General features: G+C 44.4%; 3 protein-coding genes across 5 annotated transcripts; 1 reads left to right on the forward strand and 2 right to left on the reverse strand.

Annotated features, from left to right (window-relative positions):
* The first annotated feature begins 2,326 nt into the window (after nt 1-2,326).
* On the forward strand, nt 2,327-37,442 carry LOC109893259 (rap guanine nucleotide exchange factor-like 1). The gene is given in 16 exon segments (XM_020486392.2): nt 2,327-3,622; nt 23,468-23,546; nt 26,333-26,483; nt 27,180-27,277; nt 27,778-27,890; nt 28,155-28,322; nt 28,731-28,828; nt 29,054-29,176; nt 29,331-29,509; nt 29,721-29,811; nt 30,105-30,155; nt 30,371-30,421; nt 30,423-30,459; nt 33,991-34,055; nt 34,176-34,230; nt 36,960-37,442. Coding segments are annotated over 16 exon segments (1,866 nt in total). The 5' UTR covers nt 2,327-3,240; the 3' UTR covers nt 37,085-37,442.
* Nucleotides 37,443-44,471: 7,029 nt separating this feature from the next.
* On the reverse strand, nt 44,472-51,486 carry LOC109893260 (WAS/WASL-interacting protein family member 2-like). Its single transcript, XM_020486394.2, has 8 exons — nt 51,254-51,486; nt 50,374-50,493; nt 49,212-49,344; nt 48,856-48,960; nt 47,597-48,274; nt 46,992-47,189; nt 46,501-46,602; nt 44,472-46,334 (listed from the first exon to the last, which is right to left on the reverse strand). The coding sequence occupies exons 2-8, from the start codon at nt 50,431-50,433 to the stop codon at nt 46,294-46,296; spliced, it is 1,317 nt and encodes a 438-aa protein (XP_020341983.2). The 5' UTR covers nt 50,434-50,493; nt 51,254-51,486; the 3' UTR covers nt 44,472-46,293.
* Nucleotides 51,487-57,319: 5,833 nt separating this feature from the next.
* On the reverse strand, nt 57,320-121,319 carry LOC109891900 (junction plakoglobin-like). 3 transcript variants are annotated; one of them, XM_031827232.1, is made up of 16 exons: nt 121,178-121,319; nt 80,744-80,798; nt 80,001-80,165; nt 79,305-79,558; nt 75,070-75,308; nt 73,623-73,824; nt 72,891-73,035; nt 72,652-72,755; nt 71,646-71,984; nt 67,338-67,490; nt 66,167-66,286; nt 65,834-65,984; nt 63,209-63,330; nt 62,410-62,452; nt 60,232-60,381; nt 57,320-58,515 (listed from the first exon to the last, which is right to left on the reverse strand). In XM_031827232.1, exons 2-15 carry the CDS (start codon nt 80,757-80,759, stop codon nt 60,245-60,247), a joined length of 2,190 nt encoding a protein of 729 aa, XP_031683092.1. In that variant the 5' UTR covers nt 80,760-80,798; nt 121,178-121,319; the 3' UTR covers nt 57,320-58,515; nt 60,232-60,244. The 3 variants fall into 3 exon arrangements, with proteins under 3 accessions (XP_031683092.1, XP_031683094.1, XP_031683093.1); XM_031827234.1 differs by lacking the exon at nt 121,178-121,319 and adding an exon at nt 120,991-121,014; XM_031827233.1 differs by lacking the exon at nt 121,178-121,319 and adding an exon at nt 102,995-103,019.
* Between the last annotated feature and the right edge of the window lie 22,860 nt (nt 121,320-144,179).

The following is a 144,179-nucleotide window of genomic DNA, read 5'->3' on the forward strand; positions in this document are numbered from 1 at the left end:
CCTTCGTGAGCAAATTATGTCATCAAAGTCTGGCATTCTCAGAATTTATGGTGCTTTCAAGACAACTGGGAAATAGGAAAAAAACAAGGTTGAATCATGACGTCTGTGATCTTCAGGTCGGAGCTCTAAAAAGAGGCCAGAGTTCCAGAGTTGGAATTCTGTGTTAGAGGACTGTTCAAAATGTATTTTCCAAGTCAGAGCACGTTTTTTTTAGTTCCTAGTTGGCTTGAACTCAGTGAAGTCTGAGATTTCCCAGGCCTGAGTTTCCAGTTGTTTTGAATGCGGCAGAAGTCATGCTGGATTGACAGCATGGCCAATGTATTCAACCTTTTCTGGCTCATGGCATGTGAATATTTATCCATTTAAACTTAGAAAAGAGACCCATAAACACAGATTTGGACCACACGTCCACTCCACTGAATAGCAGGCTGATAAACTGCTATAGTGATTGCTTTGCAACGCTTGCAGTTAGCCATTGATTCCTTCCAAACCACTCATTGTTATATTTGCGATTTCCAACTTGTACAATGTTTATGGCCAATGAGCACTGATACATTTGATCTGTAATTTCTCTTCATATGACAAGGATTGAAAATAATTTGCCAGTAGATTGTTGACTTGATTCCAGATGACAGCTGGCTGAGATTTAGAAAGTATAATGTTGACATGATCAGTCCAATCAAAGCTACAGTAGATATGTGATTTGACATCATTTTATCTGTGGCCAATGACCTTGAGCCTTCTTGGATGGGCACTTCCAATGTAACTCTATGGCAGCACCCAAGGGGCTTGAATTTTCTAGCACGCCCTGTAGATTTTGCGGCCCATGAGTGACAGAACACAGAGCCAATCACGGCGCAACTAGAGAACATTACCAACCCCTACGCAATGTATTTTCAGCTTGCTGCCCCACCACCACAGAAAGCACTGAGCTAGGCTGACACCTGCATGTTGGAGCTGCCTTACTCAAGAAAGCAAAAAATAGATAATGTTTGTTTTTGACTTTGTTTGCAAACTGATATGTGACATGTATTAATGCCAAAATAACAATAATATATACTTTTTTTTTTGCTAAAAAGGTGGGTTCCTCCATTTAGTAATTTTAACAACCATTTAATCCAACAGTAAAAAATCCAAGGTACACATTTCAAAGCATATTTTTGAAGCACTGAATGGAACAAATAGAAAATGGTAAACATACACTGAGTATACAAAACATTAGGAACATCGTCCCAATATTGAGTTGCACCCCCCTTTGCCCTCCGAACTGCCTCAATTGGTTGGGGCATGAACTCTACAAGGTGTCGAAAGTGTTCCACAGGGACGCTGGCCCAAGTTGACTCCAACGCTTTCCACAGTTGTGTCAAGTTGGCTGGAATTCCTTTGGGTGGTGGACCATTCTTGATACACACAGGAAAATGTTGAGTGTGAAAATCGCAGCAGCGTTGCAGTTCTTGACACACTCAGTGTGCTCCTGGCACCTACTACCATATCCTCTTGAAGGCACTTCGATATTTTGTCTTGCCCATTTACCCTCTGAGTGGCACACATACATAATCCATGTCTTAATGATAAAAAATGAAAAAATCATTCCTTAACCTGTCTCCTCCCAACTGTCTATACTAGTTATAGTGTATTTAACAGGTGACAGCAATGAGGGATCCTAGCTTCCAACCAGATTCACCTGGATAGTCTATTTCATGGAAAGAGCAGGTGTTCCTAATGATTTGTGCACTCAGTGTAATTTTCCATACAGTATTTGACTAACTTGACATGCACCATAAAAAAATGTTTGTATCCAATGGCAGGTTGTGAGCATATTGAGAAATATGTCAGTCTTACAGTTCCATTGTCCTTATACAGTATGTAGGACAAATCATCAGAAATAGAGGTATTGTAAAGGAGCTATTGTAAAAATGTAGCATGGTGTTGTTGTATGCCATTTCTGCTCCATGCGAAATTGTACAAGATCACCGTTTCTATGTGACTTGTCAACTGATACACTATCACCTGTTTCTCTGCTTGAAAGTACACTTAGTGCCGGGTTGGTAATTCAGCCATGATTACTACAAGTTTAGATAGCTGCGTAACCTAAGTTATCAATCAAAACATTTTTAGATGACATGGGCTAATTGAGTGATTGTCAGTGACTGACATAACTAGAGGAAGACTGCTGATGTACAACAACATTTCGAAATTGCCCCTTGTGTATATTACTATTCTAAAGCTAAACAGTAAGTTAAGACCCCCCTCCCCAAAAAATGTACGTTTATTTTTGTTGGTCGTGTCCCCCTAGCGGCCGGTGGCATTAGGCGACCTCCTTATATCGCTTTTATGCCTAGAGCCGGCCCTGGTGAGCAGCTGCCATTCAGCGGGCACTTAGGAGCACTGACGGTAACTGCAGATGAAGGAAGGAAGGAAGGAAGGGAGTGGGCGAGTTAATATAGCAGCGGTCCCTTATTCAGCACACACAAACACCCGCGAAGAGTTTGAGTGAACGAGAGAGAGATAGAGGGAGTGTGTGTTTGTCCACACAGAGCTCGAACCACTGCATTCAAACGGAGAAGGGGAGAGGGAAACGGCTGCTACTTATCTGAACAAGCTTCCACACATACGGAGGAGCCGAGGCCATTCCCACTGGCGATATTACTGCAGTAGATTGCATTGACGCCAGCAGCAAGAGATACCTCATGCGGGCATAGACGCGTCGCATTTGTCGGTGGTAAAAAGCTACTGGGGCGCCTATTTACCAACCCCTGCTGTTATCCTTATTTTATTTCGGTTTATCTCATTGTACTCTGCTGAGAGTGTGTTTATTCGGCACCTTGCGTTCGTCATCCAGTGTATTTTGGCCGCTGCTTGAAACTGACAAACACTGTTCCTTGACGCGCCCGAAACGTCTGCAGAGGTGGAGGAGACGCCAGGGAGCGGTTGTTGTGGAGCAGGTTGGGATATTTTGCGATAAAAGCTACTCAACCAGAACGTGCAGTCGTGTGTGAGCACGCTTTCGCCGATGACGATAGACTGCTGCTTCACAAATCGGATTCTTACACTGCTCTTTTAAAATCATGATTTGACAAATGGGTTAATTATCGCCATGCAAGAGTTTACTACGAAGACCGGTCAATAGAATTACGCATGGATGCTTGTATAATGTAGTCACAACGTTAGTTCCTGCAGAGGTATTCAGTTAATATCAATCACCATCGAAAAAAAGCCTTATTGCGGTATTGTATCAAAATGCCTGCGGGAATGAAGCCCCTGGAAAAGTTTTTGAAGAAACAGACAACGGCGCTCACTCGAGCTGGTGGCTTTGGTGAGAAGGCGACTGGCACTGGAACTTCTCGGCGGCGAGCCAGCCTGTCTCGGGTGGTTCCGTTTTTCAGGGAAACGTCTCCAGAGAGCGGTCCGGCCAGGGAGGTGTTCAGCCCGGACACTGAGGAAGCACCGTGTTGGCCCTCGGCCACTGCGGACATTAGGAGCCCGTCGTTGTCTAGCGATGAGCAAAGCTCCGAGGCGAGTCTGGACACGAGCTGGACCCCGCTGCCTGCGGACACACCGGACAACCTGGCGCTGGCGCTCCTGGACAGTGTGGCGGGCAAACGATATGGCAACTGCACAGGTAAATTGACCTTGTCAATCAACAGCATTTATACAACACAGTGCATCCACCTATTGGCCTGTGAATCATCACACTCAGTGGTTTGACTAATGCCTCAAATGTTTCACACCAAGTCATGGTGTTCTTGCCTTTCACTTTTGCAAATTAGCCAAGCAATTCAGTTGTCAAATGAATGTAGTCCATCCAGGAACCCCAAACTACCATTTGGTCCTTGCTTAGGCTATATCCTAGTCTATAGGCCAACATATGCTATTGAAAATAACTAAGATTTAGCTTATTTTCTCATTTTTCTCCAAACAATAACATAAACCCCAAATACTCAGTCAGTGATCTATTCCAGGCTGTAGAATTAGGGATTAGGCGGTGGTTCCGTCCCATCATTGCCTTGTTATATTATCTGATTCAACGGTTACATAAGAACGCCTGGCCTCATTAAGAAAAATAAAAGCCTGTTATTTAAAAGGGATGGTCCAGATGTTTCTCACACCTCAGAAAAGAAGACCTCGCCAAATGAATCATATTTACGCTTTACATTTGTGACACTTACACCAAAAACGAAACTCGTCCAAAATCTAACGTATAGCCTCTAGGGTTCAGCTTATTCAACAAAAACATTTTGATTGAGCTCATTTGCACTTGCCCATTACAGTAGCAGCATGTCTTTCATATGGAAACTGGCTGCTTCACTATCAGTCATGGAGGAAAGCGATAGTCTTCGCATATTGGCTGCTGAGTTTGTGTACTTATTTTTTTAAATTTTTGTTAAACGAGGTCATGATTCTCATCCTAAAAGACAATGTTTCAGTTGGCCGCTAAAGAGCAGACGATACAATGTGTTTTATTCTGGAGTGGGCCTTGCGTGGAGCGTCTCAAATAGAATCAAATTCTACTTTAGCGCTTGGCTACGCAGACGCTCGTTCACGCACGCAGCTGTGTGGGTGAAATGATGAAATAACATGTATGTGTACATTTTTATTTTGCAACGCTCGCTCACGCAATGTAGCCAGTGAGGTTTGCATGTAATGCCTCTAAAGGGAAAAGTAATCTTAAACTGAGTCAGATTACGTTACTGAGTTTGGGTAATCCAAAAATTAGGCTACAGATTACAATTTTGAACAGGTAACTGTAACGGATTTACAATTAGAAAGCAACCTACAGCAACGCGGGAGCCCACATTTGTATACACTGTAATATAGCAACCATAAACATATGTATGTGAGGGAGCTGGTGATGGGTTCTTGGAATGGTGCCAGAGAAGATTCCCAAGCTGTTGATGCTGTTGAATTGAAGTAGGTTAGTGGTTATAATGTGATTTATTCCTATCCTGTGGGGGATGGTTGGTGAGTGATGCACTGCATTAGATGACACCACCACTGTCAATATCTACCTTTGAGCGAAGCCTCCAGTATGTCAATTTTTACTATGCATCTCATTGTGAGTTTTTTCTTCCACTGATTATTTCAACAAGTCATGCAGTAACAGGATTTAACATAGTTTTCCAAGGTAGATTGCCAAGGCTTCCTGTGTAACATGCAGATTTTCCTCTCGGCCATTCCTTGAATTCTGCTCAGTTTATCTGTTATGTTGGTTGGTGCATGATGTGGGTTTCGCACACTGTAACACTAACAGATCTCTCTGGAACATCCAACAGATTTATGAAGTACGACTGCAATGTGCTGGTCAGGCATTATTACAGGCAACAATGAACAGATCAATAGCATATGATCAGGAAATGTCTCAGAATGAACACCTGCAATTAACTGTGTGGAGGACACATTGAGACCTACTGTTTTAGTAATAATCCACATCAGTTCCTGTTGTTCTGTTGCAGGAGGAATCTGCTCTACCTAGGTTCATATAGTGCATAAGGGTTCATTGTACCTCCAGTAAATTCTCTTAGAACTATTCTGCTTGTGGGCAACCATCCCCCATTATGCATTGCAAAGCCAGTGTACCTCCTGTCCTATGACCCCTTGACCTCGCTGACCTGCTCCCCGGGTCATCCTGTATATTCCTGTTAAACTGACTGAGCATGCTTGAATTCCCCTCTCTCGCGCTGTTGTTTCTCTGTCAATTTCCCCCTACAGCATTTAACAGGAAAAGACATATCTCCACTGCATCATTCCTAAGAAGAGAGAAGTAGTGTCGTAGTGATAGAGATGGAATTGGCTCTGTATAGCAGCCAATAGTCATGTTTGAAACAACAGATGTAATTCCAGAATGTATATCTGATTCCGAATGAATCAAAGTGGGAGATTTTAGTGATACATGGGTTGATGTTAAACCTGATTTATGTATGCTTTTAGTTTGACAAATTCACGGGGAACTTGGTTGGCGTACGGCTGAAGAGGGTTCATGAGAGTTCATCTGGTCCATCCCAAAAGGTCACTGTTCTGTTTGACTTTTATTTGTCTGACTCATTTTGCTCTTTGACTTAATTCACTCCAGCGGACTGCGTTGGTGTTATAAACACTTAGTGAACTACAACCCAGATGGTTTAAATATGTTTAATCTCGTTTAACCTGTTTCTTGGAGGGCCAAGCTCGCTGCTGTTTGGATGGTGATGTTCTAGAATATGTAAAAAATGCGTGGCTAATCCAGGATTAGTTAACAAAAGCGGACCTGCCCACCCTTTCATGTGGAGCAGAAATTAATCTTTGGATTATGGATCTAGGTTGGATCTTGATCCTGCCTTATAGTCAAAATGTTTCTAATTAGGAAGTGTGTGTGTGTGTCTGGATGCAAATGTGTTTATGTTGACACAATGTCTTGCCGTGCTTCTACACCTGCATTGCTTGCTGTTTGGGGTTTTAGGCTGGGTTTCTGTACAGCACTTTGAGATATCAGCTGATGTACGAAGGGCTATATAAATTAATTTGATTTTGATGTCAACAAGGTCCACTACGACTCGGACACTGCATGCTCCCCAACCTTATGACCCCCTGTCTCACACACCCCTATATGACATTCTACCTGACAGACTTGAGTACACCACACCGTATAACATTTTACCACTGCACACCACAGTGCTCTCACTGAGATACTATGCACCAGGCTGTCCATATCAGCAGTCCCAGATCAGTATTGGCTGAGTGGCCCTCCAGATGAACACCATAAACCCTCTGAGTCACTGCCCTCTGCTTGTGTGTGTGTGTGTGTGTGTGTGAGAGAGACACCATGCCACAGGTAAAGAACAGATTATAAGCATTTTGACAGCCCCTAAAAAGTCCCGTCCTTTTCGAGGTCAACGGCAACGCTCTTATGTAACCCTGTTTACCTTGTGGTTTCATTTCTCGTCCACCCACGCTATTGGTTCTAGGACCAGGCATGTTGAGGCAAGGGTTAGGCCATTTTTAGCGGTGTACATGTCTCGCAGAGTTACAGTGGATGTAAAGATCAAAACAGTCTGTTAATGAAGCCATGTCTGACTCGTAATGTGTGTGGTTTCCTAAGTTGTATCACGTCTACAGTCCATTCCCACTGTTATTGTCTGATAAATAGTCCAAATGAAAACAGATGGATAAGACTATCATCATAATAACAAAGAGGGTCATTTGCCCCTCCACATCCTGTGTATTTGGACAGTACACATTCTTAGTATACTATAGTATTATATGTAAAAGCACGGAACTAAACATGTCTTATAGGTTTAGACCAGTCACCCATGGGTACAATAATGGGTTAAAATAGCTATGGTTGATACAGACGAGGGTGCCAGGGCACTTGAGATGCTGCAGCAGTTGCTTACAGTGCAGAACAGTACATGGCTGGTTTGTCTTGCAGAGTGACGAGGACTTTGGGGTTTGATGTTGGCTTTTGAAACACTTGCAATGCAGAGGGGGAACATGTCTCGTATCAAGCTCCACATCAGTTATTCACAAAGCCAAGTGGGATGTTTAAACTAGACTTTGGCTGTGCTTGACGCTCTCATTGCTTTGCATTCCACATCCAGCGAGACACTCCTTAGGCGGCGGCTCTGAGACTCTGAGCCACGCAGCTGAAAAGTCTTGTGGAACGAAAGGGAGCGGGAGGAAAAGGGACAGAGTGCAGAGAGAAAATGTGATTTGCGTTGGGCTGTGTGGGAGGGATTCTGATGATTCTTTTATGGAAAGAAAGTGGGATTAAAAGAGATGTGGCTGCCTAGTGCCCACTCCTTTTGGATGCTTTTACATAAGGAGAGGAGGGGCGGCGGACTCTCCCCTGCCTCCTTGCTCTCTACATGCCTGCACTCTCCTCTCAAGCCTACGCACCTTGACCACTGAGGAGAGTAGAACACGATGGGGCCCTCCAGGGATGATTGACTTGCCTTACTTACTGTGTGTGTATATGTGTTTGAATCTCTATGTTCTTTTTGCGTGTGCATGTGTGTGCGATTGGATGCATGCGTTTGCATTTCTGTACTTTTTCCGCTTGGATGGATGTGTGTGTTGATGTGCTTGCATAAGAGTGTGTGCTTGGATGTGTGTGAGAGTGGGTTGGAGCATGTCTATCTGTGTGCCCGGCGTGGAAAAGAGGCTCTCCAGCACAGCACCTGTTCACATGGCAACCAGCACTTCCAGGGAAGCAGCAGGAGGAGGAGGAGTGGGGGGAAGAGAAACAGAGGGAATGCAGGAAGGAAGGAGATGAGTGTTTGAGAACATGAGACTTGGGAGAGACTGAATAGAGGTTTCATAAACTATATGGACAGTGTGCCAGCCAGTGGGAGGAAGAGGGGGACGGAGAGACTGAGCAAAATACTCTTGTTAACTGGCTTCTATATCATAAGGATGTTCTCATCTAATCATCACTTCTTTATCTACTAGTTTATCCATGTGGCATGATGACAAGTAGATCAGTGCAGTGGCTTCTTTCTCTCAGTTGGCAGTTTGGTACCAACTAGTTTTGACCATCCAGAGGGTTGCAGCAGCCTTGCCAGCCCTGTAGTGACTATGACTTACCCTGGTGAACTCCTTCGCCACTTGACATCCTTTGATGTGACCGGAGCGGTGGTTCTTATCTCTGCCATGCGGTGTGCAACATTAGGCACACACACGCTCGCGCACAGATGGCCCCGAGCACATTGGGGGAAACGTAATATCAACCCTTCTTCCTCCCCTGTAACACTGAATACTGACCCAGGGACAGGCCTAATCGCAGGGGATGGTAGACCAATCAACTTGGCAGGCTTAGGAATCTGATTTGGGAACAGTTGTATTAGAGAGAGAGAATTGACTAGCATGGGAACTGTCAGGTTACATTTAATGGACACACACTCAATCCAAGAAGCATACTCTCTCCAGAATGGTCCCCAGCATAAGGGCCAGAGGAAGATGTACATGCTACATGATGATAAACTGAGAGGGTTTGGAGAAGGCATGAAGCCACTATGGCACGTTTATTGTTAATTATTTTATTTGAATTTTATTTCACCTTTATTTAACCAGGTAGGCCAGTTGAGAACAAGTTCTCATTTACAAATGTGACTTGGCCAAGATATGGCAAAGCAGTGCGACACAAACAACAACAGAGTTACACATGGAATAAACAAACGTACAGTCAATAACACAATAGAAAAAGTCTATATACAGTGTGTGCAAATGGCATGAGGAGGTAAGGCAATAAGTAGGCCATAGTAGCGAAGTAATTGCAATTGAGCAAATTAACACTGGAGTGATAGACGTGCAGATGATGATGTGCAAGTAGAAATACTGGTGTGCAAAAAATGAAATAAAATGGGGATGAGGTAGGTAGATTGGATGGGCTGTGTACAGCTGCAGCGATCGGTTAGCTGCTCAGATAGCTGATGCTTGAAGTTAGTGAGGGTGATATAAGTCCCCAACTTCAGCTATTTTCTTTTCAATTCGTTCCAGTCATTGGCAGCAGAGCAATGGAAGGAAAGTTGGCCAAAGGAGGTGTTGGCTTTGGGGATGACCAGTGAGATATACCTGCTGGAGCACGTGGAGCCAGTGGGTCTGGCGACGAATATGTAGCGAGGGCCAGCCGACGAGAGCATACAGGTCGCAGTGGTGGGTGGTATATGGGGCTTTGGTGACAAAACGGATGGCACTGTGATAGACTGCATCCAGTTTGCTAAGTAGAGTGTTGGAGGCTATTTTGTAAATGACATCGCCGAAGTCGAGGATTGGTAGGATAGTCAGTTTTACGAGGGTATGTTTGGCAGCATGAGTGAAGGAGGCTTTGTTGCGAAATAGGACGCCGATTCCAGGTTTTATTTTGGATTGGAGATGTTTAATATGAGTCTGGAAGGAGAGTTTACAGTCTCGCCAGACACCTAGGTATTTGTAGTTGTCCACATATTCTAAGTCAGAACCGTCCAGAGTAGTGATGCTAGACGGGCGGGCGGATGCGGGCAGCGAACAGTTGAAAAATATGCATTTAGTTTGACTAGCGTTTTAAGAGCAGTTGGAGGCCACGGAAGGAGTGTTGTATGGCATTGAAGCTTTTTCGGAGGGTTGTTAACGCAGTGTCCAAAGAAGGGCCAGATGTATACAGAATGGTGTCTTCTGCGTAGAGATGGATCAGGGAATCAACCGCAGCAAGAGCGACATCTTTGATATATACAGAGAAAAGATTAGGCCCGGGAATTGAACCCTGTGGTACCCCATAGAGACTGCCAGAGGTCCGGACAACAGGCCCTCCAATTTGACACACTGAACTTTATCCGAGAAGTAGTTGGTGAACCAGGCGAGGCAGTCATTTGAGAATTCAAGGCTGTTGAGTTTGCCGATAAGAATACAGTGATTGACAGAGTCGAAAGCCTTGGCCAGGTCGATGAAGACGGCTGCACAGTACTGTCTGTTATCGATGGCAGTTATGATATCATTTAGTACATTGAGTGTGGCTGAGGTGCACCCGTGACCAGCTCGGAAACCGGATTGCACAGCAGAGAAGGTACGGTGTGATTCGAAATGGTCAGTGATCTGTTTGTTAACTTGGCTTTCCGAAGACTTTCGAAAGGCAGGGCAGGATGGATATAGGTCTGTAACAGTTTGAGTCTAGAGTGTCACCCACTTTGAAGAGGGAGATGACTGCGGCAGCTTTCCAATCTTTAAGGATCTCGGACAATACGAAAGAGAGTTTGAACAGACTGGTAATGGGGGTGGCAACAATGGCGGCGGATAATTTTAGAGGGCCCAGATTGTCTATCCCAGCTGATTTGTACAGTGCCTTGCGAAAGTATTCGGCCCCCTTGAACTTTGCGACCTTTTGCCACATTTCAGGCTTCAAACACAAAGATATAAAACTGTATTTTTTTGTGAAGAATCAACAACAAGTGGGACACAATCATGAAGTGGAACGACATTTATTGGATATTTCAAACTTTTTTAACAAATCAAAAACTGAAAAATTGGGCGTGCAAAATTATTCAGCCACCTTAAGTTAATACTTTGTAGCGCCACCTTTTGCTGCGATTACAGCTGTAAGTCGCTTGGGGTATGTCTCTATCAGTTTTGCACATCGAGAGACTGACATTTTTTCCAATTCCTCCTTGCAAAACAGCTCGAGCTCAGTGAGGTTGGATGGAGAGCATTTGTGAACAGCAGTTTTCAGTTCTTTCCACAGATTCTCGATTGGATTCAGGTCTGGACTTTGACTTGGCCATTCTAACACCTGGATATGTTTATTTTTGAACCATTCCATTGTAGATTTTGCTTTATGTTTTGGATCATTGTCTTGTTGGAAGACAAATCTCTGTCCCAGTCTCAGGTCTTTTGCAGACTCCATCAGGTTTTCTTCCAGAATGGTCCTTTATTTGGCTCCATCCATCTTCCCATCAATTTTAACCATCTTCCCTGTCCCTGCTGAAGAAAAGCAGGCCCAAACCATGATGCTGCCACCACCATGTTTGACAGTGGGGATGGTGTGTTCAGGGTGATGAGCTGTGTTGCTTTTACGCCAAACATAATGTTTTGCATTGTTGCCAAAAAGTTCAATTTTGGTTTCATCTGACCAGAGTACCTTCTTCCACATGTTTGGTGTGTCTCCCAGGTGGCTTGTGGCAAACTTTAAACAACAATTTTTATGGATATCTTTAAGAAATGGCTTTCTTCTTGCCACTCTTCCATAAAGGCCAGATTTGTGCAATATACGACTGATTGTTGTCCTATGGACAGAGTCTCCCACCTCAGCTGTAGATCTCTGCAGTTCATCCAGAGTGATCATGGGCCTCTTGGCTGCATCTCTGATCAGTCTTCTCCTTGTATGAGCTGAAAGTTTAGAGGGACGGCCAGGTCTTGGTAGATTTGCAGTGGTCTGATACTCCTTCCATTTCAATATTATCGCTTGCACAGTGCTCCTTGGGATGTTTAAAGCTTGGGAAATCTTTTTGTATCCAAATCCGGCTTTAAACTTCTTCACAACAGTATCTCGGACCTGCCTGGTGTGTTCCTTGTTCTTCATGATGCTCTTTGCGCTTTTAACGGACCTCTGAGACTATCACAGTGCAGGTGCATTTATACGGAGACTTGATTACACACAGGTGGATTGTATTTATCATCATTAGTCATTTAGGTCAACATTGGATCATTCAGAGATCCTCACTGAACTTCTGGAGAGAGTTTGCTGCACTGAAAGTAAAGGGGCTGAATAATTTTGCACGCCCAATTTTTCAGTCTTTGATTTGTTAAAAAAGTTTGAAATATCCAATAAATGTCGTTACACTTCATGATTGTGTCCCACTTGTTGTTGATTCTTCACAAAAAAATACAGTTTTATATCTTTATGTTTGAAGACTGAAATGTGGCAAAAGGACGCAATGTTCAAGGGGGCCGAATACTTTCGCAAGACACTGTATGTGTCCAGGTTATGCAGCTCTTTCCGAACATCTGCTATCTGGATTTGGGTGAAGGAGAAGCTGGGGAGGCTTTGGCAAGTAGCTGAGAGTATGCTCTGACCACACAGTGTGTAGAGCAAAATGTTAGTAGTTCAAAATTTCCAACAAAAGCATTGTGTGGTTGGAGGAAGGATGAAAGGCATATATTTGCAGTAGCCATCTCATCCGGAGTTCTGCTGTTAGAAAGGCTCAAACAGAAGACCCATCAATCCCAACCTTCAGTTCCAACATGGTCTTTAAACGTGTGAAAAGCAGCCAAAAGGTCACAGCAGCGGCATTGAAGCAAAAACTGACAAACTGACAAACAAAAACTGAGGAAAAACAGTATTTTTCATTGTTGGTGTAGTCTGTTGATTTAAGGGTGTTTCCTGTGGCAGCCATGTGTGTTTGTGCACTTTTTTATTTATTTATTTTTTTATTTTACCTTTATTTAACCAGGTAGGCAAGTTGAGAACAAGTTCTCATTTACAATTGCGACCTGGCCAAGATAAAGCAAAGCAGTTCGACAGATAAAACGACACAGAGTTACACATGGAGTAAAAACAAACATACAGTCAATAATGCAGTATAAACAAGTCTATATACAATGTGAGCAAATGAGGTGAGAAGGGAGGTAAAGGCAAAAAAGGCCATGATGGCAAAGTAAATACAATATAGCAAGTAAAATACTGGAATGGTAGTTTTGCAATGGAAGAATGTGCAAAGTAGAAATAAAAAAATAATGGGGTGCAAAGGAGCAAAATAAATAAATAAATAAAAATTAAATACAGTTGGGAAAGAGGTAGTTGTTTGGGCTAAATTTTAGGTGGGCTATGTACAGGTGCAGTAATCTGTGAGCTGCTCTGACAGTTGGTGCTTAAAGCTAGTGAGGGAGATAAGTGTTTCCAGTTTCAGAGATTTTTGTAGTTCGTTCCAGTCATTGGCAGCAGAGAACTGGAAGGAGAGGCGGCAAAAAGAAAGAATTGGTCTTGGGGGTGACTAGAGAGATATACCTGCTGGAGCGTGTGCTACAGGTGGGAGATGCTATGGTGACCAGCGAGCTGAGATAAGGGGGGACTTTACCTAGCAGGGTCTTGTAGATGACATGGAGCCAGTGGGTTTGGCGACGAGTATGAAGCGAGGGCCAGCCAACGAGAGCGTACAGGTCGCAATGGTGGGTAGTATATGGGGCTTTGGTGATAAAACGGATTGCACTGTGATAGACTGCATCCAATTTGTTGAGTAGGGTATTGGAGGCTATTTTGTAAATGACATCGCCAAAGTCGAGGATTGGTAGGATGGTCAGTTTTACAAGGGTATGTTTGGCAGCATGAGTGAAGGATGCTTTGTTGCGAAATAGGAAGCCAATTCTAGATTTAACTTTGGATTGGAGATGTTTGATATGGGTCTGGAAGGAGAGTTTACAGTCTAACCAGACACCTAAGTATTTGTAGTTGTCCACGTATTCTAAGTCAGAGCCGTCCAGAGTAGTGATGTTGGACAGGCGGGTAGGTGCAGGTAGCGATCGGTTGAAGAGCATGCATTTAGTTTTACTTGTATTTAAGAGCAATTGGAGGCCACGGAAGGAGAGTTGTATGGCATTGAAGCTTGCCTGGAGGGTTGTTAACACAGTGTCCAAAGAAGGGCCGGAAGTATACAGAATGGTGTCGTCTGCGTAGAGGTGGATCAGGGACTCACCAGCAGCAAGAGCGACCTCATTGATGTATACAGAGAAGAGAGTCGGTCCAAGAATTGAACCCTGTGGCACCCCCATAGAGACTGCCAGAGGTCCGGACAGCAGACCCTCCGACTTGACACACTGAACTCTATCAGAGAAGTAGTTGGTGAACCAGGCGAGGCAATCATTTGAGAAACCAAGGCTGTCGAGTCTGCCGATGAGGATATGGTGATTGACAGAGTCGAAAGCCTTGGCCAGATCAATGAATACGGCTGCACAGTAATGTTTCTTATCGATGGCGGTTAAGATATCGTTTAGGACCTTGAGCGTGGCTGAGGTGCACCCATGACCAGCTCTGAAACCAGATTGCATAGCAGAGAAGGTATGGTGAGATTCGAAATGGTCGGTAATCTGTTTGTTGACTTGGCTTTCGAAGACCTTAGAAAGGCACGGTAGGATAGATATAGGTCTGTAGCAGTTTGGGTCAAGAGTGTCCCCCCCTTTGAAGAGGGGGATGACCGCAGCTGCTTTCCAATCTTTGGGAATCTCAGACGACACGAAAGAGAGGTTGAACAGGCTAGTAATAGGGGTGGCAACAATTTCGGCAGATAATTTTAGAAAGAAAGGGTCCAGATTGTCTAGCCCGGCTGATTTGTAGGGGTCCAGATTTTGCAGCTCTTTCAGAACATCAGCTGAATGGATTTGGGAGAAGGAGAAATGGGGAAGGCTTGGGCGAGTTGCTGTTGGGGGTGCAGTGCTGTTGTCCGGGGTAGGAGTAGCCAGGTGGAAAGCATGGCCAGCCGTAGAAAAATGCTTATTGAAATTCTCAATTATGGTGGATTTATCAGTGGTGACAGTGTTTCCTATCTTCAGTGCAGTGGGCAGCTGGGAGGAGGTGTTCTTATTCTCCATGGACTTTACAGTGTCCCAGAACTTTTTTGAGTTAGTGTTGCAGGAAGCAAATTTCTGCTTGAAAAAGCTAGCCTTGGCTTTTCTAACTGCCTGTGTATAATGATTTCTAGCTTCCCTGAACAGCTGCATATCACGGGGGCTGTTCGATGCTAATGCAGAACGCCATAGGATGTTTTTGTGTTGGTTAAGGGCAGTCAGGTCTGGGGAGAACCAAGGGCTATATCTGTTCCTGGTTCTAAATTTCTTGAATGGGGCATGTTTATTTAAGATGGTTAGGAAGGCATTTTTAAAAAATATCCAGGCATCCTCTACTGACGGGATGAGATCAATATCCTTCCAGGATACCCCGGCCAGGTCGATTAGAAAGGCCTGCTCGCAGAAGTGTTTCAGGGAGCGTTTTACAGTGATGAGTGGAGGTCGTTTGACCGCTGACCCATTACGGATGCAGGCAATGAGGCAGTGATCGCTGAGATCTTGGTTGAAGACAGCAGAGGTGTATTTAGAGGGGAAGTTGGTTAGGATGATATCTATGAGGGTGCCCGTGTTTAAGGTTTTGGGGAGGTACCTGGTAGGTTCATTGATTATTTGTGTGAGATTGAGGGCATCAAGTTTAGATTGTAGGATGGCTGGGGTGTTAAGCATGTTCCAGTTTAGGTCGCCTAGCAGCACGAACTCTGAAGATAGATGGGGGGCAATCAGTTCACATATGGTGTCCAGAGCACAGCTGGGGGCAGAGGGTGGTCTATAGCAGGCGGCAACGGTGAGAGACTTGTTTTTAGAGAGGTGGATTTTTAAAAGTAGAAGTTCAAATTGTTTGGGTACAGACCTGGATAGTAGGACAGAACTCTGCAGGCTATCTTTGCAGTAGATTGCAACACCACCCCCTTTGGCAGTTCTATCTTGTCTGAAAATGTTGTAGTTTGGAATTAAAACTTCAGAATTTTTGGTGGTCTTCCTAAGCCAGGATTCAGACACAGCTAGAACATCCGGGTTGGCAGAGTGTGCTAAAGCAGTGAATAGAACAAACTTAGGGAGGAGGCTTCTAATGTTAACATGCATGAAACCAAGGCTATTACGGTTACAGAAGTCGTCAAAAGAGAGCGCCTGGGGAATAGGAGTGGAGCTAGGCACTGCAGGGCCTGGATTCACCTCTACATCGCCAGAGGAACATAGGAGGAGTAGAATAAGGGTACGGCTAAAAGCTATGAGAATTGGTCGTCTAGAACGTCTGGAACATAGAGTAAAAGGAGGTTTCTGGGGGCGATAAAATAGCATCAAGGTATAATGTACAGACAAATGTATGGCAGGATGTGAATACAGTGGAGGTAAACCTAGGTATTGAGTGATGAAGAGAGAGATATTGTCTCTAGAAACATCGTTGAAACCAGGAGATGTCATTGCATGTGTGGGTGGTGGAACTAATAGGTTGGATAAGGTATAGTGAGCAGGACTAGAGGCTCTACAGTGAAATAAGCCAATAAACACTAACCAGAACAGAAATGGACAAGACATATTGACATTAAGGATAGGCATGCTTAGTCGAGTGATCAAAAGGGTCCGGTGAGTGGAGAGGTTGGTTGGTGATTTAGACAGCTAGCCAGGGCATCGGTAGCAAGCTAGCATAGGATGGAGGTCTGTTAGCCACCCCTTACGTTCCGTCAGTAGATTAGTGGGGTTCCGTGTGGTAGAGGGGATTAATCCAAATCACACAACAACAACAAAAATAAAAACAATAGATATAGTTATAGAGGCCCAAGAAGAAAATATAATAATAATAATTAAAAAAATAATTAAAAAAAAATAATAATAAAAAAATTGTCCGATTGTCTATTCAGATAGCAGCCGGTAAGACAGCTAACGGTTAGCAGGCCGCAGATGGGCGTTCAGGTAACGTCGCGACGGAGGAGCCGGCCGAATAACTCCTTCGGGTAGATAACGTCGGCAGTCCAGTTGTGAAGGCCCGGTGGGGCTCCGCGAAGGCAGTAAAACGGGTCCGGATAGGTGACTGCAGCCCAGGTGTGATTGATGGAACTCAGGAGTGATTGACGGAGCTTGCTAGCTCCGATGGTCACACGGATAGCAGCTAGCTAGCTGTGAGATCCGGGTATGAATGTCCAGGGACATGGAGAGAAAAATTGGTCCGGTATGTTCCGTTCCGAGCCGCGCTGCGCCGTACAGAACTGGCGATAGATTTTCGAGCTAAAGGATAGCTGATGACCACAAACGGTGGTTAGCTGAATATTAACGATTTGCCAGTAAAGGAGCTAACTAGCTTCTGAACTAGCTTCTGGATTAGCTTCTGGCTAGTTTCAGGCTAGCTTCTTGGAGTTTCTGGCTAGCTTCTTGGAGGATTACAGATCTGAGGTAAATAATACTTTTTTATAAATATACATTGGTGAGGCGGGTTGCAGGAGAGTGTTTTGAAGATGAGTTGATGGAAAATAAAAATAAAATGTATGTGAAAAAGTTGTAAATATATATATATATACAGGACACGACAAGACGAGGACAAAAGACGTCTGAACTGCTATGCCACCTTGGAGATTATGGAGATTACTTATTTTATAGCTCTGTCACAAGGGTGTACTAGAGAGTGAGATGCCCTGCGGGCATATTGCTTACGCCCCTTTGGGTCCCCGGGACCAGGATTGAGAACCAGTGGCTTAGACATCTGGGGTGTGACCCCTAGTGTTGTTTGGTGGGAGTGTCTTGGAAACATTGTGGACCTATAATAAACATTTGAGCAGTGTTTCCAAATCCGGATATATATACACACACAATTACCAGTCAAAAGTTTGGATACCTACTCATTCCAGGGTTTTTCTTTATTTGTACTATTTTCTACATTGTAGAATAATAGTGAAGACAAAACTATGAAATAACATGTATAGAATCATGTAGTAACCAAAACAAATCAAAATATATTTGAGATTCTTCAAAGTAGCCACCCTTTGCCTTGATGACAGCGTTGCACACTCTTGGCATTCTCTCAACCAGCTTCATGAGGAATGCTTTTCCAACAGTCTTGAAGGAGTTCCCACATATGCTGAGCACTTGTTGGCTGCTTTTCCTACACTCTGTGGTCCGACTCATCCCAAACCATCTCATTTGGGTTGAGGTCGGGTGATTGTGGAGGTCAGGTCATCTGATGCAGCGCTCCATCACTCTCCTTCTTGGTCCAATAGCCCTTACACAGCCTGGAGGTGTGTTTAGGGTCATTGTCCTGTTGAAAAACAAATTATAGTCCCACTAAGCGCAAACCAGATAGGATGGCGTATCACTGCAGAATGCTGTGGTAGCCATGCCTGATTCATGCAGTCTCCTCTGAATAGTTGATGTTGATGTGTCTGTTACTTGAACTCTGTGAAGCATTTATTTTGGCTGCAATTTCTGAGGCTGGTAACTCTAATGGACTTGGGTCTTCCTTTCCTGTGGCAGTCTTCATGAGAGCCAGTTTCATCATAGTGCTGGATGGTTTTTGCGACTGCATTTGAAGAAAATTTAAAAGTTCTTCATTTTCATAATTGACTGACCATGTCTTAAAATAATGATGGACTGTTGTTTCTCTTTGCTTATTTGAGCTGTTCTTGCCATAATATGGACTTGGCCCTATTTGGTAAAAGACCATCTTCTATATGCCACCCCTACCTTGTCATAACACAACTGATGGATTGGCTCAAACGCATTAAGAAGGAAAGAAATTGCACAAATGAACTTTTAACAAAGTAACACTGGAATGAGTAGGTGTCCAAACTTTTGACTGGTACTGTATGAATGTGTCCTATAGCATTAGCCACTGTGGTGGGAAAGTCAAATCAAAGTTTATTTATCACGTACGGCGTATACAACAGGTGTAGACCTTACAGTGAAATGCTTACTTACAGGCTCTAACCAACAGTGCAATTTCAACAACAAAAAGGTATTAGGTGACCAATAGTTAAGTCAAGAAATAAAAACAACAGTAAAAAGACAGTGAAAAAAACCACAATCTTCAAGTATGTGACTGGCAAAGGCATTGCCTGGACTTGGATGGCCTTGGGTGCATATTTGAGCCTTGCTGCAAGCTCACTGGAGCGAGTGGTCAGACAAGTCTCTCCGCTGCCCAAAATGGAAGGTTGCGGTTGGGGAGGGGATGCCGCAGAGTAGCTACTGGGTGCAGTTTGAATTAGGTTACTATGAACAGCAGGGAACCACTGCTGCGTGTCTGTGTTTGTCACCATTTGGTTTCGGGTTACTTATAAAATCCAGATTGTCCATGCATATCTCTCTCTCTCTGTGTGTGTGTGAATTTTTCCTCTGCCATATCGACACAGGATTGTGTATGTGTTTTATATTTGCCCTGGTGTTCATTTGCATCTCAACGGCTGTGTGTTTTGGAGGTGGAGAATGGGAATTGGCGTGGGGAAGATGCACCAGATTAGTGGAACAAGCGCCAACAGGCAGATGCAGAGTACACACACTCGCCCACACACACACACTCTCTACCTCTCCATCTGACCGCTTCATGCTGAAACCCAAACACTTAAGAGAGAGCTGAGAGGGTGTGTGTTTTTGTATGCGCATAGTAAGGTAGAGTACAGTCAAAGAGATAAGGTCACCATAGAAACGGGATACGCATCACAGTTTATATAACTGCATACCAGACTAGTTCGGTTCGGCTGGTAGCTAGGGATGGGCTGAAATCTGCCTTTCTGTCTCTCCAATATCAAATTGATTTATAAAGCCTTTTTTTTTTTTTACATCAGCAGATGTCACTAAGTGCTGTACAGAAACCCAGCCTAAAACCCCAAACAGCAAGCCATACAGATGAAGAAGCACGGTGGCTAGGAAAAACTCTCTAGAACGGCTGGAACATAGGAAGAAACCTCGAGAGGAACCAGGCTCTGAGGGGTGGTCAGTCCTCTTCTGGCTGTGCCGGGTGGAGATTGTAAGAGTACGTGGCCATTAAGGACAGATTGCTCATCAAGGTGTTCAAATGTTCATAGATGACCAGCAAGGGTCACAGTGGTTGTAGAGGGTTCTACAGGTCAGCACCTCAGGAGTAAATGTCTTTTAAATTGTTTTTTATCAGTCCCACTGGTTCAGATCCAAACCACATGTACAGCTTCTGCTTTATGAACAGTCTCCAGACCTTGTGTTGTCATGAGGCTGAATCTCCTCCCCCCTTCCACCCTGGTATAAGGTGGCCCACAGCTGTGACTTGAACCACAACCTCCTTCCATCTCTCCATCCTGCCATTTTCCACCCCTGAAGGGAGTGTGCACTCCTCCCCTCCCAGCCTATATGCTTCCTGCAGGGAAAGAGAGAAAGGGGGATGGAGGACAGGGTGTACTTCAAGCCTGTATGCTCTGCCCCCCCCCCCCCCCCCCCCCCCCCCCCCACACACACACACACCACCACAGCCCTCTTGCCGTTTGGATTCAGGCACAGACTGTGGGAGGTTGGCTTTGATCCTGAGATCAGGGGCATTGCAGGGAGGGAGTGTTTTTTTGTTTGTTTGTTTTTCTATTCATGCACAAGTGTTTGAATGAGAGAGTCTGTCATCTGTAAATTAGTTGAGTTTGTGTAAGTGCCTGTATGTGTAGTGTCCATTTGGAATCATCTACCTCTGTATGAATGTGCACACACGTTTATGTGTACATGTACAACGTGTGCGTGGGGGTGCACATGTTTGAGATTCTGGGCGTATGTGTTGTGTCTGTGTTTATGTGGGAGTTGGATTTGTGCTCCTCTCTCCCACTCCTGTCATGTGGAGCGGTGTGCTCACTTCTAATCTGAGCCAGAGATTTTCTGCACTTTTAAGCTTCAGCATAATACGTGGCGGGAGGAGAGAAAGTGAGAGAACCGGCTTTGGAGAGAGGGAGAGAGGGAAACCATCTCCCCACCCTGTTACATGCACCGATCCATCTTCGGGACATGCTATTTTTCTCTCTTTGTAGCGGGGGTTGGACACACTGTATTAGTTTGACAGTGGAGCAGGGAGATTATCAGTGGCCATCTCTCTCTGTTACCACTGTGTGGATCCAAGAGCCTGTCACAATGGGTCTTCCCCCACGTCTAGAAGGTGAATGACCTGAACAGACCTCACCAATGAAACACAGTGGCAACCTGCCCGAGAGCCCGGCAGCCATATTGGATGAGTCAAACAGAATGACTTCTCTCACATTCTAGTCCATGAGACTTTATTATGTAAGCTACACATGAAACAAACAGGGAATGTGTCCTCTCTATGCTATTAGTTTCTATGGTCTCCTTTGCCATACTGCACTTCATAGCTAGCTCTGTAGCGCCCTGCTGTTCCTTTGCAGGTAGAGTTGAAAGGATGTGCTATTTTCCTATGGTCACACACAGAGCTCCAGGGGAATAATGATGGGGAAGGTGATCGAGACCCGTGGCCTTCACCACTCTTCCTCGCCCACTCACTCACTTCTTTCTCTTATTCTCTCTCTTTCTCATTGCACTCTCCTCTCTTTCCTCTGGTTCTCTCTTTTGCATCCCATTTGTTTCTCCCCCGCCACCCACGTTCTCGCTCTCTCTTTCCTCTCCTCTCTCTCTCTGTGCTTTGCCTGTCGTCTGACTTTCATACTCTTTCTTTTTTTTATCGTGCTGTTTACTTCCTCTGCTCATCTTTTGCCGCTCTTCCACTCTCTCTCTCTCGCTCTCTGGGCTCAGTCTCACTGCAGCCACTCAACGTGGCATCTCCCAGGCAACTGTGGGAAACCAGTACTGCCAAGAGGTCGACGATGCGTGGACTCACTCGCTGCAGCACGCAACGAATACAGATACCCACATTAGCCCACAAACGAGCACGTTTTAACACACACACACACACACAGCCACACACTAGCATGCACACAGTCGAACCCGCAAAATACCACACAAGCACACATATTTAAATGTCATCCACACACGGACACCGACAAATATATTACATTCATTGGAAGTGCCTAATTACCATATGTAGTGGATACTTTAGGAAGGGAGTGGATCAGAAGCCTCTATTATAAATCAAGCAATAGAATCACATGCAGAGAATTGGTTCTGTAGTTTTCGCAATATCCAATGTCACACAGTATTTGTCTTTCTTTCCTGTTGAAATATAGTTAGAGTAGCCAGGAAGACGAGCGGTCTGAACAGGTCTTAATCTAGTAGTGATCGAACAGCAACGCCTCCATGCTTTCTACGCTTTATGAATTCAAAGCAGGTATTGCCATTCCACTGTCCCAGCCCTGCTCCAACGTGTGCCAAATTCTGTCACACACACACACACACACACACACACACACACACACACACACACACACACACCCTCCCTCAGAGGTCAGTGGGTTCCGTTTGTGACGGTCTCAGTCTGGGATTGAGCACGGGGGAAGTTTGATTAGCACGGCTAGTGAGTGCTCTCTTAATGATGCACTCTGGGTAATGGAATGTGGGGCACCCCTTTTTGTGCCACAGCTTCTAGTCATTTTCATCAAAACCTTTGTGTTTTGTTGTTGTTGTTACATATCCTGAACACACGTCTGCAGGCCTATATTGTCAACATCCTCACACCCCTAGTGTGCGTGTGGTGTCTTGTTGATGGTCAGTGTGTTAATATCTGTCTGTAAAATACAACACTCTAACTCATATGTCTGACCCTGCGAGGTTAAGTATCCACTAGCCTGCTTCTCCCCATAACACCAGCAGTAAACTAGAGAAAGTATATCCTGTCACCGGGAACAATCCCTCCACACTCCGTCTACTGCTTTTCCAGAATAACAACTTCCCCCTAACCAGAGAGGAAATAGGCCTACACTTTCCAATTTCATCCGTCTCATTTGTTGTCATTTGAAATAATAATAATAATAATAATAATAACACCACCACCGCACGAGTCATTGAAATCTCATCTGATTTAGTGGGATTGGAGCGATTTAACCGCAGTCCAGCCGGTCCGAGACTCCTAGTCAGGGTTTATAAATATGCCTCCCCTCTGGTGTGTAGAGCTATAGACTGCAGACTGAATTGGAGCACAGAGGACCAGGTGGCGGTTTCACTGAGACAGGATTTATCTTAGCCCAGTAGCAGAAGCCCCTGCGCTGCGCCAGGGCCAGGGATTTAACAGCAGACAAAGGTGATGTTAAGGGATTTCAGACACCCATTTTTTTTTTTATCTCTCTCTGACACCATAATCAAATTTGAGCTTTTGGGGCACGACTGGTTGAACAAGTACAGTGGAGATACAGCTGCACCGGCTGTAGAAGCACAGCCATGCATAATTAACATGCTTTTCTCTCTCTCTCTCCCGCTCTCTCTTCCTCTCCTATCTCCGAATATCCCCTCTTCATAATCCCTTTTTCTTACACTCTTTTCCTTCCCATTTTCTTCTCCCTCTCCCTTTCCTCCATTCTCTCTCTCTTTCTCCCTCTGTCTCCCTCCCTCTTTCTCTCTCTCGTTTCCACAGAAACCCTCCTGGATGACTTCATGTTGACACACCCCATCTTCCTGGCCTCAGACAGGTTCCAGCAGGTCCTACTCCAGCAGTATCCTTTACCTTCCCTTTCCTTCCTGGCCTAGCCTGACCTGGGAGCCCCAATGTGTAAACATACACACACCTACACACCCTTCCCAGACATCCCCAGGAAGAATTGGGATGCAGGAAGGCTCGGTCCGAGCACTCCCATCCGCTGTGCAAGGCGAGGGTGGCCCACTTCTGGTTTCCTGTCCGAGTGCTCATTAGCGTCAAGATAATGCTGTTTTGTTCAACGCCGCTACTTCGCTAGGCTAATATAAACAATGGCACTGAACTAGCCTTGACACTGGACATGAATTTGGACATGGACAATGTATTATTATTTTATTTTTGTGCTTATTTTTTGCTTTAGAAAAGGTTCCTCTGTCTTTTTGAAGCAACATATTAAGTAGCCTAGCATATGATGTCCGCTATGTTAAAAGCAAGGGCTGTTTTTTATGGAACATGCACACAGTGTTCAAGTAAAAGCTCTTGCAAATTAGCCGATTAAAAAAAATATATATATATTATAATTAATACTTATATTAATACTTAGAATATTTATATTTTATACAGTATCAAAGCCATATTAGGCTACTCAGTCAGGCCGGCGCTCAATTTGAGTAAGATTATCCAGTGCTGTTGCTCGTAACTTGGCAGGAGCGCCCGACCAAAGGTTTAAGAACCGAAAACTCCTTAGTAACAACAACGCCTCTGGCTCCCGTCTGCACCAAGCCAAGGAACAATGTTTCTGTTTTGGCACCACCACAGGGGGTTCAGTAAAGTTGAGCAACATTCCCTGATGCAGAGCTGGGATTTGGGTCGCAGTAGTAGTGCATTCATTGGCAATGAGCCACACTGCTACTTAACGTCAGCCTCGTGGCTAACTCCCTTTCTCATATTATTACACTACAGTGGACCAAGAGATATGATATGAGGCTTTTGCCTATCTACAATTAACATATTTACAGCAATGATATTATCCTGCCTATCTCTGGCTTTAGAATCTTAATTTTCTTCCATTAGGATCGCTTGCTTTTTTGAAGGCTGTATGTACTGTAAGTAAAGACATTCATTTTTAGTGATGAGACAGTATGCATTCCACTAGATATTATGTGTGCATTTGTGAGTCTGTCGGTGCATGTCTGTGTGTAAGGGATAGTGGTCTATATTTGTGCGTTTGTCAGAGTCTGGACGGATACTACACCCCCTTTTCTCCCAGAACCCCCGTTCAGTGTGTCTGACCTCCATTCCCTCACTGAAGACCCTGACTGTGTGTGTTTTAGAGGCCTGAGCGGCCCTCCAGACGACAATGGGACTCTCGACGGAGACTGCAACACAAAGGCATTCTGGGAAAGACCGTCCGCATGCCTCGCTGCCCTTAATGCAGCCTGTTTGGGCTCTAGTGAGACGCCCCAGTGTGGGGGGTGGGGGTGGGGGGGGGGTTCTTACACATGATCAATGATCCAGCCTGTTCTCCATTGTACCTCTTAACCCTTTCCCCTCTCCTCCTCCCTCCCGCTGTCTTTCTCTCCCACCTATTATTTTTCTCTTCTCCCTCTCTCCATCCACACCTCTCCCTCAGTCTCGCTGGCCCTAATCAGATCTTCTGTTGTGGAAACACGTTTGGCTTCCTTCTGGAAATGAAAACAAATGCTACCTCCCATTCCATTAGGAACACTAAGAATTCCTCCCTTTACATCATTCTCCCTGAGTAACTCATCCCAGACACACACACACACACACACACTACACTTGTAGTGGCTGAACGATCAAAGCCCAGAACCCCGGCTATGTTGAAGAGCTTTGGAGGGACTCCAAGCCTCTGTGGAAGCTGGGGCCAAACTCTCACACCAGCAATAGAACTCAACCCAATAGAACAAAACCGAGAGAATAAGATACTGCAGTGCAATATAAACCCAGCAGCTGGCCTTAGGGTTAGGTTGCGGTTTCTGGAGCTGGGAGAAGCAGGTGAACAGGGGATCATAGCTATAGGCTGACTAGATCTGGAATGTCATCCAAGGCATTGATAAATACTGTTCAGTGTGAGCGTTTGTAGGTCACAGGCCTGTGGTGGATTTGGATTGGGGTCTGAAATAAAGGAGGGTGACTCCTCTTTGGTGGCGAGTCCAACATAGACGCATGATGGTATACCTCAAGTCACCGGATGAAAAATATCCCAATATCACACAAATTCTGGTGCTGCACCGTGCAGAGCTCTTCAAAACTCTTTACTGCACTATTTTCTAAGATGCTCTCCTCTCCTCCTGCTGTGGCTGGGAGCTGGATGGAAATGGAGTGTGTGTGTGTGTGCGCGCGTGCAATGGATGGGTGTGTCTGAGCCTTCACCACACAGCTCTCTGCTCTCCTCTGGCTAAACTGTAATTACGAGTTGCTTGTTTGACTCTGAACACCGCAGTGAAATACTTTGTTTTTCCATCTGCGTGTCTGGTGACCATGGTTCTACAGCTGTGTGTTTCAGTGAGTTTATTAGAGTTTCTACAGGGTGTTTTTGAGTGCCTGCATGTGCTTGTGTGAGTGGTAATTTAATGTGTGCCTTCTGTCAGTGTGGTGTGTGCGTGAAGGTACTCGTAACCGACGTTGTGCAACTATGATAGAATTACAAAGTGTGTGTGTATCCTTTGCTAGTGTGGCATATAAATCATTTTGGTGTGGATAGTAAACAAATACTAGAAAATAGCTTTCTCCAAATGATTTCATATCTTCCCCAACTTCAATATTAATCTCCTCATGACAGCCATCAGTAGATATTCTCTCGGTCTCTGTGGTGTTTTTCCCCCTTGACTCTGGGTTCAGATTCGGTGTGGAGGGGAAGGCAGGGGAGGGCTGGCCCAGCTGGGACGGGGCAGAGAGGAAGCGGGCTGTGCTGAGTGTTGCTTTCCGCTACCTGGACACATACAGAGAACTGCTGCAGGAAGAGGGCGAGAGGTCCAACAGCTTCCCCAAGGTACTGGTCCAGCACACATTCATGGAACACACATACACACGCGCACGCACATGTACATACGCGTGCGCACATACACACACACACACACACAGACAAACGCACATGCACATACGCGTACGCACATACACACAGATACACCACGCATGCACACACAAACAGACATCCAGCAGGACGATGGCGTGAGATCTAACAACTCGTTAGTGTTAAACACGCACTTTACAAGCACACACACACACCTGCTCTTCCATCCAAGCAGCCTGGCATCAAGGCCGTGTGCTGTGGCGTTCTCTCTGGGTGGGAGCTGTGTGTGGAGTGTTGATTCTGGCAGCAGCCTGTTAGGGCCGCCCAGGTTGTCATGGTGACGGAAATGACTCAGCTGAACACACCTTGGGAAATGAGGCTTTTGGCCTCTTCGATCTTTCCTTCTATATTCACATTAAAAACACATCTGTCGGTTTCCTTCATGGCCTCTAACACTGCTCCGTTCTGTCGCCACTGTCGTCTACCTATCGCTCTGTAGTGTTCTGTCTCGCTTTCTTTCTCTCTCGCTCCTTTCTCTCAGAATACTGTAGATGCAGTCTGTCTAGCAGCACATCTTGTGACAAACTGCAACTGCCCACACAGTGCTGGTAGACACACAGACAGAGGCACAAAGTGCACTCGCTCTCTGAAAGTCATGTCTCTCCTCTGCCTCAGGAGCTATATCTGTGTGCAGTCCAACAACTCAGTCAGTTCCCTGAGCTCGTGGAAGACGTGCTGAAGCTTCAGCGCTGGACCGAGATCCTCCAATGCCCGTAAGTCACACATCCACCCCAGCCAGATACGCACACACTTACACACACACACACCGAGCCCGCAGCCTCGTCTTTTAGTACCAGTCTGCTAGCGTTTCTGGTATTCTGGGGCTGTTGAAATGCATTGCAGTGGGATGTTGCTGTGTCGCACCTCTTGGTTTAGTCAAAGCCTTTATTGCACAATCACTGTTAATTAGTGTAATAGTTTGTTTTTAATGGCCTTGGTTTCTCCTATAGCCTCCTAGCTCACACTGGCTTTTCTTGCACTGCAACTATTGTGGTGCCTTCCCCTATAAATAGGGCTAGGAGTTTACCTTGACCTTGTAAGGAAGAACTCTGGCCCCTATTAATTACAATCTACTTGCTTACAGGCGATGGTACATACAGACCATTTGGATCCATCCCACTGTAGCACACAAGCCATCACAGCCAAATACAAACTAGCTGGCTTTCAAAGGATGCATAGACTGACAGACCGTCTACTGTGTTTTCCTAAGCAGCTCCGAGGAGGACAAGGAGATTCGGAAGAAGCAGGTGCGTCCTCTTTTCCGCCACTTCCGCCGCATCGACGCCTGTCTGCAGCCCAGAGAGGCCTTCCGGGGATCAGACGAGAGTGAGTGAGACAGGATGTGATGCAAAACGCATCATACTGTGACACTTTCTGTATTTTGAAAGTTCTATATCTTAAATGTAATTTCTCACATGCAAAAGAAATTGGGACCGTATCAACAGTGGACCAAAACATTGTTTATTGAGTGGTATTTTCCTTTAAGGTCTTAATATACAGGCAAACAGATATGAGGATATGGGACAAATGTTGTACACACTAGAGCCATGTGGGTGAAGTTTAAAAGGGTGTGTGTGTGTGTGCGCACAGTCTTTTGCAGGGTGTACACGCCGGACCACTCGTACGTGACGATCCGCAGCCGTCTGTCGTGCCGCGTGGGGGAGATCCTGGCGCTGGTCAGGGAGAAGCTGCAGTACAGCGAAGACCAGCCAACCCAACCTGGCAACCTGCTGCTGGTGGCTGTCACCTCCGCTGGGGGTAGGACCACACACACACACACACACTGGCCCACACACACACAGATACTGTATACATTAAACCTACGATTACTTCTCGCCATGCCTACTTTTTGATTTGCGTTGTACAGGGAAAAAAAACAATTCAACGGCCAAAACACCCAATCAGACACTGCAAGCTTTGACATGATTGTTTGAACAGTGACGCTTACATCCACAAATGAGGTTTAGATTTAAATCCACAAATGACTACCCACCACTGCTTGGAGCTAAGCTGCCAAAAGTGATTTGACTCTATGGAGATGAAAACAGTTTGTTGATGTTCTGGCAATGTCTCTGTGTGCTTTTTGTTATGTGTTCGCTGGAATCTCTACTAATCCATTGCGTGTGTGCTGATGTGTGAGCTCATCTGTGTTGTTGTTGTTCTCAGAGAAGGCCGCTTTCCGGCCTAGCGACGAGGCCGTCTTCACCACCCTGGGAGTCAACACTCACCTGTTTGCCTGCGAGCCCTCCGAGCTGGAGAGCCTGGTGAGTCCTAGAGCACGAGTTATCACTTAACAATGGAGAGGAATGAAAAGCCCTGGCTGGTGGCCATTTTGGATATAGCACTAAACATTGTTTACATTTGATTCATTTATAGTTCTCAGAAAGTTACCAATATAAAAAAATATGCCAAGGAGATGAAACAAGGGTGTTTTAGTCCAAAGCTTCTCTGGTAAAGACGCCTCAATTTTTGTTGTTGTTTCTCTTTAGCTTCCCTTACCTGAGGAGATCCACTGGTCGCCCGGCGACAGTAAACTACATGACATGAGTGCTGAGGAGGTAGCCACTCAGCTGGTGGTGTTTGACTGGGAGCTCTTCAGCTGCGTGCATGAGGTCCGTGATTGGTGGAGCTGATAGTACTGGGCAGAACCTCTGCTAAATAATTGCAACAAAAAGTTAGCAGCGACGAGAACTTTTTATGCTGTGTGGTGGTCTACCTACATTTTTGATGCTCTAGACTTATTGTACGTTTCTACATTATGTCCAGGTGGAGTTTGTGTGCTACGTGTTCCACGGCGAGCAGGCTCGCTGGCGCCCCCTCAACCTTGAGCTGGTACTGCAGCGATGCAGCGAGGTGCAGCATTGGGTCGCCACCGAGATCCTGCAGTGCCAGTCGCTGCCCAAGAGGGTGCAGCTCCTCCGCAAGTTCATCAAGATCGCAGCTCTGTGAGTTCCGGGTGTCTGTCTGTCCTATTGAATTATGTGCCAATTTGATGATATATGTTTTAATAGTGTGTATGGCCACGATTATAGTTTAGATTAGTGCCAAGTAGTGTTATTTGGTCATTCCTAACCGTGTGTTTTATGGTGTTAGTTTATGGTGAAGTGTGTGTTATTGTCTAGTCATATCTAACGTGTGTGTGTGTATGTACTCCAGGTGTAAGCAGCAGCAGGACCTGCTGTCCTTCCTAGCTGTGGTCCTGGGGCTGGACAACCCTGCAGTCAGCCGCCTTCGCCTCACCTGGGAGGTAAAACCCCCACACACACACCAGTGGAGGCTGCTGAGGGGAGGACGGCTCATAATAATGGCTGGAACAGAGTGAATGGAATGGAATGGCATCAACCACATGGAAACCATGTGTTTGATGTATTTGATACCATTCCACTGATTCTGCTCCTGCAATTACCACAAGCCCGTTCTCCCCAGTTACGGTGCCACCAACTTCCTGTGATACACACAGTCAACATACACGTCAGCAAACACACTGGCATAGGGATTTGTTTATAACTCTGGGGACTATTTGTCTGTGGTTTGTGGCAGGGCCTCCCTGGGAAGTTCAGGAAGCAGTTCCAGCAGTTTGAGAGCATTGCGGTGAGTGGCTGTTCGGGGTCTCCAAGGGGACAGTTAAGGGAGTCCTTATAATATGGGCTTACTGTGTATCAGGGTTGGGCTAAGTTCCATTTCAGTCAGTCATAAGAGGTCTTCTGACCTCAAAGTAAATGACCCCAATCTGTGTGTGGCTATGGGTTCATTTATAAGGCACATTTAGTGAAGGGTGAGTGAGTGAACGCGTTGTTGTTTTTCAGGATCCATCCAGGAACCACAAGTCATACAGAGACCTGATGGGCAGCCTCAGACCCCCCCCTCATCCCCTTCACACCACTGCTGCTCAAAGGTGACACACACACACCAGTGGAGGCTGCTAAGGGGAGGATGGCTCATAATAATGTCTGTTAAAATGGAATGGCGTCAACCACATGGAAACCGTGTTTAATGGATTTGATACCATTCCACCAATTCCGTTCCAGCCAGTACCACGAGCCCGTCCTTCCCAATTAAGGTGCCACCAACCTCCTGTGACACGCATTATACACACATCAAGTAAATACACACAAACACTGTAGTTTTCTCTCTCCGCTACCACAAATGCATATGTTCATCGGCAAAAAGTGAAATCTTTACTAATACAAAACACACACTGAAACACACACCCCATCCACACAGGCTGCCATTGGCTCAAACCACAGACTAAATAACTGACGTCGGGCTGCTACTCAAGGCCTCTCTCTGGCCATGGACACGCATACAAAAACACAGCTGAGGAAACACTACACTGTGTTTGTGTGTGGTGCTGAAAACAGGGGCACAAACATCTACACCCCACCCCAAACACAGCACCCCCCCCCCCCCCCCCCCCCCAGATGTTGTCCAGATGTGAGCTCATAATATCTCTGAGACACACACACACACACACACACACACACGATGCTGTGTAGTGTGATTAGAAGGCAGCCGTTGAGCCCCGCCTTGCTAATTAACACCCATAGTTAATCTCTCCCTCAACCCTAGCCTGGGTACCAGTCTCTTTTAGCTAACATTCCACTCCTTTGCTACTCCTTGTCATTTGGAATGGCAGTGGAATGTTAGCCGAAGAGAATGGTACTCAGGCTACCTCAACCCTGCACAAACACAAAGCTCAGCATGCTGTCTCCCTGCTGGGCAACACAAGTATGCGACGATCATACTTGTTTCATGTTAGATGCAGCCGATGCTGGAGTCTACATGTAAACATACTTCTACATCCTCTTGAGGAATGAATAAAGACTGCGGTACATTCAGTCGTACACTTACATACACAGACATATAAAGACATCCAGCATATTCACACATACACACATGAGCACATACTTGAGGCACACATCGGCATTGAGGCACTTCATAACCTACCGCTCCGACTTAACAGAAGTCCCTCATTATCGAAGAAAGGCACGTTTTCTCGCTTTCGTTTCCTTTCTCTCCCGCTCTCACACCCTCTTAACTCAACATGGGACCCTGTCTATAAACATAACCATGTGACATTCATCTCTCTACTTTGAGAACACACACCTCCACAGGTGATCAGCTCCATAATGAGCTCCACCCCCCCTCCACCCTGACCTCCCTCCCCATCCACCCTGACCTCCCTCCCCCATCCACCCTGACCTCCCTCCCCCATCCACCCTGACCTCCCTCCCCCATCCACCCTGACCTCCCTCCCTCCCCCATCCACCCTGACCCCCATCCACCCTGACCCCCCTCCCCCATCCACCCTGATCTCCCTCCCCCTCCACCCTGATCTCCATCCACCCTGATCTCCCTCCTCTATCCACCCTGATCTCCCTCCTCCATCCACCCTGATCTCCCTCCTCCATCAACCCTGACCTCCCCCCCCCCCCCCTCCACCCTGACCCTACCTCCCCCTCCACCCTGACCTCCCTCCTCCATTGCCACGTGCCCCGCTTTGAGTGTCAACTCTTTTCTCTCTCTCTCTCCATTCCTCACTCTTTCAAATCTAATCATTTCAAGGGAGTTCTCATATTTCTTTTTAGATCAACAAATAATTGGATCTGTTCAGAAATTGGTGCGTACACTTTTTATGTTTGGGTGGTCCCGGGAATCGAACCCTCGACCAACTGAGCTACAAAGGACCATAAACTTAAACAAGACAAATGTTCAACACGATGCACATACTGTAAAAACCAACTCCTATGGCTACCAGTTCGACTGCTTTCACAGCTAGATGCTTCCACTTTTTCATAATATGACCATAGAGATTGATAGAGGACTCATCTTTGTATCTGGCCCATTATGGCGTCTGTGAGCGCACGGGCAGCGCCATTGAGGCAGTCTCCATTTTGTTGTCGTCAATTTTTTTTGTACTGTTTTCATGAGTTGGTAAACAAACTGAAAGGGTCTATACTCTGGAATGTGTTGTTTGAACAGGTATAAAACCAAGGTTGGCTTTTTATTGCCACCTGCAGTTATGGAATGTTTGCGCACAAGTATAATTAATTGGCTGATCCATCCTGATGACCTGGTGAGAATTATGGGTTCCTCCCTTAAAGGGATAGTTCACCCAAATGAAGAAATAACACATTGGTTTCCTTACCCTGTAAGCAGTCTATGGACAAGGTACAGCAATCCATTAACTATCCCTCTAAACCATAGCAAGTTCCACCCAGTTGACTACAAAAGGGTGAAAGTCCCCAATGGCCCTGCCCATGCTAAAACAGGCTTTTGGGCACTAGAGTACTCCATCATTCTTTATGGATAGGACATATAACTGCTGGATAGCAGCTTAGCATACTAGATAAGCATTGCTATTTGTATTGCTCAATATTTCTCAATTGTGCAACATATAGGATTTTAAAAAAATCTGCATCAGAAAATGTCCATAACATGTCTGCAGCAATAGTGGAATGATTTGTGTTTCACAGTAACTTACCCACCAGTGTTGGGATTTTCTGTGATATTCATCTATTGATTTCTCCTGCAGGAGCTGCGTCTGTTGTCAAAATGGGAAAGGTTATTTTGGATGTGTTTTATCTAGTGGAAACCAGGTCAAGTGGCCATGTAGAAATTGCTCCGTCATGTCCTGGTTAATAATATTCTACACTGTTCGCTCAATTTCAGTTTGAGAAAACAAGCACGGAATGCTGTAGGGAATCATTGTATCTAAATCGCTGTGAAAAATATTTTCAATAATAAAAAAACTGTTTTTACAGCTGCTTGAACCTGGTGGACCAAAACCAAAGTAAATGACTTTGGGAAGAGGGGGAGATTGGTTTTGAATGCAGCCTATTGCTGTTGCAATTCACCTAGCTTCCACATAGGGGAGACATTCTGCGGAATTCTAGGTGTACCACCTTTTAAATGTTTGTACAACCTCTCATCCGTCTCCGTGTCGGTTTGGAAGAGAAGGTGTGTGTGTGTGTGTGTATGTGTTCGGGAAGAGAAGATGTGCTTGCTGTCCAGTGTGCAGCTCATAAAGCTCCGCTCATAGCATCTTTAGTCCAGGGGTGAAAAAGTCACATTAGCGTATCGCCTCACCTCCTCCCTCCCTCCTCCACACACCCTCCCTCCCCATGTCTAGCGCCATCAGCAGCATTCAGAACATTCCTCCTGACTCGATTAAACATGCCGCCCTCCCCTTAACCCAGCACCCGCAAATTCCAGTTCCTATTGAGGGATCACAGATGAACTCTTTGGCTCATCTCTCTCGGTCCTACCTCTCCTCCGTCTGTGGGCTAAAGCACCGGTAGACGAGGGCAGCCGCTGGGGCGAGTGTCGACAAGCCATTACTTAATTGTTCCCTGCCATTCACTGTGTGTTTACCTTTCTCTCTCTCTCTCTCGCTCTCGTTCTCTCTTATTTTTTTATCTCTCAGATCTGACCTTCCTCCACGAGAGTTGCAAGTCGTTTCACGGGGAGCTTGTCAATTTTGAGAAGATGGTGAGTATACGTTCAGCCCCTGACAGAATAGCCAAAGAAATACATGCATTTTCTTATTGGCACAATCAGCGTGATTCCCCTGACTACTGTCTTACTACACGCGTCTCCTCTCCCTTCCAGCATAAAGTTGCAGAGATGGTGAGGAGCATCAGACGATATAGGAGCTCTCAACTGGGTAAGCATTAATGGCCACACCTCCCTCCACAGGCACACCTGTCTGTTAAGAATAGTCTCGAAGGCGCCGAGCTCCACCCTGCCATCTGTTTAGAACAGCACAGCCCTCGGGGCTGTTCAATCACACAACCGCCATTCACTACCACCACACACACACACACACACAGGCATTCTCGACACATAATGATATTACTGTCTGACAAACCACCTTGCGTGCTAACCACGCCATTATGTCGAGGTAAACACTTTAACATGATCATTCATTACATAGCCTAGTGTGCATAAACACCCAATAACATTATCACCGCACAGAGTACAACTCAAAACACTGTGATATGGTTATCACACAACCTAGCATGTTAAATGTTCAATGTCATTATTATCACGTAGCATGACACGCTAAACCCTCGATAATGTTGGTATCGCATAGTCTATCTAGCATTACTTAACATAACTCACAGACTGGTCCACTATTTTTAGAGCCAGCATCCCCAAGAGTCAGTGTAATTAATTTGTATCGTGCTAGTGCACCACTCAGAAACATTTAGCAATCTGTGCCTTACGCTCATTAGTTTGAGTAAAGCGCGGCACTGTTAGACACACTAAGATCATTGATGTTTCGCACAAATCCAGCTAACGCTGTTATACAATCGACACACACAAGAGATTGCTTGACATAATATAAGACCCTACGCAATGTAACCCAGTAGAACATTGGCCATCTCCACCCTCTTATTTCTGTATGTTTATTGAAATGGGGCATAAAGAGAGGTTTGACAGCACATGAACAACATGGCCTATCTACATACACGACAACATATAGAGGTTTATACCTTCTGAATATTCTTCATTTGTACAAGCATATTATATGTAGAAAGATGCTAATCTAGATATAAAAAAAAAAAATCGGAATGTTCCTCATGATAACACTACTGACACAGTGCGCTGGCTAATGACAAACACCACACAATGTTAAACACCACTAAAATAATTTACAGTACTGTACCTTATGTTATTTTTACTGCTATATTGATTAAAGCATTGTTGGGTTTGGAGCTTGCAAGACAGGCATTTCACTGTACTAGTGTACGTGACATTTAACTTGACACATGAGACCAGAGCCTAAGCCAGGGCTGGGTTAATGTTGTTGTTGTATTTTTACTTTAGATCTAGTTACAACTTCTGTCTATTGGAGAACACGTTCAATCACCTGGTTTCTAAGGTTTAAGCTCCTTTGTGATGTAAAGAACACAAACGAGACTTGACGTAACTGTGGTGTGTAGGACCCTGAAGTTGAATAGCTTCGACCCGAAAGCAGCAAAATAGGGTTTATTAGCCCTCACTCTGGGCTTCTCAAAATGAAATATTCCATAGCCTTCATTCAGGATAGTCAGACCAGTTACAGGAAGTGCTGAAACCCTTTTTTAGGGCTGTGTTATATTGCACACAGTGCTATAATGAATCTGTGCTTAGATGCGTAAATCCTAGAGGGCTTAGTTACAGCGGTACAGATTACCGCTGTACCCTAATGGACTGTATGGAGTGCTTCGTTGGGTGACCCAGGGGTCGCTCTTTTGAATTACCCCGTCATTTCTATCCCTCTCTTTCTCCCCATCTTTATTTTTTCTCTCTCTCTCTCTCTCTCTCTCTCTCCCTCTGTCCGTCATCTGATTCCATTAAGCATAGGTTACTTCTGCTTAGCGAGCTAGAGCACACAGGGAGATGTTTAACCGTGTGTTCTCTGACAGCTATAGGCTACATTCAGTAGAGACCAGGGCAATACAATGACAGTAGAGGTTAGACCAGGGTAAGATAATGACAGTAGATGGTAGACCAGGGTAATATAATGACAGTAAATACCAGGGTAATACAATGACAGTAGAGGTCAAAATGTCCCTTTGGGCTCTGGAGTTAATGACCATCTAATCCTATAGATTGCTGCTGCTGTTGTGATGGTGGCACAGAGGAGGATAACGGCGTATCCAAGGAGGATTTTCTGCGCCCAGAATGGGAAAGGACAATCTGTGGCCATTGTTAGCCTGCCTGACAAAAAGTGTTTTGCTGTTGGTTAGAACTGAATCAAACCAGTTTCTTTGCCTGCTGTGTTGTGTGGGCTCGCCGTGAGCAGATGCTGCTGCGATCCTCTTGTTAGGTCAAGTGGAAATAGTAGGGTTGTCTTTCGCCATCTGGTGGTGAGATTAGGACATTGCACGCCACAGCAGCTTCTCTGGGGGTTAAACACTACAATCTAGCGCAGGGATCATCAACTAGATTCAGCCTTGGGCCTCATTTATTTTTATTGAGCAAGTGGTCGGGGGATTGAATATAATTACAAATAATATGTAGACTGCAAATTGACCTCAAGAATCCCAAACATATATGTTTGACTAAAATCTTACCTTGATTTGAATACAATCACGTGCCTCTGTTATGAGTGGGAATACTTGGGAAAGGGTTGCTTAATTTAAAATAACTTGGAGATGATTTCCTAGTGTTTTTAGACTTGTTATGTATGCATGTGTGTGTGTGTGTGTGTGTGTGTGTGTGTCTAAAAACACCAGGAAATCAGCTCCAACCTTTATATTGGTGCTAAGAAATTGGGTGTGCAAATAAAAACCACCTGCATGCCAAATTTGACCCGGGGGACCCTGATCTAGGGGGTGAGTATGATTACTGCATACATTGTTTTGTTGGGGGTAACTAATGAACTGACCTCTTTCTCTTTCGTAGCTCTGGATGCAGAGCCTTCCCCCTCTCACCTCCAGACCAAGGCCTACGTTCGCCAGCTGCAGGTCATCGACAATCAGAACCTGCTCTTTGAAATGTCCTGCAAGCTAGAGCCCAAAGACATGTGAGAGAAAGTGCGAATGAGTGGGAGAGGGACGAGAAAGGGGGAGATCGCCCCCATACCCACCTACCCCCTTTCTCCATTGCAACTCTGCCCTCAATGGTCTCAACCCTGATTGGCTGAATCAGCTAGCCATTTTTGCTATGCTGGGTGTTTTCCTGGCTTTCTCCAGCCTCCTTCCTGGTCTGCTTGTCACGAGCCACTGCTGATTTTGTGTATAATACTCAGACTGCTGGAAACGGCTGAGAAAAATGACTGGAACTCTTTTCTTTGAAGCCTTGTGCGTGTGACTTTGTGAGCATGTTGTGTGAGGAGGGCACAAGGTTTCAGGACTGACTCGACTTGCAGATTGGACAGCCATTTTGTACAGAAAATGAGGATGAATGAATAGTACATTTTGTTTGATTTGTTTTTGTTTCCCCAACACCAAGTCATGCTTCTGCTTTCACGTCCAAGTGAAGCCTGTCCAGTTTGCACTGCCACCAAACCCCCTTCCCCAACTGGACCGTTCTGAACTTAACCAAACCAGGATGGTTAGCCCAAATGGGGAAAGGCTGGCTTTGTTTAACTAGACCTGTTGAACTGAAGTCTTTGACATTTGACCCCCAGACAGACTGTATTCCTGCTGTTGTCCCACCTTTTCTCTTTGAAGTACTCAGACGTGAGACAATCTAACCCCGTGACCTCTATCCTAACTCCCTCCCCTCCAGCCAATATGGGCACTTACCACCGACAGCTCAGCGGCAGCCCTCAACGAGTCAGCGACAGTTGGATAATAGAAAATATACTCCTATGCTAGTTCATACTAGTACTTCTGGGCTAAAATAAACCCAGAGTTTATACCTCTGAACAAAAGCTTCCACCGTGTCACAAGAAGACGTGGTATTTCGGGTGATGGTGGAATGAAAAGTCTCTGAACCCCATGATGTGCTGCAGGCTTATTGGTTCCCCACGTCAAAGATCTCTCTCATTGGTTGAGTCAGTTGTTGATTGACAGCTCTTGATAATTCCACCCTTTTGGGGGGTTCAGACTGAGGCCGCAGGTTCACCATCACAAGACAAACCCTTCTTTATGTACAGATGATGGGAGGCCAACAAAATTTGTAACAACAAAGCACTTTTGCCTGACCTCAGGGCACATTTTCAGCATGAGAATTGTTTGTGATTGTATAAAATGTTCAGTATAGTTCAGTTCAATATAATTTTTATCGCAATTTAACAAAGCCATTGTCGCAGAACTCTCAACAAAAGAACCAAGTCCCGTTTTATTCTATAGGCATGGTACCATCATCATGGCCACTTGTACTGCACCATAGTTTCTAATATGCTGATTGATGAATTTTCTCATAGAAAGTATATGGAGTTGAACAACTGGACCCAGTGACGTTGACACCACTTGTTTGCCTGCAACTCTCTCAGGATCCCTGGGTCGCGACCTTCGCGGAGGGCTGCCTGGCAATGCCTGTACGATAAAGCTGTAATGTAAATATTCTATGTGTAAATAGCTAAATAATATGGAGACTCTATTTTGTGTAAAATGCAAGGAGATTATTTAATTTGTTTTGTAAATCTGAGAACGGGTGTAAATGGAGACAGAAATGGAGTCTGCTACTGTAGTTGAGATGAATTATACAGCATATTTCTTCTGTTTTTTGTTTAGTTTTTCTTAAGTGACTGGGAGGCCTGGGGTGGGGAGGCCTGGGGTGGGGTGGGGTGGGATGGGGAGGCCTGGGGTGGGGTGGGGTGGGGAGGCCTGGGGTGGGGTGGGGTGGGATGGGGAGGCCTGGGGTGGGGTGGGGTGGGGAGGCCTGGGGTGGGGAGGCCTGGGGTGGGGTGGGGTGGGATGGGGAGGCCTGGGGTGGGGTGGGGAGGCCTGGGGTGGGGTGGGGTGGGGTTTTGTTTTTGTACAGAAGTCAGTGTTTACAGTCATCTCTCCTGAAACTCAGATGTGTCATTAGACGTAGCCCAAGGTTATATCCAAGCAGTTTTATCAAATCAACCCTTAACCCCGAGGCAATGTGTAGGTCTGAGAGACTTGGATAGGTGGTAATGTAGTAAGACCTCCACTTTGCCCTGTGATGGGCTAGATGGAAGTATCACTATATTGCTTGCACCGATCACTTGTTTAGGAGGTAGGGGCTAAGGGTTTGGGAGTCGATCTGCTCTTTTTACCATGGGGAGGCCCTTCACTCTGGTCTCGGATACTACGCACCTAAATAAAGCCTCTTCTGATGACACCTGTGTGCTGTTGGGTTATTATGTCATTTTAACCTTGGCTACTGCCTCTTTTCTCAATTTTCACTTAACATATACAGTATTGGCTCACAGAGCTGCCACACATAGAATGATTGAGCTGTTCTTGCCATAATATGGACTTATCCCTATTTGGTAAAATACCATCTTCTATATCCCACCCCTACCTTGTCACAATACAATCGATTGTCTGAAACGCATGAAGGAGGAAAGAAATTCCACAAATTAACATAACAATGCCATCCTAATTGAATGGGACACTTTTAAATGTGCCTTTAGGAGGAAATGCAATTCAGTACTAATCTTTAAAACAAAAGCAATTTAGGTCAAGAGTTCATATTAACAAAAGGAAATAGGAATAACAGTACAGATGGATAGCAACTCTACCATAGAGGCACAGAATATGTTCGAGGAAAACCTAAAAGAAATGGACAAACTTATTCAAGAAAGATCGAGTGTAATATATTATAAACAATGAAGTGAACCGGATAGAATAATGGCGAAAAATGTACATTTTTTTTTCTTCCATCAACATAAATACTACCAAAAATAATTAACTGAAACTTGTTACAAATTATGAACAGTCATGATTCACCAAACCATATTTTGAAAGCGTGTTTTTCTAATAATGGAAAATGAACATCTTTACAGAAAGACTCATGTGAAGCCAAATTTAGAGAGGAACTTCTTAATGCAATTAAAGCCTTGAAGTCTGGGAAAACTCCAGGGATGGATGGCATAGCAGTTGAGATATACCAAACCTTTTTTGATGTACTCAGTGAACCGTTATTAGTATGTTTTAATCTACCGTTTTTATAGGAGTGGTTATCAGATACTTAACAAGGTAGTCTGATTTCATTACTACTGAAACAGGACCCAAGTGGTAAAAATGAAGATGCAGTCCATTGAAAAAAGAGTCCCCTTACACTTCAGTGTTATGATGCAAAAATTCTGTCAAAATGGATAGTACATATAATTAATCATAATCAGACAGGTTTTTTACATGGACGATAGATTGGAGATAATATAAGCACTGGACACAACAGAACACCCTGCAACCTCTGGGGAAACCAGGCCTGGTATTCATAGCTGACTTTGAAAAGGCTTTTGATAATGTACGACTGGAATTTATTTAGAAATGCCTGGAACATCAATTTGAGAATTTCTTACACAATGGTTAAAGTTATGTACAGTACCAGTCAACATTTGACACCTATACATTCCAGTGTTTTTGTTTTGACTATTTTCTTCATTGTAGAATAATAGTGAAGACGTAAACTATGAAATAACACATATGGAACCATGTAGTAACCAAAAAAATGTGTAAAAATATATTTGAGATTCTTCAAAGTAGGCACCCTTTGCCTTGACAGCTTTGCACACTCTTGGCATTCTCTCAACCAGCTTCATGATGTAGTTACCTGCAATGCATTTCAATTAACAGGTGTGCCTTGTTAAAAGTTAATTTGTGGAATTTCTTTCCTTCTCAATGCATTTGAGCCAATTAGTTGTGTTGTGACAAGGTAGGGGTGGTATTTCATCAAATATGACTTAGTCCATATTATGGCAAGAACGGCTCAAATAAGCAAAGAGAAACAGTCCGTCAATGCAGAATATTAAGAACTTTGCAGTTCTGCAGTCGCAAAAACCATCAAGCGCTATGATGAGCGCTGCAGAGGATAAGTTCATTAGAGTTAACTGCACCTCAGATTGCAGCCCAAATAAATGCTTTCCAGAGTTCAAGTCACAGACACAACATCAACTGTTCAGAGGAGACTGCGTGAATCAGGCCTTCATGGTTGAATTGCTGCAAAGAAACCACTATTAAAAGGACACCAATAAGAAGAGACTTGCTTGGGCCAAGAAACACAAGCAATGGACATTAGACCTGTGGAAATCTGTCCTTTAGTTTGATGAGTCCAATTTTTTTATTTTTGGTTCCAACCGCCGTGTCTTCGTGCGACGCAGAGTAGGTGAATGGACGATCTCCGCATGTGTGGTTCCCACCGTGAAGCATGGAGGTGGTGTGGGTGTGCTTTGCTGGTGACACTGATTTATTTAGAATTCAAGGTACACTTAACCAGCATGGTTCAGGGGGCAGAAATTATTAAATGTAAAAATTTTAGACCTCACCAAAGGCTTCAGTCATAGAAAAGTTATAATTAAATCTGAACGGGTTCTCTAACAGATTAGTACAATGCCTCACCCCTTGTTCAATAATGGCCTTTTTCCCTTTATTCAGATTACAACCACTCACTTTCGGTTACTTAAATGTAATTATCGCCAAAATATTACTATTTTTAAAATAAGCTGTAGAAAGTTGGTTGTAATTTCAGTTTAATCCAAGAGAAAAGACCGAACAAATAATAAACCATTATGGCTAAACTCAAATATACTAATTGCATGGAGTTGTCATGCATCTTACAACATATGGAAATGTCTGCTCTACCCAAAATTACAACCAACTAATTGCAGCATTATTGCAAAAATGGAAGAGGCAGGTGGAAGTGGGAAAAAGGAACTTGTCTGTCAGCCCTGCATTAAAAGACCAAAATTGGTTAAAGGAAATTGTGCTAAATAAAAAGTTTAATATAAGAAATCAAAAAAGTGACAACTGTGTTATAAGGATGGCAAAATAGTTGGGAAGAGATTTGATGTACCGATTCCATGGCACATGGTTTGAGTTTATACACAAAAAGATTCAAAACTTGAATTTTTCAATTTAAATTATACATTTTTGCAAACTAATAGGATGTTATATACAGTGCATTAGGAAAGTATTCAGACCCCTTGACTTTTTCCACATTTTGTTACATTACAGCCTTTTTCAAATAAGGCTTTAACCTAACAAAATGTGTAAAAAGTCCAGGGGTCTGAATACTTGCACTGTATATGGGGAATACAACCATCCCAGCTCTGCAGATTTACTGTTTTGGTGTTATGTCCATATGCAGCTTGTTTCTGGACGCAGGTTACAGGAATAACTGAATAATTGCAACATTTACCTGCAGGTAACTCTGCAAATAGCACTGATGGGTGACTTGAAAAGTCATAGTCAATCGATCAATAATATAATACTTTTAGCCCCCCCAAAAAAACTTTAATTTACAATCTGTAGAAACTATGAGAAAGGTTCAGAACTTTTGTGAAACATCACAGTTGAAAAACATAGAAATCAAAACTGGATGGTGTTAAGAGATAGCCGGGAGGGGTTGAAGGGTGGGACTAAAACCAACAAGATAACTATTGTAAAATGCATTGTGTCCGTAAATTGTATATACACTACATGACCAAAAGTATGTAGACACCAGCTCGTTGAACATCACATTCCAAAATCATGGGCATTAATATGAAGTTGGGCCTCTTTTGCTTCTATAACAGCCTCTACTCTTCTGGGACTACTTTCCATAAGATGTTGGAATAGTGCGGTGGGGACTTGCTTCCATTCAGCCACAAGAGCATGACTGAGGTCGGGCGCTGATGTTGGGTGATTAGGCTTGGCTCGCAGACAACGTTCCAATTGAGCCCAAAGGTGTTCCATGGGGTTGAGGTCAGGGCTCTGTGCAGGCCAGCCACATTCTTCCACACAGATCTCGACAAACCATTTCTGTATGGACCTCGCGGGGGCATTGTCATGCTGAAACAGTAAAAGGGCCTTCCCCAAACTGTGGCCACAAAGTTGGAAGCACAGCGGTAAGATTTCCCTTCACTGGAACTAAGGGGCCTAGCCCGATCCATGAAAAACAGCCCCAGACCATTATTCCTCCACCAAACTTTACAGTTGGCTCTATGCATTACTACAGAGAACACGTTTCCACTGCTCCAGAGTCCACTGGCGGCGAGCTTTATACCACTCCAGCCGACACTTGGCATTGCGCATGGTGATCTTAGGCTTGTGTGAGGCTGCTCAGCAATGGAAACACATTTCATGAAGTTCCCGACGGACAATTCTTGTGCTGACGTTTCTTCCAGAGGCAGTTTGGAACTCGGTAGTGAGTGTTGCAACAGAGTATATTTGCTTCAGCAATCAGCGATCTCATTCTGTGAGCTTGTGTGGCCTACCACTTTGTTGGTAAGCCATTGTTGCTCCTATAAGTTTCCACTTCACAATAAACAGCACTTACAGTTGACCGGGGAAGCTCCAGCATGGCAGAAATTTGACAAACTAACTTGTTGGAAAGGTGGCATCCAATGACTGTGCCACATTGAAAGTCAATGTTTGTCTATGGAGAGTGCATGGCGGTGCGCTCGATTTTAGACACCCGTCAGCAACAGGTATAGCTGAAATAGCCAAATCCACTCATTTGAAGTGGTGTCCACATACTTGTGTATAAGATAAGTGTTGTTGTCCATTACTTTACTCCAATTAGAGTAACAAAGGAAAATATATATATATATATTTTTTAATGGATGCAGACAATTACATTGTAGCTTCCATCAATCCATCTACCCCCTAAAATAAAATCAATGTCATTTTGTAATGTGGATGAACTATCCCTTTAACCAAAACCTGTGGCACATTATTACATAACGTCACTAATAAAAGATGACAATGGACTGGACAGAGACAGGAAAAGTAGACTTTTTTTTTTCTCCATCACTGACATTTTAATTGAATTGGTACAACATGTCTGACGCAGAAGGGTGACATGTACAGAAGGAACCAGGGCCTGGATTAAGCTAAGTATGAAAGTATGAAATGGGGGATGAGAAGAAGACACGAACAAGGAGGTTCTCTCAATGTGAGTACATACTGCTCCTGTTGAATGGCCACACAGGCCCTCTGTGACACAGAGAGGGAATATCTAAAAGGGGGACTGAAGGCAGATGACTAACAGTTTGTCACTGGATTCTGACAAAAGCCTGCCGTTATCCATCCCCGTTTTATTCACTATATTACAAGCTTTATACATATTAAAAGTAGAACAATTGCCATGACTACCGTATTACCCATATGAGGTGGATAAACTTAGATTAGCTTAGTTTTTTTGTTTTTTGTTTTTTACAAATCCTGAATTGACTCCAACAGCGAATAATAAGGCAAAACACCAGCAAAGGGTTAAAATAAAAAGTGAATAGTGAGTGACAGTTTAAGGGGGTTCGGTCACGGTGCAGGGCTGTTTTAAAATAAGGAACAAGACTAACCCCACACAACACATACACAATAGGAACAAAATAACAGGGACCAGCCTTAAAGGTTCACCTCCCTGTGTAACAACGTGCATTTGTTTCAGGCTTGTGGTCACAAGTGCATTAAGCAAAGAAATGTAAGGACTACATTAGATTTCTTTCTTTCAAAGACAGAACGTAGACAACTATGATTGAGTTGAACAACATGGCCGTTGTCATTGGTTTGTCCATTCGACCCTCAGCAGAAGATCTCAAAATTGTTACACAGACAGACATACAGGTCTGTACTGCCCTCTCACTCAACATTGGCCAAATCCATAATACAACTTTGTATGTTTAAAAAAAATATAAAGACAAATTGAAGGGGTACTGCATCACAAGCATATACTGTAGGTCCCATGTCTCCCTATGGAAAAATCCTCAAATACTGCCACCAAGTGGCTTTTGTGGGTATCAACAAACCATATCCTGCTGAGTTCCAGGAAAAGGTTTGTATTTGCAAGCATACATTTACTTTCCCCTCAACATAATTTCTCCCTATCAATTTTTAACAATAAACTCTTGGATTGCTTCCGACTCGTTGCCTGGGTTCGGGTTGAGTATTTTAGTGTCAATGTACTGGTTCAGCATCCTGTAGCATGCAATGCATTTGAAAGGCTCGGTCATTAAACTAGTGAGGGTTGTAGTGTTCGTATGAGTTAGTTGTCGTGAAATGGTTTCAGTGGCCCAGACAAGTGTTAGAAGGCATAATAACTTTCTGCTGTGCATTTAGGACAACTAACAAGATCACCCTCATGCATTTTGTCAAGACAGAGACAAGATGAAAAGAAAGACAACATGCATCTATCTGGTTTGTCTTTTCTTCTGCGTAGAGGAAGGGAGGGAGAGATTGCTGCAAGATCCCATACATGTGCATCATCATTCTAAACAGGAAGACTTTTTCACAAACCAACGATCGCCACTGTCACAGGTGTTGATTACTGACAACAATCACAGAGAACGTATGAAACTATTGCTTTGATCAGTCCACCATTCATAAGGGAAACCACGACAGCCTTGCAGCAGGGAGAAAGGATGGGGGGGGGGGGGGGGGATGTGCTGTTCCCAGTTCAGGTCCGACTCAGTTGGCACTTTTGGAGAGAATCTCTTATCTAATAATGCCTTTCCAATATCATCTTTGTCATCTCCAGTTCTCTGTTCCACAAACTGTATACCTGAGAGAACTTTCAAACAGTAGCAGTTCCCTACATCAGCAAGGGGTGCAGTGGTCCCAAAAAGTCAATAACCTTCAGACACTTAGAGCCAGGCTGTGCAGTCACTGGTGTCACTCCCGTTTCATGGTGATGTGGGCTCTCACAGTGCATATAGTCTGACGTGGAGAACATTTTCGTTTCTCCATTTTGACAATCGCAACAGTCTGTGTGGTATGGGAGTGAATGTCTTTCATACCCATGTCAAAGTGTTCCACACCCACACACACACACACACGAGCCTGGAAACACCATCAATGGGAAAGTAATGCCTTTGTGACAAAACAGGGCAAGTTCACCCGCGCGGACACAGGCTGGGAATGGCATAAGTAAGCTGCCAACTCCACCTTCAAAATGGAGCATGACTGCCATTGCATAAATTCCTGGGCTATTCTCAAGGGCGAGCGTGTGAGTGAATGGTTATGGAGCTTAAGTGAAATGGAATGTTATCAAATGAGAAGCATGTCGGTATATGTTATATGCTGTAGGTTCTATGTGAGAAAGTAGTGTGTGTGTGTGTGTGTGTGTGTGTGTATATAACCCTTGTCTCCTGTACAGTAGAAGTGAAGTGGTCTCACAGTGTTCACCTTCCCACAGGCGGTGCAGGAGGAGCTCCCCTCATCACTGCCAAAGACACCGTCAAAACAATAAAAAGCTGTTACAAAAAACTACAGTCCTATGGGAAAATATTACTATTCCTTTCATGTAAACATTTGTTGTACTCTGCACCAGAATATGTGTGTATATTATTTATTGGCATATTGTGTCACACTGATAAGTGAGCCCTCACCTCTGTTGGCTTTGCTGGGGTAGATCTTGGTGAAGTGCCGGTACTCCTCTGGAGCAGGGAAGTCATCCAGAGGGTGGAAAGAATACTTGGACTCAAAGTCATCTGTAGGGAGAGAAGGTTAGGAAGATGACCGTTCAGGTCAGGGTTGGTGGTCAAGGCCATTGAAGGTCAAGAGGGAGGAGAGGACGGAAAGAACAGTAGGGAAGAGTGTGACGTGATGGTAGTTCAATCCTCTCTTTTGTACTGATCAAAGTCATCCAGCCGAAGGAGCCAATAAAGAAATGTATTATATAACAAATAAAACAAGGCCAGTTTACCCAACTCAAAATGTATCGTTTCCCCTTCACTTTTACAGATTCAATACTTACTAGGACTGCAACATTTTATACATTCCAAAAAACTCAGAAGTAGATTAACAAAATGAGAGGTGGTTGTTAATGTAGAGGGAAACCGAATTTGAGGTCAGGTGATGCAGTATGAGGAAGACTCACCTACGAAGGAGCGGGAAATGGAGGTGTGCCCATTGCGGATAGGTGGGGGAGGGGGCGGGGGTCCGGCAGGGGTACGGGAGGGAGGAGGAGGGGGCTTGCCACGGCTATGAGGTTCTGAGGGGCTACCTCTGTAGGGCGGTGGTGGAGGGGGAGCATCCCGACCACCGTTTCGTTGAGTCGACCCAGGCGGGGGTGGAGCTGTACAGACAAACGATATGGTCATTAAGGAATAACAGAGCAGCCACACTGGCTAACCATCAGTCATTACAATACAACAGCAAGACAGGAACGCTAGAAAAACACTGTAGGCCTGTCATGACATGCCACCATACTGACTGTAGTGCCACGCCTTGCCACGGCTTTTTCCACATTTCTACACTAATAAACAAATCACCTCTCCTCGCTTGCCTCACATTATGATAGGTGATTGACAAGAGGAGATAGAGGTTAAAAAACAAATATAGTGCGACACAGCACAGTGAGAATGTGACCGAATTATGTAACTGAACTATGCATAACACAAACAGTAGAAAGCATTAAAGCTGGCCCTAACCCACAGCTCCATTACAGGTAGAGGAACAAGGAGAGCACTAGTAGGAACATACCTGCCCCTCTGCCGGGGGGCTCACGGACTGGAGGGGGGGGGCGTCCGCCTGGCGGGGAGGGGGAGGGCGGCGGGGGTGGAGCTTGCCCCCGGGTTGGAGTGAGTCCAGGTCCGGGCGACGGCTTCTTGCTGAGGGAGTTGTGTCTCTGAGGTAGCTCCGGGGCGGCTTCGTTAACCGGACTGGAGGGGCCGTTGGTCATGGGCTGGCGGTACGGGGGAGGAGGTGGACCCAGAGAGGAGGAAGAGGAGGAAGCTGAGGAGCCCCCTGACGTCGGGGGCCGCCGGTTGATGTTGGGAGAAGGAGGCAGAGGAGGGGCGCTGTTGCGGGCCGGCACCGGGGAAGTCCCCCTCTGTCCTGGCGTGGGAGGGAGGGGCTTCTCCCGGTTGTAGGAGGGGGCAGGTGGTGGCGCCTTCTGAGTCGGTGCAGGGGGTGCATTACCCCGGCGAGAAAAAGGGGGAGGAGGTGGAGGGGCGGAGGAGCTGTGCTTCATGCCACTGTTTGTGCTGCCTCCACTGAGGGGGCGGGAGAGGTCAGGGAGGGAGGGCCTCTGGGATCGGGAGTGCTCCGGGGGAGAGGCCTGCTGGGCTGAGCATTCTGTGCTGTCCTGGCGAACAGGAGGACGAGGAGCAGCGGGGCGCGTGCCAGGAGGCGTCAGGGATGACCTGCCAACTGAACCATCTGCACCATAAAAAAATGTCACGTCATGTCATCAGCAATTTATATGAAGATGAATTTATACATGAACAGAGAAACATGAGGACATGTCTCAGTGCAGAGTTACAACAGAACGGTAGTGTATTATTAGGTTATTTTAGTCATTATTTTAGTCATCATAATCCATTTTCTAATATTTTTTCTCCTTGACAGATGGTAAGGCACTGCCCTTCATATGATGAAATCTAAGACCAATGCAGACATGCAGGTTAGGGAACTCATTATTGTGAATCAGCAAATCTCCTTCAGCAGTGCCTGTGTCAGATCTATTACAGCCCTGCCCTATGACAACACTGAAACCTGACGGCCTGTTCTACCTACACAGTCAAAAACCAGTGCTCATTTTTCACCTATTGCAATCGTGCTTTGACGAACTAGCTTGCTCTCAAACTTGCCAGCAATAAATATAATGGAAGGGAATTAAATTGCTGTTCTAAACCCTCCCCCCAATATAAGTTTTTGACGGACAACTCCTTCAGCCGTCCAGATTTTTGGGAGAAATCTTTGTAAGTGACATCATAGCAGTTAGGATATTAAATACTTGCCTCCGACTGGTCGTAATTTAGGCACACCTGCCTGGAAAAGCCCTCCCATTGGCTGAATGGCCCCTGACGAGCCTCCTCCACTACTACCACCACCTCCTTTAGGCTCTGGACAGGGAAAACAAGGTTAAATTGCATACATTACAATAGTAACCTATTATATGCATAATTACCCTCATGGTCTCCCATTTCACTCCTGCGAAATAAACCTTGACCCCCAGTGAGTGTGCTCCATGCACTACCCTAGCCTCATCAGTTCTGAGCGTCCTACTTCCATCCAATCAGATTAGTCAGTAAAACACTATCAGAATAGTAGATCTGAGACAACAGGGTGAACCTTAGTGGTGCTGTGGCCTTACTTTCTAAGATAGGTGCGCTCCTGTCATTGACCACGCCGACCTTCTTCAGCTTGGCCCCTTTGTGGATGTCACCGAGCAGGGCTCCTCTGCCTTTGGCCTCATCTCGATTGAGCTTGGGTGGGGTGGTGTTGCCCTGCGAAGGAAGGAAGGAAAGAAAGAGAAGAGAGAGAGAGAGTCCTCTACTTAGCTCACCACAGCACACTTTATGCTACCCGAGAACAGACTGAGTGCATAACCTCATTTCTCGTGGACAGACAACATGAACGGTACAGTAGATCTGTTATGATACAACGGGATGCGTGAGATAACGAGACGCATTAGATCGGGTGCTTTGGACAAGTCACGATTTCACAGGCGTCTTTCAAATTTGGGACTTGCCCGTAACTAACCGAGATTATACATAGCCTGACAGGTAGCAGCTTGCAGAAAGCCACGTCACAGTTGGTGCACGGGAATTAGCCGGGTAGAACGTGTTCTTGATAAGGGCTACAGCACAATTCATTTGAATAAGATTACCATTTTGTGAGTCCTTCACATCAAGTCCATTAATTAGTTGTCCATTGCATAAATCCATAGCGTTATGCATCCCTGTCTGCGTTGGCCTGGTTGGTCCACTGCTCATTATGAGAATTAGATGTTGAGGATGATTACTCGAGCGAGCAGCGCTAATCACTTGACTAAACCAGAAGGGCTCTGCGAACATCCCAAATGGCACCCTATTTCTTATATAGTGTACTACTTTTGACCAAAGTCCTATGGGCCCTGGTCAAAAGCAGTGCACTATAAAAAGGGAATAGGGTGCCATTTGAGACACAATCTCTGATTGGGCTTGGCAGGGAGAGGATAGCACGCACAACCACAGGCCACGAGAACAGCTTTTTTTCAGATTTCAGTAGTGCTCTCCGCACAAGGTGAAACAAATTCAGCTTCACAACACCAGTGAATATAAATCCCTTTGAAAAAGGGACCTACGAGTTGTCAAGTTGGTTGGACAACTAATTCATATGAACTACACTGGAGCTAGGCCTACATCATGGCTCAAACCCATTAAATATGTCCCTATCATAGGTTTGATTGATACAGTTCTCTTAGACCAACACAGTTGCACATGAAACATTTTTTGCATCCAGGTGACACCTTCCATGCTTCAATAAGTTCTTACCTGGCTGAAGGTGGGGGGTGGAGGGGGGCCTCCAGGAGGGGGAGGGGGAGGAATCGGCATCTTGACCCACTGAACAAGTCTTGTGGATGGCCTGGGTTCTCAGATACAAACTGTCACCACCTGCAATAACGCATTAAAACATGTTTCAGAGTCATCCAGTGACATTTCAGTCTCATCCATTGATAATGTTATCAAGCATGATTTTGTCAACTAGCACAGTTAGCTAAGTAGAGGTGGTCCCCTTTAATTTGACGGCTTCCCTTATTATTATTAACATATTTTAAACCACGTACCTAGATAACCTTCTGGGCTCATGTGACATTGTTATTGATGACGTCTTCATTTCATTAGCAAGTTGGCCTATCTAGCTCGCAGATATCTAACGTTTGGTCAGTGCTGCTGTGGAATGTAAATGAGCCGACTGTAGATAGCACGAAGTAATCCAATAGTGTGAAATCTCCAAATAAACCTGGTCATCGGTAGCTAGGTCAGATTAGCATAACAATTATTTGACTAACTTTAGGTAAGTTAGCAAGCTGACAAACTAACGTTAGCTAGTTAACCAATTAACATACAAACTTGAAGCCATCGCGGCGGCCCTGCTGCAAACGGATAAGTAGCTAGCTCCATACACAACAGCTCAACTAGCTAGCATCTTGTAATAAAGCATGGCTACGATACATCCTAACTAAACGTAACGTTAGCTATGAATCTCAGCTATATAAGTTACATACATGGCGCGAGCTCATCATGGCTAATGTGTTAATGGCTGTCATATTAGCGAACGACAGGATCTGTAGCGAGCTAGCTGAGTTAACCTGCCAGAGTTGGCAACCCTTGCAAGTTAGCTTAATCAGGCTAGCTAGATTGCTTCACTTACTTGAGTTTCTTAGCAGCCCATTCGTTTGATATTTGACGTTTTAACTCATATTTGTTTCTTCGTTCTCGGTAGTTCCTTCATCTCAAGTGTATTATACATTTAAAGCTGGCCATTGCTATTTCACTCCTGCATTCAATCTCACAGCCTTCACTTGCAGCACAGATTTGCTGAAGCAATGAAGATGGAAGTGTGCAGATGGAAAATGTACACTGCAGTGTACCAGAGATGGTAAAGAAAGCGAGACACCCCACTCCCTAATTTATTCGGGGCGGAGCCTCTCTGGTCTACCTATTGCCCCCGCCCTGCGGAAGCGAAATATTTGCGGGGCAGGGAGTGCAGGGAGGGGACAATAAGGCACCAACGAGTGGATCTAGGAAGTGAATTCCCAATGCAATCACCCGTTGTGATAATAAATATTAGCGACAGCAATATTACCAAAGATGTTCTACTAAGATATACCACATCCTGTCGAAAAAAAAATCCTGTCGTTTCCAATGGGAGGAAAATGAGCCGAGTATGTGGGATCAAGTGTCGAGATGGGTTTTTCAAAGTCGCGTTGATTTGGTCTATCAGATGTCAGTCAGATGGCTTCGTGGCGTCAATAAAATACATCGTCATCATATTCAAATGGGGACGATCAAATCAAAGTTTATTTGTCACGTGCGCCGAATACAACAGGTACAGTGAAATGCTTACTTACAGGCTCTAAACAACAGTGCAAAAATGTATTAGTTAAACAACAGGTAAGTAAAGAAATAAAAACAGTCAAAAAGACAGTCAAAAATAACAGTGGCGTTTTGGAGAAGAAGGACTGCAAACACTTGATTTTTGCTTCGATGTAATTATGATGTTGATAAAATCCCAGTAAAAATTGCCCGCATTCCATAAACAGGCCCTTTTAGCTTGGATGTTAGCATTTAAACACATTTTTCCTTTCACAGATACTTTCTATGGAACAACAAAGATATACGATTTAAAAATAAGTCAATTTATTTCGTAACTGGTTTGAGAATAAAATGATTTTGGTTGGTCAGTTATTGAATGAGGATGGATATCTATTCTCAGATGGGGAATTTCTTGACAAGTTTAGAATTCCAATAACCCCAAAATAATATGCAATTGTTTTTTATGCGATTCCAAGGGGGGTTGTATTTTTTATTTTTTATTCCTCTGTGGTTGATGTAAGTAATATAGATTTACATGAAAATATATTCATTTGCAATATTAACATCAAAGATAAATGTAGTAATAAACAGATTAGAAATATTGTTTGTGATACTACAATTCCCTCAGCAAGATTGTTTTGATCGAATATCTATGGTGCTATACAGTGGGGGAAAGCAGGGAAAATTGCTAACAAATATTGTATCAGTAACAAGGGAAAGGAAGTTTAATTTAAAATGTTACATAGAATTTATCCTGTGAAACATGTTTTGGAAAGACTCAAGCTGAATATTGACTATAATTGTGATTTCTGAAGACCATTTTGCATTTGTTTTTTGCCTGTATTTATAGTATTTTTGGGATTGACATACAGAACTTTGTTACAAAAAAAATAGCACCTGTTGTACAATTTAATGGTTTTGGTATAATCATTTATTTCAGAAATTCTGACATTGATAAAGATGTAGTATATTTACCTAACTTTTTTCACATTTTTTTTTTTTCAATTTAATATTTTATTAAGTGTTTTTCAATCAACCAACAAACCACATTCCACATTCACAGATGTGACAGACTTTATTCAAAATAAATATATAAAAAATATGTATATATTTTTTTAAATGATAAAATAAAAAACGAACAATAATAATGAAAATGAAAAAAATTATAATAATAATAAAAGGAAGAATATAAAGAAAGAAAAAAGTAATATATATATAAAAACCTGCAGCAGCACTATGAAGGTTCTTATTAGCTATTTCCAGCCTTAGCTGAGACGACAAGTAAATAATTAGCTTTTAGTTTTTACAGCAACTTACACAACCTGTATCTGCTCATTTCCCTAATCACCCCATTCACTCTGTCCAATTTGAAATATAGTTGAGTAGTGGAGACCAGAGTCTATCAAACTTGGGCTGTTTCTTGTGGAGGTCATAAGTGAGCTTTTCAAGAGGGAGAAAGTCAACAATCTGGTCAATCCACATGTTAAATGTAGGAGAAGTATTAGAGGCCCACAATAGAAGAATACATTTCTTAGCAAAGTAAGTAATAGTCATGAGCAAATTTTCTCTGTCAGGACCAAGAACAAAGTCCTGCTGGGCATTAAGAAGATAGATACATGGGGTCATATCAAACTGTACATCTAGTATTTTCTGTGCAGCAGTATGTATAGATTGCCAAAATCTGGCAATCTCTCTACAGCTCCAAAATACATGCATATACAGTGGGGCAAAAAAGTATTTAGTCAGCCACCAATTGTACAAGTTCTCCCACTTAAAAAGATGAGAGAGGCCTGTAATTTTCATCATAGGTACACTTCAACTATGACAGACAAAATTAGAAAAAAAATCCAGAAAATCACATTGTAAGATTTTTTATGAATTTATTTGCAAATTATGGTGGAAAATAAGTATTTGGTCAATAACAAAAGTTTATCTCAATACTTTGTTATATACCCTTTGTTGGCAATGACAGAGGTCAAACGTTTTCTGTAAGTCTTCACAAGGTTTTCACACACTGTTGCTGGTATTTTGGCCCTTTCCTCCATGCAGATCTCCTCTAGAGCAGTGATGTTTTGGGGCTGTTGCTGGGCAACACAGACTTTCAACTCCCTCCAAAGATTTTCTATGGGGTTGAGATCTGGAGACTGGCTAGGCCACTCCAGGACCATGAAATGCTTCTTACGAAGCCACTCCTTCGTTGCCCGGGCGGTGTTTTTGGGATCATTGTCATGCTGAAAGACCCAGCCACGTTTCATCTTCAATGCCCTTGCTGATGGAAGGAGGTTTTCACTCAAAATCTCACGATACATGGCCCCATTCATTCTGTCCTTTACACGGATCAGTCATCCTGGTCCCTTTGCAGAAAAACAGCCCCAAAGCATGATGTTTCCACCCACATGCTTCACAGTAAGTATGGTGTTCTTTGGATGCAACTCAGCATTCTTTGTCCTCCAAACACGACGAGTTGAGTTTTTACTAAAAAGTTATATTTTGGTTTCATCTGACCATATGACATTCTCCCAATCTTCTTCTGGATCATCCAAATGCTCTCTAGCAAACTTCAGACGGGCCTGGACATGTACTGGCTTAAGCAGGGGGACACGTCTGGCACTGCAGGATTTGAGTCCCTGGCGGCGTAGTGTGTTACTGATGGTAGGCTTTGTTACTTTGGTCCCAGCTCTCTGCAGGTCATTCACTAGGTCCCCCCGTGTGGTTCTGGGATTTTTGCTCACCGTTCTTGTGATCATTTTGACCCCACGGGGTGAGATCTTGTGTGGAGCCCCAGATCGAGGGAGATTATCAGAGGTCTTGTATGTCTTCCATTTCCTAATAATTGCTCCCACAGTTGATTTCTTCAAACCAAGCTGCTTACCTATTGCAGATTCAGTCTTCCCAGCCTGGTGCAGGTCTACAATTTTGTTTCTGGTGTCCTTTGACAGCTCTTTGGTCTTGGCCATAGTGGAGTTTGGAGTGTGACTGTTTGAGGTTGTGGACAGGTGTCTTTTATACTGACAACTGTACTGAGGACAGAGGAGCCTCTTAAATAAGAAGTTACAGGTCTGTGAGAGCCAGAAATCTTGCTTGTTTGTAGGTGACCAAATACTTATTTTCCACCATAATTTGCAAATAAATTCATTAAAAATCCTACTATGTGATTTCCTGGAGAAAAAAAAATCTCATTTTGTCTGTCATAGTTGATTGAAGTGCACCTATGATGAACATTACAGGCCTCTCTCATCTTTTTAAGTGGGAGAACGTGCACAATTGGTGGCTGACTAAATACTTTTTTGCCCCACTGTAGGTTCCACTTTCAGAGGTACATCTTTTACAGGTAGGATAAATGTCTGTTTTCATTCTATGGAGTCTCATTGGAGTGTAATAAAATTTGTACAAAATTTGTAATTCGATTCTTTCATTTTTACATTAGTAGAGGAGCAGTATGCCCTGTCGCAAACTTCCGCCCATAACTCATCACTGATAGTCAGACCAAGGTCCTTTTCCCAGATTATTTTCAAAGGAGTAAAGGAGGAGCCTCCTTTCTCAGAAATGAGTATAGATAAAGAAGATTTTGCCTTTAATGGATTGTGCTATGACAAGAAGGGTTTCAACAACATTCAGCTGAGCTCTAAACCTCCTCTTGGAAGTAAATGAGGAAATGACATGTCTAATTTGAAGATATTTTTTTTAATGGGATCTTGGCACATTGAATTCACTGCAGAGCTCTTGAAAGGATTTCAGTGCAGTGGTTTTCTGATGAAATAGGTCTGAAAAGGTCCTGATTCCTACAGTATGCCAAAGATTAAAGTTGGCATCACTCAGGGCTTTTGGCAAGTCTGGACAATTCTGTGAAGTGTCTTGTGCAAGTTTTAAATTCACACGTACCTGTTAGCAAAGGTGTCACGCAGGAGCTTGCAGGGATTTGTATACTACGTTGATAGTAATTAGCATTTTGGAATCTGAGAGTAAATAGAGCAGAAAATATTGATAAAAGTCACCTTGTCCTAGAGAAATTTCTATGGTTATCAAAACGTCAGGCCAGGGTAAGCCTACATAAAACACAGCCCTTTTTAAAGTGTTTCTAAAATCCCCTATGGTAAAAATGTATGGTGGGGAAATGATTGGAATCATTTCCCTGTTTGACCGCTAGGTTTAATGGGTATTATGACACCTCCATTGGTGAACTGTCTGACTAAGACATCTTCATTTATCCACGATCTTGGAGTGTACATCAAAATGGAGGCAGGCTAGAATAACTTCTCTGTAATGGTTTTCGAATGACGCTGTGTTACATGAGGCAATTTATACATTCTTATGACAGCAACAATCATTCTGGCTGAAAATCTTGTTCTTGAATGCAAGGTTGGGGGAGGATTGGAGGAAACTACACCACACATCATCTAAGCATCTGCATTATGTGTAACTTAAACACTATCTTTAGTAAGCAAGAGGGCAACTTCTAGTTGTACCCATCTTCATATTCTGGGGTGCACTATAGACTTTTTCCTTCAATTTCATGCTTTCCAAATAGTGAAGGAGTCAGGTGTGAGATGGAAATGTCAGACACCCTGCCCAGCCGTGAACTACCACAACAACCACTTGGTGGCAGTATGCCTATACTGTACGAAGTCGACACACGCATGGGAAATGGGAATGGGAAATGGGAAATGATGTAAATATATCACTAGCCACTTTAAACAATGCTACCTTATATAATGTTACTTACCCTACATTATTCATCTCATATGCATACGTATATACTGTACTCTATATCATCGACTGTATCCTTATGTAATACATGTATCACTAGCCACTTTAACTATGCCACTTTGTTTACATACTCATCTCATATGTATATACTGTACTCGATACCATCTACTGTATCTTTGATTTGATTTGACAGACAGACTGCCTCCTTTCTCTTATGTTGTCCGGGAAATCCTATCCCTATAATCAATGCTGAATCTCTACCTTCTTTCTATACACGTTATTTCATACTGGTTCTCACTTGGCATGTGTGACGCACAGTAATGGAGTGGAGCCGTGACCCATTTCTAATTCAATGGCACCGTTTCAAGCCGTGGGTGAGTTTATCCGGTACGATCTCCCTCTGTTACATGCACAGATGAATAGGGGTTAGTTATCAGTGTATTTATCATAAGCTTTGGGTTGTTTTTACTATTTGAAACCCGAATGTGGTACTCTGAGAGGGCCGATATCCTGCCTTTTAGGGATACATGAGGGCGCTGTGAGACAGAGTTTCCTTTGGATTCTTCACCACCAGCCTGCAATGGGTTTTATAGTCTGGGGTTTGGACCTTGCTTGACTGGCAGTGAGTGAAAGCAACAATGACCTCAGGGCTAAATAGGATCCAATTAGCCATACAAATACACAGGAGACAGGCTAGTTAATATAGTTTGTTTTATTTGAAAAAAAGTTTCAAACTAAAAATGTTCTGTAAAAATGCATATTCATAGTGTTAATTTCCCCTTCATTCGTATGGTACACTCCTCGCTTATCAACATCATCCTTCTATCATCCCTCGTTTCCCTTTGCCTTTTCTATCGTTTGGAAGGTAGGAATGTGCAGCGGGGTCGCTATGGAACACACACTCTACAAACAGGATCACGATTACAGCTTCCCCCCACACAATCCCCCCACCCAATCAAAATAGAAAATAAACAGAAAGCTATATGATTATCATCGTCACAAAATAAATCTCTTTGGCATTTTTCCCCTGCCTCTTACCTCAGAACCCCCCCCCCCCCCCCCAAAAAAAAAATCAAGACATAAAAAAAAACACCTCCTCCACAACGACCGTACATACTTTGAGGAAACGTCAGTTGTAGTAGCTGTAAAAGGGTGCGGGCCTGCCAGACATGACGTTTTGGATCATACACACATTTTATGTTGAAGCGCAATGTATTAAACCGCGATGCATATGTATACTGTGTCGGTTGAGTGTCTATAACTGTTGGTGAGCAAGACCGGTCCACAGGAAGAGAGGTAAACCAACCGCACCAGCTGAAGTTGTAGTTTAGTGTGCCTGGGAGACCACTCGGCTGGGAGAGAGTGGCTGTGTACACACATTCAGGGGAGAGGGTGCGTGTCTCGGAACCTCAGACCCGGCAGCAGTCTGGATCATAGACTGGACTGTTAGACAGTTATAGGCATCACAGGGACCGCTGCTGTTCCAATTAGCCACCGGTCTCATAACATGGCGAACAGGACTTCTTGTCTGAACTCAATGTTACTGGTTATTGTTGAGGACTACTGTATGTGGCTCTGCATACCGCCATGTAAATTATACACATGAAGAAAAATAAGAATAATCTGCAATGTAAATATGCAAGGAAACGCCTAAAACCAACACAGCATCTACAAGTTAAAGTTCAATTTCCCTCCACATTAACTGTAACAAAGCAACTTTTCATTTTGAGGAACACTAAATTCTTGTTATTGTTTTTTTTCTTTTCTTTTTCTTGTGTTTTCTGACAACAGCCCCTGATTGGCCAATGTCTCCCCATGAAATGTGGTGAAATCCTCTTTCAGCTGTCCCTCCATGGTGTTCACGCCAATTTCACCCTTTCCATTTTGTGCCTTCAATGGAAGAGGCAGTTATTTAGACATAATCCAATGTTTCATGTGGTCTTAAAATGTTGCAATTATGTTATGCTGAGTTATTATAGTTATAACTATATAACTGGGGCGGCAGGGTAGCCTAGTGGTTAGAGCGTTGGTCTTGTTGCAAGTTCAAACCCCCGAGCTGACAAGGTACAAATCTGTCGTTCTGCCCCTGAACAGGCAGTTAACCCACTGTTCCTAAGCCGTTGTAAATAAGAATTTGTTCTTAACTGGCTTGTCTAGTTATATAAAAATAAAAATAAAAAACCTACAGAGCTGTGTGTTTTTTTTTTTTTACCCCTTTTTCTCCCCAATTTCGTGGTATCCAATTGTTTAGTAGCTACTATCTTGTCTCATCGCTACAACTACCATACGGGCTCAGGAGAGACGAAGGTTGAAAGTCATGCGTCCTCTGATACACAAACCAACCAAGCCGCACTGCTCCCGGTCGCGGCCGGTTACGACATAGCCTGGGCGCGAACCCAGAGTCTCTGATGGCGCAGCTTGCTCTGCAGTACAGCGCCCTTAACCACTGCGCCACCCTACAGAGCTGTGTTTTACAGCCATTCTGGGCGTGTGAGTGTCTGTGTGTATGTGTGTACTGGGGGAAAGTACGGGCTGAGTCTGTGCATTAGAGGAGCTCTGTGTAGCTGTGTGTATGCATCTACATCACTGACCTGGCCCTGTGTGTTAAAGGGGGCTCTGGGTAGCATCTACATCACTGATCTGGCCCTGTGTGTTAAAGGGGCTCTGGGTAGCATCTACATCACTGACCTGGCCCTGTGTGTTAAAGGGGGTTCTGGGTAGCATCTACATCACTGATCTGGCCCTGTGTGTTAAAGGGGCTCTGGGTAGCATCTACATCACTGACCTGGCCCTGTGTGTTAAAGGGAGTTCTGCGTAGCATCTACATCACTGATCTGGCCCTGTGTGTTAAAGGGGGTTCTGCGTAGCATCTACATCACTGACCTGGCCCTGTGTGTTAAAGGGGCTCTGGGTAGCATCTACCACTGACCTGGCCCCGTGTGTTAAAGGGGGTTCTGGGTAGCATCTACATCACTGACCTGGCCCTGTGTGTTAAAGAGGCTCTGGGTAGCATCTACATCACTGACCTGGCCCTGTGTGTTAAAGGGGGTTCTGGGTAGCATCTACATCACTGACCTGGCCCTGCGTGTTAAAGGGGCTCTGGGTAGCATCTACATCACTGACCTTGCCCTGCGTGTTAAAGGGGGCTCGGGTAGCATCTACATCACTGACCTGGCTCTGCGTGTTAAAGGGGCTCTGGGTAGCATCTACATCACTGACCTGGCCCTGTGTGTTATAGGGGCTCTGGGTAGCATCTACATCACTGACCTGGCCCTGTGTGTTAAAGGGGGTTCTGACGTAGCATCTACATCACTGACCTGGCCAAGTATGTTAAAGGGGCTCTGGGTAGCATCTACATCACTGACCTGGCCCTGTGTGTTAAAGGGGCTCTGGGTAGCATCTACATCACTGATCTGGCCAAGTATGTTAAAGGGGCTCTGGGTAGCATCTACATCACTGACCTGGCCCTGTGTGTTAGAGGGGGCTCTGGGTAGCATCTACATCACTGACCTGGCCAAGTATGTTAAAGGGGCTCTGGGTAGCATCTACATCACTGACCTGGCCAAGTATGTTAAAGGGGCTCTGGGTAGCATCTACATCACTGACCTGGCCCTGTGTGTTAGAGGGGCTCTGGGTAGGCCTGTCGGGGATCGTAGGCCATCTCAGGCATGTACTGCTCATGCATCTCTGCTTCCAGTGGCATCCCGCCCATGCCCAGGTCAGAGTAGCCATAGGGGGGGTAGCCTCCATCCAGCTCTGAGGGAAGGAGGGACAGAGATGAGGGATAGAGATGGAAAGAGAGAGAAATGAGAATACCCAGGCAATATAGAATACCCAGGCAAACAATATAGAATACCCAGGCAAACAATATAGAATACCCAGGCAAACAATATAGAATACCCAGGCAAACAGAGAGGCAAGCTTATTTGGAGTATTGACACTGACAGACAGTTTGCATGCATCCAAATTACTAGACAGGCAGACAGAAATGAGCTTTGCTCCCATCAGCAGACGTTTTCCTGTGACGGATGGAAAGAAGAACAGGAATAATAATCTCTTCACCTTCACCTCTATTCTATTCCATTAATGCTATTTCATACCCTGTTTAATAATGTGAGCACTGCGCTATGGATTAAGCGTCAGCATCGAAAGGACACACAGTGCTCTGGAAGGATGGTGACTAGTGTACCGCACGCACGCACACGCACGCACACACACACACACACAGGGGGATATATGAGGGATAGAGTTCAGAATTATAATTAAAGATATTGAAATGAGGAGGATTTACTGTATGCAGAGAGAGGGATGGACCAGAGGAGAGGAAGACAGAGTGGAGATTCACAACTGAGACCTAAGATTAGCAAGAGAAAGACGCTGTATGACTGCAAAGAGACAGTAGTGACCGACAGAGCTAGGAGGGAAAACAAAATATAAATTCACCAGAGAGAGACAGAGAGAGTGCCAGTGGTTTCTATAGAGAAGTGTTACGCAATCACAGGAAGGAGCATTAGCCGTGCAGTGGAAAAGAGAGTGTGGCTGTCAACTCAGCAGCGTGCGTGTGTGTGTGAGAGAGAGAGAGAGAGAGAGAGAGAGCGGAATAGAGTGCGGGAGATCGCTTGACGACGATAGATGGCCAGTTAATGTAAATGTAAATGACATGTAAATTGAGACCAGAGGGGAAATAGACAGGTACCTCTGTGAATTGAATGACATCCTACAGTGTACCCCTCCTCCCCCCATTACCACGCCCCCTGACACCCTCCCCCCTCTCCAGGACATGGCGGGAACAGACACATCAGAGAGAAACACACACATGAACGCACATGAATGCACACACACCCACACACAAACACACAATCGGTACGGCCAGGGGTCTGAGTGCATTATATAAACAGCAGGGGTCCCCCACACTCCCAGGGCCTGAAGGACTGCTGAGGGGGAAAAGGACGAGACCTGGCTCCGGCTCTCTATAGACACGTGCCTCTCCTTTTCCTCCTCTTCTCTGATGCTCACTATTGTGTGTGTGTGTACGTTTGTGTCTGTATGTGTGTACATGAGAGAGAAACTCAATTCTTTGCGATTTTTTCCCCCCAATCATGTACAAGTATGTGTGTGTGCGTGACTAGTGAGACAAGGGCAGACTTTGCTGTGACAATGCTTGCACGTTGATTTAATGATCACCCTCTGGTACACACAGTCCACTTTCACAGACACTGACAGGAAACCAATCAAGTGGCACTTAACCTAAGTGAGGTCTGACTCTGGTGTGTGTGTGTGGGTGTCAATCCATTTCAATCCATGTGTGTCAAATCATCTCTGCCTCTCTCTTCTGGTTCGTCTCTTCTCTTCTCTTCTGATCTATCTCTCTCTTGCCATTTTTTGGTGAAACGCAGTAGTGTAATGTAAGATGTTCGTTGCAGTAGTATAATTAAGCATTAAGGCCTGAGGAGGTGTGGTATATGGCTGATATACCATGGTGAAGGGCTGTTCTTACGTACGAGGCAACGAGGAGTACCTGGATACAGACCTTAGCTGTGGTGTATTGGCCATATACCGCACACCCCTGAGGTGCCTTACTGCTATTATAAACTGGTTTCAAACGCAATTAGACCAGTAAATAGTCATTTTTTGTTATACCCATGGTACACGGTCTGATATACCACGGCTTTCAGCCAATCAGCATTCAGGGCTTGAACCACCTGGTTTATCATCTAGCATAGAATACAAAAGTGGTGTTACGTTGGTGTACTGTACTGTAGGATAGGACTGGTCCACACTCACCATCCGCCAAGTATGCAGCTTGCATGGGTACAGCATTGTGGGCCTGGAGAGAAAGAGAGAGATTGAGAAATATTCAAGTAAAGATGTACCATTCTAACTTCAATACTATACTTTTATCGGATACTGCCCTTCTAAAAAACGACAGAGACAGACGTTAACTTTACATCTGGTGCCAACGACGCCCAGTCAGTAAATCTATCCCTTTGGAGTTCAATACTTCCTCATGGTGGATGTAGTGTAAACAGTAGACCTGTCTGCTTTGGGCCTCCCTGTCTCTGTTCCCCTTGACAACCTGATGAGTCAGCAGGTTACCAGCTCGATGTGATTGATTAAAACCTATGCCAGATCTGCCACTAATCCAATCGGTGAGCCTCGATGGTGGTAATTATCCATTGAGCTTTGGAAGCCTGTGGCGATGTGTGGGGCTCAGAGATACTTAGCGCATTAGGCATGCCGGTTTTGAAATGATGTACAAACACTAGATAGAGTTAGTTATTGGGGATTCATTTTTATGGTAATGCGAGCATGAACGGTAAACATACAGATTGATTACTGAGTGGTATCGATTGTGTCGTGTCCACTTGTGTGCATTTGGATTGTGATACAGTTCTCCCCTGAAGCAATGACTGATCTGAGAAATATTGGATTGGTTTAAAGCAATCCAAGGGTGTAAGCCAGTCAAGCCCTTATAGACAACTGAGATCAACCTTAAAGGTGTTCAAACAGGGCCAGTCACTACTGACTGATCCTTGTACTGATCGCTCCCAGGCTATAGGCGGCGTCAGAGGCAGAGGCTTACCATCTCCCAGGCTGCAGGGTCGTGTTTGAACAGTGAGTGGGTGAGCTCCACGGACACACGCTTCCTGTAGTCAGAACTCTTGTCCTCCGAGATACGGAAGAGAACGGCTGCTGCATAGGTGGCTGTGAGGGAGAGGTGTGGGGAGACATGGAAAGAGGGAGAGGTAGGGAGGGAAGGAGGGGTGTGGGGAGACATGGAAAGAGGGAGAGGTAGGGAGGGAGGGAGGGAGGGAGGGAGGGAGGAGGGAGGGAGGGAGGGAGGGAGGGAGGGAGGGAGGGAGGGAGGGAGGGAGGGAGGGAGGGAGGGAGGGAGGGAGGGAGGGAGGGAGGGAGGGAGGGAGGGAGAGATATCAAGAGGTTGTTTGTCATTGCCTCTATGCTATGACAGTTATGATGAGTACCCAAAATGCTAATGGGGTACATAGGACAACATTGAGAAAGCAAGATGGGGAAAGAGAGATGGGAGGCAGAGATATCATGTTTGATTAGTCAGCACACATTATTAAAAGAAGATGGAGAGAGCCCAGGGAGAGATAGAGAAAGATATCATATTTGGTTGTGGTCTGTGTGCATATGCTTGTGTGTGTGAGAGAGAGAGAGAGAAAGAGAAGGGGGGAAAGTGTGGAGGTTTGTGTGTACACTCTCTTAAAAAAAGGTTTCCAAAAGGGTTCTTCGGCTGTCCCCATTGGAGATCCCTTTTTGGTTCCAGGTAGAACCCTCTGTGGAAAGGGTTCTACATGGAACCCAAAACGGTTCTACCTGGAACCAAAAGGGTTCTACCTAGTACCAAAAATGGTTCTACAAAGGGTTCTCCAATGGGGACAGCTGAAGAACCCTTTTAGGTTCTAGATAGCACCTTTCTTTCTAAGAGTGTAGGAGAGGCACGTGTGTGTGTGTGTGTGTGTGTGTGTGTGTGTGTGTGTGTGTGTGTGTGTGTGTGTGTGTGTGTGTGTGTGTGTGTGTGTGTGTGTGTGTGTCTATTTGTATGTGCAGTGCCTTTGGAAAATAATCAGACCCTTGACTTTTTCCAAATGTCATTACATTACAGCCTTATTCTAATATGGATTTAAAAAAATAAATCCCCAGCAATCTACACACAATACCCCATGATGACAAATCGAAAAAAAACAAAAATACCTTATTTACATAAGTATTCAGACCCTTTGCTATGTGACTTGAAATTGAGCTCAGGTGCATCCTGTTTCCATTGATCATCCTTGAGATGTTTCTACAACTTGATTGGAGTCCACCTGTGGGAAATTCAATTGATTGGACATAATTTGTAAAGACACACACCTGTCTATTTAAGGTCCCACAGTTGACAGTGCATGTTAGAGCAAAAACCAAGCCATGAGGTCGAAGGAATTGTCTGTAGAGCTCCGAGACAGGATTGTGTTGAGGCACAAATCTGAGGGTACCAAAAAAATGTCTGCAGCATTGAAGGTCCCAAAGAACACAGTGGCCTCCATCATCCTTAAAAGGAAGAAGTTTGGATCCACCAAGACACTTCCTAGAGCCCGGCCAAACTGAGCAATCGGGGGAGAAGGGCCTTGGTCAGGGAGGTGACCAAGAACCCGATGGGCAGTCTGACAGAGCTCTAGAGGTTCTCTGTGGAGATGGGAGAACCTTCCAGAAGGACAACCATCTCTGCAGCACTCTACCAATCAGGCCTTTATGGTAGAGTGGCCAGACGGAAGCCACTCCTCAGTAAAATACACATTACAGCCCACTTAGAGTTTTCCAAAAGGCACATAATGACTCTCAGACTATGAGAAACAAGATTCTCTGGTCTGATGAAACCAAGATTGAACTCTTTGGCCTGAATGCCAAGCATCATGCTTGTGGCAGCATCATGCTGTGGGGATGTTTTTCAGTGGCAGGGACTAGGAGACTAGTCAGGATCGAGGCAAAGATGAACGGAGCAAAATACAGAGAGATCCTTGATGAAAACCTGCTCCAGAATGCTCAGGACCCCAGACAACCTTAAGCACACAGCCAAGACAATGCAAGAGTGACTTCGGGACAAGTCTCTGAATGTCCTTGAGTGCTCAGCCAGAGCCCGGACTTGAACCTGATCGATCATCTCTGGAGAGACCTGAAAATACCTGTGCAGTGACACTCCCCATCCAACCTGACAGAGCTTGAGAGGATCTGCAGAGAGGAATGGGAGAAACTCCCCAAATACAAGTGTGCCAAGCTTGTAGCGTCATACCCAAGAAGACTCAAGGCTAGAATCGCTTCCAAAGGTGCTTCATCAAAGTACTGAGTAAAGGGTCTGAATACTTATGTAAATGTCATATTTCCGTTTTTTTATTTTGAATACATTTGCAAAAATGTCTAAAAACCTGTTTTTAGTTTGTCATTATGGGAGTATTGTGTGTAGATTGATGTGGGAAATTTAAAAAAAAAGAATCAATTTCAGAATAAAGCTGTAACGTAACAAAATGTGGAAAAAGTCAAGGGGTCTGAATACCTTCCGAATGCACCGTACATGGGACCGTTTTGAAAGTCTTTGTGTTTAAAGAACAGATATATGAATGTTTGTTGAAAGCCCAAGTGTTTGTTTAAAAAAGAGAGCTGTCTAAAATCCACTAAAGCGCAAGCTGCTGTTTATGAAGAGACTGACCGATGCCCTCGTTGTTGGAGTGCAGCAGCTCCATGAGCGGGGCGGAGGCTCCCTCTGCGTCGATCATCTCCGCAGACTGCTTGTCCAGGGCCAGCTCACACAGCACCCCCGCAGACACACGCTTCACGTTCTCCACATACGAGTACAACAGCTACGGACGGATGGAGAGAGGGGAGGGAGAGCTCAGACACATCTGCTAAAATGCACCAAAAACTCACAAGTACACACACTCACTTATTTTCACACATTTTTCCCACTTTCTCTCTCTCACACAAGTGCATACAACACCAACTGAGAGTTGTGTTAGATGTATTAGACATTCATGTATTTGACCTGTACAAAGAGTGGGATGGTCTGCATGCTGGCGATTTCTCCCCTGTTGACAGGGTCTCTAGCCAGGATGTGCAGGGCTCCTGTACAGCCCTCCACTATCTCCTCCATACGAACACCATCCTGAGTGGAGAGTGGGGAAGAGAGTTAGGAACTGTGTATGTGTGTGACTTTGTGAAATCCTCTGTGACGATAAGTTGATATATGGGTTTGTTTTCATCATTTAACATTGCTCGTGTGTGTGTGTGTGTGTGTGTGTGTGTGTGTGTGTGTGTGTGTGTGTGTGTGTGTGTGTGTGTGTGTGTGTGTGTGTGTGTGTGTGTGTGTCTGATCTACTTCATGTAAGCAGGTTTGACAATCTTAACAATACAACTTTGACACTAAGAGAGCACTGTATCCCAAATAATTTGGCCAAGCTCCCCATGGCTTCAAAACCGCATAAAATGAGTTGCAGACTTGAGAGGTTGTGTATGTGTGCGTATCCTGCCTCAAGTTTAAGTAAACTATTCACAAACAACGAATCAGTGGAAAAACTCCCTGGTCGTCTCTCACAAACTTAGCCCACACTTCTTATTTTCCCTCAAACCACAGCTCTCTGTCTTATACGTGTGCATATTGTTGTGCAGCTCAGAGTTCAAAGTGGGCCCGTGGACTGAAATGGATCTCTGTCACTGAGTCTCCCCATAGGCCACTGGCCAACACTGGGTTGGAGAGTTCTGGGATGGGGGCGTGTGCTGGAGCTGGGGCATGGCGGTGACCACATGGACTATCCTGCTGGGACCCCTGTGTGACGCATTGCACCCCTTTACCGAGTCTGAAATACAACCTACTATTTCTACAGTGTGAGGAACTGTTTCAAACACAGAGAATGCAGCCTTGGAATGTTTGTGATTTGATGTGCAGAGTGTTGAAAGAATGTTGCCTTGGGGGGCTTCAGCGTATTTGAATTCTGTATTTGGCTGAGGTGATTGTGTGAAATGGCTAGCAAGTAATGGAGTGGATTCATCCGTGGTTATGTGGGTCACAACGGCGGTGACTCACTCTGTGTATGTGCTGTAACTGTGAGTGACTTGCATATTTGTGGTGAAGGTGACATAACTTCTATCATTGTGGATTGTGACAGTGTCATTCCTGTGATAGTGAGTCTTATGTGCTGAATGGTGTCGTGGCTGACCTGGTACGTCTGCTGAGAACTGGAGGCGTGTCTCTGGGTGTCCTGGTGAGCCTTCAGCAGCAGGTTGACCAATCGGGGGATGGCTCCAGCATCCCTCAGTGGGGCCTGATTGACTGGGCACAGCGCCAGGTTACGGATCAGACCAACCGTGGCCTATGGGAAAGAGAGGGGGCGGGTTGAACGTAGATGTATGGAAAAAGCACCAATATTATCTCTGTTACTGCTACAACACCTTATGCACAAATACATGATATACTGCATGATTATGAGAGTGCATGTATGAAAGCATATAGTACACATCTATTAAGGACTTGGCACTGCAGTGTGGAGCTCATGTGAAAGAACGCATACGTACCCTAAGATATACACCTATATGTGCGACTGTGCAAGTGATGCACGCTGCAGCAATGTAACTGCAATCACATTTAACAGAACGTGAGATGCCTGAAATCTCCTGAAATGATGGTCTGGCTTACCATAACCCTGCCCTGTTCCCTCCCATTTCCCATACCCCGACCCCTAGCCCCAACAGGGGCCAATAACATCTTATATAGTCCCCTTTTGAAAAACTCATTCATTTCACATCATTAAATAACAACATCCCCTTTATTAAAAGAGCTCTGGCTGGATTGAGAATCCTCCACTGGCGTGTTCTGTGATGGAGGTCTGGTTGCCTAATCCTCCACACACGCACACACACACACACACACACACACACACACACACACACACACACACACACACACACACACACACACACACACACACACACACACACACACACACACACACACACACACACACACACACACACACACACACACACACACACACACACACACACAAATCCCCTGCTGTCTGTCAGTGAGGAGTGCAGATCAGGAGGAAAATGCAGGCATTGCCCATTGCGTCTGCCTCCACACCGTGCAGAGAGAGAGAAAGGGAGAGGGCGGAGCGATTGGCTAATTCAACCTGTAAATGAAAGATTAGATCCTGCTTGTGCACAGAACATGTATGTGTACGCAGTCACATATGAACATAAACATGTGTACATTCCAGCATACATATTTATACGGCTCTCTCTGCTTATTCATATGAGTTTGGATAGACAAGAACACACACACACACACACACACACACACACACACACACAAACACAGTATGAGGTTTAAATTCAGAAGGTGTAAATGAGTGATTAGGCACAGCTTGGTGCAGACAACCCTTTTGGCTGACGTAGAGCAGAAGGACGCAGAGATAGAGGAGGTATGTGTGTGTGAGGGAGAGAGCAGTGTTTGTGTGTGTGTGGGGGGGGGGACTATATAAAAGTGAATCAGAGATAATGAACTCAGAAAGCCTAATAGCCCCTAAATGGGAAGTATTGTATACATGTTCAAGTAATCAGCAACAAGCTTCCAATACATGGATAGCTGGCTGCCAATACATGGATAGCTGGCTGCCAATACATGGATAGCTAGCTGCCAATACATGGATAGCTGGCTGCCAATACATGGATAGCTGGCTGCCAATACATGGATAGCTGGCTGCCAATACATGGATAGCTAGCTGCCAATACATGGATAGCTGGCTGCCAATACATGGATAGCTGGCTGCCAATACATGGATAGCTGGCTGCCAATACATGGATAGCTGGCTGCCAATACATGGATAGCTAGCTGCCAATACATGGATAGCTGGCTGCCAATACATGGATAGCTGGCTGCCAATACATGGATAGCTGTCTGCCAATACATGGATAGTTAGCTGCCAATACATGGATAGCTGGCTGCCAATACATGGATAGCTAGCTGCCAATACATGGATAGCTAGCTGCCAATACATGGATAGCTGGCTGCCAATACATGGATAGCTAGCTGCCAATACATGGATAGCTGGCTGCCAATACATGGATAGCTAGCTGCCAATACATGGATAGCTAGCTGCCAATACATGGATAGCTAGCTGCCAATACATGGATAGCTAGCTGCCAATACATGGATAGCTGGCTGCCAATACATGGATAGCTAGCTGCCAATACATGGATAGCTGGCTGCCAATACATGGATAGCTAGCTGCCAATAGGCCTTAGAAAACCCAAACATCTTTCTGTCAGTTGAAGTAGAGAATGAGAGATGTCAATGTTTACCTGCTGCTACAGATGGGGGACATGTGTCACTGGAGTCGTGAAGTCACGCATGGCCACTTGCCAAGTGCACATGCATAGGCCTTCACGCACACACAAAGCAGGTACAAATACTCTTAAATGGATGACTTTCCTCTGTCCTTTAAGACCAATGGCAGGTGAAAACACTAGATAGGTGCCTACCACACTGCCTTCACTCCCTCATCAAATACTTTCAGATCAGAATTGAGGGAAAGGACACAAGGAAAGAACGCAGATGGACTATTGGGACACAAACACGACACACAGAGAGGCTAGTGCACATCGGGGTAAAAATAAAGGGCCATTCTTGTGGACCAGTGCCCATGGGTACGACAGAGCAGGACAGCAGGACACACACATACCCTTGACCATTGAAGTGTTCTGATCCGATTGGCATGAACTCAAGCGTGCTTCACGGACGCTGCTTGCTGGGAGCGAATCAGAGGAGATCAGAGACTGCAGCGCAGGGTTGGAGGGGGAAGGGAACGTAACCTTCCTTATCATACTAGTTGACTGTCGAGATCACAAGAGAGGAAAACTACCACTCATAAAGTAAAGATGGCATTAAAACAATGATAACGTACCACTGATATTACTAGTATCCAACTACTGCTATACTGTATTACTATTGATATTACTATTATGCCTACTATCATTTTACTATATCTACTCTATATCAACAGCATAGCTAATAATGTTAGACGTTGGTTTACCCTCATACTCGGCTGACATTTTAGCTTGATTTATTTCGTTGTGAGAGTGGTTATTCTGGCAAGTTGAGCATTTAACTCTCTTGCTATCCTTAAATCCACCTGCTGTCAAAGATGGGTGTGCACTATTCCCTGATGAAACAGACAACAATAACACATTGATATGAATTTACAAGGTAGCCACTGGATTCAGAGAAAAATCCAACCAATCTTGTTTTCATTGATAAAGAATGACATCGAAGGCCTTGCAAATCCCAGACGATGTTATCATTGTTCCACCGTGACGTTGTTGTGTGAAGCATGCTACACTTACTGCCTGTGAGCAGCCCCTTCTCTCTCTCTCTCACCCAAATTAGCCATTTCTATTTGACTTAATCTTTGTGTATTTTCTCTCACTCCCTCCCTCCCTCGTTTTCTCCAAAACAAAAACAAAAAGCTAGAGAGGGGACAGTGGGAGCCAGCGGGTGTTGTCTGAGGCAGCCGAATGGTCTCCAGAGCAACCCAGCGGGATTATGGGAAGCACGTCCTGTGCCCTGCCACAGGGTACAGCCCAGTACCCTGCCTGCACTACATCTCGCATAGTGGACAACTTCTTCCCATATGCAGTTCCCACTTTCTCCAAAACATCCCCTCTGACCTGCTTTCATTTAAAAGTAATCCTTTATTTAAGTACGACAATCTTCAAACAACAGTTCCAACTAAATGAAGGGCTCTATTCAATATGTGTCGCTGAAGCGTTACAGATTCCACAATAGAAATGTGAAGGTCATTTCCGATTGGACCGACATATGAAGTGTTTACTATGAATAAAGTCTCCACTAAAGCGGGAGCATTCAATAACGCTGTAAACCTGAACTTCCGCAATGCAAATGAAATAGAGCCCTAAATAGTACAGCCATGTTGTTTCCAATTCAAGTAAAAAAAAATATATATATATATATATTAATATGTACAGTGCATCACACATTGCAAAGAAGGGGACAATGAGTGGTGGCTGTATGTAATGATTTTAACCTCACTCAAGCACCCGTTAAATTAGGAATCATTCAAATCTGACTGCAGCTGCTGGATATAGACACATAAATAAATGGATGTACCACAACCGGTTATTTAGGTAAACAAAACAATCACAAAGACAAAACAGACAGCCAAACAAAACAACCAAACACTCAAGCCAGACAAAACAATAAAAAAAAAGATCAACTGGTCAGTCAAAACAACCACAACCAGCCTGCAAACTTCACTCTCTGATCTTTCACCCTTCACCTACAACTTAACCAAAGTTCAGTAATGGAGCTACCTGCCAGACAAAACAACGAGACAGACAAAACAACGAGACAGACAAAACAACGAGACAGACAAAACAAGCACAGTATACCTTTTTCTCACCTCTTCCCCACTCCCATCCCCTCCCCAACAAACTATCTCCCCCCTCACCTTCACCACAGGCCAGTAGTGGGGCTGCCCCAGCAGCTTGACAATGGCAGGAATACCATAATGCAGCCGCACAGCATTCTGGGCCAGCTCAGCGTCCTGGTGGCGTGACGTCAGGTGGCGCAGGGCACAGACGGCGGGCTCAGCCACATCCTCCTTTTCTCCTGCCCGCAGCACGGCGTGGATGAGCGCCTCGACGCCGCCGCACTGCGTGACCAGGGTCTTGTTGCGGGAGTTGTTGCAGGTGAGGTTGGACAGGATCCCCGTGGCGCACGTCAGCATGTTGACGTCGTCCGAACCCAGCTGTCCCACTAACACCTGCAGCAGGCCGTCCAGACCCTCCTACAGACAGAGAGAGAGGCAGGTCGAGAATTCTTCATTTGTCCGTCCTTTGTTTGTTCATTATATGTTTTACTGTAGAACTCCAACTATGTTACTGTCTCTGTAGAACTCGATGGTACCGTCTTCATCAGGGGAGAATTCTTTGAAACCAAAGAATTTCAAGTCCGACCACGGGACTGTTAGCAGAAAACAGGATCTCCCATTATAGTGGATGGAAAAATGACCCTCCACATTGTCAATCTTCACATTTTTGATGACAATCATGGCCTTTCCAATATACCAGATTTATGTCCTTGTACCAATTATCTTAAAATCGCACACAGAAGAAGTTATACGGATGGTTTAGTTGTGAATGGCAGCCAGCAGTACCCTGGTCGGCTTTCAACTGGAGTTACTCAATGAAATGGGGCAGCACTGAGCTTGCCTGCAACGTCACTTCCTGGAGGAGCTCAAACTGTGCATGGTACGTCCCCGTAAGACGCCATCTTAACCAACTTCATTTGGCTTCAATGCAATACGGAGTCTTCACATAGGAATAAAGGGTGTCACGTGATCGATGACTTTGTTCATTCATACTGTATATACAGTCATTGGTCTTTATAGACTCTCTGTATTAGTCTATGGTACGGTCTATGCTGATTCAAAATGGACTCTGTGGTTTCCTGACCTGTTTAGTGGCAGCATCAGACAGGTTCCTCAGGGTCCAGAGGCAGTTCTGTGTGAGGCGCTGGCTGGAGCCAGTCAGGTGCTGTCCCAGGGCCTGCATGCCCCCTGGAAGGATGAAAGAGGAGGTTAAAGATGACTCCTTTATGGATAGGATGAGACAACACACACACACACAGACACACACATACGTACAGACACACACATAACACACACACCCACCCCAAAAACACACACACTCACCAGCTTCCACTATGGCGGGCTTGTTGCTAGGGCACACTGAGAGAACTTTGAGCACACGGCTGGTGGTCCACAGCAGTTTCTCATAATTATAGTTCCTCATGATGAAGACCAGCCCCTCAGGGCCCCCATTGGCTAGGATGATAAGCTGAGAGGAATAACAATGAAAAAAGCACTGTCATATACAATGAAATATCGTTACAGAGTTTGGACATTGCATTACATTGCAATATGAATTGTCTCAAATATGATTGTTTGAATAATAATAGCAGTATGTGTATTTGATTGAATTATATTCACTTAATATTCAGCATATTACTGATGTAATACAGGGTATTAAAGACACTAGTATTATTATTCTAACAATCATATTTGAGACAATTCATAATGCAATGTAATGTAATGTCCAAACTCTGTAGCAATGCAGCTGAAGGTAGCCAGTGGTAAGGCCATGTACAGTGTACGTGTCTGTGTTCATGCACACACACACACACACACACACGCACACACACACGCACACACACACGCACACTCTCCCCCAACTGCAGTGAAGAGATGCAGGTAGTCCGTGCCAATACCACTATGCCAAATATGATGTCTCAAGCATTATCCACACACATACACGCCAAAACACACACACACACACACACTGTGCCAATACCACTATGCCAAATATGATGATCCCCATGCATACACGCAAAAGACCCCCACCCCCCCCCACCCCCCACCACGCACCTTGCTCTCCTGGTTTCCATAGGAGAGCAGCTGCAGGCAGTCAGTGGTGATGGCCAGGAACTTGGGGTTGCTCTTTTTCAGCAGGGGCACCATCCTCTGCAGGCCGTCGGCCAGGCGCACCGCCATCTTGGCTCCCTCCTGGTGCAGTAGCAGGTTGTGGAGGGTGGTGATGGCATAGAACAGCACTGACTCCATGGGAGAACTGAGGGAAGAGGAAAGGGGAGGGGGAGGGGAGGGAAGCAGGGAGAGGGAGGGAAATAGAGAGGCAGAGACCAGATGAAGAGAGGGAGGTATGAGAGAAATTAGCATGACCTTTCTTTTCCCAATTAGTTCCCTCTGAATTTCATCTGCTTTAATTTGTTTTTTAAAATTAAAATTTGCCCTTGCTGCTCTTTGTATCATAAAAAAAACACATTTCTCTTTCATGAATCTGCATCTAAGTCCCTATTTGACAGTCTTGTACAGGGAGGTCTTTCCATTTGTATTTATGTGAATTTTGTTTCTGAATTAATTAAATGTCTTAATTTAGTTTCTGTCTGATGCCCCCTAGACTGTTATACAGGGTTTATACTGTGTGAACAGAGATAAAGGGACTCTCTGCCTGAGAAATGACTATGTAAAATGGCCACCACTTATCGTGAGTTTAAAATGAGCCTGGTGGTCAGGTTGAAATGATGTGCAAACCAGTTTGGCCAAGTTAATGAGCACAGGATGACACCTCATTTCTGATGGGTAATAATGTGATATGCTAATATCTTAGCCTTCAGGCAGTAGTGGACATGGTGGATTGGATACACACACATAAGCATGTACGCACGCACGCACGCACGCACACACACACACACACACACACACACACACACACACACACATACACACACACACACACACACACACACACACACTTACACACGCCCATGCTTGCATACACACACACCACACACACACGCACACACAAATGAGCACACACAGCACGTACACAACTGCAGATGCAGAGACAGGCCAGAACAGTGTGTGCCTAAATCCCTTTATTTCTAACACTGAATTCTACCTTGCAATTCTGAATTCTACCCTATCTATTTTTCTCTCTTTCACCCCCTTGCTTTTTCTCTCTCTTTCTTTCACTAATTCACTCCCCATCAAACCACCAACCTACAATGCCTATAAAAATATAAATACATCCATCCATCCATCCATCCATCCATCCATCCATCCATCCATCCATCCATCCATGTCTATTCACCCCAACCAGTCCATTCTCCACTTTAACCATACAAGTATTCAAACATCTACCGATCCTTCTATCCACTGATCCATACCTACTCCTTCACATCAAACCATTTACCAACAATCTATCCAAACATCTGTCGACACTTCCCTCCCTCCATCTCTCATCTACCCCTCAACATCCATCCATCCACCCACTAATCCCTCCCTCCTCTCCTACCTGAGCATGCGGACCAGGGCGGGGATGCCCCCGGACTTGAAGATGGCGAGCAGGCCCTCTCTCTGGTGGGACAGGCTGTGGAGGACGCTGGCGGCACAACGGGCTGTCTCCATGTCTCCCGTGTTCTGCATGGCCCGCACCACCGCCGCCACCATCTGGGGGGACTGCATCAGCACCCGGCGAGACGCCTCTTTCCGTGTCAGCTGGTTCACGATCATGGCCGCCTTGTTGACCACCACCTGTGGGGAATGAGACGTTGCATATTTGTCCATTTCTGCGCATGCAAAATGGTGGCATTGGGTTGGGACCCATTATTAGGTCTGCACATTTCTTTAGGATTATGGCTTTTTTTAAACGTTGCCCTTCGGTAATTCGTTGGTACACCGAACATGGTCATTGATAACAATGACCTAATCTGTCCTAATAGTCCTAATCTGTGTCCAATCTAATGGGCTCAGTCACGACCTTGACAAGCACAGCCAGAGCCACAGAGAGCTAGGAGTGTCACGACTTCCGCCGAAGTTGGTGCCTCTCCTTGTTCGGGCGGTGTTCGGCGATCGTCATCACCGGCTTTCTAGCTGCCACCGATCCACGTTTCTGTTTCCATTTGTTATGTCTTGATTATACACACCTGGTTCCCATTACGTTACTATTATTTCCCTATTTAACCCTCTGGTTCTCATTACGTTTTGTGCGTGATTGTTCCTGGTTTTGTGTTAGTCTTTTGTGTTGGAGAGTGTTATTCCCTGCGTGGATTTATTGGCTGGTTTTGTTTTTCAGAGTAAAGTACGTTATTTTACTCAGTTCTGTGTCCTGCGCCTGACTCCGTCCTCACCTCTGCACAACTGACACTTGACAAGGAGCTAGGCAAGCATGGAACTGGATCAATGCTAGTCAGCAGGACGGTGCTCAAGTGTGAGGAGGGACAGCACACAACAGTGACAGAGTCAATGTCACTATTGAGGACATAATAGTACTTCTATAGTACAAGAGACACAGTGCCTTCAGAAGGTATTCATACCAGTTATTATTCCACATTCCTTATTCCACATTGTGTTGTGTTATGGCCTGAAATAAACAGTGATTAAATAGAAACATTTTTATCACCGAGCTACACACAAAACATGTTTTTAGAAAGGTTTGCACATTTATCTAATTTACATACTTTCTAGACCCTTGGGAGCGATTACAGCTTTGAGTCGTTCTGGGTAAGTCTCTAAGAGCTTTCAACACCTGGAATGTGTAACATTTGCCCATTATTCTTTTCAAAATGATTCAAGCTCTGTGAAATTGGTTGTTGATCATTGCTAGACAACCATTTTCAGGTCTAGCCATAGATTTTCAAGTAGATTTAAGTCAAAACTGCAACTCGGCTACTCAGGAACATTCACTGTCTTCTTGGTAAGAAACTGCAGTGTAGATTTGGCCTTGTGTTTTAGGTTATTGTCCTGCTGAACTGTGAATTCATCTCTCAGTGTCTGGTGGAAGGCAGACTGAACCAGGTTTTCCTCTAGGATTTTGCCTGTGCCTAGCGACATTCCGTTTATTTTTTATCCTGAAAAACTCCCCAGTCCTAAACGATTACAAGCATACCCATAACATGATGCAGCCACCACTATGCTTGAAAATATGGAGATTGGTACTCAGTAATGTGTTGTATAGGATTTGCCCCAAACATAACACTTTGTATTCAGGACAAAAAGTGAATTGCGTTGACACATTTTTTGCAGTATTACTTTAATTCCCTTGTTGCAAACATGATGTATGTTTTGGAATACTTGTATTCTGTACAGGCTTCCTTCTTTTCACTTTGTCAATTAGGTTAGTATTGTGGAGTAACTACAATGTTGTTGATCCATCCTCAGTTTTCGTTTATCACAGTCATTAAACCACCATTGGCCTCATTGTGAAATCCCTGAGTGGTGTCCTTCCTCTCTGACAACTGAGCTAGGAAGGACTTGGGCTGTTGCAGTGACCATATTACCACCACACAGGCAGTCATGAGTCAAGACCACAGTAAAATTCAATGTGACTGTTGAGTCACATTGATCTCCTTTTATGCACTCTGAACATGCTTTGGTAGTACCCAATTTTGCCATCTACCATCAGGTCCTAATGGCCTGGTACTCAGGGCTCCATTGTCCCTCTAACCACTCTGACACCCATGAAAGTGCTTCGAAAAGCACATCAAACACTTATCATCAAAACAGTAGGCCTATCGTACTTTTAAAACTCACCTCACTGTGATGATCAATTTGAACTAAGAAGTTCAACAGCAGGTTGAAACAGTGTAAAACATGATTGTTGTGGATGTTGTTTAAAGGCCTAACACAACAAAATGGACAGCCTTTCTAAGGTGATGATTCATTCAAAACACACATAGGCTATGAGCCCAAGCCTGAAAAAAAAACATGCAACATGCTATGCACATTATGCATAGCAGAAAAACATTTAAAAAACACTGATTTAAGATGTCTTGGTACATAATTGGTCTAGCTTATGCTCCAAAATTAAATTAATTAGAATAATCGCCTTTCAGTGTGGACCGTATTATTGTACATACTGGGTGGACTGGTTACCTTATGCTATGCTGCATTCATGAGTCTGGGAGAGAACATGTAGCCAGCCCTAGGTGATGCTCTTGGTTCATTGTTTGTGCAGGGCGGTTTACACTTAGCCTGATTTTGAATAGCCTACTAATAGGGATTTAAAAAAATATATTTGCATAATTAATTGAGAGTCACATTACCTTCAGCTATACAGAATATCTCACCATCATGCATTTCCATCTCCTCCACTCTCTCCTTTATACCTTTCCTGAGCGCGCAGACGGGCTGTCAACAGTTTAGTGAAATATGTTTTGTTTGCGAAAACATGTTACTATTGATGTTCCGGAACAGATTTCACTTGGTTTCCCAAATTAAGCACTGGGTAGCTGCAGGAACAAGGTTTGAAAGCCAATGGTGTATAGCGTTTGGGCAGAATATCACCTGTCCGGGGCTGCGAGAGCATGCTCCTCAGTGGTTGATGGGTGGAGTGATCAGTGGTCGAATCTTGTGTTTGAAATTCAACTGCTCTACTAAGGGACCTTACAGATAATTGTATATGTGGGGTACAGAGATGAGGTAGTCATTCACAAATCATGATCAACACGATTATTGCACACGGAGTGAGTCCATGCAACTTACGTGAGTTGTTAGGCAACGTTTCACTACAGAATTGATTTAGGCTTGCCTTAACTGAGTGGTTGAATACTTCATTGATTTAAGACGTTTCCGATTTTCATTTTTTAAATTAGTTTGTACACATTTCTAAAAACATAATTCCACTGACATTACAAAACGTTGCAATTGAATCCATTTTAAGTAAATGGGGTTTGAATACTTTCTGAAGGCGCTGTACACAGTACACACTTTTCTCTTACAATAGTTACTGGATGAATCATTTCCAAATCAGCCTATTTGTTTAAACAGTGTAATTGAGTTTGATCAAAGATTGCTCCCAGCAGGCAGGGAGGGGGGAGGGAGGGAGGGAGGGGGGGGACACAAGGTCATCCATTGGAAGGTCTTTAATCTAGAAATCAAAGGCCATATTTTCAATTTGATTAGCTGCAGTGGTATAAAATACTTTAAAGTACTGCTTAAGTAGTTTTTGGGGGTATCTACTTTACTATTTATATTTTTGACAACTTTTTATTTTACTTCACTACATTCCTAAATAAAATTAGATACTTTTTACTCCATACATTTTCCCAGGAAATGGTCCAATTTGCACACGTATCAAGAGAACATCCCTGGTCATCGCTACTGTCTCTGATCTGGCGGACTCACTAAACACACATGTTTTGTTTGTAAATTATGTCTGATTGTTGGAGTGTGACCCTTGACTTACATTTTATCAACTACATTTACTTTTGATACTTAAGTATATTTAAAACCAAATACGTGTCTTTTTTTAGACTTTTACTCAAGTAGTATTTGACTGGGTGACTTTCACTTTTACTTGAGTCATTTTCTATCAAGATATCTTAATAGAAAATTTTACTTGAGTACTTTTTCCACGTCTAATTAGCTGCATCACTAACCTCTTAATATTGATTGAAGGTTCAGATTGTTTTTAATAGGAGCACGTTGGATATAGTGTTGCTTAATGCATTCATGTGTTAACGACTGTGCTTTGCGAAAATGGGATTTATAACAAAGTTAATTTTTTAAAAACTCTTCGATGTTAGTTACCGCATCATCGTCGGCCAGCAGCTTGGTGAGCTCGGGCACGGCGCGAGTGGCCAGCTCGGCGTCATCCTGGTAGTTAATGAGGTGGACGATGGCGGTCTTGAGGAGCTGCGAGGGCTCAGCTAGCCGCTGTACGTTGGTCTGCTGACCCGGGTCAGTCTGAGTGGACAGCACCGCCTCGCCCTCCACCAGGGTCTCTGGGAACATGGCCGCTCTCACCCGCTGGGCCCGCGTCAGGGTGTACTGGGCCTCCACCTCTGGAGGTAGAGAGGGATGAGAGAAGGATGAGAGAGGGAGGAGAGAGGGAGGAGAGAGGGAGATCAACGGATACGTGGATAGATTTATCCATAGATAGTGTTTCAAACTAGTGATATTTTGAAAGAGGTTCTAGCCCCTAGTCAGTGAGTCCCTAGTTTTTCAGAAGAACCATGCCTATTTTAAGACATGAAGCCAGTCCAAACTGGCCCGTGTACGTATGTAATCGCCTATGAGCGAGTGAGTGAATCACAGCATGATTATGACATTGAATGAGTAAGTGTTGACCTATTTGTACAGAAAGAGAAGGAGATGTAGAGAGACTGAAAGAGAAGTAGAGCGAGAGGGAACAATGGAATGAGAGAGAAAGGGGGGGTTGGGAAGAGAGAGGGGGAAGTGGGAAAATTAGAGAAAGGGAGAGAGAGAGATAGAGAGAACTTATACCTGTAGGGTTTTCCACCAACGTGGTGGTGACGGCATACTTCTTGGCGCTGTACTCTGTGCCCTCGTCATCTCGCACGGTGGTGGCGCCTGATTGGATGCCGGAGTCGTGGGCGTAGTATGTCTGCTGCCACTCGGCCACCTTCACCGAGCCCTCTGTCTCGTTCACTGGGAGGAGAGGGAGAGAGAGAGAGAGAGGTAGGTAGGTAGAGAGAGGTAGAGAGAGAGAGAGAGAGAGAGAGGTAGGTAGGTAGAGAGAGGTAGAGAGAGAGAGAGAGAGAGAGAGGTAGGTAGGTAGAGAGAGAGAGAGCGAGGTAGGTAGGTAGAGAGAGGTAGACAGAGAGAGAGAGAGAGAGAGAGAGAGAGAGAGAGGTAGGTAGGTAGAAAGAGGTAGAGAGAGAGAGAGAGGTAGGTAGGTAGAGAGAGGGAGAGAGAGAGCAGAGAGAGAGGGGACAGGTTGGAAGAGTGACATAGCGTCTAATTATCACTTTTCCCAATCCTAGACCCTGGATTAACCTTGTGACAGGGTGGATACGTAAAACGGGCCATAGAAATAGTGTGATTGATTGACTGAGAGCCAGTGGTCTGTTGTTTCCCCCAAGACACTATATTTATGCTCAGCCACTCCGCGGATGGTTGCCAGTGTGTTTCTAGGGTACAGCAGCACCGTGCTCCAAACTTTGGCTCATCAAGGATGGTTCTTTGCAGATTAAACGATGCCAGCGAGTCTTCAACAAAATACTTACTTTGCATGGACATCATCACTGTCCAGTCTCAAAACTGGCCTTTGGAAAGAACTTTCTGGAAGAGAGGAAAAAATAGAAAGAGAGAACATTAGGCCATGAATCATGGTCCTGTGTGGCGCAGTTGGTCGAGCATGGCCCTTGCAGCGCCGGCGTTGTGGGTTGGTATTTTAGTATTCATTAGGATCCCCATTAGCCGCTGCAAAAGCAACAGCTACTCTTCCTGGGGGACCGATACGAATAAATACGAAAATGTATGAAGTCACTACTGTAAGCCGCTCTGGATAAGAGCGTCTGCTAAATGACATGCATGGGAAAAACGACCATCAGAGAGCTAATAAATCTGAAGGAAAAAAACTAAAACAAATGCATCCAGAGCAACTATACATTACAATGCCCTTATTCCTGCGGGATAACTCAAGGAAGAACAATGGAGCATCTACTGTATTAACTCATTGTATACCTAACTAGAATATGATCCGCTTGGTAACAACCGAAGAGTTCTAAAAACACCTTTGGCTGTTTATTTGTTTGCCCAATGCTTACATGAAAGTGAGACACAACTAAACTATGACACTCCAAATGATGTAAAATGTCACAGTAATGTCGATATAATATTAAGTGTCCCCATAAAATCGAACTGGGTTTGTGCAGCACGACAGTAAGGACTGAGAGTGGCGTAAATGGGACAGACTCTCTATCCCATCCCTACGGTACAGCCCGACCCAAACTACTGCAGGGGGGGACGAGACGGGGGGGGAGAGACGGTGACATTTAAGAAGTGGTGAGCGTCTCGCCCTGAAAAGGGTTCTACTTTCCGTTTGCCAAACAATGCTTAATTCATGACTATAATTAGGCCAATGGTGGAGATGAGTGACAGAGGGAGGAGGGTGGCGGTGGTATTGCAGAGAAATAATCCAAATGCATTATGGGAAAGAGCATTGTCCCCTGCTGTTTGTGACAAATACTCCCCAGGAGACAACAGAGAGGTTTTCTGCGTGTTTGTTGCTGACGTAAATAGCTGCAAAGTACTTGCTGGAAGGAGCTAAATCAATTATTGACCCTAATTTTGGGAGGGAAATCTTTATTTTGTTGCTCTCCTCTGGGCTAATCCATGTCTGAATTGGCCATTCTGCCATATAGCTCAGATCTATTTGCTAACCACTTACTGAGCAGCACATAAAACAAAGTGATAAATACATGATGAGTGATCTAGGCTACTTGGAATGTGTGGTTGTGTGGAGCGCAATATGAGTGTGTGTGTGTGTGTGTGTGTGTGTATGTCCACTGTCCATGTATCTGATGCTGATCTTGTTCAAAGCGAGATATCTAAAACTCAATATGCTAGCCTATATATATAAACCACATTTTCTCCATACCGAATGAGAACTAGCTAAGAAATGATGACAAATACGACTCTTTAACTGAGCTTAAACTGACTGGAAGGCAGACGGTGAACAAAACAAATGAGCAAAGCGTAACTGCTTTTCTCCAGGCATGGAAAACGGCTCATACATTTCATCATCACCCCCTTCACGACGTAATGAAGTGTTCCGCGTGACTGACAGGTAGATGAAAGACCTCCAGTTTCCACACCAACCACACAATCTCCCATAGAGCCAATGCTACTGAGTGAGGGCCTCGATCCGCACCCCCACTTACGAGACAATGAAGCCTGTCTGTCTGACACAAAATAGCAGGGTGACATGAAAACAGAAGCATAACTCATAAAAAAAGCAGATTTGGACTTCTGGACTGTCATAACGGGCTTTCAGAGAGCCATTCGCTCAAGTTTACCGTTCAATGTTTACCTCAGCAGCACCTTGAGAGGAAAAACCTGAATGTGAGGACTCGATATGAAACATTTAGAAACCTCCACTGTCTAAAAGACAAACTGACAATTCTCTTTAGCACAAGGGTGTTTCTGGCAGAAGCCGTTTTTCCTGTCATTCTTAAGTTTGTTTCTGTAATCTCCACAGACACGCCTTTTTCTCGCAACCTCTTTTTCCCCCATCTCTCATTCTATCCATCCCTCCAGTTCTCTCTCTCCATGGACACCTAATCTCTTTGCTCATTTTTAGCTACACCATTAAACTCTCTATGTTGTATTTTCTCAATCGTTCCTTCAACCCTCTGTACAAAAAATTGCTTTTCCACCAAATGCTTTTTCTCTTTTTCCTCTTTCCAAACCACTGTTCTTCTCTAAAGTCTCTCTCTCTCTGTCCCCCCCCCCTCTCGCTCCGTTTATTCTGGAAAAGATAAAAACCAACTCCACCACTCTCTCACTGTCGCTTGGGGACACACAAGGCTTCTGGGAAATTGCTTTTTTAATTGTTGTTGTTATGATGCCACACAGCCTGTTTTCCTCAAGTCATTAATCAAACTGGCCATGGAGGGTCTCATATCGACACACACACACACACACACACACACACACACACAGACACACACACACAGCTAACGGTGGCCAGGGATGGTATTTAGTTCGTTAAAAAGCACTTAAAAACGTGGTGGAATTCAAAATGTATTTTTACAGAACTGCCTTGACATAATGAAATAATACACAGTTAGCATATTACTCTTAGATATTACTCTTCTTCATTAACGAATACGGTCTGTTTGTTCATTCAGTTTATCTGAAGGCTTCGGTTGGTTCAAAGGGAAAAACCTTGTCTGTTGCCCCTGCTCTGTGATTTACATTAGAATACAACTGTGATACTACTTAAAGTAGGCTATACACACCACATACTGCTGGGTTTAATCTCGGTCAGTTGTTTTGAAGAGTATTAAGTGTGTGTGTGTGTGTGTGTATAGACGTGTATCCCCATAGGTCAAGGCCAGAAATAACCTGGGCAGGAAAGAGCAGAAGAGGGGAAATTCCTGTTTTCTGTCCATTGTCCCAGTGAAGGTCATGGTTTATATTCACGTAGTCTCTTTTTCTCCTTCCTTTTCTTTCCATCCCATTCTTTCTTTCACCTTTACAAGTCCCCCGCTTGCTGTATCAATAACTATTGGCTTCGCTCCCTGTATGTTTCTACTTCTCTCTTGTATTCATCTCTTGTTATACACTTCTCTCTTTCACTCACACACACAGTACATCAAGGCTGCTGTTGCCAGGGATCTGAGGCGCAGGGAGGATGTTTTTGGACGACGCACAGCTGTACAACGCTACACCAGCAGATCTACCCTCTTCTATTCGACCTTAAGGGTCTGTGCAAGTTTGGCAGTGTGCGTTTGTGTGTGCGTTTGTAGGTTGCAGGTCAACAGAGCGCATGTGATGTGTTTGCATGTGTGTAAGACGTATTGATGTTGATGACACACAAATGTATTGACGGCTGACTCACGGGTCCTGGGTAGTTATACTTCACTGTGGATGTGTGTGTGTGTGTGTGTGTGTGTAGACAAGGTCAACGTTCATCCCGTCTCTCCATGGCTGACTCATCTCCAGGATCTGATAATGAGATGACAGTCTCTCTCGCTCTCTCTCTCGTTCTTTTGCGCTCTCGTTCTCTCTCTCTCTAACCGCATACACACCGGGCCGTGCAGATGCGGCCGTTTATTTGGCATCACAGTCGGCTGCAGATACACCGTGTTTGCCAAACTCCTGGAGCGGATCTGATGACACTGTCACTCCCCCCCGGTCAGCCTCCAATTACAAACCCAGCCAGTGTTCCCAACTTTCCTTCCCCACATGCTGTGCTACTGATCTCAGAGCGGTGAAAAGCTTCTGCTGTTGCTGTTGTTAATTCTATTTCTATTGTTGTTGATCCCCAGCGCCGACCCTACCATTTTGTGGGCCCTAAGTGAAAATGTGTTGCCGCCCCCCCCCCCCCCCCCACACCTAGTAGGAAAACAATTTAGTTGCCCCACTCTTGAAGGTGCAGAGAAAAAAAAGGTGAGTTCATTTCCTGCAATTCTACACATTGTGACACCCCACACAGAGTGACTAACTAAATCAATGGGGGCCCCCTGGAGGTCAGGGCCCCTGGGCATGTGCCCTACATGTCCAGTCGATAATTTGACCATGATTAGTACACATTTTTGATAGCTGGCTAGACTAACTTACCAATCTAAAAAATCTTTGCTGACATGGGCTAATTGAGTGACTGACATTACAAGAGAAAAACTGCTGATGCACAACCAAATGTATAAACTGCACCTTGTGTATTCTACTATTCAAACTCTCAAAAGTAAGTTGAGACCACGACTGAGTCCCCCCCCCCCCAAAAAAAAAGTGTGGGACCCTAAGCGGTAGCTTATGCTGCTTATGCCTAGGGCTGGCCCTGTTGTTCCCTCCCCAATGCTCTCCCACTGTTCCTAGACCTGTGAAAAGTTGCTGCTGCTGTTATTCTAAACTCACTGACACTCTCCCACTGTTCTCAGACCTTTGAAAAGGTGCTAGTGCTGTTGTTGTCCCCTCCCTGTTGCTCTGTTCACCCTCTGTTCCTAGACCTGTGAGGAGCTGACTGCATGTTAGGAAGTGGTCCCTTGTTTGGTGACTGACAGTGCTGCTGTGATGTAGAGGTAGTAAGATAGAGTAACATGCTGTACCTTGATGTCAGGCTGACCTAAGTATTCCAGTGGAGACACAACCACCACACTGAGCTCCAGAGAAACCACCACACTGAGCTCCAGAGAAACCACCACACTGATCTGTAAATTAGTTTGGAGCGTGGATGCTGTGCAGAGTTCTGCTTTTGTCCTCTCTACCTAAATCATTCAGGTGTTTACAACACCCTTCTGTCACCATCACCCTGACAGCAGCTCAAATGTCACTTAAAGGGATAGTTCAGGTCAGATCTATATTTGGGTCGAATTAAACTATTTGTTTCTGGTAATCAATCTGCGAGTGCCCAGTGGAATATAATACAACTTTATTGTCCATTTTACAGCAAAAAGATGCGGCTGTGAGACTACATGATGAAAAAGTTCCAGTTTAGAGTGACAAAATTCCAGCGATTATTTCAGCATTAAAAAAATATACTGAACATGTAAAATTAACATGTAAAATGTTGGTCCCATGTTCATCAGCTGTCCGGGTGGCTGGTCTCAGAGGATCTTGCAGGTGAAGGATCCGGATGTGGAGGTCCTGGGCTGGCGTGGTTATACGTGGTGTGTGGTTGTGAGGCCGGTTGGGCCTACTGTCAAATTCTCTAAAACGCAGTTGGAGGTGGCTTATGGTAGAGAAATTAACATTAAATTCTCTGGCAACAGCTCTGGTGGACATTCCTGCAGTCAGCATGCCAATTGCACACTCCCTTAAAAATGTTGACATCTGTGGCATTGGTTTTTGTGACAATACTGCACATTTCTGAGTGGCCAGCACAAGGTAATGATCATGCTGCTTAATCTGTCCGAACTCAGAATCAAATATTCTTCTCAAAAATAACATGTGGTAGAACGTTTATTTTGAGTGGCAATTTTCTGTGTGTATCAAAGAGCCATCAGGTAGCCTGATGTAAACAGACATGTAAACAGGATTATTAGGAAAATGGTTCTTCTTGCAGCGCATGTAAACATTTTAATTGAACTATTATATTAATCTATTCACAATAATACCAGTATTGTGTGCATGTAACCGTACTCAGAGAAGATATTGTGTATAAGGGATAAACGTGTACAAGAAGATGTTGATATGTAAAGCCTTTACAAGCAATATCTTCTCCCTCACATTCTATCCCCAAATTATACAGAGGCAACTGTATGTTTTCCTTTTCTGACTTTACAGAATATTACCCACCTCTTTCTTTGCTCCAACCACCCTTTCTTAGTTCCCCCTCTCCCCATCCAACCTCATTTCTCAGTTCCCCCTCTCTCCCCATCCAACCCCATTTCTCAGTTCCCCCTCTCCCCATCCAACCTCATTTCTCAGTTCCCCCTCTCTCCCCATCCAACCCCATTTCTCAGTTCCCCCTCTCTCCCCATCCAACCCCATTTCTCAGTTCCCCCTCTCTCCCCATCCAACCCCATTTCTCAGTTCCCTCTCTCCCCATCCAACCCCATTTCTCAGTTCCCCCTCTCTCCCCATCCAACCCCATTACTCAGTTCCCCATCCAACCCCATTTCTCAGTTCCCCCTCTCTCCCCATCCAACCCCATTTCTCAGTTCCCCCTCTCTCCCCATCCAACGCCATTTCTCAGTTCCCCCTCTCTCCAAATCCAACCCCATTTCTCAGTTCCCCCTCTCTCCCCATCCAACCCCATTGCTCAGTTCCCCCTCTCTCCCCATCCAACCCCATTATTCAGTTCCCCATCCAACCCCATTTCTCAGTTCCCCCTCTCTCCCCATCCAACCCCATTTCTCAGTTCCCCCTCTCTCCCCATCCAACCCCATTTCTCAGTTCCCCCTCTCTCCAAATCCAACCCCATTTCTCAGTTCCCCCTCTCTCCCCATCCAACCCCATTTCTCAGTTCCCCCTCTCTCCCCATCCAACCCCATTTCTCAGTTCCCTCTCTCCCCATCCAACCCCATTTCTCAGTTCCCCCTCTCTCCCCATCCAACCCCATTACTCAGTTCCCCATCCAACCCCATTTCTCAGTTCCCCCTCTCTCCCCATCCAACCCCATTTCTCAGTTCCCCTTCTCTCCCCATCCAACCCCATTTCTCAGTTCCCCCTCTCTCCCCATCCAACCCCATTACTCAGTTCCCCATCCAACCCCATTTCTCAGTTCCCCCTCTCTCCCCATCCAACCCCATTTCTCAGTTCCCCCTCTCTCCCCATCCAACCCCATTACTCAGTTCCCCATCCAACCCCATTTCTCAGTTCCCCCTCTCTCCCCATCCAACCCCATTTCTCAGTTCCCTCTCTCCCCATCCAACCCCATTTCTCAGTTCCCCCTCTCTCCCCATCCAACCCCATTACTCAGTTCCCCATCCAACCCCATTTCTCAGTTCCCCCTCTCTCCCCATCCAACCCCATTTCTCAGTTCCCCCTCTCTCCCCATCCAACCCCATTACTCAGTTCCCCATCCAACCCCATTTCTCAGTTCCCCCTCTCTCCCCATCCAACCCCATTTCTCAGTTCCCTCTCTCCCCATCCAACCCCATTTCTCAGTTCCCCCTCTCTCCCCATCCAACCCCATTACTCAGTTCCCCATCCAACCCCATTTCTCAGTTCCCCCTCTCTCCCCATCCAACCCCATTTCTCAGTTCCCCCTCTCTCCCCATCCAACGCCATTTCTCAGTTCCCCCTCTCTCCAAATCCAACCCCATTTCTCAGTTCCCCCTCTCTCCCCATCCAACCCCATTTCTCAGTTCCCTCTCTCCCCATCCAACCCCATTGCTCAGTTCCCCCTCTCTCCCCATCCAACCCCATTACTCAGTTCCCCATCCAACCCCATTTCTCAGTCCCCCCTCTCTCCCCATCCAACCCCATTTCTCAGTTCCCCCTCTCTCCCCATCCAACCCCATTTCTCAGTTCCCCCTCTCTCCAAATCCAACCCCATTTCTCAGTTCCCCCTCTCTCCCCATCCAACCCCATTTCTCAGTTCCCCCTCTCTCCCCATCCAACCCCATTTCTCAGTTCCCTCTCTCCCCATCCAACCCCATTGCTCAGTTCCCCCTCTCTCCCCATCCAACCCCATTACTCAGTTCCCCATCCAACCCCATTTCTCAGTTCCCCCCTCTCTCCCCATCCAACCCCATTTCTCAGTTCCCCCTCTCTCCCCATCCAACCCCATTTCTCAGTTCCCCCTCTCTCCCCATCCAACCCCATTTCTCAGTTCCCCCTCTCTCCCCATCCAACTCCATTTCTCAGTTCCCCCTCTCTCCCCATCCAACCCCATTACTCAGTTCCCCATCTAACCCCATTACTCAGTTCCCCCTCTCTCAACATCTAACCCCATTACTCAGTTCCCCCTCTCTCCCCATCTAACCCCATTACTCAGTTCCCCCTCTCTCCCCATCTAACCCCATTACTCAGTTCCCCCTCTCTCCCCATCCAACCCCATTTCTCTCTGAGAATAGTATCTGCTGAGTCAAACTGCAAAACCTCTGCAGTATTTACTGTATCTCCCTCTCTCACAACTCTTTAATGCCGTCTGCTCCCCTCCTCTCCCCCGCGTACCTCTATAGACTCTATAACCAAGCAGCAGTCCCTTATCTTCCTATAAGGTATTTGCTGAGTCAGAGGGTATAGTATGTACGGGAGCTCAGGGATCTGAAGAGTCTTTAGTAAATCTGAGGTTACATACTGTGCTCAGCAGGAAGTGCCCTTTAGGTCCTATGGGAAATGATAGTTCACTGAGCCATGACAGGCACAGTTGCACAGGATGTAGGCCTAGACAGGTAGGGTAGCGGGAAACTATACATATGTGGGTCAAACTTCTGTTGAGTGGGGTGTCTCACTCTAAACATTCAGGCTTCTGCTTATCAAAAATCCTAAATGACTTGGAATGATCATTTAGAGATATTCCTAGAGATCTACCCTACCTATTCAAGTGCACACAACATTTCTGGCTGAATCACACCATCCTCTGCAAGTGGCTACACTCCAGCAGTTAAACTCCACAGGGCGAGCTGATCTAATATGAATACTCATCAATCAATACAGACTGATCACCGTAGGATGGCGGGTGATCATAAACAAAATTATGTCACTAATGTACTTCTGGAGATCGACGAGGTGATTAAACATGGTGCACTCACAGAATAGGATAGGATGATATTGGGAATTAGTAGATGTCAACTTCGCACCATCACTCATGGTTCTCCATGTGAACGAGAGCAACATGGACTAGCATTCAAACTCAGAGGTAACAGCAGAGTTTCGGCTAATTTGTGCCGTAGCTGAGGCCTACGCAGTGTCTTTTTAAAGTGCCAGATGTCATAAGAAAGTCTCCAAATGAGTCGCAGAGGGTGACGAATGATTTGAGCATGACAAAAAACTATCCTCGCTAGTGGTGAACTTTCTATTGATTTCAATGGAATGATGTGACAGACCAGATAGAGAGGAATCGTGGTCTATTATATTAGACCAACTAACCAAGACGTTATTGCCAGTTACTTTTTGCTCTCACTTAAAAAAAAAAAGAAAGAAAGTTAGTTCAAAAGAACTGCCCTTCACACAAGCACGATAAAAGTGATGAGTTTGGTTGTTCAAAGGAGCTTTCGGAATACATTTCTGTAATAATGAGTTGGCATAAGAACTTAGTGTGCTACAAACTACAAAGCTAGAGGATAAATGAAGCGGACCAAAAGGACAGCAAATGATTTCTTCCCAGTAATTACCAGAGACTTTGTTCCGGTAAGAGTAGTAGCGTTGCCTCAGATGGCTGGGCTAATTATCTCATCTCTGCCACGTAAAGTGGGCACAGCTCACAAGGAACCCGAGCACAAGGGAGAGGAGGATACAGGTCGAATCTGAGATCTGAAAACTGCTTTTTCGGAATCACAAAAGGGACATGCCTAACCTCACATGCCCCCAATGAGGAACAACTTATTTTCTCTCCCTCTCTCCTAATCTTAAATTGCACTGGCAAGCGCTGTGCCGACGGCAGAGATTCTACTAAAAAGACACCATCGGGCCAAATGCTTCAAGGCCAGGTAACAAATGGATCCTGTCACGACGGTGTCATGAATTCATTAGTTGGCCATTCTTCCGACTGCGCCCAGTTCCAGTTCCCAGCCAGACTCAGCCACTAGACTGAGGTGACATCAAGAGGAGACCTCTCTACTTTTCAATGAAGTCTGAAAAACTATTTCTGACTTTTTGTCAAGAATCGTAATATTCCCCCAATGGGCTACTTAGAGTAGGCAAAACAAACAACAACAACTGCAGCTTTCTGTTCTAAAGACGTCAAAAAGTCCTGAAGCTGGTAGCTCAATTCAAAGACACCAGACAGACAGACAGTGTGGCTTTAAGCAGTCGCATCGCTTCCCGCAACTTCAAACAGCCACCAAAGATTTGAGGAAAACAGAGCTACAGGGTGATGATCGAAAGTGAAAAATCCTATTATCACCCCCTTCTGAAAACCGTCATTTCATGACGGCTGGCGTCAATTCAACAGCGGTTTTAGAATCTAAATTTAGACAATAAAAAATCCTTGGGAATCGGGATGCGTTTCTTTTGTGTGTGCTGGTTGCGCCTTTGATGTCCCCTGGAAGCCTTGTTCGCTAATGAGGTGTGGGGAGGGGATGCTGAAAGAAAAGACCTCCTCTTATCTCCTGTGTGTATCCCAGCACAGCAGTTTCAGTTCAACAGGACAACCAAGTCTGCCATGCACACACACACACACACACACACACACACACACACACACACACACACACACACGTCTCTGTGGGGAATTGAAAGCCTTTTCATCTTCAGTCTTCAGTAATCTGCTGCTATTAGCAGTGCTGAGCGGAGGGAGGGAGTCGCGTAGCGGCCCTGGGATGACGGATATGTGCCAGCATGGCGGTGACTGGTGATCCTGAGAGGTGGCGAATAGAACAATCCCTCTCATCTTGACAAGTTCTGCACATGGGAAACGGAGAGGGAATTAATCCCCAGGAAACTCGCTAATTAACGAATGCAAAAACGTATTTGAGCCTAACGAGACTCCCGTCATCATTGTCTTATCAACGCCTCCCTCGCTCGTTATGAGTCTGCAGGCTAAGCTATTCATAGTTTCGAGAAATAGTCTACATGGGGGTGCTGAGAATCAGAGTACGGAAGAGCGGATACTGAACGATATATAGCCTGTGTTTGGTTTGGTAAACTGTTGTTGGACATGCAGCGGCAGGAAAGGAAATGAGGTACACTCACCAGTAACAAATGAAAGAGGGATAAACCTGCGCAACAGTGTGAAACATAAAATGCAAATTAAAGGGCATGAAAACTCTTTCTGGAATATATTCAGCCAAGCATGCTTTTGAAAACACAAGCCTCAGACTGTGCTGTCTGTTCAGCCAAGGCCAAAGCTATGGTCCACTGAAACAAGTTTATTGCGAAAAACGGAACCTCAAAAGTCAGATACAGGAATAAAATAAACACACTCGTCAATAACATAATCCGAGTAGAATTCTGAGTGGGAGAATGTTGTTGGAGAGGAAATGGATTATTCTGAATGTTTCATGTTCAGTGGCGATTTTAGCATGTAAATCTTGGTGGGGCAAACCTCCCTCCACAAAAAAATTGGGATGCATGCCAGCAAAGCCACTACACAACACAACACTAAACAATACATGAATTGCACTATAAAGGTGACAAACGGGACCCACAAACTGTTAGGGCCTACATAAAGCTGTCCCAACAGCAGAGTCCCAACAGCAGTCCTAACACCTTACCACTGCTACACCTGGCTATCAGCTGAGCCTTGTATGGCAGCGAAACAGTTCATTTCGAGCTCTCCCCGTAGATTTGGCGGTGACGTAGTGCCCCCATGTGTGACAGAACACTGGGCCAATCATGGTGCAATTAGAGAACATTAGCTACCCCTACGCTCCGTATGTAATGCGGTCTGTGTGTAGCTGGTTAGGAGTCCGGCGCAGGACAGCAGGTATGAGTAAATAAACGTACTTTACACAACATAAATCAAATGCAATACAAAAGAGAGCCCACATAAACAGACCTCACTACATACAAAACAATCACTCACAAAAAAACATGGGGGAACAGAGGGTTAAATAATTAACAAGTAATTGGGGGATGGAAACCAGGTGTGAAAAACAAGACAAAACAAATGGAAAATGAAAAGTGGATCGGCGATGGCTAGAAGGCCGGTGACGTCGACCGCCGAACACCGCCCGAACAAGGAGAGGGACCGACTTCGGCGGAAGTTGTGACACCGTATTTTCCACTGGCTGCCCCACCACCACAGAAAGCACTGAGCTAGGCTGAAACACCTGCATTTTTGGAGCTGCCTTACTCAAGAGACCATGTTTGTATGCAGCTTTATTAATTCAAATATTTATTTTTACATTGTTTTCAAAATGATATGTGACACATATATATTTTTTATTATGTATTTTTTTCATTTCATTTGAGTACCCGAGTAAATGACAAGATTACTCGAACAGTCCAAAATGCCCATTGCAGACATCATTACGAATGCAAATACATTCATTTCAGAGTAAAAAAAAATTCTAATAACCTTCACAGTGAGCAGTCAAAATGTTTTTGTTTGTTGTAGGTGGTCTTTATTACAGGCCGAATGGCATCCTATTGAATCCATAAGACCCAGAAAGTGCTGCCTGCAGGTAAATCAATGGGAACGCAAGGCAGGGATCGATAGTGCTTCTGCTTTCTCTCTGGTGGATGGAGGCTGTCAGCCCACAGAACATCAGGACATCTGACGGCAGGAATGGGGATCCCGGGGAATGATGAGAGAACGATGAAACGTAAACACGGGAGAGATCGAACCCCCTGCTAATATCCATGATGGATTCTGTGAGTGTCACGCTGGTGTCTGTTTGTGTGCGCAAGAGTAAGTGTGTGTGTTAGTGTGAATGTGTGTGTGTGTGTGTGTGTGAGTGATTGCGTATGTGTACAGTACACTGTGGTATGTCAACGTGCATGTAATTGACTCCCTGGGGGGGAGCAACACTTCCTGCATTTAAAGTAAACAAGGGAGGTTGAAGGTCGCGGAGTCTCGCTGTCATTTCTACTGGATCAGATCAGGCAGGGGATGACATTTACAGCACCATCCATATCCAATCCAATGTCTGGCTGTCTGTTCATTCGGGGAAAACACTTTAAATGGTTGAGGCACGATCGTGGTTTTTGACCAAGACGTGATTCATTTGATCTACTTGCTTCTGACAAACCTGGAATTATTTCTGTCCCGACTGCATAGTGACCATGCGGAGGTATCAGAGCCTCGTGAAATATGAAATTGCTGCATAAACACGGAGAGAGAGAGTGAGGAGAGTCACGTATTATTGAATTGCACAGAGGAGTCTATATCAGGAACATGTCTACAGCTGGTCACGAATCAACACCGTAAATAAAGGTGTCAGTCTACATAGTGGAAATGAAATTTACACATGGCCACACATTCATTCTCACGTGTGCTCCCACATACGGACACTGATAGAAGCGCACCCAATCACAGGCTAACTAAAGCCAAATGATTTAGCCTACATATCCAGTCAAAGATTCAAGAAGATGGGAAATATTTGACTAAAATCCTGCTCCTGTGTGTGCACTGCAGCAGCGTGCTGAAATGAAAACAGTGAGAGTGAGGAAGACCATGACGAAGCCCAATCAGACTATTAAGTGTAACACCAGTCTAGGTCCTCTGAAGCGGTTATTGTGTCTAAGTCTGTAAATGTTGACAAAGGGCTCTGTTATCCGATTATTTTTGGTTGTTGTTGACGACATTGGAATGGATCCTCTGGACCTGGTTTCTGGATGTGATTTGCCAGTTCAATAGCTCATATCAAGTGCTCTTGGGAAGGTTGAGGGATGAAGGTTTCTCTATTGAGTCTGAACGAGAGCCAATAGAAATAAACCCTTACAGTGATTAATCCCTTTCAAAAGCGTCTCATTCAGCGGACCGTAAGCTGCACTATATGATTTGACAGGGAGCCTTAAACTCTCAAATAAAATAAAAAAATATTTAAAAACAAACATCTAGTTTAACTGCAAACACAACACATCTGCAGTCTGACTACAACCCTCATCCTACCATTCCACCACAGGTCTCTTCCCTTCTACCAAATGGGCAGTCATCTCAAAGACACACCAAACCATAACATACAGTACATAATGATCACATGTACTCCATCTTGGACTGTAGCTTATTCTGTAATAGTCTCCTGAACAAAACAAATATGTCATCTAATTTATACCATACTATTCACATTGTCCTCTCATGCCTTCCTTCCCCAATGGGCTGACATTGCAGCTGTGGTATGGTGTGTTGTTGTGTTAAAAGTAGAGAGGAAGGAATTTCCCTCTGTTCTTAACCTCCCCCTCCCACCCACCCCCTCTGCTCTGTCCCCTCTGTAGGATTTTAACTAAGCACAGAGTGAGTGGAAGAAGATGCTAACCTAACCACCATCATAAGTTCCAGTCTCTCTCTCTCTCTCTTTTTCTTTCTTTCTCTTTCTCTCTCTCACTCTCCCTCTCTCTCTCTGTCAGCGCTATGAGCATTATAGGATATCTCACACCGATATGGACAGAGTGAGTCATTAGCCACTAGCAGCAAGTTTGCTGACATAATATAAATGCAAGCAATGAGTGGGCCTTGTCTGCAGCTCCCACGCTAGTCTATAGTCTGTGTGTGTGTGTGTGTGTTTGTGTGTGTGTGTGTGCGCGTGTCTGCATCTATGTGTGTAATCAGTCAATGCACTTGAGGATATGTCCGTGTGCGTTTACAAGCCAGTTAATGAGAAGGAGGGAGAAGCATGGTTTAAAGGCCCAGAAGGTTGGGCCCAAAGCTGACGGAGGGGAACGATCAAAGCATCAGGTCTTCAGAGAGAGGAACGCGGAGGGCTTGAGCTATCTTCACTCATCAGATCCCTTATCCGTTTTGGCATGCCTTCCTGTGCTACGAGTAAATGGGAAGAGATCCCCGAGCCAACGACTTTAAACAGTATGAGTGGGAGGGTTGTGTGTGGCTAGCTCACTGTAGGTTGATTAAAGCTGAGGAAATGAAAATGAAAAGCAGGGAGGGATGGACACAGACTAGAATTCAGGCCATTGTGGTACAGTGGAGTCAGTGCTAGATAGATAGTGTGGATGGCACCACTAGGGCCGACCCTAACAGGTCAAGGTCAGTAGAGCAAAAGCCTGGACATGGCAGAAAGTGTCTATAGGGGTTCAAAGGTCACTGGTAGGAGAAACAGCAGACTCAGCAGTACGAGAAGTGGAAAAAACGGCAAATGGATGAGGTTCGGGGTAAGAAAGCCAGGCTTTACAGTAAATCAAATAATCAAAATGCTCTATTGCATTTCCTCACTACAGTGCAGTGCCTGGAGGACTGTGGGGGGACAGGGTGGGGGACAGGTTATGCCCTGGCCATTCCAGGGTGGGGTCAGGTTACGCCCTGGCCATGGCAGGTTGGGGGACAGGTTGTGCCCTGGCCATAACCACTTATAGCAGCTCTATTTACTAGTTATATCAGTAAATTGGTGCCAATTTGCCCGACATGTTTTATACCAGGTTTTCCCCACATCCTTCTCTCCACACAGGTTTTGAATACCTTTTATGGATAACTAGGATGCGAGAGTCCAGTACGCAACCAGAAATATGGCTTACAAATATAATTTTGTTGGCAAAATTGCACGGACCCCTGCTAGCATGCTCCAAATAACATGCCAAAATCAACTCAGTCGTTTTAAAGTAGAAAGGGGAAAAGAACATTGTGAACATTGTGAGGAATGCGGTGTGGTGTGAGTTTCACAGCGACCCTCCAAACAGGACTTTCAAGTTCCATCTCAAGCTCCATCCCCAGCTTTGTTTCGCTACTTCCCCCTGGTACCAACCACAGCTAGCCTCTTCTTTGATTGTGCGATATGGGGAGACGAGCGTTTTCACCCAGCAGATAACATCCTTTTTGTGGCAGAACCTTTTATCCACGCTCCACACTCAGATAAGACATCTATCCAGTCCTCCTTCATACAAGCAAAAAAAGCTTCAGGGACTGAGATGAGGCGGCCAAATGTTTGTTTTCTCCCACTCCAGGTTTCCCTTGATGTGTTGTTTTTAATTCCCCCCCCCATTCCTTGCATTTTACCCTCAGCCTCCTACCACAGCCCTGAGGAACAGATAAACGGATAAGACAAACCAATCCCTGCCAGGCTCGGCTAAGAGGGGGACGGACTCTGAAATTAGTACAGGAGGAGAGAGAGAGAGAGAAATGAAGAGAAGGCTTGAGAAGTCCAAAGAAGAGAAGGCTTGAGAAGTCCAAAGAAGAGAAGAAAAACAGAGTTCTGGCTCTTGGTGGGTGGGGCGAATTTGTGGGCGATTACACACTAGGCGTTAAAATAAATCAGCCGAGCGCCTAAACGGCTCGCTTTGGAATTGTGCCCACGGGATGGAAAGCAGAGCCCAACCACAGAGACCTCAGATAGAGAGAGAGAAAGATGGGGGGGGGGGGGGGTGAGAGAGAAAGCGAGAGAGAGAGAGAGATGAGATGAGAGGAAGAAGGGGTGCATGAAATGGACAAAGAAGCAGAAAAAGATATACACAGAGAAGATGAAATAGAAAGAATGAACTAGAGGGGAAAAGAAAGAGAGAGGGAGGGGTGAAAGAGAGATGGAATGTGAAAATTGGAGATGAGAATAGAGAGGAAAGAGTGACAGAAAGAGAGTGAGAGTGACTGAGGAAGACAGAAATAGTAGGGAGAGGGAGGCAGAGGGCTAGAGCCTTCATTTACAGGCAACATTAATCCAATTTTCTATATCGGATGGATGTAGAATTTACTTTCCCTCTGTTTGAAGGGAGCAGAGGAAATCCCCCAAAATCCTTATTGAGCGTGTCTGGAAAATAATATAACATGCACAGGAGAAAACACTTGAAGATACTAGCTTGCCTTGCCAGAAGAAAATGGATCTCAAATATCATAGAGAGAGAGAGAGAGAAAGAGAGAGAAAGAGAGAGAGAGAGAGAGAGCGAGGGAGAGAGAGAGAGAGAGAGAGGCCTCCAAAAATGTGTGTCTTAGCTGCACAACAGAATTCAGGAAGCAACTTATTACTGCCAAAACTCACAGTTCTTCCTATAAAAGATGTAGGTTGGTTTTCCAAACGAACGAGCTTGGTTTGCTAACAGGGACTACTTAGCCCCTCATCCACTGGTGCGTGATGCCAGGAGGACATTATGCTGTCGCTGCACTGGGTGAAAACCCAGCCAGCTTCTCAGCTTTGCATACTGAAGCACTACATGATGTCGTAGCAATGCAGCCAATTCCAACTCTGCCACCGACAGACTGAGCAAAAGACAAGGCAACAGAGAGCGTAGGAAAGTGGAAAGCGGTTCAAAGGAGGTGAGGACCGAGGGCAAGCGAGGTGAGATAGAGAGAGGAGAACTGGACAAATAAGAGGGATAGGGAGAACACAATGAGTAGAAAAATAAATAGGAGAAGGGGGGATATGGCGCAATAGAGGAATGAAAAAGTAAAAAGAAAGAGTGTTAGGCAGGAAAGGAAAATGGTAGAGAAAAGCAAAGGAGATAAGGAACAGGGAATGAAGATTGTGAAGAGGTGAGAAAGTGAAGGAGGTGGGGGGAGACAGTGATGGTAATTGGAGAAGACAGGGCTTTCAATATTCCGAGCGAGGCGTCAATTGAAAGGAGTCGTCGATTGAAAAGGAGTCGACGGGCTCACTGGAGGGGCCTGGCTTGGTACACATCCTCTCACTGGAGACACACGGGTTATAGACTACTGGGGCCTGCCTGAACACACACACACCATACACATGCGCTTATGCAAACACACATGTACACACGCATGCACACGCTACTTTTCTTTCACAGCGACAAAGCAGTGATTCAAATGGTGCATATCTAACTGCAATGCTCCCCACTGACATTGCATGCTACATTTTAGCACAAACACATTATTGAAAAATATATATATATATTCTGAACAAACATGTTTTCCTCCTTTGGCAACCACCTCATTTCTATTTCAACAAGTCTAAGTCCTCTCATCATCTCTACCTCCCGCTCTCTCTCTGTCCTGTCTAGATCTGTCTCTTTCTCCTCCTGTCTTCCTCTCTCCTCTACTCACCTCTCCCTTCTGCCCTCCTTTCTTCTTAGATCATGTGGGAGCTGTCCTTGACCAGAGAGAAACTGGCTCTGTCAGATAGAGATAAAAGTGTGTGTGTGCGTGTGTGTGTGTGCGTGTGTGAGAGAGAGCGAACCTCAGGGGGTGGCATTGTGGCCTGCAATACGTCACTCTTTCCTTCAAAAATCCCTGATAAGCACACAAAACACTGCACCAAATTATCTGAGGTCATGTCTCTTAACCACTGTCGCCACTGCTTTGTTCTCATGCGCACACACACACACACACACACACACACACACACACACACACACACACACACACACACACACACACACACACACACACACACACACACACACACACACACACACACAGAGAATACTGACAAATACACACAATGTTTTTTTTTATCAAAATGCCTTCTCGAACATGTGAACTTTCATGTGCCTTAATAACAAACTTGTATTCTATCTGTAAATACAAATAAAATTGTTCAATTACGGGCCTAGTAGGTTTAGCCACAGAAAAAGACAGGAACCTTCCCGCTAGCCATGATTTGCTGACATGCCGAGAGTTGAGTTCAGATTAGTATGCCATGTAGCATGCTTCTGTCTATAACATGAGCTGCTCAGTATGTGTAGATAATCCTTTCTACCATGTATTTTTTGAAAGATGTCACGAGGAACTGAAAAAGTGCTATCCTGAATTTAACAAGCACTATCGACAAAGATCAGTGGGGAAAAGTTGTGAAGGAATACTTTCTGAAGGACGATCGTGCCATGCTGACTCTCTCTGACTCTGAAAATGAATCAGACGATGAGGAAATCCCTGATTTAGGTAAAACACATTTTCGTTGAAGCAGTCGTTGTAGAGTCTTCTGGTGACAGTGATGGGGAAGAAGCGGCAATCAACAGCGTAGTTGTCATGGAAGAAGTTGACCGAGTTTTGAAATCAGTGGAACGCCCAGTGGAAGCAGAGAATAACAGCTAAGGAGATTGAGAAAATTCTGCCATTTGATTGAAAATATGCAGAGGGAGTCGAAAAGAGAACACAGAAGGCTGTTGTATAAAACACCTGTCTTCGGGTTACATCTTCAAACTAAGGGCAACCATGGCATCCATGACAGAGAGGGAGAAGCGTTCATCCAAGTCTAGTGAGGTACAATTTCAGATATGATAGATGTTTAGTTTTGTCAGAAAGTAATTTACATTGCAAGTTAAAGCATACTGTTAGCTAGTTAACGTTAGCTGGCTGGCTTGCTAGCTAACGTTATATGTCAAATGTGTACTGTTGGGGGTACTGGAGGACCAGGGTTGGGAAACACTGGATTAGGATATAAACCAAGGACTAGATCAAATGTATTTTTGCTACTACTTTCACCTCAAAGTTTTGGTTGTTTACTACACTACCTTACTCACTCTGTTTAGCACATGGCCTCAAATGTGAATACTTAAAGAGATGGGTGGGGCTAAGGCTTAAGAGGGAGTGAATGATGCTGAATGTGTGTAGACCAGTGGCGGTCGGTGCCGTTCAAGATGCAGCATATTGTATGGCTGTCATTCATATTCCATTCACCCAGCTCAATGTAACATTGATAGGTTTAGGCTATTACATGACAGTTGCATTTTCCCTGTACCCATCATGAGGTTGCTACAACATAGCTTATGACACATTCAATACTGCCTTGCACACTCTTGCCTGCATCTAGCCGATCTAGGGAGTAATCATTAGTCCAACAGTTGCAAATGTGAATTTTTATTGGACAGATTTAGGTATTTTTATCCCCGTTTCATTCCGTTTGCTTCCATTTAACAAGTGTTTTTGAACAGAATCGGTGGAATGAATACACCTGTGATCACACGCAAACACAGTTCACTTTCATAGTATCCACATGAAAACAGCAACTATCTACGTGCTCTCCTCCTCGCGCCTTTTTCCTTCGCTTGTGGACATCAGTGCACAACACATCATCTGGCTGTGACCAGACGAAAAAACCTTTCCAAGCCAAACCTTCATATCATGACCACTATAACCACCACACACAGCCTGCATCGTCATCACGTCATAGTCAACATAGCTACTATAACAAATGTGTTAGTAAACCCTCTACAATCATGCAGTACAGTGTACAGTCAGAAAGCTGTGGCAATAAATTAATAAAACCAAATGCTTACCTTGACTTGGAAGAATCCTAGTGTTGGATAGCCATAGCCAGCTAGTTAACGTAGCATCCCTCTCTGTTTGAGCTGAGTGTTTGAGTGGGCTAAACTAGCTAGCTGCATTCACTAGCTAAGTGAAAGTAAGAAAACATACAACCAAATATAGCTAGCTCTAGCTCTCATTTCTCCTTAATTTTGGAAGAAATGAATTTGTTCAAAACTGTTAAACTATTGTCTTTCTCTCTCTTTGAGTCAACTACTCACCACATGTTATGCACTGCAGTGCTAGCTAGCTGTACATTTTGCTTTCAGTACTAGATTCATACTCTGATATTTTGATTGGGTGGAAAACATGTCAGTTCATGCTGCAAGAGCTCTGATAGTAACTTCCGGAAGACATCCTCCAACCTATGTCTATGGAAGGGGGTGAGAACCATGAGCCTCCTAGGTTTTGTAGTGAAGTCAATATACACCATGGTGCTACCCTACAGAGTGCTGTTGAGGCTACTGTAGGCCTTCATTGCAAAACAGTGTTTTAATCAATTATTTGGTGATTTGAATATATTTAGTTTAGTTTTATCTAAAAATGAAAACTTTTTTAATGTTTCACTATTTGTATTTTTATGAAATTCACTGAGGATGGTCCTCCCCTTCCTCATCTGTGGAGCCTCCACTGGTGTAGACAAAGAGCTCTCCAGTAGGTGTACCAAAATATTCTAGGGCCATTTTCTCAAAAATGGGGAAACAAGTTTATCAACTTTCAAAGCAGAATTACTTTCCCATTGTTCCTCAACTGCAGTGTATGATAGAGTGTCTTGCGAAAGTATTTACCCCCCCTGGCATTTTTCCTATTTTGTTGCCTTACAACCTGGAATTAAAATATATTTTTGGGGGGGAGGGGGGGGGGTTGTATCATTTGATTTACACAACATGCCTACCAATTTGAAGACGCAATTATTTGGGGGTGAGAAACGTTTTCTTGTTTGTTTCACAAATAAATATTTTGCACCTTCAAATTGGTAGGCAAGACAAAAAAAAGACAAAAAAAACAGAATACTTGAGCGTGCATAACTATCCCCTCCCCCCTCCCCCGAAGTCAATACTTTGTAGAGCCACCTTCTGCAGAAATTACAGCTGCAAGTCTCTTGGGGTATGTCTCCATAAGCTTGGCACATCTAGCCACTGTGATTTTTGCCCATTCTTCAAGGCAAAACTGCTCCAGCTCCTTCAAGTAGGATGGGTTCCGCTGGTATACAGCAATCTTTAAGTCATAACACAGATTCTCAATTGGATTGAGGTCTGGGCTTTGACTAGGCCATTCCAAGACATTTAAATGTTTCCCCTTAAACCACTTGTGTGTTGCTTTAGCAGCATGCTTAGGGTCATTGTCCTGCTGGAAGGTGAACCTCCGTCCCAGTCTCAAATCTCTGGAAGACTGAAGCAGGTTTCCCTCAAGAATTTTCCTGTATTTAGTGCCATCATTCCTTCAATTCTGACCAGTTTCCCAGTCCCTGCTGATGAAAAACATGCTGCCACAACCATGCTTCACTGTGGGGATGGTGTTCTCGGGGGGATGGGAGGTGTTGGGTTTGTGCCAGACAGCGTTTTCCTTGATGGCCAAAAAGCAAAATTTTTGTCTCATCTGACCATAGTACCTTCTTCCATATGTTTGGAGAGTCTCCCACATCCCTTTTGGTGAACACCAAACATGTTTGCTTATTTTTTTTCTGGCCACTCTTCCGTAAAGCCCAGTTCTGTGGAGTGTACGGCTTAAAGTGGTACTACGGACAGATACTCCAATCTCCGCTGTGGAGCTTTGCAGCTCCTTCAGGGTTATCTTTGGTCTCTACTTTTGCAAGGCACTGTATACACTTTCTAGCATAGGACCGCATCGAGCTGGTTGGTCACATATGGACAAAGCCAGTGGGACAAGAGGCCATTCCTAGACTAAGGGTCAGTACAGATAAAGAGAGATAAGTAGACCTCTGAGAGAAACATTTTAAGAGTGAGGGAGAAGCTGAGAAAAAGACAGAGAGAGAGAGATGGACAGGAAGACAAAAGGGAAGAGACAGGTAGAGTGCATCAGTGGGGGAAGGGGGTCATAGATGGTAAGATAAAGAAGAAAGAGTGAGAGATTGCGAGAGAGAAAGAGAGAGAGATAGAGAGACAGCGAGAGAAAGACAGAAAGAGAGAGAGAGAGAGAGAGAGAGAGAGAGAAGCTTGTAGGCCAAAACCTGGGCCCTCCTACGCCCTCTTGTCCTCCAGTCATCCTGACTTCTGTATGGCTCAGCAGGCCTACACACACACACACACACACACACACACACACACACACACACACACACACACACACACACACACACACACACACAGAGAACAGAAGTGGGTGCGGTAGACTACAAGACCAGTGTATGCAAAGGCCATTTGAATAAGACATTAACCTGAAAACAACAGACGCTGGCTGTTGTGGAGATGTAGCCGGTCTGGTCTGGTCTGTCGCGGGGAGACCTGGCAGAGACCTGACAGCCTGCAGATACCCGGCTTCACTCACCCTCCCTCCCACCCTCCGACCCAAGGGGTTGGCACGGTAACCGCAAGGCAACGTGGGCAGATCTGACAGACGGGGCTCTCCTCCCCCCCCTCGGCCTCATGGGAGAAATAATCCGCACACTGAGTGAACTCTTCCTCCACACACAGACAGAGAGAAACAGGGAGAGAGCGAGAGAGAGAGGTCATGATCAGATGAGCTCCTGCATTTTTCCCCATGTTCTTAGATTTAGAGTTAGATAAACTTGGATTTTGTCAGCAATATATACAGGATGCTACCCTCTACAGCTAACCTTCAATCCAAATCAAAACTCAAAACCTCCAACCTGATTTAGGACAGAATTACGTAATCACCTGGAAGGTTTACAACTACCAAAGAGTATTATTCCAACGCTATACAGCAAATGAGCTTGAAAATAACAGAAACCCAAAAATACCATACACCCTGCAACTGAGTGAGTAATGTTTAGTCTGAAGCTATATTTTATTTCCAAAAGCCAAAAGAAAATACATTACTTTATGAGGACTGAATGCTAAATTAAGGCTGCCATGCTTGATACAACTTCAATTAGCACTGACGTGTCAAGTGAGAGGTGTCAAAGCCCTTTAGCCCAACAATGGCAGGAGAGTCACACAGTCTACTCCAACCAAATGGAGAGGCCTTAGAAGCGCCTCACGCTGTTCAGAGGTAATTAAAATACAGTAACCTGTGTACAGTGCCTTGCGAAAGTATTCGGCCCCCTTGAACTTTGCGACCTTTTGCCACATTTCAGGCTTCAAACATAAAGATATAAAACTGTATTTTTTTGTGAAGAATCAACAACAAGTGGGACACAATCATGAAGTGGAACGACATTTATTGGATATTTTAAACTTTTTTAACAAATCAAAAACTGAAAAATTGGGCGTGCAAAATTATTCAGCCCCTTTACTTTCAGTGCAGCAAACTCTCTCCAGAAGATCAGTGAGGATCTCTGAATGATCCAATGTTGACCTAAATGACTAATGATGATAAATACAATCCACCTGTGTGTAATCAAGTCTCCGTATAAATGCACCTGCACTGTGATAGTCTCAGAGGTCCGTTAAAAGCGCAGAGAGCATCATGAAGAACAAGGAACACACCAGGCAGGTCCTAGATACTGTTGTGAAGAAGTTTAAAGCCGGATTTGGATACAAAAAGATTTCCCAAGCTTTAAACATCCCAAGGAGCACTGTGCAAGCGATAATATTGAAATGGAAGGAGTATCAGACCACTGCAAATCTACCAAGACCTGGCCGTCCCTCTAAACTTTCAGCTCATACAAGGAGAAGACTGATCAGAGATGCAGCCAAGAGGCCCATGATCACTCTGGATGAACTGCAGAGATCTACAGCTGAGGTGGGACAGATTGCACAAATCTGGCCTTTATGGAAGAGTGGCAAGAAGAAAGCCATTTCTTAAAGATATCCATAAAAAGTGTTGTTTAAAGTTTGCCACAAGCCACCTGGGAGACACACCAAACATGTGGAAGAAGGTGCTCTGGTCAGATGAAACCAAAATGGAACTTTTTGGCAACAATGCAAAACGTTATGTTTGGCGTAAAAGCAACACAGCTCATCAGCCCGAAGACACCATCCCCACTGTCAAACATGGTGGTGGCAGCATCATGGTTTGGGCCTGCTTTTCTTCACAGGGACAGGGAAGATGGTTAAAATTGATGGGAAGATGGATGGAGCCAAATACAGGACCATTCTGGAAGAAAACCTGATGGAGTCTGCAAAAGACCTGAGACTGGGATGGAGATTTGTCTTCCAACAAGATGATCCAAAACATAAAGCAAAATCTACAATGGAATGGTTCAAAAATAAACATATCCAGGTGTTAGAATGGCCAAGTCAAAGTCCAGACCTGTATCCAATCGAGAATCTGTGGAAAGAACTGAAAACTGCTGTTCACAAATGCTCTCCATCCAACCTCACTGAGCTCGAGCTGTTTTGCAAGGAGGAATGGGAAAAAATGTCAGTCTCTCGATGTGCAAAACTGATAGAGACATACCCCAAGCGACTTACAGCTGTAATCGCAGCAAAAGGTGGCGCTACAAAGTATTAACTTAAGGGGGCTGAATAATTTTGCACGCCCAATTTTTCAGTTTTTGATTTGTTAAAAAAGTTTGAAATATCCAATAAATGTCGTTCCACTTCATGATTGTGTCCCACTTGTTGTTGATTCTTCACAAAAAAATACAGTTTTATATCTTTATGTTTGAAGCCTGAAATGTGGCAAAAGGTCGCAAAGTTCAAGGGGGCCGAATACTTTCGCAAGGCACTGTATGTAAAGAATGATAAGGCAAGAAAAGATCACAAAATGAAGCTCCTTATGGAAAATCAAGAGACACTTTTTGCTGACAATTATAAAAATGGGAACATCCGCAACCTCATCTTTCTTCGTTAAACAGCCACCACTAACATTGAGTGGCTGCTGCCAACACACTGTCAATGACACTGACTCAACTCCAGCCACTTTAATAATGGGAATTGATGGGAAATGATGTAAATATATCACTAGCCACTTTAAACAATGCTACCTTATATAATGTTACTTACCCTACATTATTCATCTCATATGCATACGTATATACTGTACTCTATATCTATATGCATCCTTATGTAATACATGTATCACTAGCCACTTTAACTATGCCACTTTGTTTACATACTCATCTCATATGTTATACTGTACTCGATATCATCTACTGTATCTTGCCTTTGCTGCTCTGCTCATCACTCATTCATATATCCTTATGTACATATTCTTTATCCCCTTACACTGTGTATAAGACAGTAGTTTTTTGGAATTGTTAGTTAGATTACTTGTTCGTTATTACTGCATTGTCGGAACTAGAAGCACAAGCATTTCGCTACACTCGCATTAACATCTGCTAACCATGTGTATGTGACAAATAAAATTTGATTTGATTTGATTCCACACAGACCATCCCCTGGCATGGCACAGTGCTATATTAGCACACTACCCCTCTGTTAAGAGAGGGGGTGTTAACGAGGGGTGGAAACTCAGGACTAGACACTAGACGAGGACTCTGAATCAGCTAATATAAATCCCTATAAATTTGGAACAGTAATGGTCCCCCCCCCGGACCTACACATAGAGGACCCACGCCAAGAGGACCTACATCCAGACCACAACACCACCGGCCACATACACACACCCACCCCAACTAATCAATACCCCCCAAAGTCAACCATGCCCACACCCCATTTAGGCCCCCTCAGATCAGATATATGCCCCTCCTGCCCATCCCATGCATCTCACCCTTGCAAAGTGGGCCTCAACATGGAAGTCACACATATGTCCAGGCCGTGAGCGGGCAAACAGGCCCAACCCCCACTCTTACACTAGCCCAAGCCAATGGCATGTACCAGATGCTCAGCAGGCTCTGCTCACACTTACTGGCCTGAGGCCAAACCACACGACCAACAACATTGGACACTTTATGGAACACAAAGCCTTCACTATCTCATCCTGGAATATCCAAGGCCTGAGGTCATCTACCTTTGGCCTAAAGAGCAGGAACCTGGACTTCATCAAAGAAATTGTAAATACAGACATTGTCAACCTACAAGAAACCTGGTATAGAGGAGACGGATCCACTGGTTGCCCTCTAGGTTACAGAGAGCTGGTAGTCCCATCCACCAAACTACCAGGTGTGAAACAAGGAAGGGACTCAGGGGGTATGCTAATTTGGTATAGAGCAGACCTAACTCACTCCATTAAATGAATCAAAACATTTTACATTTGGCTTGAAATTCAAAAGGAAATGATCTTAACAGAGAAAAATGTCCTCCTGTGTGCTACCTATATCCCCCCACTAGAGTCCCCATATTTTAATGAAGACAGCTTCTCCATCCTGGAGGGGAAAATCAATGTCAAATCAAATGTGGCGACCTAAATGCCAGAACCGGACAACAACCTGACATCCTCAGCACACATGGGGACAAACACCTGCCTGGAGAAGACAGCCTTCCCTCCCCCATATGCCCCCCTAGGCACAACATAACCAACAAAAACGGGGTCACATCTCCTGCAGCTCTGTCGCACGCTGGGTATGTACATAGTCAATGGTAGGCTTCGAGGGGACTCCTATGGTAGGTACAGCTATAGCTCATCTCTTGGCAGTAGTACTGTAGACTACTTTATCACTGACCTCAACCCAGAGTCTCTCAGTGTTCACAGTCAATCCACTCTGACACCCCTATCAGACCACAGCAAAAATCACAGTCTACTTGAACAGAGCAATACTCAATCATGAGGCATCAAAGCCAAAGGAACTCAGTAATATTAAGAAATGCTATAGATGGAAGGAATGTAGTTTGGAAACCTACCAAAAAACAATTAGGAAACAACAAATTCAATCCCTTTTAGACAACTTCCTGGACAAAACAGTGAAGGTGTAAACTTGGCAGTAGAAAATCTTAACAGTATATTTGACCTTTCAGCTTCCGTATCAAATCTAAAAATCTCAAATGTAAACTGAAGAAGATGAACAACAATGACAAATGGTTTGATGAAGAATGCAAAAATCTAAGAAAGAAATTGAGAAACCTGTCCAACCAAAAACATAGGGACCCGGAAAACCTGAGTCTACGCCTTCACTATGGTGAATCACTAAAACAATACAGAAATACACTACGGGAAAAGAAGGAACTGTAAATCAGCTCAATGTAATTGAAGAATCCATAGACTAACCACTTCTGGGAAAATTGGAAAACAATAAACAATCAACACCATGAATAATTAGCTATCCAAAATGGAGATGTATGGGTAAACCACTTCTCCAATCTTTTTGGCTCTATAACGAAGAACACACAGCAAAAACATATACATGATGAAAATACAAATCTTAGAATCAACTATGAACTATTACCAGAACCCACTGGGATCTCCAATTACCTTGGATGAACTACAGGACAAAATAAAAACCCTCCAACCCAAAAAGGCCTGTGGCGTTGATGGCATCCTCAATGAAATGATCAAATATACAGACAACATTGGTCATTCAAGGCTAAAGTGGATTGTTTGCGAGCCATTTCGGATGACTCAGTCAGTTCAATTTTTTTTTCATGTTCCAATCGATGCACGTTGACTAGAGCGCCTCATTGTTCTGTTCCTTGAGCTACCGTCATTATACCACAAGGTGCCAATTCAATTAGGTTGCCATCCCCTATAATTCAAATAAATGAAGGCTTATGTCAAAACAATCAATATGTAAACACAAAGGAGGAAAGGTGGAGGGGAAGTCAAGAAATAAATTGAAAAGCATTCTTAGAAACAGGGGGAGGGAATTGGCTCAGTAAATTGTGTCGTAAATACAGAGGCTGAAATAATCAACCACATCTCTCCTTTAAAGATTAATTGAAGATGACTCTTGTTAAGGTGCCATTTGATGGTGTGTGAGTCCAGAATATGTTTTTTACTATTGTGGGCAAAGCAGCATTTTCACTACTGCGTGTATTTCTTTCTAAACCATTTGGTGTTGTTTTGACTAGTGCGAGTAGCAGTGTTTTGACTAGTGCGAGTAGTAGCAGTGTTTTGACTAGTGCGAGTAGTAGCAGTATTTTGACTAGTGCGAGTAGTAGCAGTGTTTTGACTAGTGCGAGTAGTAGCAGTGTTTTGACTAGTGCGAGTAGTAGCAGTGTTTTGACTAGTGCGAGTAGTAGCAGTGTTTTGACTAGTGCGAGTAGTAGCAGTGTTTTGACTAGTGCGAGTAGTAGCAGTGTTTTGACTAGTGCGAGTAGTAGCAGTGTTTTGACTGCTGTAAGAGGTCAAGTTGAGTGTCAAGAGTGTCATGTCTTCAGTATGATGCTGTGTGAAGTCTTCGCACTAGAACTACCTTGTGGTATTCAGAATAAAGGGTACAGTTACCTCTTAAGACCACTACGTAGTGCACTCTTTAAAGCAGAACTGAACTCAAAAAAACAACTTCTCTAGTTGAAAATGACATATGTGACATCGATATTAGTCCGAAACATTTATTCCAATGCCAAAATTTGAATAAATGTTGTGTACATGAGTTAGTTGTGACTTACTTAACGGTTGGGTTTTGATTTCGACAATACCGACTTGCCGACTACCATGGGATAAACAGTTGCAGTGATTGTGGTCTATCCAATCGTACAGCTGCACACAGACAGTGAGACAGACTTGGCCAGCAGCACAGCAGGTCAAACTTTGTTTACATAAGACAACAGCGTCACACATTTTTTTGACTTGAGAAATACTGCACCAAACACCTTAGCTAGTAAAATTGCTACCTAAAAGCTCCTCGGCAAAAACATCCAAATTAATTACAGATTGCTTGAGTTATCTTAGAATCATTCTGACTATTTTGAGGAAGTGATACTGGCTTTGTTCCTATGGTGTCCAATGAGGGGCAAACTTAAATAACTGCCACATCGAACCACACCCCCAAGACAAAAATCTTAATGAGCAACAGAAAAACATGCAGAATCGGTGCGCTCAGTCACTCTTTAAAACACTGTGTATAGTGTTTGTATAGTGTTTAAACTATATGCAGAACAATGTTTAAAATATCAGGAGTATTCAGACTATTGCAAAAAGACCTAGGTTTGGTGTATAAAGTGCATAGTTAAGTGGTTATGCAAAGCACTAGAATGTTCTACAAGGTATTTGAACAACAGTGTCGTTTTGAATACATAGAGTATTTGGGTCAGACTATCGAGGGCAGTGTAGTGTAGTGTTCCGACAACAGTAGATGTGGGACAATACTGCTCGGAGCACGGGGGAGAAATCCTGGTCGGTGGGAAGTATAGAAATACACCAAACTGACAGGTTGTATAATAATTAGGCCTTACATAACCATAGGGATAATACACCTGCTTTTGACAACAGTGGTCATATCCAGTATCCACTGCCAGTTCTGTCACTGATCAGCACATACACAAATAATAACAGGCATGCAGAGCACATATACCCACGCAAATGTGTGCCCTCTACAGACAAGGCCACACACACACACACACACACACACACACACACAGCGTGCATGGAAGAGGACCAGAGCAGACCTCACTCTCAGTAGGAGACTATAGGACTAGCTGTTCCAGGTGTAACCTGCCATCTCTCTCACAGGTCCCTGACAGATAGAGTACAAGCAACAGGGCTGGAGGAGGGAGAGAGCTGGAGACAATGTGTGAGGGAGAAAAATAAAGAAAAGAGGGTAGCCACCTCCAGCATGGTGAGGGATGGGTTGGATGGGTTGGAGCGGAGAGATGGAGTGAGAAAGCGAGAGTGAACGAGAGACAAAGAGAGAGTATGGACTTCCACTATGGCGGGGGGAATGAGATTAGCTAGGCTGACTGCCTCAAACCAGTCTCCTCTGAAAGGACCAGACACTGCTGTCAGCCTGAGCCCTGCGGAACATCAAACCTTCGCCCAACACCCCTGACGGTTAGCACGGCATATTTAACAGACCCTGTCTATTATAAACCTCATCTTCCAGGCAAAGCAAAGCACTCTCCACTCACGTGCACACAACCCAGTTTCCTTTTCACCACCACTTACACCAACCGTAACACCTATCATACTGTCACTGTCATGGTCCAAACCTGATGACGAGAGGACACTTATTAAACCGACACTGTCATGAATCTGCCGCTCACGATTACACCCGCTTCACTCAGGGAGAGAATTGACATACTCCACAGATGAATCATGGAGAGTTTGGGGGCTTGTCAAGGGAGGTGAGGGCTTGGGTGGGGTGGGGGGGGGCGTGTTGGCAGGCAGTAGTGGGGCTGCAATATCCCTGAAGCTTCGCTGAGGGGTGTGTGAAGAATAAGGGGGTGGGGGGAGAAGGGAGTCGGCGATATCGCGACGTGAGCAGCTGGTAGGGGATAAGCAGAAAGGCTCCACAGGGGAAGCGCCTTTAGCGTGTCAGGCTCCGTCTGCAGGTTTTCCCTGATGATATGGGCGAAAGAAACAGAAAGATAATGTTGGCTAGCGCTCTTACACTGCTGGCAGCAGTTGGATGGATGGTTGGAATGTTTTTTAGGTAAGGGAGAGAGTGAAAGGAAGGGAGCGATGGGGGGCTATGTGTGTGAATTTGTTTGAAGGGTTTCACTTCTAAGCAATTCTGAGTGGTCCAATTTCAATCACATTCACTCACACCTGCGGCTGGAATGTGCTGAAATTCTCCATGGCAACCACTGACATAGTCCCTTTAAATCTGGGCTCATGATTTCAGAGGTACCATAAGAGGAAGGGGCCTTCGTTTTCATCTTGAATGGCGGCTTACCTTAAAAGTGTCTGCAATGTATTTTTTGTTGTTGATTAAGTATAGTCTTTCAGTTCTGGCACTGAGGCGCACGCAGAACTCGTCTCACACTGTGCCTTTCCTTCCCATTTGATGCAATTAGTATGCTCCTGACATTCAGCCGCTTTAAAGGCAAAGTGATCCTTAAATTGAGCAATACCCTAAGGACCATTACAGAGCTGCACTTACAGGGCTAAAGCTGTGCTCATACGGACGTTATCTTCGCTTTGATGAGTTTGTTTTTTAATTGGGATGTTGTTTTTTTTAATTGGAGGCCTTGGCGTAGTTTCTAGTTGAGTTCAATTTTGAACCTGACCTAGTGAATCTTCCTTGACCTTTGAGGGATGTTGTTGACAATAGCCATCTGGTTTACAGTACCTGAAGCCCCCCGCCCATTGCTTTGATGCTATTCCACCATCAGAAGACCCCAACAGCTATTGGAGAAATGAAAGAAGGGTCCATTGATTGAGGCCTAAGATCATTCTCCCACAAAGCTCCCACATGTTGAGGCGGCATAACACTTGGTCATGCCAAGTATATGTGGCAGGGAGAGATGAAGTGAAAGGGAGGAGCATGCTATTCCCACCATCCAACCACGTATCACAGGTCTCTAGTAATGAAGAAGCCTTGTATGAAACAATCCCTTGGCATAACCCACAGATTTACCACGTGTACACACCCAGGCCAGAGATCACACCCACACAAATACTCAGTCACACCAAATCCACAGATGTAGCTAGTACACACTTGACGCCACACTCACCCACCTTTAAGCGCGTACGTACAACAGACACACACACCAGCCAAACCTGCAGAGACCACACACGGATGTGACAACATACTGTTGTAACTAGTATAATTAGAGTACTAACTAACAAACTAAACCCCAACACGAGACAACTACCAACACGCTAGACGGACGGACGAACACACACACACACGTTTAGTTCTTCTATCCTCATGGGGACCTAAAATGTATTTACAGTGGGGCAAAAAAGTATTTAGTCAGCCACCAATTGTGCAAGTTCTTCCACTTAAAAAGATGAGAGAGGCCTGTAATTTTCATCATAGGTACACTTCAACAATGACAGACAAAATGAGAAAAAAAATCCAGAAAATCACATTGTAGGATTTTTCATGAATTTATTTGCAAATTATGGTGGAAAATAAGTATTTGGTCACCTACAAACAAGCAAGATTTCTGGCTCTCACAGACCTGTAACTTCTTCTTTAAGAGGCTCCTCTGTCCTCCACTCGTTACCTGTATTAATGGCACCTGTTTGAACTTGTTATCAGTATAAAAGACACCTGTCCACAACCTCAAACAGTCACATTCCAAACTCCACTATGGCCAAGACCAAAGAACTGTCAAAGGACACCAGAAACTAAATTGTAGACCTGCACCAGGCTGGGAAGACTGAATCTGCAGCTTGGTTTGAAGAAATCAACCCCCCCCCCCCCACACACACACACAGACTCCTGCTCACTCAAATACCTTATTATAACTTTATCCCCTGACAGTCTCTGTGGACCTGTGTGAACCCGGGGCCCTGGCAGTACTTCCTCCTAGTCTCTGGCACATGGGCAAGACGCCACACCTCTCTGAAGAGAAGTGATTTTGATGGCCAGTTTCAACAACAGTGTCAACAAACACTGCAAGACAACTGTAAAAGTGCTGTAAGCAATTTGGTAACCACTGATCAAGGCTATACACAGACTCTGGCTGCATTTTACACTGAAATGGCGGAAGGCAATATGAAACTCCACTTAATAGAGGGCAAGATGGGGCTATAGGCATGTTTCTGATAGTTTCCCAGTAAATTAAGCCTTGATCAGCAGTGGAGAGAAATAGGAAGATGGAAGGAATAGCTCATGCAACAAGATGCAGCCACTGCTTTAAAAGCTTTATGTTTGAACTTCCAGTTGGTTCAATTTTCCACCTGACAAACACATTATGTCAGTCACCTGGGTAAAACCTGTATCCGGGCTTCAGTTGGCTCAGGTTGTCCCTAGATAACTAGGCAATAATCCATCTTGTGATGTGGTAGGCTATATTTGACACTTCACATAAGCATTCAGCCATCTAGGTATTGAAATACGGACGACTGGATTCACCCGATAACCTGAAAACTATCATGGGTGTTGAGATCTGCCCAAGTTTGACGTCAGTTGCCAACCAACCAGTTAGAAATTTGATTTCATTAGCACCCATAGCAACCTGGCTTACGGTCTTCAAAGGCTACTGCCGACAAGGATGCACGTGAAGATGTAATAAGTGGGGAAAGGAGGAAAACCATTATGATAGTAATTCAAAGAAGAGGAATAGTTTGCCACATGGAAATGTCTATGGGGAGAAGAAAAAAGCTATTTGGAGAGGGGAAAAATGCTGTAGCCTATATATCACAAGCATAATATGAGGGGGGAAACGAGAGCTGCTGAATGAGCATCTGAATGACAGCAATTTTATAGCATTTGGACAAGAAAATAACCATACCCTATTTTCACAAGGGGATAATTATTAATGACTAAAGTGGCCGTAGTAGGTCCGCGAGAGATGGAGTGAGTGGTGGCAGTTGATAGGTGCTTGATAGGGGCTTGTAGAAAGCAAAGCAGAGCATCCACTGTCACAAGCTCTTTTAGCAACTCATTTTCCAGCCTGATCTCATAGACTAGATGTAACATAGTAAATGAAAATTGGCAGGTAGCCTAGTGGTTAGAGCATTGAGCCAGTAACCGAAAGGTTGCTGGATTGAATCCCGAGCTCACAATGTAAAAATCTGTTGTTTTTTCCCCTGAACAAGGCAGTTAACCCACTGTTCCCCGGTAGGCTGTCATTGTAAATAAGAATGTGTTCGTAACTGACTTTCCTAGTTACAGTGCCTTGCGAAAGTATTCGGCCCCCTTGAACTTTGCGACCTTTTGCCACATTTCAGGCTTCAAACATAAAGATATAAAACTGTATTTTTTTGTGAAGAATCAACAACAAGTGGGACACAATCATGAAGTGGAACAACATTTATTGGATATTTCAAACTTTTTTAACAAATCAAAAACTGAAAAATTGGGCGTGCAAAATTATTCAGCCCCTTTACTTTCAGTGCAGCAAACTCTCTCCAGAAGTTCAGTGAGGATCTCTGAATGATCCAATGTTGACCTAAATGACTAATGATGATAAATACAATCCACCTGTGTGTAAACAAGTCTCCGTATAAATGCACCTGCACTGTGATAGTCTCAGAGGTCCGTTAAACGCGCAGAGAGCATCATGAAGAACAAGGAACACACCAGGCAGGTCCGAGATACTGTTGTGAAGAAGTTTAAAGCCGGATTTGGATACAAAAAGATTTCCCAAGCTTTCAAGATAATATTGAAATGGAAGGAGTATCAGACCACTGCAAATCTACCAAGAAACTTTCAGCTCATACAAGGAGAAGACTGATCAGAGATGCAGCCAAGAGGCCCATGATCACTCTGGATGAACTGCAGAGATCTACAGCTGAGGTGGGAGACTCTGTCCATAGGACAACAATCAGTCGTATATTGCACAAATCTGGCCTTTATGGAAGAGTGGCAAGAAGAAAGCCATTTCTTAAAGATATCCATAAAAAGTGTTGTTTAAAGTTTGCCACAAGCCACCTGGGAGACACACCAAACATGTGGAAGAAGGTGCTCTGGTCAGATGAAACCAAAATTGAACTTTTTGGCAACCATGCAAAACGTTATGTTTGGCGTAAAAGCAACACAGCTCATCACCCTGAAAACACCATCCCCACTGTCAAACATGGTGGTGGCAGCATCATGGTTTGGGCCTGCTTTTCTTCAGCAGGGACAGGGAAGATGGTTAAAATTGATGGGAAGATGGATGGAGCCAAATACAGGACCATTCTGGAAGAAAACCTGATGGAGTCTGCAAAAGACCTGAGACTGGGACGGAGATTTGTCTTCCAACAAGACAATGATCCAAAACATAAAGCAAAATCTACAATGGAATGGTTCAAAAATAAACATATCCAGGTGTTAGAATGGCCAAGTCAAAGTCCAGACCTGAATCCAATCGAGAATCTGTGGAAAGAACTGAAAACTGCTGTTCACAAATGCTCTCCATCCAACCTCGAGCTGTTTTGCAAGGAGGAATGGGAAAAATGTCAGTCTCTCGATGTGCAAAACTGATAGAGACATACCCCAAGCGACTTACAGCTGTAATCGCAGCAAAAGGTGGCGCTACAAAGTATTAACTTAAGGGGGCTGAATAATTTAGCACGGCCAATTTTTCAGTTTTTGATTTGTTAAAAAAGTTTGAAATATCCAATAAATGTCGTTACACTTCATGATTGTGTCCCACTTGTTGTTGATTCTTCACAAAAAAATACAGTTTTATATCTTTATGTTTGAAGCCTGAAATGTGGCAAAAGGTCGCAAAGTTCAAGGGGGCCGAATACCTTCGCAAGGCACTGTAAATAAAGGTACTCAAATTAGTATGATATGTTACGTTTGGTATGGTTACATAAAACAGATGGAAAAGGGTGGTTGGCCAGGGTGGGTGGGTGTATAATGCAAATGTCTAGCAAGTAAGGTTTGCGAGTTTGAATCTTATCATGGACAACTTTAGCATTTTAGCAACTTTTCAAGTACTTACAAATTTTTTTGCTACTTTGCATGTACGCTAACCCTTCCCCTAACCCTAAACTTAACCCTTGTAGCTAACCCTTCCCTTAACCTAGGATTGGGCAGTATCCAGATTATCATAGCATCATACCGTTCTTCTCTTATACTGGGATATATGGTTTTACCGGCTTAGTACACAAGGGAGGCGCCCCCCCCCCAAAAAAAAAGCCTATTGGGCATCTATTACCAGAATACTAACAAAATTAGCACAAATAATAGTGAATTTCATGGAGGCTGATCGCTAAATATGCTAACGAGCACAAACGAAAATAAACAAATTGCAAAGACAGGCAATCCAGCTCATAAAGTTATACATATATAGGTAGGAGCTACCAAATGTCATTTTTGGTGAGTTTGGACATGTAAAAGCGAATGTGAACGAGAGACGTGCAAATTAACAACGTTTTGATGCATGCTTGTCTGAAGAAAGAACAGTACTGGCTCTGGAGCAGCATGTGTACACCCTGTGTCTTTGTGGAATCTGGAGTCTCTAGGGCAATGGGCCTCCCTGCTCTGCTCAGAGAAGATAGGGAGGCGAAGAGGGGCCGAGAACGAAGAGGAGAAAAAAAATGTAAGAAAATCAAGATAGTGGCAGCTGTAGAAATAAATCATGAAATGGATTTGACTTCTGAAACTTAGATGAACTAGCAAGTTAAATATAGGGTTTGGGTTAACGCAAAATTCTGCATTTTTCACACAGATTTTTTTTTATGCATATATTGCGGGGTTTTGTAAATGCAGGCGTAAAATGCTTCTTATTGTAATTTCTGTTTGTCATCAGACTAATTTTCTGCTTCAGTTGCCCTTCTCGACTCGGATGAGAATTCACAACAGGCATTCTATCAGCAGACAGCGCTATGACTGAAATGTAGCTACTTTTCTCCGGTACTTTCGCAGTGTAGCCAGACAACTTTTCTTGGATAAATGCAAGATTATCTTTAAGCAAAACATTAGAAAATGTAGCTGGCTACATTCTTTCTATGATAAACATTAGGAATATGATGGCTATGCATCGATTTCGCAAAAAATAACTTGCTTTTTCTTTGTAAGCTCATTTACTTGTGTGCCTACCAGCCGAATAGTGTTCCACTTCGGTTGCCATGTGATGAAAATGAAGCTATTTTCTGCCGAATGTGTTGCACTAATGTATTTTCTGTGAAGAAAAACTATAGTTGCAAGTCCCTGATCACTCTATTGAAGAGGAAAAAAAACACTTGACTTTCATTATTAAACGCGACCTGTCACTACACAGCTTGACTCACCTGCTTCCGCTTTCTCCCCTGGTGCTATTTACAAGCACTCCCCTGGTGCTATTTACAACACTTGACTGGCTCAACTGTTCTGGGGAACTACGTAATCTTCATAATGTAAAATAATGTGACAGGTGAAATGAAGTACGCAATCAGGGTTATCTCCCAAGGTATTGCACAAGTTGACTACAGGTATTTACTTAAGTCTCGACAAATATTAAAATGTATTGAAAAACTTCAAAGGAATAGTTTCAACGCTAACCTTAACCCCTTACCCTAACTCCTAAACTGAACCCTAACCTTAACCCTAACCCCTAACGCTAACCCCTAGCCTAGTCAACATTAGCCAGCTATCTAAAGTTAGCCACCTAGCTAGAATTCGTAACATATCATATGTTTAGCTAATTCTTAACATATTGTACATTTTGCAAATTCGTAACATATAATACGAATTGAAATTAGTAACATTTGTAACATACCATACGAAACGTAAAACATCAAACTAAATGGAGTGTCTTGGATTTACATACAGAATAATATGAAATGATCTTAGACCAGGTTGCGTTTTCAGAATACACCAAAAATCCAATCCAATTCCATTCACTCCATATGCTCCGAACAGGGTTGCCAAGTCCGTAGTATTCCCTCAAATTGGGCTACTTTGAAAACGCTGTCGGGGATGAAAATGTCTTGGTCGTAGATTGCAGGATTTTGAGCTACTACTACATGCACGGTGGCCGCCATGGCATTTCTCTTCAAAAAAATACAAATCTATTCATTGTGACCTGCTGCTGCTGACTATCAGGCAATGAAGCAGGGGTATGTGTGTGTTGAGAGAGCACTGCAGTATGCCGCTTAGTCCACTATTGGCTGAGTCATGTGAGTGAGAGGAGACAGCAGCACACCTGCACATCGTGACAACTTTTTACCAGTTGTAGGTAACTTGTCATTATGCGCAAGTGGAAATTTGAAGTGGAAATTATGGAACTCCCTGGTGTGCTTCTGTTATGGGGAAAAATCCTCAATGAAACTGACATTAAATGTGGAGAATGGTACATTTGCATCTGTTGGCCATCAAGTAGCCTATTAATTTATATGCCATTGTAGGCTACTGCAGGCTACCATTGTGTAGCCTACCTGGAGCAGGCAAACAGATTTAATAAATAGCCTATAACTTCAGTGTATTGTTTTTGTAACCGTGTGTTATTATGCAACTATTAAATGGCCATGTTTAGTTCATTAACTTGGAAGTTATAAAAGCTCTATCGCAATCGCCGATCAGTTGTTAGAACGCATTATATTGACTGTAACAGTCAGTCAGATTAGGCTACAGGTAAAAAAAAATACTGGCTGTTGTTGACATGCAGTTCAGATCATATACATATTATTAGTATTTAATTCAGTGATTGAAATTATGACCCCATCCTCAGTAGCCTATTCCAGCAGGCTATTGGGAAACACAAGCACTCCTTACTTCGAAATCGCCAAGCTATTAATGTTGAATAAATTAGTATGTTAAGTTGAACTAAGCAAGCTGCTAAAATGTTCAATTTATATCTTGCTTATATCATGGCCAGGTTACTGTAAACTATCTGAAATAATATGTAGGCCTGTCAGGGGCAATAGGCTAGCTGCATCTATCTAAGCAAACCATGGCAAAGTTGAATTACAATCATAAACCCAGATTTTAGTCTGTAGCCTATGCCTATTGAAATGACAACAAGTCAATCTTGTAAATGGGCCATTTCTAACTGATGGTAGGCTAAAGGCTGTATCCAGGCACTCTGTGTCGCATCGTGCTAAAGAACAGCCCTTACACGGAACCCAAACGGGCTGCGTACGTACGCCATCGTGCATAAATGAATTTTGTCCCCCTACACCAAACGCGATCACGACACACAGGTTAAAATATCAAAACAAACTCTGAAACAATTACATTAATTTGGGAACTGGTGGAAAAGCATTAAACATTTATGGCAATTTAGCTAGCTAGCTTGCACTTGCTAGCTAATTTGTCCTATTTAGCTAGATTGCTGTTGCTAGCTAATTTGTCCTGGGATATAAACATTGAGTTGTTATTTTACCTAAAATGCACAAGGTCCTCTACTCCGAAAATGAATCCACACATAAAACGGTCAACCGAATCGTTTCTAGTCATCTCTCCTCCTAGGCTTTATATTGCGATTGGCAACTTTCATAAATTAGGTGCATTACCGCCACTGACCTCGTTCATCTTTCAGTCACGCACGTGGGTATAACCAATGAGCAGATGGCACATAGGTACCTGCTTCTATAAACCAATGAGGAGATGGGAGAGGCAGGACTTGCAGCGGGATCTGCCTCACAAATAGAACTGACTTCTATTTTAGCCCTTGGCAACGCAGACACTCGTTGGCACGCGCGAGCAGTGTTGGTGCAATAATTGAATAATATAGATTTCTAAATGTATTTTGCAACGCGAGTGGTGTAGTCAGCCTGTTAGCCGTGGTATATTGGCCATATACCATACAGCCTTGTGCTTAATCATAGCAGTCAAACAAGTTACATCGACATCCATTGATGGAAAATGATTTGGCTAGTTTAATAAGGGCAACTTATCTGTTCTCTTGCAACATATCGAATCCATTAATCACAATTGCAATAATTCATGGTATGGTAAAAGGGTTTATTGTATAAATGTGGCAACTCCTGTCATGCTCTGAAGAAAAATGTGCTAGTTTTCAGGCTTTTTTCTGCGAGTTTTGAGGGGTCATTGGGCTAGAAATGTTATTAAGACCTGGCAACCCTGACTCCGAAACAGAAAGTTAAACATTGATTTTCCCTAAGAGCAAGAACTCCAATCCCTTTTACACGTAGCCTAGTCTACAATTTGGAAACATGACTGACGCTCACCATGAGTCCTCGTGTGAGAGAATTTGATATAGGTGTGGCACTTATGCGACTCACTCACGTATCGATTTTCACAACAAACACCACTACAAAATAACTTCTACTGTAATTTCAATGACCGTGACGGCATCGTCAGGGTGGTCACGCACAACGCACATGAGGACACAACTGTAGCATACGGTAAGGTAAGACTGAGCATATTGCAATAACCACACAAATATTTGGTGAATTGACAACAGGATGAGTTTCATGTTTTAGAATGAGCTAAAACAATAGTCTAGGCTACTTATACCAAACTAGTCATGCCTAGGCTATTCTACTCGCATGCATCCCTATTTGGAGATAGAGGTGCATGCACCGTTATTCCTGAGTTGCTATCAATAAACAGTCAAGTTTCTCCTAGCACCGACACCGATGGGTTGTTGCGTACACCCATGTCACAGCCAAAGAATGTCGATTCAAAAGCACCAGCAATATTGCAGAAGTGAGAGACAATTCTGGGAACAATTATATAGCTCAATGTGTAGCCTATTCCACCGAAACAAAATGTACCACATCTGGCAAGACTGAAACGCTCATCTGCTACGTATCATAGGAATGAATGTCAGGAAGGTTGGCTGGCTACATTCACGGACACAATAAAAGATGCCAGACAAACACGACACAGAGGGAACATATCAGTCTCAGGAGCTGGCAAGGAATGTCACGTGGTATTGATAATGCTATAAACTACATCTGATCAATAGGCTACCATACCTATTCACAACACATCACAGCATCTTGTTGAAGAAAACACTGTTGCTCGAATATCTTTGATCGGAAGAGAGAACATTCGCTTTCCGAACACTACAAAACATGACATTATCTCAAATAAACTCCACTAGGTTACAACATGCGACTGAAGCGACGCCCCAGAACGCCAATGTGTTGACAGGTTGGTTACCTTCCGCAATTAAATCGCCGGTTTCAGGACCTTCTTGCGCGCAGCACTCCGAGCATAAACTTTTCTTAAACCCCGTGTTCGCCTGCTCGTTCTGGAGCCCTCTGTTCCAAGCAAGTCGGGAATGTGTTGAGCAACGATTCAGTGACAACGTCAATTTCTTGGAGTCTCCACCCATGGCACAAAGAGAGACCCAATAGGCGGGTCGTTGAAACGGTCATTGGCTAAATCAACAAATAGAGCGTTATTACAAGGTAATTGAAAAGTATGCGCAATATCGGTAACAATTTTCAATTCGTTCTGGAGTGAGGAATAGCCTAAATATGTCCTCTCCTTTATGTTTCTCCCTGCGCAATTGTGATACATCATAAGGAATAACTATCATCAAGAGACATTCAAGAACAATTTAAAAACAGAATATCTAATATGAAATTCACCAAATGTAATAATTCCTGCTTGTTTTCAATCTAAGCAAAAAAGCCAACATTGAAGTTTCTGCTTTCCTATCACCCATACATCTCCAGAACCTGCCACCATAATTACACCCAAATGAAACATGTGGGCAATATCATTTAGCTCTTCTTATGTAAATCTAATCTAATTAAACTTTCAGTGCCTTCATTAGAGAGTTATGCCCAAATAATCCCTCTTAACTACTATACTCAGCCAGCCTCTCCACTTGAAGATTGTGATGTATGATTGTCACTGAGGCAACAGAGAAGCATTGTGAAAGTAATGAATCAATGTGTGTCTTATACAGAATGTGCCTTAGAAATGTGTGTGAGGGATTCTCGAGTGGCCCAGTGGTCTAAGGCACTGCATCACAGTACTTGAGACGTCACTACAGACCCGGGTTCGTTCACAACCGGCCGTCACTGGGAGTCCCATAGGGCGGCGCCCAATTGGCTCAGCGTTGTCCGGGTTAGGGGAGAGTTTGGCCTAGGGGGCTTCACTTGGCTCCTCGTGCTCTAGCGACTCCTTGAGGTGGGCCGGGCGCCTGCAGGCTGACTTCGGTTGTCAGTTGAACAGTGTTTCTTTCGACACATTGGTGCGGCTGGCTTCCGGGTTAAGCTGGCGGGTGTTAAGCAGCGCGGTTTGGCGGGTCATGTTTTCAGAGGACACATGACTCGACCTTCGCCTCTCCCGATCTTGTTGGGGAGTTGCAGCTACGAGAAAAGATTGTAATTGGATATCAGGAAATTGGGGAGAAAAATAGGGTAAAAATATTAACAAATAAAAATAAGTGTTTGTGTAGTTGTGTGCATGCAAGTGTGTATATGTGCATGTGTGTGCGTAGGTTAAGAGAGCTCAGAGGTCAGACGGGTCAGTTTAGGCCAGGGACACCCAATCTAGCCTGTCTTTCTGCACCCACCTTCATACTCCATATATGTGTTCCTGTCATGTGTTCCACTTCATTGACCAGAGAACATACTGTACACTGAAAAACACTTACGGCCTAACCAACTGGACCACAAACCACCAGCTCACCACACAAGGTAGAATGTGTGAAAGAAAAACTCCAGTGACAAGTCTCTGTTCTCTATGACGGCTCTATCTAATAGGTTGGATTCTGTCCTCTCCTGACCTGACACTTCTTCACATGGTGTACGAGTAACCATTTTGGTTTGTCTATCAGGCATCTGTTATGATATTTGGACATATTTCTGAAAATATGACAACACATGTTTGAGATCTAGTCACAAAATGACCACGAATCAATCATCTTTCATGTGGCTAATATGAAGAAGAATAGTTGAATTAGAAGAATAAAAGGTTTGCAGCTAGTGTGCTGGAAGAGAAATCCACAATCTGTGAGAACATATACTACATGACCAAATGTATGTGGACACCTGCTCCTCGAACATCTCATTGTAAAATCATGGGCATTAACATGGAGTTGGTTCCCTCTTTGCTGTTATAACAGCCTTCAGTATTCTGGGAAGGCTTTCCACTAGATGTTGGAACATTGCTGCAGGGACTTGCTTCCATTCAGCCACAAGATCATTAGGGAGGTCGGCACTGATGTTGGGCGATTAGGCATTGCTCGCAGTCGGCGTTCCGATTCGATGGGGTTGAGTTCAGGGCTCTGTGCAGGCCAGTCAAGTTCTTCCACACCGATCTCGACAAACCATTTCTGTATGGATCTCCCTTTGTGCATGGGGACATTGCCATGCTGAAACAGGAAAGGGCCTTCCCCAAATGGTTGCCACAAAGTTTGAAGCACATAATCATCTAGAATGTCATTGAATGCTGTAGCGTTAAAATGTCCCTTCACTGGAACTAAGGGGACTAGCCCGAACCATGAAAAACTGCCCCAGGCCATTATTCCTCCTCCACCAAACTTTACAGTTGGCACTATGCATTAGGGCAGGTTGCTTTCTCCTGGCATCCTCCAAACCCAGATTCGTCCGTCGGACTGACAGATGGTGAATCTTGATTCATCACTCCAAGGAACGTATTTCCACTGCTCCAAAGTCCAATGGAGGCAAGCTTTAATCCACTGCAGCCGACGCTTGGCATTGCACATGGTGATCTTAGGTTTGTGTGTGGCACTTGACAGTCCCGTTCTGTGAGCTTGTGTGGCCTACCATTTTGTGTCTGAGCCGTTGTTGCTCCTACATGTTTCCCCTTGCATGGTGTCCACATACCTTTGTATATATAGTGTATTTGTGTGGGTTGGCCCATGACAGAGACTTGGATTGAGAAAATAAACTCAACCAATTTCACACTGGGGTGCCCATCTAAGAACTGTGCTCGACCTTGTGACTTCCTTCTCATTTAATTGCCAGTTATCTGCTGAGACATTGATTGTTTTGCTACTTGACATGTTTCTCTGAATAAATGAGAAAGTGATTTAAAGGGTAGATAGATGTCGAAAGGTGAGAGAAAAGCACACTTCATAATGGGTTCAAATAAACACAAACAACAGCACGATGGAGTGTCTCAGAAAACAAATGATGCCATTCATATTGTCTCTGTCCGACTTCATTATTTAGTGAACGTTCAAACCCATTTCCGTTCGTTTTAAGGGGCTTTAATGCCAAATGTGACCGTGTGGGTGAAGTTATGAGGATTTTCTTTGAGCTATCTGTTTAGGAATGTACATTCCTCTTACGTTGGCATCTAATTGTGGTCAAAGTTCAAGGCTTCTCACTGTTTGGGAAGTGATGGAAAGGCCATGTGAGATATGAATGAAGAAGAAAATTACTTTTTCAATTATCACAGAGACACTGAGATTGATCTCTTTCCTTTATTCTAACCCCTGTGAGACACATACACACACACCCACAGAGTGGTTGGAGGGCACGATCAGCAGCAGTGCAGTGCCCCTGCAAGGCTACTACTCTGGTAGTCAAATCAACGTTTATTCATCATATATGAACAGGATACTGTGTGAACTGTGCAATGAAATGCATTACAGTAAATACATCCTGAGTGGTAGTCCAATAGAAAGGCGATAAAGACGATACATTAACATTTTGGCTTGTGTTAGCTGTTAATTAAATACTGTGTTTATGGTAAGACCTAACCATTTTGCCTAAACCTCTGGGGTTGGGGTGAGGACAGGGATTTGTTCTACTTCTAGACCAGACTTCACAACAATACCCAGGGGCGGACTGGCCATCTGGCATTTCGGGCAAATGCCGGATGTGCTGGCACGGTTTTAGCCTCGTCTGCCTGTCTAAATGTATCTTGTTTTTGTGTGTGCAAAATGATCATTATCTGGTTAATAATTGGGGACTCAATGAATGCAATTGGCCAATGTGTTAGAAATGCCAGGGCCAATTTTGGTCCTAGTCCGCCCCTGACAATACCCAACAGTTGTGTGGATCTTGGTGAGCTTCCAGTCCCATTAGATTTACTGCCCTGTTTTTGGAACAGATTGAGCAATATCTTTCTGTCAGCAGCAGGGGCTTTACTTTAAAACCCAGTCGTGAATGAGTCTGTTCCCAAACTCATAATGCACCAGATAGTAGGAGACTAGCTGCCTCATTCAGCTTACACATGGAGGACTCGACACAATCATCTCTCCTGCCTGTACAAGTCATATGACGGCACAAAATGACACAAAAAGCTGAATTTCCCTATGATTATTGAAGGTGCGGCGGATGTTTCTCCAAGTTTCCCCAGATTACCATGGCTGGTTAAGCATGACGAAAGGCCTCCATTTTGTTGCCATGGTGAGGAATATTACTCCCTGCCTGTGAGGAGATAGCAGCTCGCGTCGCATTAAGACCTCTCTCTCTGTTTCTTTATGCTCTCAAAGGTAGCTTCATTTCCGGAGTGGGGCTATTCTGTTCGCTGTGTCTGCGGACAATTACTGTCTTAATTGTGTCCGGATTGGTTGGGCAGATGAGGCCTTTATACATATCTATCACAGACACATTAGCCCCAGCAGGAGCACTCACCATTGTTGGAGATTGGCATTAGTTAATTAAATGTACCTTGGACAGTGCGGTGTCAGTGTGCTTGGTTGAATATGAGAGTGGAAGGACAGTGGATTGCGGGAGTTTGGAGGGGTGTTCAATGAGACTGTTTTCACAGAGAGAGGCTGAAGGAAGAGGCAACTTGGAACAGATTGTCTGAATGTGTGGTTGACGCAGTGCTGTAGTTGTGCCACTATTAGTCCACTGGCCAACTGTTGCTTCTCTTCCTGCTACAAACACAATAACTTATGTTGAAGACCAACGAGTCTCCATTCGGGCTCCAGAGTGGTGCAGCGGTCTAAGGCACTGCATCTCAGTGCTAGAGGCGTCAGTACAGATCCTGGTTCGATCCCCGGGCTGGATCCCAACCGGCCATGATTGGGAGTCCCATAGGGCGGCACACAATCGGCCAAGCGCCGTCCGGGTTAGGGGAGGGTTTGGCTTTGAACTATGGCCGTGATGTCATTGTAAAATAAGAATTTGTTCTTAACTTACTTGCCTAGTTAAATGAAGGTTACATTTGACAGTATTGGGTGTGTTACGACTAATGATTTGTCTAGCTATTCCAACCAGGTGGTGGATGGGGTCAGCTCCTCCATGTGATGTAAAGTGCTTTGGAGACCCAGTGGAAAGCGCTTGGATATAAATGCTGTTAATCCATTATTATCACGCCCCCAGTCTAGACAGCGAGCAAACACCTCTGCTGCAATCACTGACTGAACTGGAGGCACACTCTGAAAGAAACTTCCACTCTGCATTAGAGAATAACAGGCAAAGCATCCATAATCACCATCACGGCATGCCTATGGGCTCCTGCCATCACAGCACTGGCTTGCAGTGCTATAGAGGGGAGCTGGGAGTGGCTGTCATCGCTGTTGCCAGTCTGTGAAAGCAGCATCTTTTTCGAGGCGGCGGCAATTTGCATGATTAATAAAAGTATTTTAATTAGGACTCATTCCTATCAATGCAACTGTTGTTCACAGCGGAAAATAACAACAACAGCCACTATCAGGCTGTCCTCCCACGCCTGCTTCACCAAATGAAAAACTGAAATAAAAAACAGGCTGTGGTTTGGCAGCTGGCAGATAGGAGCCATTATCATTGTAATTAACATCCAGCCACAGTGTAGCGCAGTGGAGGGAGACTCACACTCACTGTTGTTTTCTGCCCAAAAAACCAATGGGAGGAGCAGGAGGCAAGAGCACATATTACCGCCGTTATCCACATCTGAAAACACTGCATTAACACTGTTCCCGGTTCCCATACCCATGGGCTATTTTGTATGTATTGATATTACTGTGCACTGCAACAGCTGTGTTGAATACACATTCATTGTTTTATAGTCAATTGTTCAAAATACATGTTTCTGTTTGAGTTTTTTCTTTGGTTTGCTACTCCTGAATATAAAATAGCAGGGTGTACTGTTCTGACCATGCTTGTTCCACAGGAATGAGTGGACTGAAGAGTTAAATTGCACATCTGGAAACACCACCAGAAAATATTCAAGATATGTGTGTCTCAATGACACAGCAGTTCTCTATTTGTGAAGCTAAAAAACTTAGTGCAATGTTGCTACTGTAATTACAGCGTTACTACACAGGTATAGGGCAAGTTAGTGTAAAGTGTTACCGTCTTTGTTTTTAACGAGGACTCCTTCCTAACACACTAGAATGCTTTCTAGTACCTCTTTATGCCTATAGTTACAGTTGAAGTCGGAAGCTTACACCTTAGCCAAATATATTTAAACTAAGTTTTTCACAATTTCTGACTTTTAATCCTAGTAAAAATTCCCTGTTTTAGGTCAGTTAGGATCACCACTTTATTGTAAGAATGTGAAGTGTCAGAATAATAGTAGAGAAAATGATATAATTCAGCTTTTATTTCTTTTATCACATTCCCAGTGGGTCAGTTTGCATACACTCAATTAGTATTTGGTATTATTGCTCTTAAATTGTTTAACTTGGGTCAAACATTTCGGGTTAGCCTTCCACAAGCTTCCCACAATAAGTTGGGTGAATTTTGGCCCATTCCTCCTGACAGAGCTGGTGTAACCGAGTCAGGTTTGTAGGCCTCCTCGCTTGCACGCGCTTTTTCAGTTCTGCCCACAAATTTTCTATAGGATTGAGGTCAGGGCTTTGTGATGGTCACTCCAATACCTTGACTTTGTTGTCCTTAAGCCATTTTGCCATAACTTTGGAAGTATGCTTGGGGTTATTGTCCATTTGGAAGACCCATTTGCGACCAAGCTTTAACTTCCTGACTGATGTCTCATGATGTTGCTTCAATATATCCACATACTTTTCCTGCATCATGATGCCATCTATTTTGTGAAGTGCACCAGTCCCTCCTGCAGCAAAGCACCCCTACAACATGATGCTGCCACCCCTGTGCTTCGCTGTTGGGGTGGTGTTCTTCGGCTTGCAAGCCTCCCCCTTTTTCCTCCAATCATAACAATGGTCATTATGGCCAAACAGTTCTATTATTGTTTCATCAGACCAGAGGACATTTCTCCAAAAAGTACGATCTTTGTCCCCATGTGCAGTTGCAAACTGTTGTCTGGCTTTTTTATGGCGGTTTTGGAGCAGTGGCTTCTTCCTTGCTGAGCGGCCTTTCAGGTTATGTCGATATAGGACACGTTTTACTGTGGATATAGATACTTTTGTACCTGTTTCCTCCAGCATCTTCACAAGGTCCTTTGCTGTTGTTCTGGGATTGATTTGCACTTTTCGCCCATTGTACATTCATCTCTCGGAGACAGAACGCGTCTCCTTCCTGAGTGGTATGATGGCTGCGTGGTCCCATGGTGTTTATACTTGCGTACTATTGTTTGTACAGATGAACATGGTACCTTCAGGCGTTTGGAAATTTCTCCCAAGGATGAACCAGACTTGTGGAGGTCTACAATTGTTTTTCTGAGGTCTTGGCAGATTTCTTTTGATTTCCCCATGATGTCAAGCAAAGAGGCACTGAGTTTGAAGGTAGGCCTTGAAATACATCCACAGGTACACCTCCAATTGACTCAAATGATGTAAATGATTCTATCAGGAGCTTCTAAAGCCATGACATCATTTTCTGGAATTTTCCAAGCTGTTTAAAAGCACAGTCAACTTAGTGTATGTAAACATCTGACCCACTGGAATTGTGATACAGTGAATTGTAAGTGAAATAATCTCTCTGTTAACAATAGTTGGAAAAATTACTTGTGTCATGCGCGAAGTAGATGTCCTAACCGACTTGCCAAAACTATAGTTTGTTAACAAGAAATTTGTGGAGTGGTTGAAAAACCAGTTTTAATGACTATGTAAACTTCTGACTTCCACTATATATAATTACAAAAAATAAAAATGGAGGATTGGAAATTATGCAGACAATTACATTTACAGAAGCTACAATCTATCTCCAATATTAAAGCTGATCAAATTTGTATTGAAAAAAAAATACTCTAACTAAGATATGACCCAGATATTGTATGTTTGATCTTGAGTAACAGGAATACTGAACAAATACAGTACAGTATATGAGGTTGCTCTAAGAGAGTACATACCACCCCCACTGTTGTCAGAGTATCTGTGGCTTACCTCCAATCAATTTTACTAAAGGATCATTCTCTATGATCTCATTATCAAGCTGCACTCAAGGCCATTTTAAGAAACCACAGTTCACATCTCCTGAGTGGATCTTAAAACTGAAGGATTTCGGCCGCACTAAACTTTTAAATGTCCAATCAAGATTAATCAGAGTCTTGACTGGAGTAACCATGTGCTCCTGATGGATCTTCAAAATACTAGGGGCCCACTAAAGCGTCTGGATTCAGGTCCTCTTGCCCCTTTAATGAGGAGCACTGTAAAAAAGAAGAACATAAGCAGAGTGATTATGTTTAAAGGGTTTAGGCAGTGTAACTACAGTACTGAGTCGGTGCTGAGGGTAGAAAAAGTATCCTTCCCCTTTAAGGCTTTTCCACCTGTGCTGCAGTGCATAGGAAGCCAAATGAAACATGACTAGTATCTGCATCCTATTTAAAGATGGAATAAGAGAAGTGGGGCCGAAACCCTTGAGTGCTTATTGTGGAGGAAAAGCAGCCAGGTCTGCAAGCCTTATACAGCAGCTTGTGAATTTCGTGAATGTATGCTTGCGTGCACCTCTGCAGACCTGTGCGTGTGTATGTGGTGTTGCATGTGTGCATAGGTATGTATGTGTGTGTAGTTTTGTATGTGCAGGCGTGCGTGCGTGTGTGTGTGAGCCCGTTTCAGTGACTGAGGGAATTTATGCGTGAAAGCACCTGAGCGTGACCTTTTAGTCACAGCAGGACGTCTACCTGACAGACGTTGACAGGATCCTTCTTCCTGGCTCCCACTCTATGGTCACAGGTGTATATCATTCAGTGAGAAGGTGAGGAGAGGAGGAGCAGGAAGCCTGGAGGGATGCAGCCTTGTCTGTCAGTTTGTGTCTGAGGCAAAATAATAACAGCGTGTGTGTGCATGCATGTGTGTGGGCGAATGTGCGCGTGTGGAATTCAGTAAGTCAGAATGTGCAAAGTGAATAAGAGATTTTGTTTTGTCCACTTCCTCTCCTCCCATCCTCCCCGCATGTTATTTTTTTCTATCTACTAAGCAAATAAGTAAATAATCAAACAGGATCAATTACGTTGCCATTATCACTTAGCACATCAGCAGCTGTAATCTTCTGCCTCTACTTCACAAGTGAGACACACACCGAATACTACAACAGAGCAGCATAGCAGCACATCGCCTGCCCTGCAGGTAGTGACATATGAGTAATCCTGTTGAGGCACTGCTGAATACATTAGTCATTCTGAATACATGGTTGTTGTTGTTGTTACAGAGCCTCAACACATATGACAGCTAGTAACAGCTACAATACAGTGTGTGTGTGTGTGTGTGTGTGTGTGTGTGTGTGTGTGTGTGTGTGTGTGTGTGTGTGTGTATGTATGTGCGAGTGTGTGTGTATGCGTGAGTGTGTGGGTGTGTGTGTACTCGCGAGTGTGTGTGTGAATGTGAGGGAGGGAGGGACTCAACAAAAGGCCAATGAGAGTGAAAGCAGCGTGAGGATGATAAGCCCTGAGGCATTTCAAGCTCACCAGCATTATCTTACATGTATGGTGGTATCAGGGAGATTAGGCTTCAACCGTGTTGTAGGACTGTGGTGCTATGCACGCACGCACGCATGCACACACACACACACACACACACACACACACACACACACACGTGCAATAGCATAATTTGCATGCACGCACGCACGCACACACACACACACGTACACACACACAAAAACACACACACACACACACATACAGATCACATGTACACACTTATTTTTTGAGAATGAGATCTCTCTTGTAAGTGTGTAAACACATGCTGTTTATATACACACGCAAACAGGCACACATGCAGGTACACACGCACAAACAAACACACAAATATAAACACATGCTTGAACAAACAAACACACATACATACGGGCACGCTAGCATGGGTCTCAGGAGATTATACAGGAGTACATTCCTCTGGCTGATAAATTTAGCAACGATGCACATCTCTCCCAATACCCTCCGGGTTAGACAATCACAAGCCAACCAAGGAAGGGAGAAGAATGAACTAGGTTTGATATTCTATAGCCTACAACCAGAACCAGGCTCAAATTAGGTTTCTCATCATACACATGTGCTATCAGTAACGCGTCACAATAACATTTTTTAAATCAACCATCGGCCATGGAGAAGGTCAGAGGTCAAATGGTTGATGATAGGACAATGAACTGGAAGGTCACGATCGCTACAGAGACGAAGCAGTGCTCATTAGCTGGGAGTTAAAGCTCCATAGCATACATTATCAACCAGTTGAGTCACAGACAAGATGTACAGTATTTTCTGTGACTCAACTGGGTCTCTGTTTATATATATATATATATATATAATACATACTGTATATATACTGTATATATACTCATAGTATTGATACATACTCCCTTAGAATAAAGGTCATATACAGCATCAGACTGTAGCCTATATTATAATATTCCTGTCCTAGTGTAGACTTCTTTAACTTCACCTCTTCCATCTCCACACAGGCTCTGAAAGGAATGTAGCTGTCAGATCCTTCTCAGAATGAAGGGAGAGTTGACACAGTGGAACATGCACTGTTCACTGTAAAGTGTCAGACCTCTATGATGGGTTACAGTTGTGTCTCATGGCAGAGAGCCAATACCTGATTGATGTCGGATTCAGAGAGTGCTCAACACTGCGGTGCCTTCCACTTTAAAACCACATGCGTTTACGTACGCTAATTCAATGCAAGTAAATAATATAAACTGTTATGTGATATTATATTAGAAATCATTGGAAAAGAACAGGGAGTTCTTGCCATTCAAAAGCAAGTGCTTGTTCGATTTCACTCCAACCTTGCTTATCTGCACAGTCTCAGCTGGTTGTTAGATGTCTTGTACGGTGTCTTCTTTATTACGGGCAATAGGGTTCAGTACACATCCTTGCATTTTGGATCGGAATGTAAGCTGGCCCTCTATGATGTCTTGTAGATCAACGCATTGCGCTCTTATTTTGTCTATGAAGCCCTCTTCCAAAAACTTCCGTCATACCTCATTGTTAACCTTAAGACGTGTAAGTTACCAGACCCGGACTCAGGAATGGCTAAGCTGGAGATCCCTTTGATCTGCAACTGCTTTTTTTTTGTGCCTATCACCGTGGAATGATCTCTAAAACTCCTTCAAGTTGGTGGAGTTGGTGCCTATTGGGCAATTCAGGGGGATGTTGCAGAGCCGTATACTGAAGAATATGTTTGTTTCATAGGATTGTGTTTTGCTTTTCATGTTTTGTGAAAGAGGCCATGGTCTCAGCATGACTCCTTGCTTTAAAAAAAAGGGAGAATATAAAATATGTCTTATATGGTGCCAAGCGTAGAAATCAACCCAAACACGACTTGTCAGTTCAAGGTTAGGAGGACCTTCTATGAGACATGGTGCAGGCATTAAATAGGATAAACTCATCTCAAACAGAATCCTCAGAAGAATCATTGTTTTTACTACAAGGGAGTTTGGGACAGGTAATGAGTGCCTTTGGGCGGATAAGGAATAAAATATCTGTTTTGACTCTTTTCCCTGACATTCCTGTCAATCTCCACAACAAATTATCTGTTGTTTCTAATGATGTGTGTGTTTGTGTGTGCGTGTGATAATGGGACACTGCTGTCTTCATTAAAGACTACATATTAACTTGCGGCAGGACTCACAGATGATAGCAGAGGTGTGGACTCGAGTCACATGACTTGGACTCGAGTCACCATAGTCCCTATTGTTTTGAGTTGAGCGTACGGTAGAGCGTGAAACAAAACACAGTATACTGTCTCCAATTGATTTTGTGGAATAAATCATGGTCGGGTTTGGGCCTTTTTGAGACGAAGTTGTCGTTTTTTTTTTTTTAACCAGTTAAGTTGACAGAACACATTCATGAGATGCATAATGCTTCCTCTAGGGTTCTGACTGACAAGTAACAGGAACATGATGGGCGATGATATCACCCTGTCAGACTCACCCATCGACACAGGATACACGGTGGATCCATTACCCATGGTCCTTCATTGATTAGGCTCAAGGAAACCAGGACCAGGATGTTGTGGGTCTTAGGACCAGGATGTTGTGGAAACTTATCTGGCTAAACAGGAAGTGGATTTGAATCAGGATTTAACGACTCTCGGGTTGAAAGGCATGGTAATCGTGGAGGGGCTTTTCGACATCCTAGGAGGGATATTATACGTAGGTTTTTGTGTTGTCTATTGAATTGGAGTAAATTATCACCCCTACGCCTGTTCAAAATCTTTCTGTGTAGTCTCCTGGTGCTTGTTGTGATATCAAATCAAATTGTATTTGTCACAGGTGTAGACATTACAGTGAAATGCTTACTTACAAGCCCTTAACCAACAATGCAGTTTTAAGAAAAATACAACAAAAAAATAAGAAATTAAGTAACAAATAACAGCAGTAAAATAACAATAGCGAGGCTCTATACAGGGGGTACTGGTACAGAGTCAATGTGTGGGGGCACCAGTTAGTCAAGGTAATTGAGGTAATATATACATGTGCATAGAGTTATTAAAGTGACTAGTCTAGGTAGCCCTTTGATTAGATGTTCAGTAGTCTTGTGGCTTAGGGGTAGAAAATGTTAAGAAGCCACTTGGACCTAGACTTGGAGCCGCTTGCCGTATGGTAGCAGAGAGAACAGTCTATGACTAGGGTGGCTGGATTCTTTGACAATTTTTAGAGCCTTCCTATGACACAGCCTGGTATAGAGGTCCTGGATGGCAGGAAGCTTGGCCCCAGTCATATACTGGGCCGTACGCACTACCCTCTGTAGTGCCTTGCGGTCGGAGGCCGAGCAGTTACCAGTGATGCAACCAGTCAGGATGCTCTCGATGGTGCAGCTGTAGAACCTTTTGAGGATCTGAGGACCCATGCCAAATCTTTTCAGTCTCCATACCTTTTATGATGCTATTATTGATTATGCGCTCCTCCTCTCCTGTATGATTCACACAGCTGTGCAGTAAGAGGCATGTGCACACACATACACGCACACACCAATTTTTGGCACCTGTTGTTTGTGGCTGGAGAACCCACAACCTGTTCAGCAGCTGTTCTGATGGACTGATGATGTGGCTGCTCCCCAACACCGCTGCCATTTGAACTGTCCAACCCTGGCTCTAACCCTTTCCCCTTCACCACCCAATCCCCATCTGGGCCCCCATCCACCCCCAGGCACTCTGTCCCTTCCCTGGACATGAGGCCGGAAGAACCAGCAGCTGCCTGGGGTCCGGCCATGGAGGACTGCCCATTGTCGAGTTCAGAGAGGCTACACTGAGAACAGGCTTTGTGTTCCCAGGCAGATGGATAGCTGGCTATCTGTTGACTATGAGCCATCCACTGTCCACCAACCACCAGCAACCCCCTGACCCCCCACCACTACCCTACACAACAGGGCCTGTTTAACCTCAGTACAGCGGCTGCTTTTTGTCTGGCTCACCACAATGTCCCCTTGCACACACTGCTCACTCACAGCACCAGATCCAGTCTTTTAGAATGCAACTTATATACACACACAGACACACACACACAGACAGAACACACACACAGACACACAAACACACGCAGACACACACAGGCTGAAAACATTTCAGTCACAATGGGACTGAAGCAGAAAATGATACACATGGGAGTAAAGGCTTTGTGGCCACAATATGGACCATATGGACACGATACTGCTGCCTCATGCCATGATGCACTCTGTGTTCTTGTTGTTGTAGTGAACACAGGCCTCAAGATGAAATGCAAAACAAATTATTTTAACATTTCGATTGAAGATGATTGTTTTGATACCTCCTTAAAACACATGCTGACAATTTTATTCATCACCATGGTTACACATGAAGACTTAAGCTTTTTTTTTGTGTGTTTCTTAAATGATACACTATAAGGATTTTTTTTGTGTGCTGCAGTACAGTACAGTAGGAGCTGTTGGAGAGGGCGTGTGCATGAAAACATTGCATTAGGGTTGAAAAGATGTGCCGCATCCACCCAAACACATTTCACGGAGTGTAATGTCAGAGTGCTCCCAGCGAAGCCCACTGCGTCCATCAGAGAGAGTCATGATTATCACAGGAAATGTGTCATGGCGTGCAGTCAGTGCTCTCTGTTAAAAGCCATCAGAAACAGAGCGGCTGAGTGGGTGTGCTTGGAACCACAGCCTCTATTCCGAAACACACATAAGCACATGCACGCACACGTACTCGCACATAATTCTCGAACATACATCAATGCTCACACATACAACACCTGTAGACACACTCACATATTCATGCTTTCAAACATAAGCCATCAACTGTCACATTCCAGCCAGTTCGCTCAAGATTCACTTCGAAATTGGACGTCCATGCATGTCCCGAGGACGTCAGGAGATGCTTTCAAAACCTGCCTCTAGGGGCAAGATTGAGGTTTATTACCATCAAGTAGGCTTGGGTTTTGCTGTGTTGTTATGGAAGGGGATGGCAGATGGACGTAAGCCGCAAGCTCCGGCTCCGAGTGTCACGTGTTCAATCCCAGTGGTAGACACTCGTTCTTTTTATACATTTTTACCCTATTCCGAACCTTATTAACCCTTAACTTAACCATTCAGAATGAATGAAGGGGGAGCCATAGCAGGAGGAGCAACCCAGTAAAGAATGTTTCACTAGAGCAACTTAGAAATTTGACGTTCGGAGAAACGTGGACAAAATGTCAGAATCTGAAGTCAAATTGGTCAAACCATGAGATCTTGTTGCACACTCATGCACATGCACACAGATAAACATTCAAAGCACCAACATAACCTCAAATGCAACTCAAATACACACACACACACAGCAAAACAAAATTGGTTCGATTAAAGTTCCTAGAACATTTGTTAGGTTTCGGCAAATGTGCTCATAACACAAAAACTGTTCAGTTGTGCTGATGATTGTAGGAAACATTCGCCTGATGTTGAAACGTTCCCAGAACACATTTAGTCTGTTCTTTAAATGTTCCCAGAATGTTTTATTATGTTATGGAAAAAGTCTGGTGGGAACGTTGTGGGGACTCCGCCATCTTTTGACCAATCCCTTAGTTAGAGAAAAGCTAAGCTAAGTTAAGACATGTACCATGGGCCTAAATTAGCTAAGTTAAGACATGTACCATGGGCCTACATTCCACGTGTTGTGTTATTTGGTTCTATTATTCATGAGAAGAAGATTTTTTTATTATGTTGTTGTGCACATTTTAGCATATTAGCTTATGTGCTAATATGTATCTACTGGTATAGTGTGGCCACCTTTTAATGCATCATAGTTATTTTCTCAAACTCTTTAGGGATTCTTGTGATGAGTCCAAAGACCAAATTTGGAGTGAATCTGACTTTTAGTCCATGAGAAGATTTTAAAATGATTTTAAGCATTAGTGATACAAAAAAGTTCATTGTTAATAGTTTCCTTATTTTTTAAGATACTAATGCCAAACTTAACATAGTTATTCATGGCGTTGTTCAAGTTGATGGGCCATTGTGAAGTGGATTTACAAAGGATTTTAATGGACAAGTAAAATCAGATTTCCTGATTTATCAACAACTCAGCGATCTCAACCAATCCCCTAGCTTTTCTCAAACTAAGTTAAGAGCTGTACCATGGGCCTACATACCGAATTGTTATTTGGACTCATGGTTCATGAGAATATGTTTTCCAAAGGTTTTCCAACATTTTCAAGATGGAGGAAAGTCTGTCCAGACGCACCTTATAGGTCCAATGAGGCAAGTTTGTTTAGCATGAGGTAAGACAACTGTCCTCACCTGTGTCTCTTTTACATACATAGTTTCAGATCTCTAGATCAAACTGGGCGGTGTATATGAGGGTTTAAGTGAGACTGCTTAGAGCAGCGCCACCTATAGGCTGATTGGGCAATTATTTTTCACCAAGTTACCAAGTTACCAACTTTGCTGAGAAACCCTAATGATTTGGAATCACATGACAACTATTGTACAAACATAGTTGTACTGTATTTTGTTGATCGTCACAAGCGGGGATTGAACTTGGGAGCTTTGGAATGTTATTCCCTGAACATGAGCCACTACACCACTGGGATGAGACTAACACAAATATCATCTGACTTCCAGGTTGTGGTCTTTGTCCTTGCAAAAGAGATGATAAATAAATCTGGAAAATTAAGTGTCCTCTATTATTTCTTACTCTGCTAATCTTCATTATATACTGTAAAGTATATACTGTAAAGTATATACTGTAAACGTTTTGACTTCTATTTTCCCTACAATATTGATTTCAGAAATAATGTTAAATTATTGCCTGGCAGAATGCTGTGAGGTGTACATACAGTAGATGTGCATATGTACTAAGACATATAGCCATAGTTTGGATAATAATTTAAGGATTTCAGTGAAAAGGGAAATCCACTAGAAACATTGGGATCATTCACCTCAGTCGATCTACAAACACATAGCCTATTAGCTATACGATTGTAATGTTATACCCCTAAAAGGGGAACAAATTTGAAATGATAACACTGACACACTGACATCAGCAACTGTTCATTCATTTGGAATGATGAATTACATAAATCATCAACTCTTTACATAGATATCTCTTTTCTGAAATTACACAGCGCTCAAATTTATATTCCTAGGCACTATTAATCAATCTCTGCACAAACAGACATCAATGGAGCACAGATTATCGCATTATCACATTCACATAAATTACTAGAATATTACTTACGATTCTGTATTAATATAAGTGATGTAGTGGTAATAATACCACAGTTGAGGTCAGAAGTTTACATACACCTTAGCCAAATACATTTAAACTCAGTTTTTCACATTTAATCCTTGTAAAAAAAAAATCCCCCCTGTTTTAGGTCAGTTAGGATCACCACTTTATTTTAAGAATGTGATTTGTCAGAATAATAGTTGAGAGAATTATTAATTTCAGATTTTATTTCTTTCATCACATTCCCAGTGGGTCAGAAGTTTACATACACTCAATTAATATTTGGTAGCATTGCCTCTAAATGTTTTTACCTGGGTCAAACATTTCGGGTAGGGTTCTGCAAGCTTCCCACAATAAGTTGGGTGAATTTAGGCCCATTCCTCCTGACAGAGCTTGTGTAACCGAGTCAGGTTTGTAGGCCTCCTTGCTCACACACGCTTTTTTCAGTTCTGCCCACAAATTTTCTATAGGATTGAGGTCAGGGCTTTGTGATGGCCACTCCAATACCTTGACTTTGTTGTCCTTAAGCTATTTTGCCACAAATTTGGAAGTATGCTTGGGGTCATTGACCATTTGGAAGTCCCATTTGCGACCAAGCTTTAACTTCCTGACTGATGTCTTGAGATGTTGCTTCAATATATCCACATAATTTTCCTGCATCATGATGCCATCTATTTTGTGAAGTGAACGAGTCCCTCCTGCAGCAAAGCACTCCCACAACATGATGCTGCCACCCCCATGCTTCATGGTTGGGATGGTGTTCTTTGACTTGCAAGCCCCCCCCCTTTGTCCTCCAAACATAACGATGGTCATTGTGGCCAGACAGTTCTATTTTTGTTTCATCAGACCAGAGGACATTTCTCCAAAAAGTACGATCATTGTCCCCATGTGCAGTTGCAAACCATAGTCTTGCTTTTTTATGGCGGTTTTGGTGCAGTGGCTTCTTCCTTGCTGAGCTGCCTTTCAGGTTATGTCGATAAAAGACTTGTTTTACTGTGGATATAGATACTTTTGGACCTGTTTCCTCCAGCATCTTCACAATGTCCTTTGCTGGTGTTCTGGGATTGATTTGCGCTTTTCACACCAAAGTACGTTCATCTCTAGGAGACAGAACGAGTCTCCTTCCTGAGCAGTATGACGGCTGTGTGGGTCCTTGGTGTTTATACTTGCGTACTATTGTTTGTACAGATGAACGTGGTACCTTCAGGCATTTGAACATTGCTCCCAAGGATGAACCAGACTTGTGGAGGTCTACAATTGTTTTTCTGAGGTCTTGGCTGATTTCTTTTGATTTTCCCATGATGTCAAGCAAAGTGGCACTGAGTTTGAAAGTAGGCATTGAAATACATCCACAGGTACACCTCCAACTGACTCAAATGATGTCAATTAGCCTACCAGGAGCTTCGAAAGCCATGACATCATTTTCTGGAATTTTCCAAGCTGTTTAAAGGCACAGTCAACTTAGTGTATGTAAACTTCTGACCCACTGGAATTGTGATTCAGTGCATTTAAGTGAAATAACCTGTAAACAATCGTTGGAAAATTACTTGTGTCATGCTCAAAGTAGATGTCCTAACCGACTCGCCAAAGCTACAGTTTGTTAACAAGACATTTGTGGAGTGGTTGAAAAACAAGTTTTAATGACTCCAACCTAGGTGTATGTAAACTTCTGACTTCAACTGTATAAACAGGGAGTAGGCAAAGGACAGGTCAAGGGCAGGCAGGGGTCGGTAGTCCAAGGAGGAATCCGTAAAGTACAGAGCGGCAAGCAGGCTCAGGGTCGGGGGCAGGCAGAGGTCAGTAATCCAGGGCAATGGCAAAAGGTACAGAACGGCAGTCAGGGTCAGGGCAGGCAGAATGATCAAAACCGGGAAAACTAGAAAACATGGTCTCAATGAAACAGGAGTACAAAAAAACACGCTGGTAGGCTTGATGAGACAAACCTGCAACAGAGAAACAGAGAACACAGGTATAAGTGCACAGGGGATAGTGGGGGAAAATGGGCAACACCTGGAGGGGGGGGTGGAGACAAGCACAAATACAGGTGAAACAGATCAGGGTGTGACAGATTGTCGAACACTTTTCTGGTTACTACTTGATTCCATATGTGTTACTTCATTGTTTTGATGTCTTCACTGTTATTCTACAACATAGAACATAGTAAAATATAAAGAAAAACCCTGGAATGAGGAGGTGTTCAAACTTTTGACTGGTACTGTATGTTTGGGCAATACCTTAATAAAATATCAGGATCTATAATGATGTAAGAAGATTGAAATGCCATTTCTTTAAAGGTTTGGTAACTTCATATAATAATGTAACATTACACATCAATATTGCAGCAAAGTTTTCAGAACTACTTCCATTATCTTTGAAGTATGTTTTTAGAACAATTCTGGATCATCATGTCATAACCTTACAGAATAGCTTCATAAGGAATGTTTGTTGTTTGTTGTTATATGTGTTAGTATTAATATCTCAATCAACATTAACTGAATATTCAGGAATGTTTTTTTTCTTCTTCACAACTTCTATGGACGGGTGGGTTGATTAGCAACACAACCTGTGGCATGGGGCACAAAAGAGATAGGGTCGGTGTGATGTCGTGTGTGTAGGTGGCAGGGAAGTCAGGCGCAGAAGAATCGAACTTGGTATAATTGGAGTCGTTTAATAGACTTGACAAAACTCCATAATCAAAATACAAGATAAAATAACAGTGGGTACAAGAACCCGTCACGCACCAATACATAAACACACGAATATACAAACAAACAATCTCTGACAAGGACATGAGGGGAAACAGAGGGTTAAATACACAACTTGTAATGAATGGGATTGGAACCAGGTGTGTAGAAAGACAAAACCAATGGAAAATTAAAAGTGGATCAATGATGGCTTAGAAGACCAGTGGCGTCGACCGCCAAGCACCGCCGAACAAGGAGAGGCATCCCTCCCAGTCCACGAGGTACTGACGTCTCAAATTCAGGATCGATGTCCAGAGGGGGCGGAGGAACCTCCTGCACCTCAGCTTCCTGGAGCGGGCCAGCCACCACCGGCCTGAGGAGAGACACATGGAATGAGGGGTTAATGCGGTAATCGGGGGGAAGCTGTAACCTATAACATACCTTGTTCACTCTCCTCAGTACTTTAAACGGCACCACAAACCGTGGACCCAGCTTCCGGCAGGGCAGGCGGAGGGGCAGGTTTCGGGTCGAGAGCCAGACCCTGTCCCCCGGGGCGAAAAACGGGGCCTCACTGCAGTGACGGTTGGCGCAGTACGGTGCGCTGAAGGTGGACGTGGGCGGCGTCCCATGTTTCCTCCGCTCGCCGGAACCAGTCATCCACTGCAGGATGCTCGGTCTGACTCTGATGCCAAGAAGCCAGAACCGGCTGATAACCCAATACACACTGAAAGGGAGAAAGGTTAGTGGAGGAGTGGCGGAGCGAGTTCTTGGCCATCTCTGCCCAGGGCACGAACACCGCCCACTCCCCCGGCCGGTCCTGGCAATAAGACCTCAGAAACCTACCCACATCCTGGTTAACTCTCTCCACCTGCCCGTTACTCTCGGGGTGAAAACCTGAGGTAAGGCTGATCGAGACCCCCAGACGTTCCGTGAACGCCTTCCAGACCCTTGACGTGAACTGGGGACCCCGATCAGACACTATATCCTCAGGCACCCCGTAGTGCCGGAAGATATATGTAACAGGGCCTCCGCAGTTTGTAGGGCCGTAGGGATACCGGGCAAAGGGAGGAGACGACAGGACTTAGAAAAACGATCCACAACGACCAGGATTGTGGTGTTTCCCTGTGAAGGTGGAAGATTGGTTAGGAAATCCACCAACAGGTGCGACCACGGTCGTTGTGGAAGGGGTAAGGGTTGTAACTTCCCTCTGGGCAGGTGTTTAGCAGCCTTGCACTGGGCGCACACCAAGAAGGAGTGCGCCCGCTCAATGTCCTTGTCCAGCTCCCACACTACTGGCGCCACCAAACAAGAGGCGGGGAGTATGGGAGTGGGATCCATGGGCCGCTCCTCTGTGTCATACAGCCGGGACAGTGCGTCTGCCTTAACGTTCTGGGAACCTGGTCTGTAAGAGAGGGTAAACACAAAATGGGTGAAAAACATGGCCCACCTTGCCTGGCGAGGATTCAGTCTCCTCGCCGCCTGGATGTACTCCAGATTGCGGTGGTCAGTCCAGATAAGAAAGGGGTGTTTAGCCCCCTCAAGTCAATGTCTCCATGCCTTCAAGGCTTTGACGACAGCCAACAGCTCCCGGTCCCCCACATCATAGTTTTGCTCTGCCGGGCTGAGCTTCTTAGAGAAGAAGGCACAGAGGCGAAGCTTCGGTGGCGTACCCGAGCGCTGAGAGAGCACAGCTCCTATCCCAGCCTCGGATGCGTCCACCTCCACTATGAACGCCGAAGAGGGATCCGGATGGGCCAACACAGGAGCCGAGGTAAACAGAGCCCTCAGGTGCCTAAAAGCCCTGTCCGCCTCAGCTGACCACTGCAAGCGCACCGGGCCCCCCTTCAGAAGTAAGGTAATGGGAGCAGATACCTGACCAAATCCCCGGATAAACCTCCGGTAGTAGTTGGCAAACCCTAAGAATCGCTGCACCTCCTTCACCGTGGTGGGAGTCGGCCAATTACGCATGGCTGCAATGCGGTCACTCTCCATCTCCACCCCTGACGTGGAAATGCGATATCCTAGGAAGGAGACGGACTGTTGGAAGAACAGGCATTTCTCAGCCTTGACGTACAGGTCATGCTCCAACAGGCAACCAACTACTCTGCGCACCAGGGACACATGCTCGGCGCGTGTAGAGAAGTATATCAGAATGTCATCAATATACACCACGACACCCTGCCCGTGCAGATCCCTGAAAATCTTGTCTACAAAGGATTGGAAGACTGATGACGAGATACTCATAATGCCCTGAGGTGGTACTAAATGCCGTCTTCCATTCGTCTCCCTCCCGGATACGCACCAGGTTGTACGCACTCCTGAGATCCAGTTTAGTGAAGAAGCGCCCCCCGTGCATTGACTCAATTGCTGTGGCGATAAGAGGTAACTGTACCTCACCGTGATTGAGACCTCTATAGTCAATGCACGGGCGCAGGCCTCCATCCTTCTTCTTCTCAAAAAAGAAACTCGAGGCGACGGGTGAAGTGGAGGACCGAATGTACCCCTGACGCCACCATCTTCACTTGTGACAGGGGATACATGTGACTCCTGGGAAGTGCAGCGTATACCAGGTTATTTATCACACAATCCCCCCGTCGATGGGGTGGTAATTGAGTCGCCTTCTTTTTACAGAAGGCGAGAGCCAAATTGGCATATTCTGGGGGAATGCGCAAGGTGGAGACCTGAGTCTGGAGTCTCCACCGTAGTAGCACCAACGGAAACCCCTAAACACCTACCTGAGCACTCTCGCTACCTCCCCGTGAGAGCCCTCTGTGGCCAAGAAACAGTGGGGTTATGACAAACTAACCAGGGTAGGCCCAGCACTACAGGAAACGCAGGAGAGTCAATAAGGAAAATACATTTTTTTCCGTGTGACCCCCCTCCAGGGCAAACTCCTGGGCGCTCCTCGTCTCCTGCCTCAGATGGTAGAGGCGCTCACCCGCCGCTCTGCCCTCGGGTGGGTGGTCGAAGATTGCCTGGAAACGGCGGGTGAACTCCTCAAAATGGTCCATGCCATATCTCCCTCTCTCCACACGGCGTTGGACCACTCCAGGACTTTCCTGGTGAGGCACGAGACGAGGGCGGACACCTTCTCACGGTCCGATGGAGCTGGGTGGACCGTGGCCAGATAGAGGTTTAGTTGGAGGAGGAAACCCTGGCAGTTGGCAGCACTCCTGTCGTACTCATGTGGCATGGAGAGACAGGTCCCACTGGGTTCAGGCGGTAAAGAGGCGCTCAGGATAGACTCCGGTTGTGCTGGTGGAGGCGCTGGAAGAACTCCCTGTCTCTCCCAGCGGTCTATTGTCTGGACAACGCGATCCATGGCGGCTCCCAGATGGTAAAGCATTTCCGCATGCTCCTGGACGCGCTCCTCCACCTCAATGGCCAGGGTACCTTCTCCTGCTGACTTCATAATAGGGTCAGAGATTCTGTAATGTCGTGTGTGTAGGTGGCAGGGAAGTCAGGCGCAGGAGAATCGAACTTGGTATAAATGGAGTCGTTTAATAGACTTGACAAAACTCCAGAATCAAAATAAAATATCAAATAAAAGTGGTTACAAGAACCCGTCGCGCACCAATATATA

This window comes from Oncorhynchus kisutch, linkage group LG6 (genome assembly GCF_002021735.2).
Source record: "Oncorhynchus kisutch isolate 150728-3 linkage group LG6, Okis_V2, whole genome shotgun sequence".
Classification (NCBI taxonomy): domain Eukaryota; kingdom Metazoa; phylum Chordata; class Actinopteri; order Salmoniformes; family Salmonidae; genus Oncorhynchus; species Oncorhynchus kisutch.

Coding starts and splice junctions, on each gene's coding strand:
- LOC109893260 (XM_020486394.2), bottom strand. CDS start 50,433: ATGCCGATTCCTCCCCCTCCCCCTCCTGGAGGCCCCCCTCCACCCCCC. Junction 49,345..50,373: donor CACCCCCCACCTTCAGCCAG/GTAAGAACTTAT, acceptor CTTCCTTCGCAG/GGCAACACCACCCCACCCAA. Junction 48,275..48,855: donor TAAATTACGACCAGTCGGAG/GCAAGTATTTAA, acceptor TTTATGGTGCAG/ATGGTTCAGTTGGCAGGTCA.
- LOC109891900 (XM_031827232.1), bottom strand. Junction 73,036..73,622: donor ATGGAAACCAGGAGAGCAAG/GTGCGTGGTGGG, acceptor TATTCCTCTCAG/CTTATCATCCTAGCCAATGG. Junction 67,491..71,645: donor ACTACTGGCCTGTGGTGAAG/GTGAGGGGGGAG, acceptor TCTTTCCCATAG/GCCACGGTTGGTCTGATCCG.